The sequence below is a fragment of the Teleopsis dalmanni genome, chromosome 2 (assembly GCF_002237135.1).
Source record: "Teleopsis dalmanni isolate 2A chromosome 2, ASM223713v2, whole genome shotgun sequence".
NCBI classification, from domain to species: Eukaryota; Metazoa; Arthropoda; class Insecta; order Diptera; family Diopsidae; genus Teleopsis; species Teleopsis dalmanni.
Window position 1 is genome coordinate 34,609,010 of NC_051847.1, and position 131,049 is coordinate 34,740,058.

General features: G+C 27.9%; 6 protein-coding genes and 1 long non-coding RNA gene across 10 annotated transcripts; 3 read left to right on the top strand and 4 right to left on the bottom strand.

The window, feature by feature from the left end:
* Positions 1-6,435: 6,435 nt before the first annotated feature.
* LOC119679413 lies at positions 6,436-78,662 on the top strand (the record flags this gene model as incomplete). The annotated part of the gene is given in 12 exon segments (XM_038091758.1): positions 6,436-8,330; positions 9,431-9,713; positions 9,881-10,021; positions 29,422-29,834; positions 29,910-30,501; positions 30,572-30,626; positions 31,176-31,295; positions 31,400-31,599; positions 74,874-76,818; positions 76,891-77,115; positions 77,183-77,293; positions 78,275-78,662. Coding segments are annotated over 12 exon segments (5,811 nt in total). The 3' UTR covers positions 78,401-78,662.
* Positions 78,663-81,245: 2,583 nt separating this feature from the next.
* Positions 81,246-82,206, bottom strand: LOC119681010. The gene is made up of 2 exons (XM_038094066.1): positions 82,013-82,206; positions 81,246-81,943 (listed from the first exon to the last, which is right to left on the bottom strand). Exons 1-2 carry the CDS (start codon positions 82,129-82,131, stop codon positions 81,391-81,393), a joined length of 672 nt encoding a protein of 223 aa, XP_037949994.1. The 5' UTR covers positions 82,132-82,206; the 3' UTR covers positions 81,246-81,390.
* Positions 82,207-86,725: 4,519 nt separating this feature from the next.
* Positions 86,726-95,666, bottom strand: LOC119678571 (leucine-rich repeats and immunoglobulin-like domains protein 3). Its single transcript, XM_038090475.1, has 8 exons — positions 94,679-95,666; positions 92,745-92,816; positions 92,470-92,679; positions 92,266-92,409; positions 91,373-92,205; positions 90,849-91,223; positions 90,508-90,789; positions 86,726-89,382 (listed from the first exon to the last, which is right to left on the bottom strand). Exons 1-8 carry the CDS (start codon positions 95,647-95,649, stop codon positions 87,989-87,991), a joined length of 4,281 nt encoding a protein of 1,426 aa, XP_037946403.1. The 5' UTR covers positions 95,650-95,666; the 3' UTR covers positions 86,726-87,988.
* Positions 95,667-95,768: 102 nt separating this feature from the next.
* Positions 95,769-116,321, bottom strand: LOC119678572. The gene is made up of 3 exons (XR_005252345.1): positions 116,232-116,321; positions 115,300-116,122; positions 95,769-95,849 (listed from the first exon to the last, which is right to left on the bottom strand). It is a non-coding gene; the product is annotated as an uncharacterized LOC119678572 (long non-coding RNA).
* Positions 116,322-117,529: 1,208 nt separating this feature from the next.
* Positions 117,530-119,483, top strand: LOC119677316 (ATP synthase subunit s, mitochondrial-like). 3 transcript variants are annotated; one of them, XM_038088614.1, is made up of 3 exons: positions 117,530-117,622; positions 117,715-118,129; positions 119,396-119,483. In XM_038088614.1, exons 2-3 carry the CDS (start codon positions 117,723-117,725, stop codon positions 119,409-119,411), a joined length of 423 nt encoding a protein of 140 aa, XP_037944542.1. In that variant the 5' UTR covers positions 117,530-117,622; positions 117,715-117,722; the 3' UTR covers positions 119,412-119,483. The 3 variants fall into 3 exon arrangements, with proteins under 3 accessions (XP_037944542.1, XP_037944541.1, XP_037944540.1); XM_038088613.1 differs by lacking the exon at positions 119,396-119,483 and adding an exon at positions 118,451-118,529; XM_038088612.1 differs by lacking the exon at positions 119,396-119,483 and having other exon boundaries at positions 117,715-118,435.
* LOC119677315 (WD repeat-containing protein 19) lies at positions 118,964-124,052 on the bottom strand. Of its 2 annotated transcripts, none has more exons than XM_038088610.1 (12): positions 123,803-124,052; positions 123,012-123,737; positions 122,704-122,947; positions 122,286-122,651; positions 122,077-122,226; positions 121,786-121,927; positions 121,394-121,678; positions 121,053-121,335; positions 120,808-120,979; positions 119,672-120,755; positions 119,152-119,521; positions 118,964-119,090 (listed from the first exon to the last, which is right to left on the bottom strand). In XM_038088610.1, exons 1-12 carry the CDS (start codon positions 123,973-123,975, stop codon positions 118,985-118,987), a joined length of 4,101 nt encoding a protein of 1,366 aa, XP_037944538.1. In that variant the 5' UTR covers positions 123,976-124,052; the 3' UTR covers positions 118,964-118,984. The 2 variants fall into 2 exon arrangements, with proteins under 2 accessions (XP_037944538.1, XP_037944539.1); XM_038088611.1 differs by having other exon boundaries at positions 118,985-119,090; positions 123,015-123,737; positions 123,803-123,975.
* Positions 124,053-126,705: 2,653 nt separating this feature from the next.
* LOC119677318 (rab proteins geranylgeranyltransferase component A) lies at positions 126,706-128,747 on the top strand. Its single transcript, XM_038088615.1, has 3 exons — positions 126,706-126,983; positions 127,046-128,167; positions 128,234-128,747. Exons 1-3 carry the CDS (start codon positions 126,932-126,934, stop codon positions 128,671-128,673), a joined length of 1,614 nt encoding a protein of 537 aa, XP_037944543.1. The 5' UTR covers positions 126,706-126,931; the 3' UTR covers positions 128,674-128,747.
* Positions 128,748-131,049: the final 2,302 nt, after the last annotated feature.

The following is a 131,049-nucleotide window of genomic DNA, read 5'->3' on the forward strand; positions in this document are numbered from 1 at the left end:
AGTTGCAAATATCTGTAATTATTTAATTTATATTTATGCACGCATCCATCACTAAAAGTTTATGGAAATTTTGCTATTTTGAAAAGTTTTCATATTAATGTAATTTATTTGTAAATTTTGCAAATGAATGTATTTTGCACTTAACTACACTTTAAGCTTTTAGTGTTAATAATAATTAAACATAAGTTGCAATAATTAATTGCACTTTGACACCATTTTTGCATTAATTTTCTGTAGTAGTACAGGGATTCGAAAACTAAGTTTATACAATTAATCCAATTTATTATGATTTTACTAAAAGCTTTTATTCACACTTATTTAATATAATTACTAATAGTTATTTCACTTTTAGACAATAAATATAATGCATTTTAAAGTGCTTTAGATAAAAAATGTGGAAAAAGTGCTTATTTTGCACAAAAATATTCCTTTATGAAATCACAATGTTTAACATATGTATTTCTATTATATAACTTATAATTAATATTAAATTAATACTTCCTGCTATGGAATAAAATATTTTTAGAAACTATAAACTTATTGAATCAAAGAATGTGCAATAAAAATTACTGATATATAATAAATCCAGTAAAATTTAAGCCAGTGTCTCTAAATTTTGCAAATAGATTGATAATTAAAATTAGAAAATAAAAATTCTGCAACTTTTTATTATGAATATAACTATCATTGGTATAATAAAAATATTTTTTTATACAATTAATAAAAAACCATAAAAAAACCATAATAAATATAAATTAAATAGTAAATAATAAGCCTGTTTTAATGAAAATTGCACTGTTTTCTGTACAATCGATTTATTAATTAAAAAGGTTGTTAACGCTGACTAAACATTAAATAATCTTAAATAAAAATAGTTTCATATGTTAAGAAATTAATTTTTTTTTATTAATAATATTTGAAATAAACACATAATTATTTTTTAATGCTCAACAAGTATACTTAATCACTTCCTTAATTCTCTTTAAGTTCTGTAAACTTGTTTATTGCTTCACAAAGTCAACCTTGCGTGTCTTCCAAGAATGTATTAGATATATAAAAGAATTCAATATAAATCATCTTCAGCATAATATTCATCTTCTTCTTCTCTTCTGCTTTGAAAATGCGTTAAAATATTTTTTAAAATTCTATTGGATTTTTGCATTCTTTTTGTTATTATCTGTAATACATTTTTTTTCTTAGTAACAATAACAGCTGTTGCTATTGCCTAGTTTTGTTTAAAAAACACAAAGAAAAAAAATAAAATAAAAGGTGTTTCTAGATTAATTAATAATGACACCGAAATGTCTAATATGTTTGGAATGAAGCCAAAAGTTTGAAAAACATGTTTTAAACAATTATTTTACTCTACTGTCAGCAATTCAATTAATAAGTATTACGGTGCTGTTAAAACATGTATATGCTTTCATTTAATTTATATGCAATTTAGTACAATATTTATACTTATATTTCTTTCCTAGTGACACAGATGACCCTCACAATTCTATTATATCGGATCTTGTTTCATGATTCTCGGCTGGTATAATACCAGGAGTAATCTATATAGATATATAGAAATGTACTAGAGTATATCTAGCTACTATTAAACTTAATTACATGGATTAACAATAATTTTCAATAATTTTAAAATATCAATATGGCTAAATCAAGTTGTAGATTATTAAACATAGTTTGTTCAATATATTTTACCCAGACTATATTCATAGTATATTCAAGTATATTTTACGGGCCTTGTTGTCTTGGAATTTATAATATATTTAATAAATGTTGACCCCTAATAATCTCTTATAATCTTGTTGATTTTCATTTAAACTCTTTCTTTTGAGTATTATTAATTTTGTTATGACCTTACAATATAGTATACCATATATTATATCGTGTGATTCATTCAATTATTCATTATAATATATTATGTATATTCCAAAAAAAAAATATTTAAACTAAATAACTAATTAAAACTAAATTAATGAAAATGTTAAGAAAATATCTTAACCTAATTTATAATCAATCTACGTCATATTTTAGAACATATAAATAAATCTATTTATAACGTTCTATACTTTTTTGTTTACTTTCGCATAACAACACTGTAAGATAAATATTTTTTATTTAATTTTATTTTTAATTTTTAATATAAATTAAAAACTTTGTGTATATAGAGCTAATTATTCTTAGAATCAGAAAAAAATTGTGGTGACAATAACTGATTTGACCGATTTTACAAGTCGTAATTTTTCGCATTTGTGTTGTTATAATAATTATCGATAACATATCAGCTTTTTTTTACAGTTCAACTTTTGGTTAAATTATTTCCAATGACATCATATTTTTTTTATTGTTAGTTTACTAACTCTTTAGTTATTTCATTTTTATAAAGAGTTCTGGTTTGTTAAAGAGGCACTGATAATAACTGAGACATCTGTTCACATATACCCCCGCCTCCTTTTTATTTACTAAAATATACATTTATGGGCGTAGGAGATAAAAATAAGTAAAGGGAATCAACTTTCTTTCAAAGTTTCTGTAGTTCCTCACAATATTTATACGTATCTCTCGTAGAAAAAAGTTATAATATCGGGAATCTGATTTTAGTTGCTATGCACACACAACTGTCTGCAATTACTCATGTCCAGACATTCACTATAGATTTATCAAATTTAGTCAATATTTAGTCAACTACATGAAATATTACTTCTGGCACATTTTTAGGCACTACAATCCCATACATCCCCCCTTGGGTTCGCCCGTGTTCGCTCGTATACATTGTTTTTATTAAATCAATTAAAACTGCGTGTTTTTTTTTATTATTATTTGGTTTTCAATTGTTTTTATAAATATATTATTTATATGGTAATATTATAGGCATCGATGTTGATAACCAATACATTTTTACTGCTTTTATGTATGCAAATATTGAAATACTTTTTTACTGATTGTTGTAATTTTATTATTTTAGCACGTAGCACTCCACTTACTTACTTACTTACTTATACGTAGGTCAATAAAATATAAATTAATTCTGAGTTTGTTTTTTTTAAAACAATATTTTTTATTTGCAAATTCTTATTTTTGTAATTGATATGTAACTTTTCTGAAGTGGTTGAAGTTTTGAAGAAAACTTTCAGAATATGAAAAAAACCCATTTCTATATGGGTATTCACAATCTCCACCAATAAGCTTGAATAACGACTAAAAGTGTAAAGTGTCAACTTTATTATTAATGTATTGGGAAATTTTCACTACGATCTAGAGATCTGCTGTGCCCCTACCTAGCTTATGGACTTAGACTATTAGTCCAAATTCAACTTCGTCTATGAATTATATATAGCATTAAACCTACATTAAATAGTTTTATTCTTTTTTCGAATATGAGATGTCTTCGTTTAAATTCCCAACAAAATTCATTTATTCGATATTTGTTTTATGTTTGCCACTTATTGATTGTTACTTTCTTAGTATGGTACTCGGTTACCGAACTCACTGTTCGCAATCGTGATTAACCCCATATAAACTTTTATATAATGTTTCCACTGCAGCTAAAACTACTTATGTTAATGAAATAAAGATTTGCTAGTTTTCATTGTCAAAAGCTGATTTATGTATGTGAAATAGCTTGTTTGTTATTTTTTTAGATATAAAAGATACGACACATATATCAAATTTTGGTGATTTCCCTTGTGGGAATTTTATTTTTTAAGGTTGATTTCGACCTTTTTCGACTTAAATCAGTTGATTTATTTATAATAAGCTCTATTATATGAAAGTTTTCTGTATGGTAAATTGTGTTCATTAGCGGCATTAATGAGCAAAACTTCTTAAATGAGACGTTTCCACTGTCTCGTGATATTAAATGAATGCATTGACTGACAACAATAGTTTTATGAGTTCTTTATATTGACTATATTAGCTTTTTTAAGAGGATCAGAATATGATTTGTTTTGCACTATTTTGTAAATACTTCCAATTTAAGATCTCGAGTGATCCAGTAAAATGGTAAGACTGTAGTAAAGGATTAATAGCATAATACATGCACTGGAAACGGATTGTTTAGAATATGTATATTGCACGGTTACTATGTTACTAGGTTACCGAGTTCGTTACGCGAGATCGTGAATACCCCTTTTGATTTATTTTGCACTAAAATGTATTTTTATTTTCGAACGATAATTTCCCTTTGTTAGTAACAATAGTCATTACATGCACATATTTTTATTAACTTATTAATATTTGATTTTTTTTACTGCAATTCTATTAACGAAATGATGACATCATTTACAGAAGTGTTTACCTTTTTCAATTGTGTTTGTTTTATTTTTATTTTTTATTTCATTGTTTTTTTTTTTTTTTTTATTGTTTTTACTATGATTTGCGTTTACCTGTATCCGCTGTCAATTAATTGAGTAAACGTTATTTGGCCTCTTGCCTTGTTTCTTTGTTTTGGCTTTTTATCATATTTCAGTATTTTAACCATTATTATTTTTTGAAGTCTTTCTATACTCGTGTATATAGAAATATTTGCAAAAATTTTATATTTAAAAGATAACGTCTTTTATAACGAATTTCGAAGTTTTAGTCACACCAATTAATTTATTGCCTGCCTTTTATTTGCCACAAATAATTTTTACTTTTTGCAATTGAAAACTGAAATTGCTTGACCAGAATAGTTTAAACGATACTTTTTACGAAACACGTACGTTGGTGAACTCCACGTTTATTTTTATTTTATTTTTTTAATTAATTAAAATATTTTCACAAATTTTTTTAATTTTTACTTTTTGTGTGTAGTTTAAGGCATTTGACTAAAATATTTCATTAGCATTTTTGAAGTGAAGTTGGCTCTTAAGGTTTTTGTACAAAGTGTGTCGAAGAGCTAACGTTTATCTGTGAAGATATTAAAATATTATTGTAGTTGAGATCTTACTACTTTAACAAATATTTAAAATAAGTGTGAAAAATTACTTATATGTTATTGAAAAAAAAATTTTTTTTTGTGTCAAAGTTTTAATTAAATACTTTAACTTTAGTTAAGAACCCTTGTTAACAAATTTCGAATAAAAAAAAAAACAAAAAATAAATAAAAATAAAATAAAAAATAAGGAAAGATTAAAAAAAAAAAAATAAATAAACAAGCATGATAAAAAATAAAAATAATAAGCAAAAAATAAAGAAACAAAAAATAATAAAAGAATAAAATAAAATAAAAGAAAATAAAAAATAAAATAAAAATTAAAATAAAAAATTGACATGTTCTCCTTGAGTAGTACCGTAAACATTAGCGACCAGCTTAAAACTTTTTGAAAATTTGAAATGTTTAAATTCGAATAGTTATATTCATACTGTTCGAACATAGTAATACAATTTCAAGCACCTATGTATGTATGTATGTAGAATTGTAATAACGACAATAAGGTGGAATTCTTCATATACTCCTAAAGGCCTGATTCATGCTAAAAAAAACAACAAATTTGCTTTATGTTTAAGACTTAAGCAACCAATTTCAAATAAGGGCAAAGAACAAATTTGTTTTTTTATTTAAAAAAATCAGAAGCAACAATTGAAATACTACCACCATGTATAAAAAAAAAAGCAAATTTGCAACAACAACGATGTTGTCCTGTGTATGTAGAATTTTATTTATATTTACAAAGCTTAGACAGTACGAGGGAACTACTGGAAATTAAAATATTGTAAGCTTATTAAATTAAAAAAAATTAATTCAATTAATATTGAAAACATTTTCAATATGTTAAACAGATAAAATTTTATCTACCTTTTTTTTCAACTAGTATAACATTTTGTATTTAAATCACCCTTCATACTCTTGTTTTCAATTTTAATAAATTTAAGTTTTTTTTATAACATTTTTGTATAACATTTTGTATTTAAATCACCCTTCATACTCTTGTTTTCAATTTTAATAAATTTAAATTTTTTTATTTTTATTTGAACTATTTTTGTGAAAAATACCAAGTATAGTATTTCGCTCTAATGGGAATAGTTTTTTTTTCGCAGACATGGAAACAAGCAGGACCTTGAACTTTCATATCTATTTTTCCTTCCCAATATTACTTTTTAATGCATTTAATACAGTATGCAACCAGTCTGAATTTTCTCAGAGATTGTCAGCGCCAGCCAGCTCTTCGACTTTTTAGTTCAAGAAAAAAAAAATTTATTATTTATGACGGCTAAAATTTAATTTTAAAAGCAAGAGAGAAAAAAAAATGTTTTTTTTCACCTTTTGTTTTATTTTTTTTGCTTTATACAAATGAAAAATAATTTTTTGGCGATTTAATGAGTTTTTAGTCTTTACAAAATTGTCAACATTTGTGCACACAAAATTAAAAATTCGTTTAAATTTAAATTTTTTTACAATTAAATGAAATTCTGTCTACAAAATAATTTCGGAAAAAATTTTAGGAAATGTATAAAAAAAACGAAACAACGAAAAACACAACGATACGAAATTTTAAAAAAACTCTATTCCATATAAAAATATTAAGAAACGAAACAAATTTTTTAAAACGAAAAAGTGTTTGAAATTATTTTTACAGTGTAAAGAACTTTTCAAGTACGAAGTACGGATTTATTAGTGTACCAAGTACGAACACATTGAATGCGTCTAGTGTTGCCACATTAAAGAAAAACACTTGTGCATATGTTTAATAAACTTAATAAAATTGTAAATATATAAAATAATCTTCTTCCTGACAAAATGTGGTTTCGTTTATCGGTCGGTGGAAGTAGCAGTGAAGCTAATGACGACGCTACTGCAATAGCAACAGCCAATACAACTGCAACAAAAACAAACACCAACAACAACAACACAAATGAAACATCAAAATTTGAAAAATTCCGACGCGCAAGCTTTCGTCGTAAATCAAGCATACAACAAACACCTTCGACCAGAAAGCGTTCAAAGTCACCTCATTATATATTGCAAAAAACAAAGTCTTCGTCTTTGGAAGAGGCGCCGAACGAAGATGAAGTTGACGAGGGTATTGAAAAAACCATGAATAATATTAATGCAAATGGTGAGATTTATAAAAGTGAGGTGAATATACTTTTGGACTTACCAACATCAAAAGCAGCCAATAAAAAAGCTATTGAGACAAAAGTAGCGAATAAAAAACCTACAATAAAAACGATTAAAACAGAACCGCCAAAAAGAAAATTTTATAAAACATTTGCAACAGCTACAATGAGACGACAAAACTCAGACGAAAGCAACAAAGCAACAACAGTGCCGAATGATTTACTCTCCAAGAGTATCGATTCGAGTAAATCGCATGTTGAGCAAATTGATGATTTGAGTTTTGACACTGATAGTGATACAGACTCCTCAGTTGATGAAGACGACAACGCTACTCGTAAAAAGCAAGACAATTTACCTAGGATTCATGGTAAAGAGAAAATATTGCTAACTGATCCCAAGTATAAACATAATCGTATTGAAAAAAGTGCTTCCAAAACGAAAATTGCTGAAATCGAAAAACGTGAGAGTATCAAACGTTCTCGTAGCGCACGTAAAGTGACTGCGGCTAGTCTACTTGCTGAAGAGAAGAATAATAAAAAAGATAAGAAAGAGAAAAGTATACGTGCTCACGCAAATTTAAATTTGCAGGCACTCGTAAAATTCGTGGTGAATAATAAAAAATTTCTAAATGGTGATGATTTCACACTTATGCGCCGCAAGTCCATATCTGAGGCTGCTTCTAGTGTCTTTGCGGTAGCAGCAAGTTGCAAACCATTACCTATAGCATTGAAGTATTCCTCACAGGATCGTGTAGTAGCTGAAGCTCCCAAAGAGAATGATGCTAAAGCAGAACGTAATGTTATATTAATGAAAAAGCAAAGTTTGAAAAACTCCTTCCGTGATCGTCTTGGCAGTGGAAATAGCAATGATAACAATATTGTTAATAATGCACCCGATAGTAAAGAGCCAGTAAAACAGCGCACAAAAAGTATTGATAAGATATCAAAAATTAAACGTAATAGTTCCAATAGTAGTAAGAGTAGTGGAAATTTTGAGGACGAAGCTTTTTATTCATGTGATGAACAAGATGACGAAATTACTAAGGGAGACAAACAATTATCACAAACTATTGCTGCAGCACAGTCGCTAGTAGAGGTTCAGAAAGAACAAGAGAAACAGAAATCATCTTCCCCTTCTCTTACATCGAGAGTTGCGGCTAAGATCAATGAAACAACAAATAATTATAAAAATCGTAAAGCAGCAGCTGCTGCTAACAAAACAGCTAAAAAACGAAAAAATTCTAATAAACGTCCGGAATTTTACAAACAAATTAGTATTGGTGAGCAAAACTTTATTTAAGGTTCTTACAGTGATTAAAATAACTCGAGATTAATAGATAAAAATAAAGAATTTAGATTAAGATAAGTTAGATAATATAAGAGTAAATACGAGATATAAAAACTTAAAATATGAACATACATAAGAGATTAAAATATATGATTAAAATTTGTGTAAGAGTAATTACAATATAAGATTAAAAGATGATTACTCAAAATTAATAGGTAAAAACATTGATAGGATCAAAAGTAACCATATGAGATTTTTGTTTTTATAAGTAACCACATAAGATTTCAGTTTCTGTAGGTAACCATATTTTTTTTAGATGTGGAATGCTTTATGCATCTTCATACCGACCGTCGTCGGAAGGGTGTGCACAACTCCTTAACATTAAGATGTAGTATACGAATGAAAACACGCCCTCTTCGGAGAGACTTATTCTCCTTTTGGAACCTATTTCGTATTACTTCGAGGCTTGACTTTTCAAGCCATGCTCTTGTGATTTTCGATCTGCGTCCAGACCTCCATTTTTTCACCGCATTTTTTTTGGTGTCTCCACTATTTATTAGTCTAGTTTCTGAATCTCCTTTCTAGGTCTAATTTCTTCACTTAACCATAGGTTAAGTATAGGTAACCATAGGTTGATCATTGGTAACCCTATAAGATTGCCGTTTTTAGAAGTGATTATAATGTTAAATTTAAATTGTTAAAAGGATTAGGTAAATGAAATGAGATTTACATTAAAGATTAAAATTCTTAATTAAAGATCACGATTGGAAAATATGAGATAAAAAATATATATATAATGTAGAAGGAATGTTAAAGACTAAGAAATTAAAAATAATAATTAAGAGTAATTTAATCTTAAATTAATTAAGAATTAAAATTATAATTTGAGTGGTAATAAATAAGCTTAACGAAAGAGCATATTGAATTAAGAGATTAAAAAAACATATTAAGATATTAATATTTAAATTGAGAAGTTTAAAATATATGATTAAACTTTATGTAAGCATGAATAAACATATAATATTTTGTCTCACTAATTTGATTGTATTTATAATTATTTAATTAATTTATTTATTTTTTATTTTTTTACAGAACGCTTACATTCAACGTCTATTGTGCGGCAACCCTCAGACCGTAGGCCGGATGCTGGAAACATTTCACTACGCTCCAATGGTAATACATCACACAACAGTAGCGATTTGCAGAGTTCATTTCATGCAACAACTGCTGATACCAGTGGTGTGGAAACGTCAAGTGGAGCTGGTGCAAGTGGTGGCATTGGCAATGTTGGTGGTGCAACAGCAGCTGGAGCAGCAACAGGCGCCGATGTAAATGCGCAGGACGCAGCAGAGGGTAAAGATGCACGCAGGGAACGGTTAGTAAAAATATAAAATTTTACAGTATTTATTTGATCATTAATTATATTTTTTATTACTTTCACATGTGCTTTTTTCGTCAAAAAATAAAAAAAATTTAAAAAAAAAAAACTAAAACCATTAAATATCTACAATCACATTTTTGCCAAAACAAATAAACATGCAGTTTACATCAGCAACATCAGCAAAATAAGAGCGCCCCCGTTTCAGTTAACCGTTCGGAATCGTATAAGGAACGTTTATCACATAAACGTAATCGCAATAGCAGACGCAAAACATCAGATCCCAGTTTGACATCAAGACCAAAGTAAGTACTATAAAATCTTAATCTTCTTAATCACAGTTTGTTTAGATTAAAAATCGAAATCAATTTGGCGAGAATTTTTTAATAGATTTTTTCTGCAAATAGACACATTTCAAGAATAAAAAAAAATTAAATAAAAATTAATCTTAGTTGGATTAAAAGTTGTGGTGCAAATATTGAGTTTATTCTACGAATTTTGTTAAATATGCATAACGCTATAGATCATTACTTTCATTACAAATATGCTTTAATAGGTCTCCCTTCGTAAGAATCTGTATATTTATTTGGTAATTTTACCTTTCACATATTATATACAATTATTTATTTACTAGTTGTCCTTCTTATTGGAGTCCATTGGCTTTTTTTTTTGCTAATTTTAACTAGGTGTAGTGCTTTCGTAGAAGTTATACTATAATAACAGTGTAATTATTTTATTAAAAATTTACGTATTACCCAGCATAACATTTTAAAACTATTTATTATGATCTTACTGACAGTGGGTAATAATATATATTTACCATAATATAATTCTGATAAAAACACAAGGTAGTTCCTAGCTATGTATGTACTGTTGGGTTCCTTTATTAGAACCTATCACTTATTCTAAATGATCTCACTTTTAACCATTTCGTTAATGCCAAAAATTATTATAATCTTGTTTAGCCAGTAACCTTATAATGCGTTTCTTTAATTAATATATATTGGATGATAGCGGAGTAAAAGGACTTGTAAAGGACTTATAAGCTTTTTAATTTAAAGGCAATAAACTAAAAATATAATAACTTTCTAAAAAATATTTTTAAAATATTTTATTTTATTTAGTTTGTTTAAACTTAAAATATTATGGAATTCTAAAAACTTATAAAATACCAGTTTAAAGTGTTTAATTTGTTTAGTGACCTATAAAGCTGCAATTTGAAGTAAATATTTTTTTTTATTTTAAAATTTTTATGAACATTTCTGTCAATAAATTTTATTTGCTTTTTCCAATTCAATTGAATTTAACCTCAACATTTTCCTTCCTTTTCTACATTAACACTCCTCGATGTTGGGTATTGGCCACCCTCATGGTGTGATTACTACGGTTGACGTCAATGTACTTTATTATTTAAATATATTCGACATTTCCTTTGAGAACAATAAAAATGATTAGTATACAGAAAATAAGTCACTACTTTTTATATATTTTACATTTTCTTGCCAATTTTATAAAATTTCAATAGCAAGAAAATGTAAACAAAACAAATTTGCTATGCCTATTGGGCAGGAAGGATATATATTCTGAGAATAAATTCCATCATATGATTTAACATATGATAATATGTACCGGCATAACAAAAAAATAATAATACTGATTTGTGTTTAAATACATAAACAAAAAATTCCCTACTTTTCAAACATTTTTCAAAAGCTCTTTTTTATGGGATATTCTCATAAAACGTTTGTCTGTCTAGTTATCTAAGGGTCATAGTATTGTACATGTTTTAACTTTTTATAGATAATGATTTAATTATATATTATTCAACTATTCTTGATATATAATATGAATTTAATTAAAATGTTATGTTTTGGATAGTGTATGAACATTTTAAAATATTTAGTTTTGTTCTTAATATTTATGGACATTTGACAATACTCAAAACAGGTGTATGGTTAGCCAAAAATTCAATTAATTAAAAATAATAAAAAATTTTTGTTGTTGACATTCACTACACTTCGATACCATTCTATAGAAAACAATTAATAACTCAGTTTCTTTCGTCATTAGAATTCAATTCAACTTATAATTTATTTTAATACAAACTGCTGGAGGATTATTCTAGTCGACTTTTCATATTCTAAAATTTAATGTATCATTTAGTTACATCTTACCAAGTCATTTTAATTTTGTAACAGCTATGTGCTTGTGCTTTGATTAAACTTTTTTTTTTTAATTTATAAGAGTGCTAAGATATTAGATATTATAGAGATTAAATCTGTTTTCAATATATAAAAACCTTGTCTTTTAAAGTCGGTTTTGTTTTTCGGAAAATTTGTCTTTATCAAGAGAATTCCTAATCTTTTAGTTGGAACTTTCGAGTCAACTGAACTTTACAAAAATAAGTATGAGATGATTGAAACTTTTATTGACAACTAAAATATTTCTGATAAAGAAATTTTTGTTTTTCATATTTTTCCTATTTTTATATTTTAGTACTTTTTGGTAGCACTTTATATTATTTTTTCAATTGTATTTATTTGAAATATCCGAGTAAAAGTATCTAATAATTCACCGTTTATTGGGAACATTTGCTTAACGATTCAATTTTTTCTAAATTAAATTCACAGCCTTTTCCAACATAAAATAAATCAAGACTAAATGTTTAAGAATATTCCTTTTCATCAGAAATAGTTACGGTGTTCATTATCGTAAGTCAAAAAACTGGGTTTTGCTGTTACAGCCCGCAAGGAACTATAACCTGAAAAGAATTACAAAGACACATATATGGGTTATGATGTGGATAGGTATTGGTAGTTAGAGAGAAAAGGGGATTATTTCGAAGTGAGAATAATTGGGCATGGGTGGGAACTAATTTAAAAAGCAATATGGCTGGAAATTGCTTCTTAGTAGAAAACACACTTATATACGACAAATGTCAAAACAAATACGTACCTGTTGTGTAGTCGATTTCGAATTTTGGAAGTGATGAAGGACACCAGTGATGTTGAGTTCAATACTGATTGATTGTTTAAAAATCTATTTAGTTATTTTTATGGGTTCTGTATAAGTATATGAAAACCTCAAGATATTATACACACTTTATTATACTTTATTTTAATTTTTGAACTTTTTTCAGTCTATATTTACGTTTGTAAATATATTTAAAGATATAAAATGCCATCTATTGTATATATATATCTTTTCGATTATATATTTATTAACGATATAAATTTTTATATACGTGTATTAATAAATAAAAACATATTGTATATATTTTATACTATAATGATATATAAGTTACTTTATGAGCTTTTTCTTCCAAACTTTTAAGATAAAAACTTTTTATCAGCAGATAAATTTCCCAGTATTTTTCTTTTTTCGTACAAATATATTTGGTTTTTCCACTTAGTCTTATGGTGAATGTGTGTTTTAAAAGCTTTTATATGGCTTTTTTCTCTTCGTAATTTTTTAAATGAATTTTCCTGCCACCATTGAATTTTCCTTATTCTCTCTTGGCCCACATACAAAATTCTTTTTGTATTTTTCCAAATATTTTAATATCAAAATTTTTAGTTGTCAATGCTGCGTCGTGTACGCAAAGACGCCGCTTTCATTTTCTCCATATAAACTGACGTATATTTTCTTTTTATGGAAAATTGTGCGCGAAACTTTATATAGAAAATATTTAACGTATTTTTGTTTATTTTTTTTATCTATAAAATAATTGAACAGTGCAATGCGCATTCTTGTGAAAATTCCTTTAAATGCAACCACGCAGGATATTTTAGTTTCATACAATGCGCACTTATTTTGCATTAAAGAAAATATTGAAATGGCTGTGAAATAGTTTTGTTAATTTATAAAAAAAAAAATATATATATATAAAATTTTATTAAAAACTAAAATAATTTTTGATAAAAATCTCATTATGAAATTTGAATGGTGTTTAGTTCTTATAATAAATATATATATAAAAATGTGTCTATAAAAGTTTGTATAACGTACATTTATTTTATATATAATCATATATAAAATATGAATTAAAAAATTTTTGTGTATAACAAAAAATTAAAGTCATATTTTATAAAAAATGTAAACCATAAAAATATAAAAAAATTATACAATATATATAAAAATATTTTTATAAAATTCAGCAAAGATATATGCATAATTATGGACTGTTTCTCACCCATCAATAACCGATAAAAATGTTATAAGCTAGCAGTATAATAAGCCTCATATAATAAGCAAATCTAATCGAATAACCCTGTATATTTGAAAATATTCTCTTCCATACTTTGTTATATTTATTAATAAATAAATTTGAGCAAATTTTATATTCTTTTTAAACATTTTTCATTTTATAAAAAAAAATGAGAAAGAAATTTTTTATCCACAACAATTTGTTTTGGTTATGTATAATTTGAGAAATTGCTAGAATTAAAAAAATAGTTAAAAAACACAAAGTTTATAAAATATTTTCTTAATTTTTGTCCTATTTTAAATTTAAAAAACAAGATTAAAAACTGCGAAAAATATTTAAAATATTTTGTGCTGTGTGTGATATATGTAAAATTATGATAAATCGAATAGCAGCGTAAATTTTTCTTCAGACTTTTTTTTTTTTAGTTTAATTTTAGTTCTATTCAAAAATTATAAAAGAGAAAATAAAATTTTTCTTTTAGAGAATTAAAATTCTTTAGCTAACAGAAAAATTATTAATAGTTTAAATGCATTAATATATTATATATGTTAGAGAACATAAGGCTGCATAAAATCAATTTTACATCAAGTAAAGACTGTAAAAACTATCTATAAAATGATTTTTAAACAAAATTTTATATAGAAATAAAAAATCATTTATTAAATAAATAAATAATAAATTTGCTTAAAAATATCCGGTAACCATATTATAAAAAGTCATTTTTGAACAAGTATATATAGGATAGCTTATAAGATATTTAGACATGTTTAAAAGTTGACGTAGAAAATTAAAAAAATATCATTAAAAAATAACAAACTATATTTTCTTTACTTTATAACTTTGGCCTATAAAATTTAATTACAACTACAAACTATATATCAAAAGTAAATACTGAATCGACATCGATTCTCGTCATTAATTAAAAAATTTATTGTTAATATGCAGCAGAGCAGCAGAATTAATTTGAACCGACTTAGATTTGCTTAGTGGGTCCCACAGAGTTGGTTGAACTGTGAAAAATTCTATAAATTTTACAGGAAATAAAAGGAATTAAAGAAAAAAATGAAAACATATTTGCACAATAAAAATGTATCCGAGAGATACATTATTTGCTAGGCAAAAATAATAAATGAAATTTTATTTACGCATTTACAAAAAATTACTACAAAATTTACTACAATGCTTTTCATATACAGTAATGTGTGTATATCTATGTGATATATACACTTAAACAAATACACATTAAGTATAACACTTTAGATAAAACAAAAAATTGACTAAAAAAGTATAAAGTAAATATAGGAAAACATCAAAATAATCACTGTAGGTGTGCCGGTAGGATTAGAGCCAAAATTGCTTAGAATAGTAGTTAATGGTAGTTAACTTACGAACCTACGTTGCATTCAACTCATCAGTGTTTCACAAACTTTTTTGTTTTTTTGCTAAAATTAAAAAAAAAATAATAATAATAGAATAACAAGAAATACAGTAGATACTCACAATTTAAAACAGCTTTTTTCCTCTATAAATTCTATTATTCAAAATTTTTTTGGACGTTTTTCTACTTTAATTATTTTATACACATACAGAGTTCATAATTTTTTGTTGTGGCTACACCTAGTATTAAGACTTAACATCACCCATCACCATTGTGTTCTTAACACACGTATCAGTATAATGCAATTATAAATGGACCCATTGGAATTTCAAGAAATTCCACCAGTAACAATTGAAGCTATACATTTGGATATAGTTTTCTACTTGGGAGGGACCGGGGTTTATCTACTACCTTTAGTGCTCTTTGAGTTACAGCACCTACTTGGAAAATTTAACTCCACACAGAGTAAAACGAATACAGTCATTCTATCTGCGTAAGTTTAGGTTTGAACTACAGCCACTATGATACTTCCCTTAAAGGGGCTAACCTTAATTGGTCAGGACAGTCAAAGCTGTTGGCCCTAACCAGTGAAAAATATACACCTCCGATGGGGTGCTCATTCACTATCATTTATACTCCAAGTAGTATCGGATAGTGTCTACTGGATTTTAGTCGTCTCTTACGACACGTATTCCTTACTTCGGGAATCTTTTAACACTTTTCCCGCGGGGATCTTAACACATAAAATAAAACTTTATTTTGCGTACAATAAGCTGTGATGGTTGTTTATTTTTTTGGTTAAATTGTTGACATATGTTAAATTTGTCGTAGTGTAAATTAAAATATTGGTCATATATGCAGTTATGTTTCCATCATCGGTTTTTCAAGGACCTCAAATTATAAAGCCCCGTAAAGCCCCGTATTTAGTGTGACTTAAAACTGTCCACAGATAAAATAGAGTAAAGGTGCTGATTCACCAACTCAGACATCTGAATATCAATATATATAATTTTAAAGCCATCAATCCATGACAAAATCAAATTCTAATTTCTCGACGTCTTTATATCGAAGTGTTCTTATTTATGAGCGTCCACTGTATGTACTGTATTTTATTAATATTTTTTTTACAAATATTATATTTTTGTTTTTCTTAATTCTACAAATTAGGTCACTACACAATCAAACCATTTATAGTTCGCGCTCCTACTCCTCTTCTACCATAGTTTTCTTGTTTTTTTAAAAATCTTAACATTATCAATTTTCATGGCACATTTACACCGTAGTATATTGAATGACTGCTGAAAGTCAAAAGTATGGAACAAATTTTATTTTTTTACCATTTTAACTCAATTCAACTTTTTTATAAGTCAGTTGTTGTTTTCCATTGTAAGAGCCATCAAAGTATTACCATCACCCATTAAGATACCTTTCCGCCTTTTTTGGTTTTTCTTTTTGGCAAACTTTTAACTTTTCTTTTCTCTCGCATCCAGCTAAAATTGTATTAACTTTTTACTCACAGTAAAGATTGTGTGGTAAAAAGTTTACACAATTTTTTTATATTCCATTTATTCCTTTTATTTGTTTTTAATATTCTTGTTTCTTTACTTGTTTTATTTAATTTACGGAAGTTTGATTTTTCCTTAAACATTATACGCACTTCCTTTTAGTAGAACACCACGAAGATATTGTAAAGAATAATAATTTTCTTTGCAAATGTATTGAAAAAGTTCGAAAGTTGAAATTAACAATGCAGAATCACCTGTTGCATCAAGTTCATTGAACTATAATTATCACAAAAATGCATATATAATAAGAATATTGGACAAATTGTATAATTTTCCAATAATTAGATAAATTTAATATATCTTCATATTTAATAATTGGAACCGCCTCGTCTGTAGTAGTATTTTCATATAAAAACTTAAACCAATCGATTTTAAATTAAAGATGCTTATTATTTCTTTCTTGTGTGCTTTACAAGAGAGGATACCATCATTCAAAGTCTTACCGAGTTCTTTCTCGGTGCCTCTACGATATGCAGGCATCTGTATGCCATTTGGCTACTTTCTACTAAAAGGAAATTCAATTCTAACATTGAAATACCTCGTAGCGATATCAATCTTATGGTAGGTTGACTTACAGTCCATTGTAGATTAGGCAACCATGCTAAAAAATTGAATCTCTCTTGCAATGATATCTGTCTTAGCTATGGGGAAGACGATAAAAATGCCCCTCATCTGATTTGTCTTTGCTTAGCTCATGCACGGCGGCGACTCAATACCTTAGGGTCCCTTTCACTCTCCTTAACCTCTTCTCTCCTCTCCTTATGTGGTCCTCCACTTCTCATATTATTCTATTTCAGCAATCCTACTTATTCATTAATCGAACACCATAGACAGATATAATTCTTAAAATTTTATGCTTAAATTAATATAAAACGAATCAAATTTAAAATATAGGATATGTATTTTAGCGAAAAAAATTAAATCGCAGTTTTTGGAAAATATTAAATTGATTGAATACACATTGATGGACTTATTATATACAATCCTTTAACGCTCTGCTAATACATTTGTTTAGTCTTAGTTGATAAAATACCGAAACAAATTATTAAGTTCAAGGTTTTATTAATAAATAAAGTAAATTATATTTATTCTGAAGAATAGATTTCCGCATTTTCAATTTATAATAATTTGCCTTCAGGTGTCATTTATCAAGTTAATAATTTTACACCTCAAAAAATTCGACGTACTTCTGATGAAATACAAAAATAAATAATGAAAATATGATTTCTGTAAACACTTGAGTTTTCAAAAGAATCAATCAATCTCTGGCATTCTTTAGTTCAATAATTAATTAAATAACAATATTTAGTTTATTAATCTATGCTTTGTTTAAATTGTTTTAATAAATTTCTTTTAAAAAAAAATAGTTGCTTATAATTGGTTCAATTCTATTTAAAAACGAATAGTTCATAGGAAAAATAATTAAAATTTTTTTAACAAAATAGACATATATATCTAAAATGAGGACTATCAATAATGTTATAAATCTTAAAATTTTTAGTGATTTCTGAAAATATTATTGTTTTATGAGATTTAATATTTAATACAAGCGTTTTGTATCTGTGAATGTTTAGATCTACTTATTAGGTGCAGTAAAAAGATAAACATTATTTTGACAATAGATGGCTCCCGCGTTATATAAGAGCGATCGGGTTACGCTAGATGGAGTTAAAAAGATAAGATTCATGACTCAGTTTTGTTCGTGTCAAAAATGGACATTAGTAAAGAGAAAATATCCCATATTTTACAGTTTTTGTTTGATACACACAAAAACGCCCAAAAACATCCAGCTTTGGGCAATAAGAAAGGAATTGTGTTCCATCAAGGCCAGGCCACACACATCAATAATCATGTGTGTTCCACAAAAGACCTGGGAGCTTGTTTGGGAAGTTCTTATGCATTCACCTTAAAGTCCAGAACTGGCATCAAGTGATTATCATCTGTTCCTGTCAATGGCGAACGATTTATTTGGTAAAAAATTCGCTTCAAAAGAGACTGTAAAAATCGATTGTCTCAATTTTTGGTCCATAGGAAAGAGTACTTCTGTAAGAGAGGCATAATGAATTTACCTTCAAAATGGGAACAAGTTGTCGAATAAAACGGCGCATATATGACCTAAATCGGATCATTATACTAAAACTATTATATCCTAATACCGCTCGCTACCCGGTTTCAGTAGTAATGTGGACTTAAATAAATTGCTTTAAATATATTTAATCCCTACTTCTAGTGCCAAAATATAGCGAATATATAAACGCATTTTTTTTAAATATTTTTTTTTATTTATAAAACACCATAATTTTTCCGGTATGTTTTATTTTATTTTGTTTTTTTTTTTACGACTAGACCCAGCTGTATCTTTATTTTTCATTTTGAGTCATATTGTCATATGGAAAATTGTTTTTAATTTTTCTTTGTTGTGTGCACAATATTATTGGTTTTTTTTTATTTTGTTTAAGGTTAAGAAAATAACAGAATACCAATTAAAAAAACAAACAAAATTATTTCGTATTATAAAAACCAAAAAAAGAAAATAATTTTTATAATACAAGTATAACCAAACGAAAAAATTTTGAAAAATAATAAAATTAATTGTATTCAATTTTTGCAATTAAAATTTGCCATAAAACAAAATAAAAATAAATCAAATATAGAGTTTTGAAAACCTCCAGTATTGTGAATTTTAAATAATTTTATACATATATTTTTTTCTCTTATATGCAATAAATTCAATAAACCTTGAAAGAAAAAAAAATATAAAAAAATTTCTATAACAAAAATGCAAATTATAGATGGGCATAAATTATAAAAAAATTAAAAGTTATAGAATATTTTTAATATATAATATACGAAAAATGGTCCATTTGATATATATGTGTATATTGACTATTTTAACAAAAAAATATTAATGAATGAATTTAGAAAAATTATGTATATATATTATATATATACATATGCATTGTACATTCTATGAATGACTTAAAATTGTTTACATATTTCGATTCCAAAATTTCAAATATATTTTTTATAATTGATGGTTTTGAATATTTGAACTTTACTTTTCCACGCATATGTTTCCCAAACAAATGTTTTTCATAAAGGTGGGATTCGTAAACAATTAATATTTTTAATTTTTTTTTTAAAACAAACTTGTGTCAGAATTTCCAATACATGTACTTAATATATTATCTACCTTTATATATGATATATAAAGACATACATGTCTTCATATATGTGTTTGTCTACTCTGCTTAAATTAAATTTCTTGATAATTATCAATGTTTTAATTTTAATAAGACTTCTTAGATGTTACAAAGGACTCAGAGGCAGTCTACATAAAATCTAATATACCAATAATGTACAATACGACCTTAAAACTAACATTACTAGGAAAGATGCCTTAGTACAAATATATTTTTATATGTGTTTATTTTACTATTATAATTTTACATATGAGTGCCTCTTCGATCTAAGAAATATACTAAAATCTCTACCTATATTTGTTTTTAGAACCCAGTTTGTTTTTGATGCTATATTTTTAATTTTTTATAGAGAGGTTTCGACAAGCAATGAACTACAACAACAAAAGAATTCTTGGCTAACCATATAAGTGTTTTGAGTATTGCTAATACCCATTATCAGTAGTCTTGGAATTATTTCTTATATTTGAAACTGCGAATATTTTATTATATGTCATTAGTACCCATTTTTTAATTGTGATAGCGTTACTACTAGATTTTTCAAAAGCCGAAAAAAATTGCACTGAACTTCTATTTTCATTAAAAATGTGGTTAGTGATAAAATGCCACTAAAAAACACTAAAATTTGAAAATAAAATATAATAAAAAATGTGTTACCTAAAAAATAAAAATAAAATAAAATCTAGTTTCTCAATAACACGCTCTAGAACACATTGTTCGAAGTTAAAAGTGCCTGCAAGCAGCACTAAAAAATATGAATTGATTTTAAAAATATGTTTATAGAAACTTTACAAACAAAAGTGCCAATTGGTATCTGGTAAATAAGCCCTGGTTACTTATTCAAAGGCCCCTTAAAATAATTTACAAATCATTATATATTTCATTATAGTATGTTTATATGAAATAATTTGTAATATGATATTATTAGTCCTTAAAATTCAATTCTAAAACTTTATGTTAGGCTCTAATTTAAAGCGATTCAATAAAGTGATTGTTAAATACAAAAAAAGTGCCAGTTAGAAGCACAAAAAAAATTGAACACTGATTTAAAGAAAACTTCTAAAGAAGCTCTACAAACTTTTTTAATACTAACATAAATATAAATCTAAATATTAAGAAAAAATATTTCAGTTCTTTTTAAATAAATTTTAAATTTAAAATACTTTTCAATACTTTTTTTCAAACTATGATGTAAAATAGTCGATTTAAATTTTTATAACAGCACAAAGTGGTCTTCTCTACTCTACCACTTAACTGTGTTCTCACCACAAGATATCATATATTTAGGTTTTATAGAACTTATTTTCAATTATATCAATTCTTTTGTTATGTATATTAGTCAGCTGTATATGCTTTATTTGATTAAATATAAATTCCGGTCGTTTACTTTATACTACACTTTTTTTTCGCAACGATTAAAAATAAATAAACTTCAAAGCAATCATTTCAAAAAACATTTTCATTTCAAAATTTTAAATTTAGTTTCATGAAACATTTAAGTTATATTACATTCTTGAATTTATAGCAACCAATCACACACTGCTCGTTTTCGATGCCTTCCTGGTTTCACCTATTGACACACCTTTCAGAGCCATTATTTTTCTTAGATAACTTCTCCGTGCTGCAATATTGTTGCATGTAAGCCATAAACATGTGTTCACCTTGAAATAATTTTCTTTATATTTTTACATAAAGAATATTTTCTTTTCTTTTTCGCCCCGTTAATGTATTTAAGATACTTTTTTTTCTACTTTTGAGAACAAAATATTGTTTTTACAATTTACTACATTTAAGAACAAAAAAATGCTGAAACGCAATAGTACATTTTACGTTCAATCAAAATTTTGTTTGGTTTGGCCTGTGGTGTAACAAAATTACCTTAAATTTTATTTATTTTTCTTATTTATAAAAAGTTTTTAATTTTTTTTTTTTTTCGTACTTTCACTTAAATATATCATTTTATAATTTCATTTGCGTTATTGAAGTCCATCTATGGATTGGCACAGTTGGTGCAGCTTTTGGTGTCAACTGAACTAAATCAGTAGTTAAGTATATTTAGAGTCAAATATCACAAAGAGACTATTTTTAAGTAGGATACTGGTAAATAATAAAGAATTCCACCAACAACATAATTAATTAATTTTTTCCTGTTTCATCATCAGCAATCTTTGCAAATGTTTTTTGAAATGAATTGTTCATATATAATTTTAGGACCCCCAAGTCATCAAAACTTGAACTTGTAGTCTACCAAATTTAAGGTCATTCTTTGCACCTCTCAGACAAACATAACGAACTAGTATTTTGTCAATATATTGCTGTTTCACAACAGACTCACTTGTTATATTATATTAAAATAAATGCATAAACCACAGCTATATAAATTGCAGTTAACTTTTACAGTAACATTATTTTACATATTTACTTACTTTTTATAAAGAGGTTTTTTTCGAAAAATAGTGAACTACAACAACAAAAATTTATTTATATATTATTTTAATTAATTGAATTTTTGGTTGACCATACAGCTATTTCGAGTATTGCCAAATACCCATCATCAGTGATCTTCGAAATAATTCTTGTATTTAAATATTCGTAAATAATTTTTTGAGACTGCAAGTACCAGGAATCGAACTCGTGTCCTGCTTAATATAGTTAATTTTTTATGAGTCTATTACAAAGAGTTTATCCTTATCATTAAAAAAATTAATTTATTTTTAAAAAAAAACTTAAAAGATTGAAAATATTAAAAGAACTTACACACCTCTTTAATGTATAAAACAACTTTGTATTCTTCTCTCTCTTTCTCTCTAATGTTTTTCTATGATTATTATCTTCCACAGAAAACATTATATTAAATTGGTGCAATTATTTAAAGCTTTTTATGTATAATAAAGGTGTTTCAACTTGTAGACAACCTAAACTATTAGGTTGCCTCTTTACAGTACATTTAATTTTATATTATGTCTCATTTAGTCTGGATTACCTTTGCATTAACTCACTCCACCAGTACATACACTTTTTAATTATTGGGAACAAGGTTGTTCATACATTTACTTCTACCGCCCTGTTTAAATATTTTTTTGGAGACAAAATTTAAAATATTTTTTAAACTTATTTAATGTGTATCAATTAAAGTAGAAATTATATTTTAATATTCCTTATATATTTTTTATGTTGTTATTAACAAAAGCCGAATATGCAAATAAGTTCATCGACTCATGAATTGCTTACAAACGACCAACTAACAACGAGACAGTCTGTCTATTGGGTCATATTATTTCAAGTATGGAATACTATTTATATTTTGTTTTGATAAGATTGTATTGTTGAGTACAATTGAGGTTAATAGGGAGAATTTCAGAATAGTACTTTTATGAGATATTAAATATTAAGCTAAATAAAATTTAACCTAGTTCTGCAAATGAAATAATGAATATTGAGTTATTTCTTTTCACTACATAGAAGTCTAATGTGATTTATGTGGACGAGATGTTATCAAGTTGATATACATTGCGCAGTCTACGTGGTTCCTACAACAAATTAACAATTAATTATTATTAGTTCTTATATTAATGTAATAGATTTTTTATATATATTCAATAAAATGTAAATTTACACTGTGAAAATAACAGTAGATTAAACCAATGTATAAATATATTATGCTCTGGAAGTATTTTTATATAAATTTTTTTATATGTATGTAAGTCATTATAAAGACAAACTTATATACGCATTAGTAAATTTTTAAAAATAACTTTATATTCTGACTTAAATTGTGCAATTAATTTTCCTACAAAAATAAATTCAAGAATTCTATATTTGTAATTTTATTATCATTTTAATATGCATTAATTGCATTTTTCTTTCAATAAAAGACAACGGTTTCAGTGTACCACTCCTTAAGCCAAAGCCTTGCAGTCCTGATATTATTTTTGTTGTGTTTTTGCTACTAATTGCTAATATCAATAGTCAAGAGATGAGCGGAGTGAGTATAACTGCAAATAAATTTGCGACATTGAACTAATTTTTATTGTTTGCTTTTAGGTGCATTAACATGAATAAAATGATTTTTTATTTTTTTGGCGATCTATTAAATATATTTAGCACAATTTTCTACTCAATCATAATTCTTAAATATTAATTTATTAATTGCTGTCTCCATGCATCAGCAATTGTGGAAAATTTCTCAAAGATTTTCCACTTTCCCGTTAACACTTATTTGCGCATTTATTCCATCCTATTTACTTGCCAGTCTGTCTGGCACATTTTCACAACTTCCGCTCAACACTGCTGCACCTTAAACTACTATGCCACACATTTTAGAACTTAATCGACCGGATATTAATTAAAACACAACACTTTTACTACGTTGAATTCAATTTGAAACTATTAGATCCTTTTGCATTTTTATACTCTTTTACACTTTATTTATAATCTCTTCATTTAAAATTTAAGGGTGGCTTTACGGGTTTCAGAGTTCACAGGGTTGTATATAGGTATACTTCTAGTCATAAGAATACGGAACACTAATACTTCAAATCCTTTTTTAATCCCCCTCCCTTTTAGTAATTGATGCGTTTTCTAATCCTTGTAATAGTTCCAAATTTTTAAGATAAATATTTTCGTCCCTAAAAATATGCAATTATTAGTGAAAAAAGCTTGTATGTCCGTTTGCAAATAATTTGTTTATATATTTGTATATGCATGTAAATGTATATTTAAATGTATATACTTTATATAAATAAATTACAATAAAATATATGAATACTATCGACTTTGTTCTGCCAACTTCATGCACCAAATATATTATAAATATGTGTCACAACTATGCAATGCTTAGAAATTAAATTCTGAGGGAGGAGAAGGAGTAGAAATAATTTTTTTATATCTCATTTGGGATTACAAATTAAAATCAAAGAAATTTTATAATTATTACAATAGCAATTTCCAAAAAAAAGTATTGGTACTTACCTGTAGCACAATACGATGCCATTGGGGAATTTACATCAAAGAACTCGGGTTATAAAGATTGCAAGATAAGATCTTTTACTATTGATAAATTTTATTTAAATTTTCATGGATAGTTCAATTTGAAACCCTAGTTTTCCATAGTATAAATATGTAGACGTTTTTCTTTTTTATTTTCACATCTACACAGTTATGTCTTTGTTTTGGTTTCTTTGTTACTGTTATTATTGTTGATGTTATTTTATACAATTGACCGCAATTTTTATGAAAAGATTGCGTATATTAATGCATGTTTTGTCAACAGTTCTAGGGAAAATTCCTAAGTACATATTAAGGTAGAAAGGTTTTTATTAGAGTAAATTGCCAATAATTGTTACATAGTTTGATTTTTGCATCATGTGTAATAAAAGCAGAGAACAAAACATAATATCTTTCAAAGAGGTCAATTATAATTAATTATACTAGTATATTCGTGTAAAAATTATTTAGATTTCATAGTTTGAGACCTTTATTCCATAGTTAATATACAATATAAAATTTATTGGCACAATTTTTCATCTATAAATTAAGAGAATGACGAATGCGATGTATTACTCAGTCTGTTAACAGCAACTGTTTTTGCAATTATACCTTTGATTGCTCTGCGATGTTGTGATTTAGTTTTTGTTCTGTTTTCCAAGTGCCGTGGTTTGTTCCCAAGCTGTACTCTTAAGTCCACATGACGATGCCAATTATATTGCATTTCAAGAGGGTTTGGTATTGTCTTTGAAAACCATATGTTGAGAATACTGTTTTCGGTGCTCTAGTTTTTGATTGAAGTGGTAATCTTTTGATCCTAGTCGTACTGAAACGCATTTCGTATTAAAAATATTATGAATTCATATAAATCACATGTTTACTTCTTAAGTAATCTCTGTAAAAGTCAATGTTCTTAGGTCTTCATTTTCTTGACGATTTTTTTATTTTTAGTCATTGAGAGGCGATTTGCTTAAAAGTGGCAAAATAACTACAATATCTTGGTCTTTTTCGAATCTCTATGTTTTTAATATGCAAGAGTAAATCTTCTGCAACATTCTCTGTTATTCGGCACGAAAATAGGTTATGTATTGTTCTTTTAAGAAAAAAATAGAATTTAAACAGCATTTTTAAACAATAATTATAATTTATGGAAAACAGTAGTTTTAAAGAAATACAAAATCAAAGTTTAATGGGTTATTTGAATTTTTAAGAGAGGATTACAAATACTTCTAATATAATGCCTCTTTACGGACTTACATTGAGTTAGGCTTTACGCGAATAATTTTTTTTTTCTTTTATTGGCTTATTTATTGAATCTTTCTAAATAGAAATTGATAATTTTACAAATCTTAAAAAACTAACATGTGTGCTATCGAACTAGGGTATTCATTTTTATGAATGATTTTCTTTTAAGGTGATTTAGTGTAGTTGCAGAAGACAAGTGTCGAACATGATGATTTGGATGCGACTTGAGTCTCTCACGGAATTTAGGTGTTAGAGAATAACTTCTTCAACAATTGGTAAATTTAGGTCCTTGTGTAGGTTTTTCTTTTTGACATACCACGAATCACACCTATCTTGTTGCAGAATTTTATTTTATACTCTCTGGATTTTTTACAATATATAATAATTACAAAATATTTTAGAAATAATGTCGCTTTTTTAAATTTAAATCTAAAGCGTTCTGCCTTTTTTTTAATTTTTTTTTTTAAGAAATCAACTTTTACTATCTTTTTAAAATCAAAACAAAAATTCAATTCTGTTAAAAGGATTACAACTCACAGAATACAATTATGAATTTTTTTTATAGATATATTTTGTTGTATTCGCACAAAAAAAAAACTTGGCTAAAAACGCTTAAACCACAATTTATATATTTTTTGTATTATTTTTCATTGCAAAAGTGCATTTATGCGCGGTGTGATTTGATGAAGGACATCAACAATATATCAAGTCCAATTTATATAAATACATTTCATGTCCTGTTGGCGTGCACACATAGTAAAAGTTATTGTGCGCTAAAACCCCAAAGCTAAGTAGGTCACATGTCTGTCTTACCTCACCTGTATATTTTTAGTTAGTTTTCTTTTTCCTGGTACAAGTACTAAATGCTTTTTCCAATTGCTCAAATGATGACCATATCGCTGTTAACAATGATGTTAGGTAAATTGCTACATTCATTTCTGGGTGACTTGTCAGAACTGCAAGTTGTCAAGTCGCAGTGGGAGCAACAGGTTCCCACTATTTGTGCATATATTTTTGCAAAAATTTACAAATTAAATATTTACATTATTTTTAACTTTCACAAAAGTGTTAATTTAAAAAAACAATCCAAAACATAAATCAACAAAAAAAAAAATTTTTTTTTACAAAATAAATAGTCCTGTGAATATAAGAAAATTTGTACACAAAATATTTGTCAATCTTTTGGAATATTGGTGTCAGTAAATATTAAATATAAAAAAGCATTTATGAATTTAATTAATACAATATATAAAAATAATATATATATAAATAAAAATGAAAAGTAAAATACGTTATACCAGAAGCAAAAGCTTCAAAGAGATGCTTGGATATAATTATGATAAGTAAGTTACTAGGTTTTAAATAATTTACATCTTTTATTAAGTTTAATTAAATTTTAGTAATTTAAATTTAAATAGGATCGCGAAATTTTATACAACAAATATATTTTACAATTTTGTGAAATTTTCGAATTCTGAAAATACGAAATATATTTAATAATTAATAATAACATTTATTATTATTATACGCTGCTGCTAGTAAGTGTTCTTTATTTAATTGGTAAATGCGACGACTATGGATAAACATCACAACGTCATTAGACAAAAGCTTTCAGACCCCTTCTACTTCGTTAATAAACACATAAAGTAACTTGATTCACTTTTTGGCGATAACCGGAAATAAATACAGTAGATATGTAGAAACTTCATTTCATATACCTAATAGAGGTTGATTGTTTTTTATCAGTATCTTTCAGTTAGATCTTAGGGCGTTTTCGATTGTTAAATCTGGGATTATTTTTTCAATCGAGATGCACTTTTAGTACAATTTCATTTTTGATTGGTAAATGTGGGGCATAATATATAACACTCGAGATTTGATTTATATCCCTCTAGACATTTTGCCAGAGTAGCAATATTACCCTGAAATGAATAGCTGTTTTATGATTTGATTAAGGATTATGTTTACTAATTTATAAGGCCATAAAGAGTGATAAATCAAAGCATGACAACAATTTTGGAATTATGTGCATTGAATTGTTTATTCAGTCGATATTATTTTTTTGTGCTTAATCAAAGTTTCTTAAAATGTTAAGTTTCAAAAGATTGTGGATTTTCAAGTGGCAATGCCTACCGTTAACTTCATCACGAGTTTTGGGTGAAGCAGGCATTAAAGTAATGCCTCAACCATTCTTCAGCTGAGGCATTCTGCCACTTTTATATATTTTTGATACAAATACCCTGACAACGTGTAATGATAGCTTTCATGTTCATAGAAAACCAATTAATTCGTTCTTTTCGTAGAAGATAATATTCAAAAGTCTAAGAGTTATCTTTGTTTCACTTTATAACTATAAGTACTATATACTATATAAGATCGTAAATACCATTATAAAATATTACCGGTGCGGTGTTGCTAATACCTCTGACGGCACTGAACCCTCAATATAGACTGCTGCTTTATATATTTTTTAGTATAAAAATCATAAATTTAAAAAACTTCAACATTTTTATTATAAAAGTTTTTCCCCACTCTAACCAAGATAATCTTTTTATAATGTACCTTTACGTACATTAAAATTACTTGTTATGCAGATGATGAAGATTAAAGCAGAACGAAGGAATGAAAACAAAACTCTTTGAAAGACTTTCACTTTGTAAATATTTTTATAACTGAGATTTTTAAGATGATTATGTACCCAAGTAAACAGGTACTTCAAACTTTTATGGAACTTACAAAGAGTACCTCAAACTTGTTGCATAGTTTGTGCACCTGGAAGTATGCAACAAATAATTGTATGTAGTTAAGTGTTTTAATAGTTTAATGCTTTAAAATGTTTAAATGCCTTTGTATTTTAAACGTTAATAATTTAATTGAAGTGCTGACTTTAGTACTTTAAAATAATGTTATAATAATAAAATTAAAATAAATATTAGTGAAAATGGTTAAAGTCATTATATTCATTGTTTATTTTAAACTATAATCTCTTTAATCATTTATATCTGTTGAAAAAATCCGTTCGCCATATTGTATATTATTTTTTATATTGATATTATACACATTAAACATTTATCTAATAATTAAAGCTTATTAAATTTTTATATATTTTTTATTCTACTTATAGTGATGAGCAAACTGATGTGGGTCTTTCAAATTCCAATTATACAGCAAGTTCCAATTCTAGTCTCTCCTCGGGTGGTGGATCTGAAAGTCCAAGCACTTCAATGGAACAAGTTGGTGGTGCCGGTACTACAACAGCACAAACAACACATTCACATCATCCGCATCATATGCACCAACATAGCCATCAAGATTCATTTCATGGTAGTATTGGTGGTGGTTCTTCGAATGCTAGTTTTTGGGGTGGTAGTATTGGTGGACCCGGTGGTCCAACTATTGGTCAGTTAGCACGTCAATGGAATTTTGAAAGTGATGATGAAGACGATCTCATTGAGGTTGATTGGAGTTCAAATGTAACAGCAGATGTATTATCAGCTTTAGCAGATGCTGAAAAGAAACGACAAGAGATTATAAATGGTAAATATTTTACAATATTCATTCGAATACATCAAAATTAATATTTATATATATAAATTATTTTTTCTTTTATAGAAATTTACCAAACCGAACGTAGTCATGTACGTACACTTAAATTACTCGATCGTCTATTCTTTTGTCCATTACAAGAGAGTGGTGTACTCTCAAATGATCACCTCATGTTACTATTTCCGCCAGCTTTACCTGCTTTACGCGATATGCATAGCAATTTTGAACAAAAACTGAAACAACGTCGTGTTGAACATAACCATGTTGTTTCGCATGTCGGTGACCTCCTTGCCGGTATGTTTGATGGACATTCTGGTGAAGAGTTGCGAGAATATGCTGCAAATTTTTGTGCGCGACAACAAATTGCGCTTGAAGCATTAAAAGAAAAACGACGCAAAGATGAACAATTACAAAAGATACTCTCCAAAGCAGAATCACATAAGGCTTGTCGTCGCTTACAATTGAAAGATTTGTTACCGACAGTATTGCAACGTCTCACAAAATATCCTCTGCTGTTTGAAAATCTCTATAAGGTGACAATACGTGTGGTGCCTGAAAATGCAACTGAAGCTGATGCCATACAACGTGCGTTAGAATCATCAAAAAAGATACTTGTTGATGTTAATCAGGCTGTCAAGACTGCGGAAGATGCGCATAAGTATGAAATAAAACCATTATAAATGTTCTTTAAATGTATATTAATTAATGTTTGTTTTATATTATATTAGATTACAAAATATACAGCGCAAACTGGACAAGTCTTTCGATAAAGATGAATTTAAGGTATGTAAAAATATGTCGTATACTTACTACGTAAGAAAGTTTTTGACTTGTTTATTATATTTAATTTTCTGCTATTAACTAGTAATGCTGACTAAGTCAACTTTTGTTATTATAAATATATTTTTTTTTAGAGAGCTTTCGAACAGTACTGTATTGCAACAACATAAATTTTTGTTTATTTTTAATTAATAGAATTTTTGGTTGACCATACAGCTGTTTCGAGTATTGCCAAATACTCATTATCAGTGGTCTTGAAATAAAGTACTGTTCGAAACATCTCCATTACATACAATAATATAAATTAAGTAAAATAGTCACTACCGTCATAACTGACATTAAAATCAAATTAAATTTTTCTTTTTTAATAAATACAAATGTTATAAGAATTTATGAGCCATTTACAAACATTCATATAAATAATAATTTTCAATTAATTGACGTCATTAATTTTAATTATATATTGTATGTTACAATATATAGAATTTTTTTTTTTTTTAATTTTAAAATCTTTATATATTTTAATAACATTTATCTTATTTCTATTTACAGAATTTGGATTTGACGCAATATCGTCTCATACACGATGGCAGTTTAACAATGAAAAAGAATCCTAGCATACAATTGCATGGTTTATTATTCGACAGTATGATTGTTTTGCTGACAAAACAGGTTAGATATCTCAATAAATATCTTGTACGCTTTTGTTTATTAAATAAATTAAATTTATTTTCATATTTCTTCATGCACAACATACACTTTATTACTGCTAACAGGACGATAAATATTCGTTGAAATATTTGCATGCAGCACGCAACACTGAAGTCAATAATAAACCTGTCAGACCGATTATGAATATCGATTCAGAGACTTTGGTACGTCAAGAGGCTGCCGATAAGAATTCATTCTTTTTGATTAAGACAAGAACATCACAAATGCTCGAGTTACGAGCTCCAAGTAGTTCAGAGTGTAAAACGTGAGTAGTTATAAATAAAAAATACTTATATTACTTTATATTTAATACCGTATTGAAAAGTTTGAAGTGAAAAGTATTAAGTAAAGAAACTTGCAAAGTAAAAGAAAATGTAATAAATTTATAGAAAATGGACAATGCCATCTCAATTGAGTTGAGATTCTATTTAATTTATTCGCATAGCTTTTATTTTTTTCTTTAAGGTATTAGAGATATAAGTCTGCTAAACTGAAGGATAAAAGAAAGCATTTTCTCAGTTCTAGTTTACATAGCATTTTTTATTTTCTTGAGAAAAATAAAAGTATTGAGATGGTGTCCCATTTAAAAATTGCTATTACCATTTAAATGAATGAATATATATATTATTTTTTAATAGTGCTTTATAAATTAAATGGTAGGCTTCTTTAAAACGTATATCATACGATTGATTTATTGACAAACCATTCAGCTGTTTTAATTGTCAAATATGCATTATTATTGTAGCACTGCGTCCATTGATGAACTTTTGTGTCCTAATATCCATTGATGAACTGTTGTGTCCTAATATCCATAAATAGTAATATTTAGAAATATTTATTATATGCTTTCTATATTAATATAAAAATATTATAATCAAATTTTGCGTGTTTTATGTACTTTAAAAGTTTAAAAAATTTTAATTTAATTTGTAATTATAATAATTACATATTTTTAATCAAAATTATATGAAAAAATATAATTATATTTTTGATTTTATAAGGTTGTATCAAATATTTTATTAATTGTTCTTTTGGACTTGAATTAATTTTAATAAATCGAATATTTACACTATAAATATCTCTTAAATTGATTCATTTAGGGAATGTTAGAATGGTAGACAGTTATATATAGTAATAATATATAGTAATATTTCAAAATGTATGCTAAAAATATAAAAGTATTTTAAGGTATTCTAATGTAAACAAGTAAAGAAGAGATCTGTTACAAATACTAAAAGATTAAAATAATAAATGTTAAAGAACGTATTCCAAAGACCCTGAAAACATTAGTCCCAAAACTGCTATGTAAGCTACTTTTAGTTTTTTTTTTTAGTAATATTTTCGTATTATTAATTGATATTAAAAAGAATTCTCTACGGGAGACATTTTGGCTTTCATTCAAAGAGTTGAGTGTGTTTGATTCTAGCAAGGTCGGTTGTTAGCAGAAAAAATTGCATAGCTTCGCTCCGTGGGGCGCATAATACACTTTTAATATTTTTAACTTCTAAATTGCAGTTTACTATATATCTAGAAACAGATATATTTTAATTAATATAATTTATTACTTATATTTAAAGTATCCATAATATATTTTGATTCATTTTTGATAATACAATACTTGCAGTCGAGAGATATTATATCAATAATATCAAATCAAAATGGTATCTGTAACTGATGTTGTATATTTGATAATACCCTAATCAGCTGAATAGTCAGTCAAAAAATTTAAATAATTAAAAAAACCTGTGGTTTTAATTCAATATTTTTTTAATTTTTTCTATTTATAATATTCAAAATTCTATTACTATAAGCCGGGTGTCCCACAAGATTTAATGAAAATTATTTTTTATTATAAATTTTTTTACATAAATAATTTTAAAGAAATGCATATATATTCATATCATTATTCATGCCATATGACTTTGTAAGTCGTTGACCTATGCAACTAGTGCATATTATGATTTTAAAAATTTTTCATTTTATAAAGCATGAAGTCAATGACTTCTTATAGCTTTTGCATGGAAATAAATTTAAATTATAGAAAAATATTCAATTCACTAAATCCTTAACCGTATAAAAATTGGGTTAAATTTTCTTTTAAAGAAATAAATTAATATAAAATACAAATTAAAAAAATAAAATTGATATGAAATTAATAGCTTTAAAAATTATTTTTAATAAATAACATATGTGCTGTCTGTGCATTTTTTTTTTATAATGTCAGAATACATTTTTCAATTTTAAAAGTTTCGGGTAAACTGAGAATAGTCATTGGTAATAAAATTGTCAGCCAAAAATTGAATGCGTCACTGCAATTATTTATTTTTATATATAAAAAATTTCGAACATATTGTCTGAAACTCGTAATATAATTTTTTCAATAAATTTGTTAAAATCGTCAAGAAATCATTTTTTCAATTAAAATAAAAATTAAATAATTGATTTTGCAACAATTAATGATAATTGAAAAAATTTTCCGCTTTATATAATTACTTGTTTATATTATGACTAAAAAATTATTTGTATGCAATAATTTTTTAAACAAATTTCTTAAATCTTTTTTCTGAAAATTTTGAAAAAAATTATTTTAAATATATTTATATTCATTTTATACTTGTTTGTGAACATGTGGATTTGTTGCGAAATATAATAGATATTATGAGGTGTACTTATGGTCGCATTAGTCAAATATGGTTTACCTACTTGAGGTTTTTTCCCTACTTAACTATGCAATGTGTAGATAATAATCATTTTTATTTTATTTAAAATTTTTTATATAAAACTACATAAATTATAATTCTTCTTTTGTATAAAGTTTTTGAAATATATATTAGAAATAGCTTGATAATGAAATATATTATAATAACTTGATAATAGCTTTTATATCTTTTAAGGGCCCATTAGACAGCAACGTTCGTTGTCAACGCGCGCTTGCCATTACACAAACAATTTTTTAACAATTTTTAAAACACGCCCCAGATAAAACAACAAATATACTAAAAAATCGCTCTCACATGAGAATTTTTTCTCCTACTTTTCTCCTACTTTGTGAAATGCGAAATTTGTTTGTGTAATAGTAACATTTGAAATTTTAAGAAATGTGTTGACGAAAATCAAAAAATTTTGATATTTCTTCAACCACGCTCGTGTTTTTGCATATACAGTCGGATTTGGTCGGCATGCAAAATTTAATTTATTTTGAGGAGTAGAAGCGTAAACATCGTTTAAATGCACGCATGATTTGTCGTTAGCAAGCGATCCTTTGCAAATATGAATGAATTGTATCTTTTATTTTAAATATTTGTATTTTCTACCTAGGTAAAATTTTTTAATTTCCAAAACATGTTATTAAGAAGAATTAAAATATTAATAACCTTGGGCTAAAAAAAAATAACCAAACATTAAATTACAATGAAAATTTTGTTTTAAATATTAATTGCATTGTGCACCTACGGAAAATTTGTTATTAAAATATACCAAAAAAAAAAAATTAAATTATATAAAATATAATATATATAAAAATAAATATATAAATTGAAATCATAAAAATAAATATAAATATATAAATTAAAATTATAAATTAAATGTAAAACATCATTTTTCGTAAGGAAATTACGCATAGCAGCCGCTGTTGACACTTCAGCGATTGCTTTAATACTGATGAGCGAACAAATTTTGCATTGTTTGCTGGAGGCGTGTTTAAAAAATTGTTGGTAAATTTAATGTGTAATGGAGAGAGAAGACTTCGTGTGTTTGTCAACGCGCGTTGATGTCTAAAGGCCACTTTATGTTAAGTTTTTAACATATATATATAAAAATAGCTAGATAATTTAAATTGTATAAAAAATAACATAAATATAACTTGGATTTAATACTACAAATTTGTCTATATTAATAGTTTGCAATATTCATTTTATATAAGAATTTATAAATTATAATTCTTCTTTAATATAAAGTTTTTAAATATATATTAAAATAACTACAGCATTTAAATTGTATAAAGAATAATTTTAATATAAATATATCTTGAAGTTAACACTAACAACCGATTGATGTCAAATGTTCCCATATTCATTTTTGTCATAGCCGGTCTTATCCCATAGCCATATAATAATACCTAACATCTAGATAATATGTGTATAAAAATACATAAAGCAAATAAACTAATAAATCGCTTTTTATTAAACAGTTGAGCTCGTGAGCTTTTGACTCGTGAAACTTCTTGAGCAGCTCTTCAATATGAGCAACTTGAAGGTTCACGCTGGTGAGCAGCTCTTCAATATGATCCAATTTTGGGCTCACTGACTTCTCTTTATTATTACATATTTATTTTTGTTAAAATAAACATGATTGAAAACGAGAAAGTTTACAATAATTAGTTAAATAAAACTAATCAAATCAAGCAATTACTTTTAACTTCTACGTAGTGTTGTGTGTCTATATCACTTTAGACACAGCACAGCCTAAAGATAATGATTTTATTTTTTTTTTGTTTTTTCTTATTTGTTTTTATTTATTTTTTTTATTTATCCTTATTCATAGGTTACATTAATCAGTTTTAATTTATGTGATTTTTTCAATTCAGAAAGGTTTAAGTTTCAAGATCTTCAAAGTATTAAAAATTTAATTAAAATAATATTGTTTTTTTTATGAATATGTAGGAAAGTACATTGCACTTTTTTCAACAACTTTTTGTTTAAACTTATTGAACTACCTTAATATTATTAATTACCTCATAAATTTTATTTGTACAAAGTAAATTGTTCACTAAATTTTTTAAACTCATACTAAAATTTTTTTAATAACTTTCACAAAAATTTTCCAAATTTTATTTATAGCATATTAATTCCTTTTTTTTTACTACATAGTTTATATAAAATTTTATTTTAAATTTAATATGAAATTCACATGAAAATTGTTTGCACACAGAAAATTTTAACTTTTAAGTTCTCAAGTACAGTTCCAGTACAACGTGACGTATGAGTGACATATAAAATTTAAATTACTTAAATCATCTCACAAATTTAAATAATAAAAAAAAAAAGAATTAACAATAAACGCGATTTTAAAAATTATTACATAAATTCTTGGCAAAAATGTTGATTATATACAGATAAAAATTTAATTTGAAAATTTTTAATTTATTATACTGAAGCGCTGAAATTAACTATAACTTCCGACCACCTTGTTTGTAAGAAAAAAAAATTAATTTTTTTTCTTTGCAGTTAAAGAATTTTTATTACATTTTTCCTGTTCGTAAAATAACAACAAAAAGGGCAAGACGAGTGCATATTTTATGACCTTAATTAAGGCATATTTAATAGTAAAGGAAAAAACAAGAAAAAAAGAATATAAGATATAGCAAAAGACGAACAAATAAAATAGTAGTATTACTAGAAGAAAACAATGCCAAGCCAAAACAATGTGAAAAGATTTCCTAGATTTTTATGACATTATCGAAAATATATTAAATTTGTACGGACGCGATTTTAATTTTTCATTGCGCATTTTAACTGTGCCAACACTTCTGCTCTTGCTATAGGGGATTCTGTTTTTTTACTCTAGTGTACACTTAAATTTCTTGAAGATTATGCACTAAATCGAATAGGAAATGTTTTCTTTATTATTTACTCTCTTCCTACAGATGGTTCAGCTGTTATGATTAATTGTTTTATACTTTCTGCGCCTTGTCATCTTGTGACGGTAAGAACAAATCGCAGGAGTATTGAGGTTAATTCGGGTCAAAAGCCTGCTTCAAGTGCGCTTAATTTTATTTTATGCACAAACAGGAAATTACTCTTTGCTATGAATTGATGGCAAAAAAATGTATAGAAAATTGATTTCAAGTCAATATTTTTATGTAATTCATTCAATTTATATAATCATAATCAAGGATTTTGTTCTTTTTATTGTGTTTATTTTATAAACAGTATTTTGCTTTTGAAAGGAATGTAGTTGACAGCAATTAAATGAGTCATATTTGCAAGGATTACGTTGAAGTGTAAAAAGCAATAAGGTCAATAGTATAATAGATTAGTAGTATTAATATAGTTAAAATTGTTTATAAATGGAATGGCATTGATTTTAACTGAACTTAAAATTTAACTTAAGATTTCAATAATTCACAATGAATACATTTTATCATTATACGATCATAACTTTCTCTGACAGACGATAATATATTTAGCATTTGATTTTCTATAATACTTTGAAATGTTTTTTTTTTTAAATTAGAATTTTTCGTTAAATTTAAAAATATTAATAATATTAGAATATATTTTTGCTAAGTTAACAAGTGAGGCTTTTTAAAATTGAGCATTGCCATACAGACCATAGTGTGTAATACTAGTTTCAGACACAACTTAATTTGACAAAAACCTTAATTTCATCTTCATTTCAGCGAAATTCAATTTATTTTTCCAAACAAAATTCTATTTTTAAGGTTTTTAAGGGAATTTTGTTAAGGGAAATTTTAAATGCAACTATGCATAAGATAAATTTTAAGCAAAACATAAAATTGAGATAACGAAAAAGGGAATTTTTTTTAAATAAATGTGAGTGACAGTTGACTTTAATGAAACAGGGAAAATGTTTTGAAAGTAGTGCAAATTTTTAAATTTGAATATAGAGAAAAAACAATAACTGTTATTAATTTAAAATAGAGTGACAAATAATAATTCATAAACCTGAAATCCACTAAAACTAATACAACTATTGAATGCTGTTCTTTATAGTTATAATAATCAACTTTTAAAATTTCCCAGATACAAATGCTGTTTGGAGCATGTAATTTTTAACATTTGATTTGTAAACAAAAAACAGATGATTTCCTTAATTTGGAACAATATGAACACTTTCGAAATTAACATAATTTCATTTTTACCAAATTAAGAAAATTTGGCTGTCTGAACATAGTATGATTGTTATAAATGCATGCTACTAGGGTAATTCCTTTTAGAATAAAATTCCCAAATGACTTTTCTTATTTTAGATAATTTTATATATACTCAAATCTTTAGTAATCTTTAAAATTTCTTCATTTTTAATGCAGTTTTGTAGTTTGATAACTTTTTAATACTATATATTAATAAATAAAATTACAATTATTTATTTATTCTACAGATTTATATTATATTAATGTATATGTATATATAATGTATAACTCATTCCTTAGTCAAATCAAGAGTGAGTTTATTGATCAATTCATTTATACATATTCACTTATTTTACATACATAGCAAGATAATGTTAGATAATACAATAAAACATGTTATCAGATTGACCTTATATTACAATACCTAATAAATATATATTCCATTGTTATGAAATTCTCAATACTTACCAAATATTAATTAAAATAATTACGTTTTCCTATTTTTTATTTCATTATTATTATTTCCTTTTTGTTTTATCACCTAAAAGCCTTGTGATCACCAACTCTTTATTGCAATAACCTTAACCCTTTATTGTTAAATATTTGTAAAGACAATATTAAAAAAAAATCAACTTAAATTATTTAAATTTATTTTAAAGAAAAAGTGTTTAACAACACTAATTATATGCGTTCGATTGTCAAAATTGCATGTCAAAATGTCTCGAAAAATGTATGAACTGAGTTATTTGTGAAAGTTACTTTACTTATGTCATTGCCAATTTGTCAAATTTACTTTTTTTATATATATTTGTTTTTTATTTTTCAATTTCATTTTTTCAGAATACAATTGTTAATTTTTTTCTTCTCTACAATAATGTTTAAATTTATTTTTGACAACATATCAATCATGCATCTTTTTTTTTTTCTTATGCAGTCTTTTATTTATACTTTTTGTTCGATATAATACTTAACCTATGAGTGCGCCTTTTGTCTCAATATTATCACAAAGCATGGCAATATTAAATAAATCATTCATTTTAGCAATTCCAATAAGTAATAAACAATAAATGTGATCTTGTCAAATTTTTACATAATTTCGTTTTTAAAATAATGGATTTTTTATCTTTGGCAAAAAAATTGCATAATATTTTTGGATAATGAGACCCTGACAATTATATATGTTATAAATTAGCTTTAAAAGCTTTAAAATGGTTCAGGTAATGGTTCTAGTAGACTTCAGTAATCTTACAAGTTAGAATAAGTTTTTAAAGTACTCTATCTAGTTAGCTGATGTTGTAGCTCTTGATAAACTAAAAAAAACTCACATAAAAATATAAATACTTAGTCTAACTTAGCAGCACTTATAGTCTAACGCCATATGCTCTACTCTGTTTAGTACTATACAGTATGAAGATTTGATAATAGGTTTGGTTTTATGACAGTGGTGTAGAACCATTATAGTATAGGTGGCTGTATGTAGTCCTCTATCAGAAATTTATGTTATTTATTAATTTTCACTATCATATCTCTTCTTTGTCTATAAAGTATAACTGCTGAGGAAAAAATCTACTACTATTTTCAAATATATATATATGCTACATATATATAACAAATTCGTCATTTCACTTGCAAAGCAGTTTTGCCATTTTAAATAAAATGTCATGTATTGCTTGCTTCAATTTTATTGTCTATAATGTTTTATATGCACAGACAATAATTAAATTCTCTACCAAATAAGGTTGCGTGTTAACATTTAAATTTAAACAAACTTAAAAATAATGAATTTATTATGTTTAATTTAAATTTACTGATATTTTTGCCATTGAATTTAATTGACAATTTAATGACTCTTCAATTTAAAATCAATTTAAATTTCCCATTTTACTTATTTGCTTTAATGTCAATTTTAGATTTGATTTTATATATCTTATTGATGAATAATTATTTTATCTTAAATACAAATAATATAATTGATAAACTTAAATTTTTCTTTTAGAGTCACACTATTTTAACATTGTCTTTATAGGTGTAGTAAAAAATCTTTAAAAGAAGACATCGTCGGCCTACATTTATTTCCTTAAGAGAAGTGTTTAGCTAAATGGGGGTCAGTTATTTCAAAAAATAAAATTAAAATAGAAATTGAATGAAAATAAAATTAGAGTTTAAATTGTTTGAATTAAACAGAATCTTAGTTAAAGAGGGAAGTTTATTAACATGTCAACTTTTGTTCCTTAAAGAAATATTATACTATCAAAAATGAGATTAGCTTTTCCGAATAACTAAAATTATTAAATTTTTTTCATTATTCACAAATATAGACAAAGTATTGATCTCGCCCGTGCGACTCTTGGTGTAACAGTAGCATGAATTTTTCAGTATTACGTTCCTAGATTAGGTTCTATACATAAGAAAGAGTATATAAATCGTGCAAGAAATAATGCCTCTACAAACAGAATCGTATTGAAATTTAACAATTAAAAATAAAAATATAATTAATTAAATTTGGATCAGTTGGTTAAGGAGTGCTGACCCTGAGATTTGAATTTGGCAGGGCACGAGTTCGATTCCTGGTACTGGTAGTCTCAAAAAATTATTTACGAATCATTAAATACAAGAATTATTTCTACGATCACTGATGATGGGTAGTTAGCAATACAGCTGTTTTGAGTATTGCTAAATATCAATCATCAGTGGTAGTGGAAATAATTCTTCTATTTAATGATTCGTAAATAATTTTTTAAGACTGTATGGTTATCTGAAAATTCAATTAATTAAAATAATAAAAAAAATGAATTTTTGTTGTTGTAATTCACTACTGTTCGAAAAATCTCTTTATTAAATTTTTTCATAAAAGGAATTTCCATTAAGAGAGCTATTAGTACTTTACTCACATTTTAGTAAAAACTAAATTACTTTACGTATATCTAAATTAGATCCCATTTATAAAAACAATTTGTGTGTTTCAAAATAATTTCTATTTGTGCTTTATCTACGATTTAATAGATAATAACATTCATTTTAATTAGAAATAATACACAATTAAGACATTAGCTTCATTTAGCTGTTTTTATATTAAGTTATTGATGCAAAGAACACAGTCTATTAATAAAAATTTAACAATAATCTTAATTATTCTTGTAAGACAAAAGCTGCTATATAAAATAAAAGGCAGTCATTCAACTTCAAATTAATATCAAAGCATACAAATGTTAAGAAAACTATAATTTTAACTGTTCTGACGTAAAAGGATTATACAAAGATAGCAACAAAAAAACCTTTAATAAAATATATATTTTTTCTCAAACCGAAAATGTTAACAAAATGTAAGCAAATAATTAAAACAGAATAAGAAATATTTAAGCTTTATGATATCCGAACATATTACTACTCACATTTAGGAACATTTAATCCATCTCAAATAAGCCAATATGTGCTTATTTACGCATTATGTTATTAACTCTAATAACAATGAACTTGAATCTTTAGATTCTATAGTTGTACTCGGTAAAGCTATAAGCCAACGATTGTTTACTTGCCTTTATCAAAAAAAATATAAAAATAAGAAAAGAAGAAGCATTACAATAATAAACCACTGACCCTTTAACTGTACAGCGAAATAAAAAGGTAAACAAACGTAAGCAATGTTAGTTAGCCTTAAGCATGATTCGTTGCCTATTTTTAGGTGTCTACGAAAGCGAGAACAAAACACGTGAACACCTGAAACATAAGAATTAATATGTAAAAAAATAAAACCATTTAATGTGAAATAATTGTTGTTGAGTGAAACTATTTATTTGTTAAGTGAAGTTTCAGCAAATACAAGTATGTATTATTAGTGAAGAGGTGTAGTGCAAAGGTTTTGGTGGAAAATTTTACTAGACATTAGAATAGCCTAGCACACCTTTAAATTTTTTCTCTGCTGCTTTTTACTAAATTAAAAAAAAACTCAATGATTACATTTTTTTTGTTTCTTGTGTTTACTCAAATAATTTGATTTATAAATTTAAAATGAATGTATCTATTTTTAGTATTCTTATCACCTGTCAGGATACATTTTATGTTAAACATTTGTAGTTAGTTGTTTACAACCCTTTGTTTATATACATTTTTTGACAAAAGCCAATGTCCTTTATCTTTACGTTGGCTATTTTTAAACTAGTCGAATATTGTTATAAATTTCCTTTTTTTTTTAATATTGATTGATTTTCATATAATAATGGAAGCGTAAAAAGTTTGAAGTTTTTGGTAGGAGTTGAGATACATAGCTATCAAACGTTTGACACATGTTACTTTTGGATGGAGTTGATATAGCTATCAAACACTAGACACATGTTATCTACAGACACGTGCAATACAAATTGATTGTATATATTATGAGTGTAACACATTAAAAGAACAACGTTTTTTATTTTGACTTAGAAACTTTAATATTTTTGGTATAGAATTCAAGCTTGATATAAAAGTTTTTTTAAAAAAAAAAGAGACCAAATAATTATCTATAAATTTAAACTAGAAATAAAAGTATAAAATAACCAACCAAACAAAATTTTTAAAGAAATTTTACATAATTCAATACAAAGTATTTCTGTTTCTTCAACATAATTGACTTGAAAGCAGAATTTAATTAAAAAATATGTTTATAATAGTTACTAAATGAAATAGTGATTATATGCTTAAAATGCTTCTATCGCCTTAATACAATTGCCGATAGAACAATTCATAAAGAAATTTCATCATGGCATCATATCAGCACTTTACATTAATGGATTATCATTATATAAAGGTTTTCGAAAAGAAGTGTACTACAACAACAAAAATTGTTTTTTATATTATTTCGATGAATTGAATTTTAGGCTGATCATACAGTTGTTTCGAGTATTGCCAAATACCTATCATTAATGGTCTTGAAAATAATACTTGTATTAAAAGATTCGTAAATAAATTTTTTAGACTGTAAGTACCAGGAATCGAACTTGTGTTCTGCCAAATTTGAACCTCAGAGTCAGCACTCCTTAACCAACTGACCCAAACCCGTGCTTGAGTTTTAAATTCGCATATTTTTCTGGAGTTTTGTTAATTGGGTGCGAAAGTTTTTATTCACTGACTGCGTGCATATTAGAACGAAATCATAAACCACCTGTAGAATAATTGATTAAAGATGTATTCTCCTGTATTTTGTCTTAATAGAGTATAACTTTTCTTTTGGGTAAGTGTGGTAGAATTGTATAGTGTTAACACTTTTGCTTTCCAAAAAGATCCAAAACACAAAGCAATAAGCAAAAAACTATATTTTTTTGATATTTTTTCAAATAATATTTAATAATTTTCAAATATGTATTAAGTTTATTTGAATTATATATATTTGTTTACAATTCATTTTTTATCATTATTTTTAAAATAATGTACCGCACAAAAGATTTTTCAACTATTATAAATAAAAACACCTGGATGTCTCTACTCTTACCCATTGAAGTTTCTTGCAATGAGTCTGAATTCTAAACTATTTAATGATAAGAACAATAGTTCGGCTAAAGTAGTATATATAAAATCAAGGGGACCCTATAGTCTTATCCATCGGCGATGAGTCACTTATTATGAAAAGTGAATGGGTGTGTGCTGACCACCCTTTAACCAACATTTTAATGTATTAAATGCATATTAGGGGTATTCAGGCAACTGATTAGTTGCTTAGTAGTTGATTACAACAAAAATTTGCATACAAAAATGAAACTAAGCAGAGAATCAACTATTTCGGTGATTCTCAGATTAGTACAAATTTGATTAATAGTGCTGCCAGTACCAAGTGTCGTAATAATAACTTAAAATGAACTTTAGTATAGAAATTTGTAAGCTGTCTCTCTCAGCTGTTTGAATTGTGTGTAAACAATTTTGCAAACACTAGTATGTTTTACTTTTGCTGTTGATGCGAGTGCTGCCAAGGCATTTACATACAACAAACTAATCAGATTACGCATTTTGGGTCGTTCAAGCAACTGATTTACATCAAAATGCTAAGTTTTTTTTATATGAAGTTTTTGAATCAACTAAGCAACTAATCAGTTGCCTGAATACCCCTATTATTTTGTAAATATATACTCGTAAGATCTCTTTACCTTAGAGTATGCCACGTAACTTTATTAAATATAAACTGCATTGACAATTTTTATTTGTTATGAATCGTATATATAATAATTTTAATTTTTTCTACTTATTTCATAAAAATTCTAACCTTGGTTTTTATCTAGCAATGAAATATACTTCAGCTTAATTAGCTTATAAACACAAAACAATTATTGTTTTAAATGAACTTCCAATACAATCGGTGTTTGCTAATTAGGTTTATTGGACAAAGGAAAATCAATTTATGTACTCTGTCAAGGTTTTCCAATAATTATCACAATCATTTAGCACAGTTTAATTTTGAATTTATTTTATATTTTTGTTTATTTGTTTATTGCAATATCAGCAAAGTGTTGATGTAATAATTTTCTTACATAAAAATTAACACATTAGTAAAATTGTTATGTATTGTAATTTATTTTAAATGCTTCACTTAATGCCACAAAAATACCACATTATTGCTTAATTAAAAATTACATGAAAGAACTCAAGTAATATCCTTTGAATTGATACTCAACCATAAAACCAACGAGAAATGACCCTCAATTACTTACCTCGCCTCAGTGCCTTTTCTTTTGTTTAGCAAAAATTATGGCAAAAACGTAAATGAAAACGAAAATCCTTGCTCCTTGCTACTCCTTGTTGTTATCTCTTGTTGGGTTGTCCCGTGTTACCCTTTCATCTGTGACTACGTGTTGTAAATTTGGGTAATACTACAAACCACTGCGTGTGGCATGCTTCAAAAAGAGGCTCATGACTGCTCCGACATCCTTGATTTCAAAATTTTTGTCGATTTTCAGAAATTTTCAGAATTTGGCTTCAGGTTTTGTTTGTGTTTTCAATTTACAATTAAATTTTTGTTTCGAAGTAACACGAGTTACTTTATTTACTCGATGTGATGAATGAGGAAGTGAAGGACGAGTGGAAGCTTAATTGTGTATCCTCTTTGGATTTAGATAAGTTTAATAAATTTAATATTCAAATCAGAATTTTATTTTATCTTAAAATTGAAAGCATTTTCAAAAAGTTATTATTATTTAAATATATAATATTTTTTTTTTCTGAGCATTTATTAAAAGGATTTATTGTTGAATTTTTAAGAAATTTCAGGATTATGTGTAGACTTACTGAAAGGTTCTAAAATTGATTTTCTTTTTGTATAATATAATTTTCTTTTTAAATACTTTTAAATAAACTTTTTGTCTAAAACTTTGGATTTATATTGATTAAATTATTATTATTATTTCATATCATTTCATTTTGTTGCTTTAGATTTAAAAATATTTTTTTTTATATTCCATAATTGACAGCATTTAAGAAAAATCAATAAAATTATTTGAAAGAAAATAATAAAACTATCAGATAGAGAGCTTTTGCTAAATGGTAGATATATATTTTGTCTTGTTAATGTCAGATACCATCAACTTAATAATTAGCATTGCTACAACCAATGCTCACTACAACTTTATGTTACTAATTAGTTGACTATTACAAACTTGAATCGTTCTTAATCGCATCCATTAGCCTCTACCAGCGATTAGTGACTTGCAGTCGTCAGTTGTTAATACTGAGTACCTTCATATTGTTGATCATCTAAACCTTCCACCGAAGATGCGAACGTCTTCTATTGTGTTTTCTACCAACAACTATCGAATCAAACACCTTTCTAGTTGAAGCATATCCTTCTATTAGCACGACAAGACCAAGCCAGCAAAGCTGCTGAATTTTTTTGTGACATATAGGTAAATCATATAGATAAGGTTAAATTAAACTAGTTGAATGGAAGTCACAGATAAAGCTATTGATCCCTAACAATTTTATGAATTTATAAAGTGTCTTAAAACTTTATCCTTGAGACAGAACCAATCTCTTTTTTAACATTTTAGTTTAGTTAGTTTTAAACAGTTTTCGTAGTGATTTTTAAACATAGACTCTGCTCATCCCATTTTCTTAACTACCTTAACTTAGAATCTAATAAGGTTCCTCACCTAAACCAATAATGAAAACTGAGATTTTTCTTTACGACCTTAAACTCAATAAGCAGTTTACTTTTTCATATTCTTATCTATTTTGAAAATATTTTATTTATTTTAAATATGTTTTATTCATTTGAAACATGTTTTATTTATTTTAAACATGTTTTATATATATTTGAACACTTTTATTTATTTTTTTCAACATGTTTTGTTTATCTTTAACATGTTTTATTTATTTTAAACATGCTTTATTGTGCATAAAATTTTTTGCACCAACCACTCTTCAAATGCAACATTATGATTTAATTTTAAATCATTTTTGTGTTTTCATCACTAACAATCCACTTAATACAATAACCTATATTATAATTAGTATTGCAATTAACACTTCTCTTATGTATTTAACCTGCTTCAATAAATACCAACGAAGCCTTATGAGAATAACTTAAAACATTCATTTGCTCATTATTTCTTAACTTAGCTTAATGCACACTACCCTACCCTACTTCTGCACTGTTAGTATATTATTTCAAATAATTTTCTCCACTTGAATTTGAGCTTCTTAAGCTAAGAAAATATTATATTGCTTCCTTTATTTATTTGAAGGAAATAATTTACTCAACTAATTTGTAAGCATTTAATGAGTGCCTTATTGTAGTTTTTTTTTTATATTTCTTTTAATTTTGACTATTAAAATTTGTAATCAATTACTGAATGTAGGCAGGAAATTAATTATTATGAGATGCTTAAAATGAAATATTTTAAATAAAATTTTATGAACAATAATTGTTTGTAATTTTAATGTCGAAGTACGTGTCTTATTATTAATATTTGATTTATTACTGCATTAATTTGCAAGCATTAAATTTTTTCTTTTTTTTCTAAATTATTTTTATTTTTCTGCTCTAAACAATTTTTTTTTCAGAACTATTTTTCTGTGTAAATAAGTAACACAGTACGTATGAGTAATTTTTAAGATAAATTTTTAATGTTACTCATACGTTAGGTGTGCTTTGTATGATTTATAGATTTTTTTAAATAATCAGATTATAAAACTCCCTTTATTACAAAATTAAAAATATTAAATTGAAGTTAAAAGAAATTTTTTGTGTTTAAGTAAATTAAAAAAATATTGGTTGAACATTATTAAGGTCGGTTTTTTTTTTAATATATTTATTGTTTTTAAAATATTTATAGAATGGAGAATTGAATATCACAAATTTTGAAATAAATATTTGATTTTTTTTTTAAATCATTTTTAAAGTTATTAATTTTATTAAATATAATTCATTTTTTTATTTTCAATTAATTTTATTTATTTAAATAAAGGTCTTTTTTCTCATATAAGTAAAAACTATTTTAGGCTTCCTATTCTTTATTTTTAACATATGTTGAAAAACTTAAAAGTTTTTAATCAATTTTAACTGCTTTTAAAAAAAAACTTTATTTTCACCACAAATATTGTTAAGTCAGCGCTAATAAGAAATTGCAAACTTTGCATGCATTTTATGAGCTCTTTGTATGGTGAACAATGTTATTTTCTTTTTTTTTGCAATTTTTTATTGACTCAGTTTTTGTATAAAAACAAACCCAAAACAAACTTTTGAGACAACAAATTTACTGCCTATGCTGCTGTCTTTCTTGCATTTAAAAATGAAAAACAGAAACAAAAAAAAAAAATGAAAAAAATTTTAATAACAATAAAATTGTAAACAGAAACACTGAAAACAAAACAGAAATCTCAAAACAAAATTGAATAACCCAAACATAAATACAACCGGAAACAATGTCAGGCAGACAGGGTGCTTTCTCTCAGTAATTATAAATACAGTACAAATTACTGTTAATAATATTAAAAATTTATTTTTTTCTATTTCCAAAATATAGAATTTTATTTTTTTTTATTACTTTATATACTTAAAATTAAACGTAACATTTAAACTACAAAATTTTATTTTAAGTGAATTTCCTTACATTATTTGCAAAAATATACTATTTTATTACAGCTTTTTTTTTATATTTTTTTATTGCCTTTCATTTGTTTATATTTTCTCTTAAAAATTTTCGTTTCATTTTTCTACAATCACAGCTCCTTTATTACTTTTAGTTGAAGAAAAAACAAAAACAAAAAAAAACACTCTTACACCATTTCATTTCAGTTGCTCTCAACGTTTCTCTGCTGTTTCGTTCACATAACGTTTCAGTGTATTTTCCACAAGTTCATATTATACTTTGTTTTACTTCTTTTATTGTTTATTTGCAAATACAAATGCTGCCACTGTCTCTGTCTCTGCTTGCTACTTTGCTACTTGAAGCATTTGTCAAAGTATTTCGCACACCGTGCATTTAGTGCTTTGATGAAGCTTCACGTGTTTGTTGTGTAGTTGCGCACTTTTTCACTGAAATGTAATTTTCGTGATTTAATTTTAAAGTTTTAAAGAAAAACATGCGTTAATAGTGAAGTAATAATTATATAAAAAAAAAAAATTATTAAATATTAATAACAAATAAATATTAATTTCAACTTGTAATAAAACTTCCTAAAAACTTCAGTCATATCTTTTTATGGTTTGAAAATTAATAAATTATAATATAATTTATTTTATGATGAAAATGTAATTAAAAAATTAATTCATTAAAAATAAATTAACTACAATAAATAATATAAAAATTTATAAATGTTAATCTAAACAAATTTAAAAATTTAAACTTATACTAGATAAAATTACAGTTAATTTCAAAAATATACAAATAAATTTGTGTTTGACTTGCGTGTGTTTTAGACTAGCACGGCTAGTTGCTGCCAATATCCTACAGTGTTAAACCGTTTATTTACATTAAACGGACTTAGATACTTTTTTCATGCTATAATATATGTATATGCAAACATATATATACATATTATAATCAAAATAAACGTGTAAACAGTGTTGTGGTTTGTGTAAAAATTAATAAAACCACAAAATTATTTTTACACACAATTACATATTCATACATATTTGTTTGAAAAGCAAAATTCTTATAAAAATATTTCACTGCTTTCGGTAAGGTCTTCAGTAGAAGAAAATTTATTATAAATACACCCAATAATAATAATAATAAAATCGATATCTAATTTTTTTTTTTTTTGTGTTGTCTATTAAGTGCACATCAAAGAATAGGTTAATTAACATAAAATTTGTGTTGAAAATATTGAAAAAATATTTCTAATAGTTAATTTTATATATTTCATTCATTTATTTTAAACAAGTTTACTTAGAAAGACACCAAAATGTTAAAGTATTAGATTTAAATATTATTTTTTATCATATAGTTGATATATATTTTTATGTCTTATACAATAGAGACAATCGGTAAATATAAATTCATTATAAATTTGATAGAGTTGGAGCGAAATCGGAATCGAAATCGTAGCGCAATGTTACAGAATTAAAATTAGATGATCAAAACTTTAAATTTTCTGAACCAACAGAATAAAACTAAAATTAAAATAAATCTTTTTTTAAATATAGTATTTGAGATAGGCTTTATTTTGAGTCCAATTAATTTCCGAAAACCCTCCCAAATTAAATTTCAACATTGTTAAATTTTCCATTTTTGTTTAAAATATCTGTTTTTGAGATATAATAGTCGACAAAATAAAATTTTTCGTACTCATTACTACTTGTATTATATTAATAAGATTGAAAAAGTTTCATAAATATTCCATATACTGTAACGCCCATCCTGCATACAGAATTTTTTATTAATTTTAAAAAAATTGTTTACATCTATTAAACTATATACATTCATTACACAAAAAAAATACATCTTTGTGCAAAGAATAAGACTAAACCGTCTATCAGTTTGTAGATAATTTACAATTTTATGAAATTTTAGCGAAATTAAGGTTTCGAAAAATTGGGCCAACTTCAAACCCTTATAACTATTATACTACTTCACCCTAACTACAGCAGATATTTGATAAATGATGATTGTTTATGTTTTTTAAAGCATAAGATATAGTTATTATAGATATGTGAAAAAAAGTTCCAATTTTAATTAACAATAAAATCGTATAAGTAAAAATGTACAATAAATCAGTAATTTTTTTTGTAGACTTATTCATTTCTATCGGCGAGACCTAAAAAATATAACCGTGTTTTTCCATAAAATTTATAAAAAAAACTTTTTATTACTTTTTATAAAAAGAAACTTTATAAAAACAAAGTTTATAAAAAACAAAAATTTGTCCTGCGCAGTCTATGTTCTATATCTATATCAGGTGACAAAAATTAAGTAATAATCCAACAACACTTATTATTTTATAAGTATTGAATATGATTATATTCCAAATTTCAAACAAATCGCTTGAAAAACAACGAAGTTATCATACATTTAGTTCAGAAGCACGTCCTATAGCCTACAGAAAACTTATCTAAAAAACTATATAAAAAAAATTTCATTTTAATATATTTTATTTCATTTTAATATATACCACATTTTAATAGTTTAATTATAATACTGCCCAACTGTGCGTAGGTAGTGTTATCTAACCGAGACCACGCTTTATATCGTAATTCATAAGTAGTTAAAAAATTTGCTTGTATTAGAGCACTATATTGATTTATTGCAACATTTTTTTTTTTACATATTGCTATAAATATAAAAGATATTTTAGTAATGTTATTGTATGTAACATTTAATATGAATTTCATGATTGGGCAACGTTGGGGTGTTTGCCTAGGCTCAAACGGACTCTGTCCTTGAGCCAAGGCAAACACCCATACGTTGCCCAATGCTATCTGTTGTCCTAATATACCAAGGAATCTTAATTAGTCTACTTAAAGCCAGATTTTGTGCTATCTGTAATTGCTCTATCGCAAAATCCAGTGCTATTTTTTGCAATTAGTTTATATAACTTTTATATAAAGCAATAAATGAATTTTATCCATTTTTCGTTTTAATCCGTCTGGATTTACACAAAGACCGAATACAATAATTAATTTAATTACCTTAAAATGTAGTTCATTTTAATTAATTGCCAAATATTAAAAATAATATTATTGGCCTAATAAAGGTTTACTATGAAAATAATAAATTATTTAATTATATTTAAATAAATTTTAATTAAATAAATTGATAACTATTTTTCATACATAGGAATCATATACGTTTGCATAATCCTAAATGTATATTGCCTGTTAACGAGTAATGAAGCAACTCAAATGAAAATTAAGGATACTAACTTAATAAGTCATATTTATTTTCACAAATTTATTTTTTTTATCTATGAATTGTGAATACAAACCTTAAAGTGAGAAGTTCAATGATTCTATGTGATAGCAACCTTATTGCATAGATAGTTTTTGGGTGTGAAATCATATCACTGCTCCAATTGGTTTAATGTAGTAATATATAGTTTTAAGCAATATCTATTTAATATAGATATGATTAATTTTGTTATATTTAAAAATAATATAATTTTATTTCAATGCCATTGTATTTAGGTATTCAGTTTCATTTCAGTCTATAACTAACTATAGCTACAACTAACAGTTACAGCAACCAATCTACCATTAAATAGTGTGTTTCCTATGATTCATTTTATATAGGAACTAGTAATTATATTCAATTCTATATGCACTTCACCCTAACTACAGCAGATATTTGATAAATATTTCTACATTACATTATTGTAAATTGCAGTAGTCACATTTAAATAGCTACTAAGTGTAACTTTGTATTCAGTGTAACGCATTGCAACATAAATACTATAATACCACGAATAATGCTTACAAACCACATAACAAAAATGACATCGCCACCAACCAATTTCATCCACTTCATCTTCAACCTCATCTTCTTTATCTTCATCACACCACAACTCTCACTATCAACAACAACAACAACGACGACGATGACAACAGTAACACCAATTCCAAATTCATCCCCTTTCATCACAACATTGTCACTTTTAATCCAAAATGCAACCGCAAAATGTGAATTTGCTTTCATGGATGTTGTGAGCTTACTTTGGTTGGTTCCACCAGACTTTATTGTTTAGCCATTTTACTTATATAATGGAATTCTCTTTATAGGATCTGCTGCCTACTTCAGCATTTATTTTTTCATTATTTTTTATTTAACAATGTAATTCATAAATTTTTAAGTGGTAAACTTTTTTATTTATGAGAGCATTTAATATGCGCCTCTTTTGAAGAATTTCTTTGCATCGCAAAAATTCTTTAAACATTATTCACATTTACGTTTAACTAAATTTGATAGTGAAAATAACATGAAAATACATTAAAATGCATTCCTGTGGAGAAATAGTAGTAGTAGGTGTATGACGTCTTCAGAAGTTAAAGGAAAATCAGATAATATTACAGTACTGTGTGGGTTGGGTTAGGTGATGCTATTTAGAAATTACAAATTAAATCTACTAGCAAATAATGGCTGATGAAAAGTTTTGTTAAAATATAAGTTATTATTTGGTTTTCTACTGGTTTTATTTATTAATATGTTTATCAAAATTTAAACAAAATTTTAAGTAAAAAATAATAATTTTATTTCTTGCCTTTTTGTTTTTTATTTTTTAATGTTTCGACTACCGTCGGTAATCATACTCCGGATACTTATGTGAAAGTACTTAGCGCAATTTATTGTATATAAGTTTATCCTCAGAATAGTTATATGCGAAGCTACTTGGTGAAATTGTATCTAAAACTCCAATTAATAAAGTATTATAGTTTTTAGATATCTGTTGTCGGAAATCTCAATCAATGAAATTTATCTGCAGTTTCCTATATTCAACTTTTTAAGATTGTTTTCAACTGCTTCAACATCCATTATTTTCGAATTCTTCCTCTGCGTCTTGGATCATGGAAAGAACTTCATTTATTGCTACTTAATTTTCATGATTTTAATTTTTAAAATTAGTTTTATGCTTTATGATGGTTATATCCTCCAATCGACAAATTAGGTCTTCTAGACATCGTATACACTACACCTTTTAAATCGGTTCATACTATATACAGTAATCCCCCCTGTAATGCGATACTCTTATAACGCGTATTCGTATTATGCGATTTAAATCCCCCGTATAACACGAGCATTCTTTCATATAACGCTGGGATTTGTACAATTCATAATTAGCTTCACATACCTTTGCACATTTGTATACGGGGTATACGAGAATACCCCTATAACGCAGAACCAATCTGTCGCATTATGGGGGGAGTATAGTGTAAGTATACAATGTATATCTAAATTGTTTCCATAATAAAACATCCCATCGTCTTCTCTAGTTTAAATATCTCTCAACTTTACTTTCTCAAAGGTGGCCAGTTTATTTATTTTAACAACAGAACTTCACATTCATAAAATAAAGCTAGTCAAATAATGATTTTGTATATTCACAGCTTTATTAATTTATTAAAAATGTTGGATTCAAAATTTATCTCTGGTAAAAATTGTTCATATATTGCATATAATATATCGTATATATCTGCAAAATTTAATTGTAATGACGGTACTAAATTTTATGGATGAGTATTTTCGCTTCGACAAATAAACAATAACTAACTAATGAATTGGAACAATAAATAAAGAATCTTTATACGTAAATAAACAAACAGTCTGCATCAGATATATTTTACTATACAAAAATTATTATTTTAGTAGTTTGAAGTTATCAAAAAACAAAAATTGTGCCTGAAATCAAATCTTAATAGAAGAGGGGAGAGATTTATTTTATAGAAGAGTTATAGTTCTAGAGAGGTTCAACTATATATTCTTGTTTTAATTTTTTTTTCTTATAAAATTGATTTCTATTATTTTTATTCTTCTATCAGTTTTAAATTATTTAAATTATTTATATATTATTTTATTTATTTGAAATCTTTATAAATTTAAGTTTATTTTATTATTGTTATTATTTTTTCAAAATATTTCATAAAAATATTTATTTCTTTTTATTCAAAAAAATTATTATATTATTTTTTTATTAATTTTAGTTTTTTGTATTAAATAATTTGGCCGTATTAAATAGTTTGGCTGTATTATTTTTTGTTTTCTTATGAATTAATTTTTTTTTTTTGTTTTTTGAATTTTTCAAATTATATATATATATATATATATATAAATTTGTTTTTTTTTTTATTTTTCATTTACTTTATTTTATCTTTACTTTTTTTTTTATTTTTCCTTACTTATTTTTTTTATTTTTTCTTTACTTGTATTTTTTTTTATTTTTCCTTTAATTTTATTTTTTTAAATTTGTTTTTATAATTTAACTTTGTCATTATTTAAATCTTTGCTATTAATATTTTTTTTTTAGTTTTTATTCCAAGTTGTTTTTTTAATATTTATATTTTGTTTTAATTTTTAATTTATTTTTACATTTAAATCTTTACTGTCAGTACCACCAAAAACCATTTGTATTTCAATAAAGATCTAAAGCCAGTTAATCCCCGTGCAGTTTAAGCATTTAAAAATTCATGTACATTTTTTATTTAAAAACTCCACTGCTTGCTTTTAGGCGCTTAGTTAAATATGCAAGTGATTAATTTGAAATTCTCACTCTTTCATTTACCAAAAACGGTTGCTCTTTTTACGTTTTTAAATTGCACTGCAGTTACCTAACAAAAGGAAAGGAATCCATTTAATGTGAAGCTTAACGTCGTGAGTGAACCCCCTTTTTTTACACATCACAGGGTTGAAATAATATAACGAATATAGGGTTTTATTAGGTTTAGGTTACATATAATGCCATGGATATTTTGCAAACAATCAAAGTTGAAAAATTCAAATCAAAATAATTTACACTCAATCCCATAGAAATGTGAATGTATCAAATGTTTAATGACGTTATTCACAGGCGAATATTTTTTTTTTTTTTTACTGTAACAACAAATGTAATTATGCATTGTTATTAATTACATTTGACTAGCAGCGCGGTAAATAGGTAGGCGTGTCAACGTCCCTCTTGTTGATTTTTGCCATTGCTATAATTTTTATTATTTCATTACATATTTTTTTTTTCATATTATTGCTGTGGTCGTTGTTGTTGTTGACTTTCAGTTTCACATTTCATATTCAAGTCATTTTTGTCTCGCGTTGATTATGCGCCACAATTCGCTGCACATTTGGCATGATATCAGTTTACAAATGAATGTCAACGCATTTCTAACATTTTGTATAGATTCATTACACACTACACTCTTGTTCACACATGGCACACTACTAATTACTCGTTACTCATTACTACTCGTCGTTACATGCAACACGTTTCCATAACTCATAGGACCATAAGATATTTCATCTTACAGCTAAACTACACTTTCAAAACTGTTTTAGATTTGGTTTGTAATTTAATTTTATTGCAAAATGATTTTAATTTTTTTTTGTTAGTTTATTTTTTCATTATATTTTGACCTTTCCTTTCGCTTTTACTAGTTTATTTGTTTTTTTTTTCTTAAGTTGAAATATAATTTTCATAGCACTCTCGCCATTTATTTCATATAACAACCCTGCAACACCTACTGGCAATGCTCCCGTCTACTTTAATTTGTACCCCTTTTTGTTGCTAAGTTTTCTATTTATCGTGTTTTTTTTTTCATATATTTTATTTTCTCAAATTCACAACTTTAACTTCTTTAATTTTATTAATTGTGCAATGCATTAGTTACGAGTGAATAATTTTTCACTGAGTTTGTTGTAAGCAAAAGTTTTGAATTTCATTAGAGAAAAATAGAAAAATTTAAAAAAAAAACAGCTATAAAAAAGTATTTAGTTTATAGTAAAATAATATTGTTTAATCAATTTTCTTCTAAAAGCTTAAAGTTTTTTAAAATTTAATTGATTACCGATAATATAGATGCACAAATTAAAGGCTTGGCTTTGGAAGGTCGAGTGAGAGTACTTAGAATGTATTTCCTTGTCTAACGTGTCTTTAACAAGTAATAATAATAATCAATAAATCAAGTTAAAATAATCGATGTAGATTAGATGGTACAAATAATTATAGTTTAAATAGTGACAGTACAAATAATTATACTTTAAATAGTGATAGTACAAATAGTAATAATAGATTATATACTTGTTTTTACCTATTAAGATAAAATTTAAGCATAGCATGAAAGTTATATGTTCTTCATACCAAATACTTAAGGTATTTGGTATAATACTGAAAAAGTTCAAATTGTACATTCACATAATTATAGATTATATAATTCATAATGCTGCTCCACTATATAACCAAACTGATTAAGTTAGGTTAAGTTGGAGTGGCAACCTTGTACACTAATACTCACTTAAACACAAATAACGACCACGGATGAACAACTAGTGCACAAACTTATTTATTTCCATAATTTTAAAAGATGACAGATCTTTCAGGTCAGTTAAGAAAGGCCCCCAAAAATTTTAAATCTTATTCTAACCAATGATGGATACTTACAGTTCGTATTTCATCCGGAGAGCCATAGCCCCAACAAAGTGTATTATACGATAGACCTAGTCTTGAGGCATGCAACGATAAAGTAGAGTGATACCACAAAACATATGAGCTGAATTGACAGCCGAATAAATTCAGACGCATGAGAGAATAAAAAGCGAAAAGTATGTGCTAAGAAAAACAACAAATTTGCAATATCAACGATGTTGTCTTGCTTTAACTTGCTCTTAAACTAGGACTGTGCTTGGTTGGATACAGTATTTGCGGATACTTTACCAAATACATATCATATTTCTTACAAGAAACCACAATAGATAGGAGTATATGTAACCTTTTGAGTTTACAAAATCAATTCTTTCAGTTAGTCTAAATTTTGTGAGCATAGAAGATCAAAATTGGTGTACATTCATTTACAACAATGGTCTGAAAGAACTGCGACTTGCCTAGCAGTATTAACATAGTCGATAAGTTTCTAAAACCTTATCTTATTATTCATAGTCCAGGTCACATAGTGTATTATCTATGTTATAAATGACGTACTTATAAGCTGGGTAAAAATAACATAGAAAATTGATATTCAGATGTCTGAGTTGGTGAATCAGCACCTTTACTCTATTTTATCTGTGGACAGTTTTAAGTCACACTAAGAATAACTGAATACGGGACTTTATAATATGATGGATCTGATGTCTTTGTATCTGCCTGTGTTTATCAAATTTCGCTGTATTTTTAGGATGCTGAGAGTTAAATTATTGTGACTGTCAATTATATTGAACAGTTTCAGAACACGATCTTTAATGTATTTTTCGACTGAATCGACTCTCAGATCTCTGTGGATCTTCGCTTCTCTTATGTACCATGGGGCATTAACCAGTTTTCTTAAGGCAGTATTTTGCCCTCTTTGACGAATTTTTAAAGTTGAAGGCAGGTATTGATTTTCTACCATATAGTTATCAAACCAAAAACTTTTCTGCAAACCTAAAAGATAGTGTTGTAAAGTATCCAATAGTCTAACATTTTACAAATTGTTTCGCACTGCAAATTTAAAATTTTTGAGATAACTTTTTACATTTTGTTAACTTATTTCCACATGTAGTATAATATATGGCATAAATTATAGTTTAAGCCTGAGTATTTTGTTTATACTTTATTATAATTTTTATATTTCAGATATTATCCTTTCCATAAAATACAAACACATTAAATAAAAAATATGTTAAACGCCTAAAATAATGCAATATTTATTTTTCAAATGAAAAATTAATGCAATTTTGTGCTTACGGATATAAATTTCAATTTCTATTCTCACAGTTACATGTTATGCTATATAAGCATTATTATAAATATAAAAAATATATTAATTTGCATTTTTTTAAAGAATTTATTAGCCCATTTTTTCTGATGTTTACGTATTTGTCGTTTCTCTTTATTTATTTGTATTTGTTTTATTTTTATTCGTTTTTCATTCATGAACGAAAATTCATTCATAAACAAGAAATACAATCATATCCGTTTCCTTAAACATTAAACGGTACTTTCATTTTTGTGTAATTTTTTTTATAAGACAATTTATTATTTTAGTTCTTAATATTGTTTTGTTTTTATCAATTTCATCTCAAGATATAGACATTGCAATATAGACATTCCTTTTTATTTCAATTATTTTTATTTTTATTCTTAAATACACAGAATTAGGACTCCTCCGTGTCGTTTTCCTATAAACAAGAAAAAAAGATTGCTGATTTTATGTGCTCGTGTTTCTTGAAGTTTATTTTGTATATTTCTATATTCATTTTATATTTGAAGTCTGCAAACAATAAAAACCAAGAACAGAAATAAAATAATGCCACATGTAATAAAATCATTAACATAAAATATATACTAAACCAATAAAACCAGCGAATTGCTTTGTGTTTTTATGCGGAACAAGTGTGCTATTTAGTGGACGAGTAAAGATAAAAGTAATCTGCGATAATCTTAAGTTAGGGAAAAACAACATTAAAGTGAAGATATCTTGCGAAAGTAAGAAATTCTTTAAATTTTAAATATTTCAATATTTAATATTTTTTAATTAATTTAAAATGAAATTCACTACTGCGAGATATAGAAAGTCTGATTAGATGAAAATTCTTGTTAGATTACAGGACTTATCTGTTTCAAATTGGACATTATTCGTAATAGTCAGTAGGTTTCACCAAAACAAAATCAACTCAACACTACAGTATCAGTGCTAACAGGGGTCTGTCTTATATGAAGGTATGCCTAAGACTTGGTCTATCTTATAGTGACTTTTGTCGGGGTGTGACTCTGCGGATAAGAAAGACATTGTACTCCAGTTCCTTTGCCACTGTCCATCATGGGCTAGGTGAACATACAGATTTTTTGGGTCGGTGTTCTGATTAACCTGACAAAGCTCCCAACCTTTTAGTTAAACAAGAAAACGACGTGTTTCCTATTCCTTGACCAGTATTGTACTTACCTACCTACCTAATATGAGTGTTATACTAACATTATTATAATTTCAAATTATAATTTTTTTTTTTTTTGAATATAGAAGATCCTTCAACGTATAGAAGAACCTTCAAAATTTATTATATAATATCATTAATATATTCATTCCTTATAAATTCTTGAATAAAAATAAACCTTTTGTTATTTCAATGCAATTTGTTTTACTCCATCTCCATATTGAATTCCACAACTCTTCCAAGTGATTAGATTTTCTTTATCCCTCAAAACTACAATGAACACGTCAATGTTCTAAATTGTTTTAATGGTAAACAAAAAACATAACCTTATTAACAACAAAAGCCAAGAATGCCACTTCTGACCTTATTTCAGATTAAATTCGAGACTCAAATCCTTGGAGTCGCCAGCTATCCTCACTAACCATCGCCGCACCAGCAGCATTTGTGTTGTGCTAACTTTGTTGGCACTCAAGTGTCATTAAATCCAAACAAAAAAAGAAAAAAATAGATAAAAGGAATGACATTATTGCGTGTAAGTCGTTCTGTTACTGGCACAAACATAGATTTTTCTTCGATTCTGTACCAAACCAAATACACTTCACTCCTTGCTTCTATACTTTTAAATATATAGTATATATATAAATTTTTTTTTTTTTTCTTTGCTGGTTTCCATTTGCTGTTTACTTTATTCACTTTGAAGATGTTGCTCTCAAGTGTTGAATGCCACATTTTAGTTTTCAATGGTGGCATATTCTCTTAACCTTGTTGGCAGACATTATTGAATTTATTATATTCCTTGCATTGTACATTGTACACATTGAATGAAAATTAACAATACGAGGGAACTTGTGTACTTGTGTGTCTTACGTCTTACTTTACATATGAGGACCGAGTTATGAACACGATAATTGTACTTATATGAAAGTATGAAGTTCAAGTGACTACTACTGTTCTCTATTGCCATTGTTGGATGTGGGATGTTGTTGGAAGCACCTACAGCACCTACACTTTGTCACCATTTTAGTGTGTAAGCTGTAAAGTTGATTGGTGCTTCAAATGATAAAGTATATATTGCAAATTAGCTAATATAAAAGGAACGGAAAGATGCTTTTTTTATTATAAAGTGAAGTTATGATGATTTTCCACTGATGACATTTAAAAACCACAATTTGTACAAATTACTGAGGTAATTTACATAGTTGAATTGATGGTTTCTTAGAATAAAATAACTGATGAAATACACTTTATATTGAATGATTTTATTCAATTAGAAATGCTTTTACAAATAGAATAAATTAACAAATGCTTTTGAAAAATATAATTTTAATATAAAAGATTTAATAGTTACTAAAAGCAATTATACGATAAAAAATTAAATGTAAACATAAGCTTATAGGTTTTTTGGGAATAATATATTCAGATTTTTACATCTTGGTATCTTAATGATCGATAAATGACATAACACAACCATTAAACATTCTTCTTTCTCTCCATAAGTGCAGGCCCAAAAAAGTCTTTAATTACATAAGTTCAAATTAAGTAGTGTTCTTAAATTATCATTTAAAAAAAAAAACAACTTTTACCATCAGCGAGCTGGCATCAAATATTTTAGATCTACTTAAGTCCTATAACTGAACAAGAAATGCACCAGTTAGTTGCTTCAACTGAAGCTGAACCCGCTTAACAGTACGGCACCGGTGGTAATATATACTGCGTCGTAAGAAGATATACTATAAAACTGTGTCCACCTTGTAGTGACTTTTGTCAAGGATGTGGCACTGCAGATAATCTTAGGTCAGATATGCGGCGTTTTGTTCGATAATTTCATTATGGCTCTCTCATAGAAGTACTCGTCCTTATTAGCGAAAAATTGAGGCGGTTGATTTTCACAAGCCTCTCTTGATATGTCTTTTACACGATATTAACGATTTAACAATTTCAATTATTTATTAGTATTCCATTATCGATTCAGATATAATATTTTTGCAACTTAGTACTATTTGTGCATAACGACCACCGCTCGTTCGCATTTAAATGAGTCTACTAAATATCAAGTATTGACGATTCCAATAGATATTATATTATCAATCAAGATCAATATATTAACTCTGACTTTTGTAATAAAGTTTTGTCTTGGAACGTCCTCTAGACTGTGGCAATAGATCACATTCAAATATTTTAATCTTACTATATGTTTCATATAAATTCCTAAAGTTATCTCTTTCTCTCTCACACACACACAAAATAATAAAATTGTCCTTCACTAAAATAATTTAACATAATGTAATGTATTTAAAATATATTAGCTGATCTTTAATATTGTTTTAATCCTACATTGTTGGCTAATTTTTAAAAATACTATGGAATAGAAGAATAGAACTAAGACTTTCTAAATATATAATAGATCAAACTGTTCCGTTTCCATCACGATCAACAGAATAGAACAATTTTATACCTCTCTTTTCTTTGTGTTGTACTCTCTCTCTCTCTTCTTTGAAGCTATTGTATATGAGTAAATTATTTTCCCAAAACAATTTTCCATTTCTCACGCATTTTTATAAATAGTAATACCAGACAAACTATATAAATTATCTTCTTTATGTGATAAATTCAACTAAAATGAAATTGTTTGGAAAATGCAAAACCACAATGTATCTAAGCCAAAAATAAATCAAGTGACAATGTCATTGTTGTAATATTACCGCATAAATTTCAACAATTTTGAAACATAAATACTATTTTAATGAACTCATTAGCGAAATTTTACGTCTTGTGCCATCCAAAGATAATTAAGTTGTTTACACCGTTTAACACAGTTTTTTTTACAATATTTTTTATTTAATTTAATCTACATCAAATGTCATTTATCACCTCCGATAAACACACCTCCTTTTGCTAATATTTGTGTTCCACTTTTTTTTTTTTGTTTTTTGAATAAAAAAAATGTATTTTATTAAGATATAAATTAACTCAAAAAGCATAAAAATCAAATATATTCACTAAAATATTTTTTTTATGAACTTGTAAGTGTAATAAAAAAAATTTTTTTAATACTATAACATTAAGTTTAGTCGCCACTGAGTCGGTACGACTTTTTACTATAAATTCAGAAAAATTATGACACATTGATTGTACCACCAACCAACCAACCAAACTATTAATAGCTCCCACCCATGAACATATGTTAAAAAGACAATGCCTGTCAACACTTTAGCCAAAGAAAGAAATCAAAATTTATTAAATAAATAATTAAAAAAAAATTATGCCTAGTCTGGATTTCAAACTTTGCTTTTTAAAAATCTCATACTCTAATACACAAATGTGTAATATATTAAAAACAGATTTTTATGTAGACTATAGTGTTGCAGTTACTTGAACCCCATCCCAATTAAAGAGAAGTTCATTATAACAAAGACTGCGATTTATAGCTGATTTGGGCGCACGATCAATTAAAGAAATGTTTATTATATTAATTATTATTATTATATATGTTTATTATTATATAAATGTTTATTATTATATATATTAATAGGGCTCAAGATGAAGTAAAGAAAAGTTCTTTAGTACTATACGTAGTCTGTACCTTATAAATCACGTAGGTTCAAGATCAATTAAAACAAAAAAAAAACTATACAACTTTTCGCTGTGTACTCCTATCAAGAGCGGTAATATTTATCCTGGGAAATGAGCACTATTTTCGGTGCTATATTTCCGATAGCTTTTATTCTCCTTCATACCATTAATAATATAAATATTGCAACTGTAGCCATCATCAGAATTTATGGTTTTTGGATTGCTATTTTTAATATTCAAGTATCTTTCTTATTTATCTAATTATAAATTTTCTTTTTAAAGTCATCAAATCCTTATTTTAATAAACAAACTTCTTAGAGATTGTTAAGAATATATAACGTACCTTTTCCAGGATAATTAATTCTTTTTTTTTTTTTACTATGCATGGGATAATGCATAACAGAGAAAATGTTTAATGGTTACGTATTTCTTCTCATTGACATAACTTTTGCAATAATCATTATATATAATACCTATTTCTAAGACATGTCGACCTATCAGACAAATGCTAAGTAAAAAACAAAATTATTTCTCAGTAAAAGTTTTTTAGATTATAAACCATTTACGAATATTTTTAGATAAATTGAAATTTTAAAAAATTATCAAATATTTTAAAAAATACAAGTAATTAATTATTTTGTGAACAAAAATTTTTAAATAATAATTTTATTTTTTGTCCAATTAGCCCATTTAAAAATAAAATTATCATTTAAAAAATAACAAATTGGACATCAAATTATTGAAGAAAGATTTACTATATGATTTTAAAGGTATTTGATTTGATTAATTTTGACATGTTTTTTTTAAAAAAATAATTTTTTTCGATAAATTTTTCTGACAGTCTGTGCCGCCTCAGTTACTATTTCGTAGAGAGATTCTTCTTTCTATACAATTTTTCTAATATAAAAGATATGCGAAAAATAATTTTTTTTCAAAACTTTTATACTGTGTTTTTAGTGCAGTTAGATAGCATTTTTTTTTCTTTTTATCATGTAGCGTAATTAATACAAATATCTTATTAATTTCTCGTGTAATTATATATAAAACCGGTTTGGAGGAATTTTTTTATCTAATATTTAGCACTTTCTCATATGTTGACTTATACGAAACACCCTAAACAAATAAATAAAACAATAAATAATATAAATATATGAATGAGTGAAGATTATATATCCAAATTAAATTTACATAGTTTCTTTATATATTTTTTAAAATCATTTGTTTTATTTTTTTTGTGAATTTCTTATTTTTTAAATGTTTCTATTGTAATTCACGAAATAACTCCTCTATGAACAAATATTTTAAAAACATTAAACTGTGCATGCCACTATAATTATCAAAGCAATAACATGTCTATTCCAATTAAATTCTAGTCAAAAATTTTTAATCCAATCAATAATATATATGTCAAGGTAAAATGCCAATGAGTATTAAAATATGTGTTCTTTTGAATTTTCTTGTAAACAATAAAAATATTAATTTGATTGCAAATCTTAAACATTTTCTCAGTATGGGTTTTCTAAAGTATAATAAAAACACAATAAGTGTTATAGATTGTATATATTATTGTCCCTTCTTATGAAAATATTAATAACAAATGGTTGATTATTTCTTAAATATGTTTCAAGAAGTCTTTATTTAATTAAAAACTTTTCGTCTTTAATATTTTTGTATGTTGACTGAATTGCATCGATTTATCTTTTATATTTCCAAATCGTTAGATACGACAGAGTTATTTTAAGCCAGTTATATAAGGCCTCTCCAGATGTCTATTTCATAGACACCTGGAGAGGCCTTCTCCAATCTCACACTGTAAGTATGGTTAATACTTTCCTAAATTGAGTACTTCGTTAGAGACATGACTTAAACTTGATTTAATATTTTTTCTTCTTTTCTATTTAAATTAATATCCTTCATATTGTTATATATTCTTTCCCAAACCTAAAATTAGTCTCTGTGTATAATCTTCTTTTATATATTTTTTTATGGTTTATTGGCTTTCTTTTTGTTAATAGCACAAATTTTTTATAGGTGTATTTATTTTTAAGATATTGTCAAAGAATGATTCACTTAAAGTATTTTTGTAATAAAAAGATTTATTTTTATAATAATATTCGTCACACTCATTATTCGCATTAAGGACTGCCCATCAATGTGAGACATTTTGTATGTTAGCTTCTCCCATTTATTCTGTTCATTCAATAAAGGCTGACACGGTTTAACATATGTAGATTTTTTGTTGTCGGAAGTTCTACTTAATTTTACCAAAATAATTTGTTTTTTTATAAATATTTACAAGACTTCTATATATACTAATTTTATAAATAATTGTATGAATAATGAGCCATCATAAAATCTACATAACTAATTGTGCGTGGCACATAGAATAAATAAACAACATAAAAATTAGTACTAAAAATGTTATTGTTTTTTTGAGGAATTAGCAGGTGAACAAGAAGAGTACTTCCTAGACATCATTTCTATTTATTTGTAATTTTTTTAAATTATTTATTTATTTTCTAAACTTATTCCCACAACTTGCAAAATTAGTCATATACATATGGTATTTTTTAATGAAATATTAAATTTTTTTTTTTTTTTTAAATTGAAAAAATATATATCAAGCCATTTTTTTTAATGATATGATTTGTTTTTTAAATAATCTAGATAGAATTATCCTTTCTGCTTATTAGTTTTCTTGTAAATAATTTCTGTACTTACTATATTTAAATTATGTCCAATGATGTTAAATAACTGTAGAATAATTTATTCATGAAATAATCTCTGTAAACCATAATTTTCCATTTTTTTTTCTGTCATCTTCTATTCCCACTGCAGCATTGACTTTTTACCGTTCTTCTAGTTATATCTTCTAGAAATAGGTATGGTTCTTGCTTCTCAATAGGTGACACTCCAAAAATAGTTAGCTTTTCTTAGTTCTTAATAAATCGTTCTCATACAAGCTATATAAGAATGAATATCTTGCAGATTCCATCATATCCATAAATTAATTTTAGATTAATTTATTGGAACTAATTGGATTTTAGTTCCAATTCAACTCCATTTCCGTTCACAAATTTTTATGGGAACAGATAATTGAAACAGATATATTGATTACTTCAAGTAGTTATTTGTTTGCAAAAGCTTGATGTTTTATATCTATTATTTTCGTTCTCTTCCATGTTTTACAGATGTAGATAACTACATACTATACACTGAAGTTCACCATCCGGAAAACTTGTAGGTATTTCCTTACTCTAGACAGGTTCCATTACTCAAATGGTCTACTAACATATGGACGTGTGCAAATTAGGCTAAGTTGCGTTCTAAATGAGGGAAATTCTAAGTTGTGCCGATCATGTAGTGATGTGTCGATACGTGTTGATAAATGGCTAAATGTGTACAGTGCAAAAAATCCCAAAAAATCTCCCATTTGGTTTAACATCAACTTAGCCTAACTCGCACACGTCCTATATATCACCAATATAGATATTAGACTATAGACCGTTTCATTTTTTGCGACAATGAGGTTTTCCGATCGAAAATATAGTTCTGTTTATGTAGATCAATCTTATCATTTAAACCATTTTCAGAGCTTAAGTAAGCAGTATGTTTTCTATGAGACAGACCACCAGAAAGCATATATTCCGTTACTCTATAGGCTGTATTACTTAAATTTCTACGGTATACCATTAATATCGGCATTAAAGGCATTATACGTTTAGCTACTGCGACAGAGGTTTACCGATCCAAAATAGGAGTCTGTTTATCTAGAAAAATCTTATCATTTAAGTCATTTTCAGAGCTTAAGAAAGTCGCATCTTTCCTACGAGACACGCTGCTGCTACTGAACTTTGAGCATTTTCAGGGTCTAATGAGCAATATCTTTTTTTACTGGATATGTGACTTAGGATTACCATTAACTATATTCAAATTGTAGTTGTGTTTTTGTCACATATCTTTATCTTGTCCATATTATTGTAATATTCATAATATGCGAAATTCCTCTCTCTAAAACGATAGTCTATATTAAGAATTTAGTTTCTTTCGTTAAAATGGACGTTAAAATTCAATATTTACTCCATTTCGAGTTTTACCGGTTGGCTACAATATATATCCACAAGTTATCAGTAACCAATAAACTCTAATTGAAATATCCTTTTTTTTTTTTAAATATATGTATCTGCATAATTAATTTTATATAGCAATGTTTATTTTTTAAGCAACCAAAAAAATTTTTTTCCATTAATTAGTACACATTCAACTTCAAGTTCAAACAAAATTAGTCACCTGTGAACTGTACCTGGTACCGGGCAGATTCAATGTTTTCATTGTGCCCATAACTGAGTACATACAATAGAATTCAAAAACATAAAAAATAGAAATAATGGCAAACCGAAGAACAGAAAAAAATTCTACATGGCACGTTCAAAAACATCGTCATTTCAACGAGTTGTGTTAAAATGTTTAGCCCATTTCCCCCAGAAATCGTGTAGGCAATACGATTTAAAAGCAGCCACCCACAAATGCTTTTACACCTAAAATTTCCAGTAAAAAAAAAATTAATATCTTCCGTTTTAATTGTTTTTTTTTCTTCTTCTTCTTTGCCTTGTTTTTGTTTTTATTTTGAAATTTTATTGTTTATTTTGATTTTTAATATTTATCTAGTTTTTTTTCCTCATTCTATCCAAAACTCATAAATTATTTTTTACACTTTCCTTCATTGTTTATAATGCCACATTTCTAGTAATTTGCAGCCGCCCAATGACGCACTTTAATTTTAACTAATTTTCTGCGCCAGCCCATGCAACTACCATTAAATTGCCGCCATGGTTCTTCCCCTCATTTGGCTTTTTTCTATATTTTTTAGATTTATACTTTAATCTGGCGACATTCTTGCCGCATTTGTGTCTGGTTTTACCTGCCAAAATTGTCAACGCCTTGACTATTTATGTTTCTCCATATATGATTGCTACTAGTCTGTTTGGTTGGTTTTGGTAAACTTTATTGCAAGCTATTCTAAATTTGCATATATACGTATAAGTATCTTAATTTATAAGATATACATGTATGTAGATCTTTGCTGGCATATATAATGTAAATTGCATACCCAGGCCGCTGCTACTGTTACTTACAATATAAAATCGCTTTGTTGAACTTGAAATTGAAATTGTAATATCAAATAAAGTATAAAACTCATTCCGTACAGAAAAAAATTTTAAATATTGCCAAAACAAATATGACGTCACAGTACATTCATATACCTACTCAATATATATAGACTTGTCATTGCCATATGCTACATTTCCACCTAGATTTACTCATACACGACCAGAACTCACACCCGCCACTTACGCTGAGTACTGAGTACTACAGCCTGCCTAAGTGCGTAATTTAGGTTTTATTTCTTAACTGTGAAGGAAGCGACTAAATTCTTCAGAAATTTTCAATTTATTTCTGTTTATTTTGGCTAAACAATTTGGTTAAATATTAAAAGCTATATTTATTTACATATAACTACAGAGATATATGTGCATATATATTTTTGAAAAAAAAATATTGTTTTTTTGTTATCATTTATTTAAATATTATAATAGCCCAGTTCTAGCATTCCAAGGCCTTCAGACATGTTACAACTATATAAACTTTAATCTATTTTTATACTTGTCAATCTAAAATTAACTATTTAGTATCTTTTCTTCTAGACTTTTTATCTCTCCCATACATAATTGTACTGCATTATTTATTTAGCTTATTCATGTTAACATTTTTCTCTGGCTGTAGTTAGTATGATGTGACAAATTATCTACGATTTCCTGCAACAGAAATATAAAAGAAATATGCACGGAAAACTTTTTTTCTTAAACGTTCGTTGAACCTAAAAATTTTTAAGAATATTTTGACTTTTTACTTCTATACAACCTTCAAAAATGTAATTAAAAAAGAACTCAAAAAATTAATAGTAATTAGTGTAGCCTAAATAGGTGATTGACTTTAAGTGAATATGAAAATAATATATAAAAGAATTTATAGAATAAAAATACTAAAAACATAGAACCAACAAAATCTGTATAAGATCTAAGGTAGTTAATACATATTTTAGCCTGATTTAGTTTTATTGTTCCTGAAAGAAAGAAAAATTTCTTTATAACCATAACGAGCCATATTCGAATATAGCGGATAATCTCACAAAAATTGCATGTGCTCTATAATTTTTTTGGGACCTGAGGCGTTTTACTGTGAAATTATGTCAAAACTCGTCAATCCAAAATTGGAATTATCGAAGTCACACCGTTATCGATGACTTACGTAACAGCAAGACTTTAGAAACTGTAAAGAGACTTACTTCCTCAATAGATTGTTTTTCAAAGTTAATCCAAAACTCAACAATCGAAAATGGGATAATAGTAACACATCGTTACTGATTATTTAATTGGAGATCATCATACAAAATATAGTACATCGCTAGTGATAATGTATGTAACCTCCAGGCTACAGTAACGACAAAAAATTGACATACTTCCTCAGTAAAACAAAGCTGAGATTGACGGCAATTAAATTGTAATAACCTCTTAACCTCCACTGCAATCTATTTGAGATGACAAAATGTGATCTCTGTTCGCTAGTGGATGGTATTTCTAATCACATTCTTTGTAACTGCCCTGCTATGTGAGTCAAGAAGAGAATGCTAAGCTAAAAGCTCAATTTTCAGGTTATTATTAGAAAATTCTTAACGAATAAGATATTATTTCAATTTTTATTACATGGCACTTTGGCTGTTATTTATTTTAATACCTATGTATGTACATGAGAGCTAAGTTGAGCATTGACTGTATATGGTACTTGAGTGAGTTGATGAATTTTACTTAGTAATTAATTACTTTAAATTGTATGTCATTGAAATTTAAAATTGTCTACAAGTCCATTTTGTGTTAAGGACATTTTCAATGTCTAACTTAATTACTTTAGTAAATGATACTGGATATTTACCCTTGAATATGTCATAAAAAATCTGTTAAGTTGAAAGTGCTCTGCTCCATTGGAAACCTCAGTTCTTGGGTAATTGCATTTTTAATATTTTTTCCCCCTTCTAAAGATTGCAAGCCATTTAGTCCATATCATTTTATTTTATTTTTACTGGATTCTGCTACTTGTGGATTATACTACTTTCTTTTTATTTCTTATTAAATCTTTATGTTTTGTTATGAGATATTTTTATGATCAAAACACGTAATATATTATAATTTCCACATTATGTGTATGTGTCCTTCAAAAATTTTAATGCCAGTCATCAAATGTTACCTGCTCATGAAATTCAATTATTTTTATATTCAATTTATGGTTTTCTCAGTATAATTTCTTTTGTGTAATTAATTAAATTCCAAGAAATGAAATAATGACAATAAAGTAGTGAAAAATGTTGCAACCTCCTTAGGTTATCATAACAATTAGAAAACTGCTTCCAGTGAGTTGGAAAATGATGATTCTGAGAAATGTTAAACTTCAATTTATGGGTAAGAATGAACACCCATCATTGACTGAAAATAATTAATTATTTTCACAAAAAAGAAGCATCTTTTAATTTAATTGAATGCGTTTAGTTGCTGAAACTTAATTTAAGTTAATGAATGCACTTATAGAAAATAGTGACAATTGCATTTAATATTAAAAGTTAATATCCCAAGAGAATATTTCAGTTCGTGACAATTTAGAGATGAACTCCGATTCCACATTTTACTTTTATAAAGTGTTTTCACATGAGAACTTACGTTTACTTATTATAATCATTATTGTAATAATCCCATTGAGGCACAGATAATGCCTTAAAAATTTTAATCGAGTCCAATTATGCGCTTTATAAAATACATTACTTGAATAGAATAGTTTGAAATCTTCAATCTTCTCTATACAGCTCTGTGAAACATTACTAATTAGAACACAAGGTCACTGAATTCCCTGTAAATTCCAAAGAAACACCGATTCTGCCAAAATACTTCTTTGCTTACTGAATGTGGGACTAATCCAGTTAGATTACTAGCAAGAAATGATGATAAAGAGATTTTTCTAACTACAGAGAAATAAGTAGATAAAAGGGAAGTAAGTCGAACATATCACGTTTAGCTTGAAAAGTTTTTTTGTTTCTATATTCCTTATTAATTTATAATTAATATGATTAATAAACTGACGGTATTAATATAAGCTAGCATAAGATTCATTTCTTAACTGTGGAGTTATTATATGCAATTGTGTACTCTCTTATGCCTGAATTTTAATTTGCATAATCTTGGAAGGTAGTAAGAAGTTATTTAGGTATTTTTTCTGGGGATACTATTGAATATGATCTATAAAAGTTGCTTTGGGACAAACATAGCGGAGATATTATCTTTTGAGTATGCAGCGTCCTATATTAAAGCTATATAGTAATAGATATTAGTTTGAAATCTTAACCAAGAAAATTACTCTAAAAAGATAAATTTATTTTGATGGATTAAATTTTGTATAAGGCCACACTAGATGAATTTTTAATCTCGTTAGTCTTAAATCTTAACCAAGAAAATTACTTCAAAAAAATTTGATTATTACAGCACTGCACAAACTAAATAGATTTTTGAAGATCAATTTTGATGGATTAAATCTGGCATGAGGACACGCATCAGTTATTGAAGTTAATAATAAATTTGTATTATCTGGGTACTTACTATGCTTTTTTTTATCTTTTATTGGCAAAATATTTCTTTAAAACATTATGAAGGAGTACAGGTGCTTAAATATGGTATATCAATAAATATCATATTGAAATTTCTTAATTATCTTAAAATCCAATAAAAAAGAGTCAATTCCTTAAATTAAAAATTTCGTAACCTGTTTGGTCTAAAGATATTAGTAAAAAGTTTCTATCAAGTCCCAGAAGTCATCAAAAGCTAACCTAATTGAATTTACTCCAACAAATCTGACCTATTATACATTTTTCAGCTTAAGCCATTGAAGCTCTGTTGTTATTTATCTTTAATATCTTTAAATACTTTTACGAAGAAAGTTGATTTAATAGCTCATCTCGTCTGTGTGCCTACACATAATTAAGTATACTTAATATTTAATATTCTTTTAATTTTTTTTTTTATAATCCATAAATTTCTTCGTTTTCCACGCAAGGAAGGCATCAGCACATAATAAAAAAGATGGAATTGACAAGTCAATTAATTGAACTGTCCTGTCCTAGTCTCATTAAATATACAAAATATATTTTTGCCACTATACGACAAAGACTTGCTCTTCTTCTTCTCATTGCCCGCCAAGTTCAAAATAATTTTTTCAGCATTAAAGTTACATTTTCTCTTGGTAGGAAAAATTGTAGAGGAAAATTCTACAATGAAATGAAACCAATTAAAATATCTTTAAATCAAATTATAAAAGCATTAAAATAAGATTATTGAACTTTCATTGAATTTTTCATCTTGAGCTCTATTAAATTTTTTTTTGTTTTTGTACTGAACCCAACCAAATTATTATTTAGTAGCTATTGTTTGTTCGTAAAGTAGGATAAAGGATTTTTTATTTTTTTTTTTAATGCTGATGAAGAACATATTTTGGTAAAATTCTGAGCTTCTTGTTAGGTACTACGTACTGGTTGCTTTTATATTTAATTTACTTACGTAGTATATACTCGCGCATCATCGTAGTTAAATAAACATTTATGTAAAAAAGTAGCAAATAATAAATTTATATATCCTTGTCATTTTATAAATAAAAGCACTCTACTGCTTGTTGGATTCTACTTACTTACTTACCCACTTCCTTCCGTCGCTCCTTCCTTCCTGCTGTTACTACTGTATTACTTGTCACCTTGTTTCCTAGATTTGTTGTTCTGTGAGACAATTTTAAAATAATTTTATTTATTTTATTTCTCTACATGCCATTCCCTGCCCCGCGTGTATGTTTTTATTGCTGCGCATATATTACAAACGCTTATATCGTCAATTTTATCCGAAATCTTTACAACATATGAAGTCTGAAGTCAGTTCAGATACTGAGATACTGAGATAGTCGAATAATTTACGATTTACTTACAGACTATGTGTGTAGGTATGTATACGCATATTCACCGCTTTTATTCTACCGTAAATGCTACTGCCACTGCCATGCCATATACGTTCAATTTATTATTGAAATACAATTTTTGCAACTCTAATTCGATTCATGTGCATTTTTATTTGAACGAGGTTATAAAATAAAATTAAATTGTAAAAATCATAAAAATAAAATAAGAAATAACCAAAAAAAAAAAAATAGAAGCGATTCCAACGATTTAAATTATTCGAAATTGATTTACGCATTTTTTTTAATGACATTCATCATCATAGCTTAGAGTCTACTAGGTAAGGTAAAAACGCTTTGAAGTTCGCAATTTGTCAATTTGGCCTTTAAATATATTTTATTTTATTTTTCCTGAAACTTATTTTACAAATTAATAGCTTTCAATCTGTGTAACTAAAAAAACATTCCATTTTTTCTGTATCGAATTAAACCAAACAATTTTTTATAATGTTTTTTCCGCAACTCTCCATGATGGACATGTAAGGAATTTATAATTCTGTTTATTACACATGAAATAAATAAAGAAAATAAGTAGAAAAAAAAAAGAATAATAGGAGTACATTTTTCTGTCAATAAAAGGTCTGCTAGGATACTAGGCCCAGTAGCAATTTTCGTCATTATTTGTGTAAAACTCCTTCGTTGGGTCAATATATTGTGGGTTTATCATAAATAAAGTTTTCCAAATGGATACTAGTAAAATCAATATGTTTTGGGTTTATCAGAAAAAAGTTTTCCAAAATAGAAACGTGTAAAGTGAAAAAAACCTTTCTAATAGAACCCGTCAATAAACTTTTGAAATTTCTTCGACAATTAAATAGAAAGGATCTTTAAGTACCAATCGGTGTTATTAAAGCGAGCAATGCAAGTGCTCATCACATAGTCACTATAAGTGCCATCACAGATTCAAAATATGAATCTTGTTTCGGAGATATGGACAACACATAACTCCATTAACTGCCAGGAATTGTAAAAACTACATTTAGATTATGGGATTATGATGTTTTGAACATTAATAATGTGCATAGTTTAATTGTATTTTATTAAAATATAAAAATATATATTTGTAACGAAAACATCTTTGAAAACCAGCTTTTTGTGCTAAAATATTTTCATTGTATCTATAGTTAGTCAATCAATTTCCCATTTTTTTGAGCCCCCTAAATTCTAGAACTAAACTCTTTAAATGTAGAACTCAATGCAAACTCAAAGTAACCTACTAGAATATGAGAATATGGGTTCTTCTGTTCTAGTGGTCTTTTGGTCTACTTGTGAAGCCACAATCTTATCGTAAGTGCAATTTAATTACCGCGTATAAGATAACTTAGCTAAAAGTTTTAATTTTTAATCAAATATTTTTTAAATAAAAAAATGTTTAATTCTTAGTAAATACTTAAAGTCAATAAAATAATAAACAAATTAAAGAAGAACAATGAACTAAAAACAAGTGAACTAAAATTAAAAAGAATACATAAAATTCCATTTGTGCGATATTTCTTCAACAATTAAAATTTCGGATACGTAGCCAAAAATATCTTTAAGTAAGACGGGCTAGCCCTTGAACTTTTTCCACGTGTGTCTAGTCGTAAAGAAAAATGAATTTTCTCTCACCGGATGATATTTTTAGTGGCGTGCGACGCAAAAGTCTTTGCAACGGCACGCTGCTATCACTCTCATCTTCCAGTAAAAATGGCACTGGCAATGGAGCGGACAGTGTCAACTCAACACCAAGTAAAAGCAAAAAAGAACGCAGACGTGGAAGTTTTAATGATACTACAACAAGTACTGGGCGTCGCTCTTCACTGGTATCGAGGTATTTTATTATATATATAAAAATGTACAATATTATTGATATTTATTTATATGTTATAGAGTAACCACAAGTTTTTTTTTTTTTCAAACAATCAAACTTTTCGATACTTTCACATTATTATTTAAATAATTCCTCTCTTAACTTAATTTACTTATCTTTAACTTTCTTACCTCTTTATATTATAGATGGTTCAAACACATTTCCGATGCTGCAGAACAATATAAACCGCGTTCCAAGAATGCTAACCATGAACCGGTTGATGATCCTGCTATTGCTACCTTACCGCATTCCAATACAAAAGAATCACTTGAGTTGACACCTGAACGACCGCCACCAATTGCAGCCACCGCAACGGTCACTACTACACCCTTGGCTCCAATGATGCCACCACCAGCAGCGTCCATGGTTTCAACAATGCACAGCAGTCATAACACCAATAACAATGACGTGCAATTACGACAAACTGGCAAAGGTATCAGAGTTGAATGTACGCTAACACCAACAGATAATAGCGCCATTGCACATCACAAACAACGTCTTAGTCACAATGAACTATCACCCAACGCCTCGAGTGTCAATCGTACAATGTCAACACGCAGTTGTGGTGAAGCCAACAATAATTATGGCGTGGATAATGCAAATGGTGTTACATTACGTCACACACAATCGGCACGTCAAGCTAATGCCGCTGATGGTGCCGATCACAACAACACTGGACTGACTGTGAATGGTGGACCAACCAAACGTGACAGCGCCAGCATTGTTTACTCAAATAATTCCAATAATACACGCACTTTAATGCAGTCATCACCACCACTGGTAGAACCGACAGCCATACAAATAAGTATTAGCCCCGCACATACAGCCGAACCAGTGCTGACACCAGCTGAACGTTTGCGTCGTCTTGATGTCGCCATACGTGATGGCTTGCTTGAGAAACAAAAGATCATTTGTGATATGTTCCGTCTACCGGTTGAACACTTCCATGAGATTGTCGATATTGCTGCAATGCCAGAAGCGCCAAAGGATAGTTCCGATATAGCGCTCGCTGCTTATGCACAAGTGCAGTCTCTTACAGAAGTACTAAACGACTATATGCACGTTACACCTGAACAAGAAATTTCCGCAGTATCAACAGCAGTTTGTGATCAATGTCACGAAAAGCAACAGCGTCAACGCCACGCAACATCACCGTCTGCAACATCAACATCTTCGTCCACTTGCTCTTCGAATTCAGCATCTACCACAACATTAGTGGCGACAGCAGCAACACAACAGCAGTCACCGCCTCCTCTACCGCCACCGAATAAACAGTCAGCTCAAGCGCAGCAACAAACACCGGCACCAATGGTTACAAAACTACATACTCCTGCACTTTTAGATGCAAACATACATGAGGACGATGATGGGTATTGCAAAATTGATGAACTACGTTTGCCAGCTGTGACACCAGTGCTAAGTGCAAATAATAAAGCAAAAGCTTCGTCGCCGCCTCCACCACTACCACCACCGGCAGGCACATTTAAGACGCCTCCACCACCACCACCGCCACCTAATGCGAAAACATCTAATGCTACTGCTGCTACCACTCAAAACACAGCACAAACAACTACAGTTGCTAGTACGCCGGAGTTGGTTAAACGTCAAAGCACTATAAGTGCTGATAGCATTCCTGAAGAATCCGCTGATGAAGTCACAAAAGCTTTAGATGATGAGTTTACGCCAATAGGGGGAACACAAAGCGAGACGTCAACTCCTATCAAAGAGAAGAATACTAGTTTAAAAGAGAAACTAAATAAAAACGAGAACGAAAAGAATATTGAAGATGAACAATATAATAGCACAACTGATAATACGGGGGATAATAAAAAAGACGTTGGAGAATCCCAGCAAGATAGCACAGAAACACTAAAAGAGAATGAAATTAGTGAGGATGACACAATTGTGGACAATGATGCCAAAAACGTAACTGCAAATGAAAATCCTGAACTTCAAGGAGAAGATGGTAACGCTAAAGAAGAACGTTCGAATACAGAAATCTCTATAAAAGAGAAAGAGGAAGTACATATGGAAGCAAAAGACTGTAATGCTGAAAAATCAACAGAACAGAATGAAGTTGATCAAGCTCTGGTAAGTTCATATATAGAATTAAATTTTTATAAGTATACTTTTGACACTCTTTCCTTCTTTTATTAATTTCAGGCTACTTTAAGCAAACTCTCAAGCGCTCTTAATATGGTCGACAGTATGACACAAACATTACCAATATTACAGACGAATGCTGTGGCCGCCACTGTTGCAAATGGTAATGCCTCACTTTGTGGACGTAATCGCATACAACATGCAAACTCCTTGGAGCCTAGTGTACCGTGTCATGCTTTGAATAGCATTGTGAGTGCATTGAATGCACAAATTTCCTTACTATTGGTAAGTTTATAATGAGTTTTGACATATTTTTTATAATTTATAATTTAATATTGTTTAATTAATTTAGCCAAAAATTAATGAACGCGATATGGAACGTGAACGATTGCGCAAAGAAAATCAGCACTTACGTGAACTCTTGAATGCAATGCATGAACGTCAGCGAGTTGAAGCCAAATTGGTAGGTTTTTTTAAAGAAAACAATAGATATTAATATTAAGGATTTAATTAAGAAAGATATAAAAGAATATTCGAAAATATGAAGAGCATTCTTAGAATAGTAAAAAACTTCAGTCGTGTTGCTGTGATAACCTGTGAAGATATATATGGCAGATAACATAAAAAGAATTACAAATACGTAAATGAGTTGGGATATAATTGGGTAAAGAAAGTGTAAAAGGGGAAGGGATTAGTCGCTTTTCACAATCTTCTTCTTGGTAACAGCAACTTTAACCTAGCTAGATTATTAGCCGATCCAGGGAAAAACGTCTTCTCTGTACAAGAAAAACTGTCTCAGCTCAATTAAGATCTGGATATAGCTATATACTAAACAGTTACTTGTCACGTATAGATGGGTCTATTCCCAATAGATGTGTTTTAATTTCTAATGCTCAAAGTCCAGCTCCATCCGTTATTATGTCGCCCATCTGTTTTCTTGCACACAAACCTGAGTTCAATCGACCTTTGGGCCAGCCAAAGTTTCTCTATCATGTTTCAATTTAAATCCAACGCAACCCCCAATCCACTATCATCTCCTAACAATCTCTTCTCCGCTCATACAATCAATACCCATCCACATCCTAATGCCTTTGTTGTAGCCCGGGAAAAATGTGTAGAATGTGTAGAGTGGTGAAGAGCACTTGATCGTTGAAATTGACGAGTGGCTTCGGGACGTAGATCCGGTCGTTCTTGGAACCAAATATTTCCTTTCATACTATCTACTTTACAGATCTCTGTGTGTTACAACAATAACAACAAATTCTTAACGTGTACATTACAGTTTAGCTCATAAGACATTTGAATTTAAAGTGTATATTCTTTTATATCTATTCTTATTGTAAATACTATTATTATAATATAATTATTATTATTATTATATTATATTTATCGATAATTAACACCGGTCTTATTCTAATTTAATATTATTATTTTTTATTTCTAGGATACTCCAAATAACATCACTATTAGTGCCGATGCAGATGAAGAAATGGAGGGTACTTTGATTGTACCACTAGCCCCATTCAATGAGGGGCCTCAATTAGATACAAGTTCTGAGGCTGCAAATTGAATAAGTAATCTGAATTAACTTGGAATTAAAAAAAATGGTCTCCAAAGCCAAAAACACGTTGTTGTTGATAGCGTTTAAATGTCTAAAAGTTACGGTATACAAAATGTATTTGATTTTACTTCTACTGAGAGGACACTATATAAACAAAATGCTAATATATGTAAACACACACACACAAAACCTTTAGTTAAAATGTATGTAAACATAAGATAATTAGAATAAGGATATCTTTCCCAAGCACCATTTTGGGTGCTGTTACTTTTTTTAAAGTAAAAGTTTATATATTGTAAGCATTACGGGTACACGTACACGAGCTCTAGTATTTGTTTAGTAGTAAAATTAAGTATAAACTGTAGTAATCGATGTAACACTTCAAATTCAGTTGAGATTTGTCCAACATGAAATTTATAATTATTCTATATATATATGCTTAATAGTCAACCTTTTATCGACGATGGTTTTCATCCAACTGCTCTATAGACCTTAGAAGAAGGAAAGAAGAATAGAATAAACGGCGAAACAGGAAAACATATAACAAATGTAACACCACAACCAATTATCAATTAACTATTGTAACTGTTACATTAACTGAAGTTGAAGCCTTAAAAATATTTCATTACAAATGTTTATTTTAATTATTTTTAAGCATTATATAATATATATATATAAATTTATATATATTTTTTGGAACAAACACTTTTATTAGATATTTATTGATAAGTACGTATATTACAGTCTTTTACTTGTACTATGCGCCTTTGCATAATGTGTATATTGTATTTGTAGCTGACTGTGGTGCGTTGAATTTGAGAGATGAGAACGTTATAAACAGTTATTTGGAGTTACATTATCTTTAGCACACACACACATATAACCCCCGGCCTATTAATAATCAAAATTTTTAAAGTTTTTGAGACATATAACTTAAAACTCTCCCTACCCTTAATAATTCTCCACTTTAAGATACATTTTAAGCTTTTTGTTAAAAACAAAACAAAAAAATATTTTTTTATTTTATAAGCATTATATACATAAATGAAATATATAAATAAACATTTATTAATATATAAATTTAATAATAATACAAAACAAAACAAAAAAAAAACAAAAATTATGAAAAAGAAAAAAATTAAGATGTTAAATGTATCTATTTTAGTCTATCTAAATGTAATTATTCAAGTAAAATAAAAAACACTTAAATAAAACTTGCTTCGTTGTTTTTCTTTTAATATTTCTTAATAATAATACATTATAATTTACTTCACAAATAATTATTTTTTTTTTTGTTTTTACTTATTTATTTTTGAGTTAATATTAAAATTAATTTTAAAGTTAACTAAGAATAAGGAACTGGATTAATAGGTCCTTCGTGCGTTTATTTCTTATTTAATTAAACAATCTCTTTGATTTTTTACTTAAGACTTTTTTGTGCTGTTCAATAAAAAATTAAAATTAAAAATAAAAAACCAACTAATATATTTTTTTTTTTTGAAGACTTTTTCAATAAAAAGTTGTAAATGAATTTATATTAATATTTTTAAATAATCTCATTATATGTTCCCAACAGCAGCTGTAATAAAACACCGCCCTTATATATATATATATTTATATTATTTTTGTATATAAAAATAAAAACTAATTTACATTTTTTTATTCACATAAGTCTTTTCAAACAACAGAAGCATTTAAGTGAACTCACAACTACTCTAACATATTTTTATTTAGTTTGACACAAGCCTTGGACAAAATAAATACTGCTGTTAAATAACTGGACTCATAACTATTCCAATTTAACTATTTCAAAAAACTCCTGAACTGTTAGTATAACCAGCACTAAATAAGTGCTCAAATAAACTTCAAAAGATTTATGAATATCATATATACCTATATAATAGGTTAAGTTATACTGATGATCATAAGGATCTACTTAGGCCTATTGGCCCATTGTGTTACCGTATAAGAAATTCAGAGGTTTAAAGTCTGTCTTAAACCTTTGGCAAAGCTTAAAATGCTTTTAAGACAGAAGTCCTGCTGTTGGTCAAAATTTCCAGAAAATGAAACCTCTAAATAGTAAATAGGCGCTGCTCATACACTGAGCAGTTCCAGTTGTATGGATTGTATGTATACCCGAAGAAATTAAATTTTTGTTGTACTTACTTATTATTTACACTTTCTTATTTAGAATTAATTGTAATTATCAACAAAGAAAGAGTTTAAAGCTTTAGTCGCAAAATATTTGGTTTTTGTTTTTACAAATATTGATAACTCCAAATCAATTTCTCTATGTTTTAATAAAGAATAAAGAAATTCTCAGGTTGAGATCTTGGGCATGCTGATGTCGTTGTTTTTCTTGTAGTAATCCGCAGTGATCTGCTTATGCAGTCCCCTTCGGTTGTGACGAATAACACTTGATCCTGAAACTCAACGAGCGACCATATCCGAAACGTAAGCCCGGCCGTTCTTGCAACCTGATCTGGAACATAGAACTAATTGTTTCTGTTTTTGTTATAATTATGACGCACTTAGGAACTCTGCTTTTATAGTTCTAGTAAGGAGTGATGAACGCCACTTAATCGTTTAAATAGACACATAGTTCCGGAACGGGTTTATTTCTGTAAACTGTTCCTGGTTCCGCAACTGCTATTTCCTTTTACATTATATTATTAAATTTGTGAAAAATTATATATTATAATTTGATTTAAATTGTATGGAATCTACATAAAATGTTTAAATACTCATTGTAAGTTTCATATTAGCAGTATTGATTTATGATTTTATTTTAATTTATAAAGTTATAATATTAAAAGCTCATAATATCCAAATTAATCTTTTGTTTAACATTTGTATTATATACATACATACATATACATTTTAATTTTGTTTGTTTTACAAAAATAGAAAGAATATTATTAATTATTTTGAGATAATCAGTGAAAATGATATTAACATCTTTGCCAGCTATGTTGTTACCATCTTCACTGCCTTATCTTTTATTCAAAGCTCGAAGTAGATGAAAAATGTTCTTCCATTATTTTGTTTTCGATTTCTTGCATTTTTATTTGCAAACGCAAATATTCCAATTGTTCTCTATAGGTTATATAAGCAGCAGCTATTGCTTGACCTACAAAAATTGTTGCTAGTACCGGTGTTATGGGTCGAGTCATTTTACGCCATAGTTTGAAAACATCTTTGGGATTTTTCGTTATTGAAGGCAGGCGGTAGGTGTAATGTCTTGTGGCAAACATAAATGCAGCAAAAGGTGCCAGCACTGTTGGATAGACACAACCAATGCCGCTTTGAAATGCGGATGCACGTGTCTGCAGGCATAGCGGACATGCAATTGGTGTCAATATTAAATCTCGTTGCACAAAGTATTTATGTGTCATATATGTAAACAGTGCAGGTATTACAACAATTGGCAGGTATGTTGAACTTCTACCATATACGCCAAGACGAAGATATTTGCGGTAGTGATTGTTAACAAAAAAACCGGTGACCCCCGAGAGAACACTCAAAACAGCTGGGCCATTTCGTAATGCAATTCTGCAAATATTATTATAAATATTACAAATTTATTAAAACTAATGATTATTTAATAGTTTTTAAACATACACTTCAGTTGGTTTTTCCCATTCACTTATAATCTTCCATTGGTATGTTAGAGCTTCTTCCTGTGATATAATCACCGCATCTTCAGGAATTTCTTCACGTTTTGCGTGTGACAAAGCCATTGACACATTTATTTACAATAATAATAATAAAGAATTGACTTAGTTAAACTTATTTTTCACAATATTTCAGCTAATACATTTAAATATGTAACTTTTAATTCACAACATTGCAAATTAAATAAAATACAAAAATGTTGATAAGAAACAAAATTATTTAAGCGGCGGTCAGCTGTTCAATTAGTGTTGCAAATTTGTGTAGAGTAGAGTAACTGGTATTCATTGATTAAGCACTTGTCTCTGATACATTTCAATAAATCCCATCTATACAAAGGTTAACCACTGTAAATAGCATGGACGTAGTCAAGAGGAGACATATGCGTTGGTACGGATAAAATGTCAAGTATTAAAAATAACACACTGCTTTATAAGCAAACAAACTACTTCATTCATGGTCATGTGGGTATGGCTATATTTCATCCTCCAATACAAAATTTAAACTTATCAAAATAGTGCAATGAAACACGCGTTTCCACGGTATATTAGATTGATATATATATATACAAAGTTTTGAGAGTCGAGAATATGCAAAGCACATAAAAGTCAAAACGCTGAAATTGTTCTATTCTATGGATCCTCACTCTAATTCCTGCATGCTCGACTTCAAATTATATTTCTGTAAAATCACATGAAAAACTTATCATAATTCAAAGAAGGAATACAAATTTTAATTTGAGGACAACATTATCTTTTTTTTTCACTAAAACTAAATGTGCGAATGATGATGAAATGATAAATATAATTATTATTATTTCCCCAGCTATCAGAATTTGCGGAGGTTACTACCTCCGCGCGACGTTGTCCGCGTCCCTTGTGTGATCCTGCTCTACAATCATCGTTACAACAACCACTTACACAGAGTTTATTCTTAATCAATAATTACTATTTAGCAAACTTTTCACCTACTACCTACACTTTTTCTTCTGGTTTTCAATTTTACCTTAGATATATACGTTATCCAAATACTAATAAGGTCTCAGCTTTTGACCTTTATGGCTCAATGGCTGAAGTTTTGTAACAGACCAAGTTTTTACATCGATATGTAATATTGGACGAAACTTGGATCCACCAATTTATTCTAGTTAAATCGGCAGTCAGCCGAGTAGACAGCAGAAACGCTGGCAAGCTTCGGCCAAAAAATCCTGATATAGTAAGTATTAAACCGTTTCACATGGATTTTCTTCAAGTTTTAATGCACAAATCTGTTCAATTTCTTTTAGTTTTTATGAGTGCGCCCAAGCTGAGTATACCATGAACGTAATCTATAAGAAGTTAACAATCAATCCTCCTAATATCCCACCGTCTCCAACCCCATTAACTCTTCCATATAATAAATTACGCCATGCTTAATTAATTAATAGATTGAGATTTTGTATAAATCATTAACAGATATTTTTTTCGCTATATGTTCTTAAGAGCTGAAACCAGAGTATTTTGCTCTAAAAAAGATTTCTTTAGAAATAATAGATAATACCCTATCTAACTTAAAAGTAAAATGAAGCTGATTATTTTCTTCGTTAATCTAAATTACTTTCACAAAAATATGTATTGATTCTTTATATTATCCAAAAATAAATCTGATTAATATTTTTTAAGATTCTCTGAATTTTTTATTCCCTAATAATTAAATTTAAACATTTTTTAGATTTTTAATATTGTATATTGGTTTATTGGTATTTATAAATTTATGACAATATTCATTTAAATATTTAAAGAACAATTTTTAATATTTTAAAATTATGTACATACAAAATCGTACATAAATATTTAAAATGTTTCTTTAATTTTTATTATAATATTTATATATAATATATTAAAGGCAAGTTTTGGGTTACATGACATAGTCAATTTCATTCAATTTACTTAAACAGTTTATCTTAAATATTTGCTAGATATTTATATTTACAAAATGTATGTTTTAATGTTTGTCTATTCAATAATTATAATAATATATAATGCACTTGTTTATAAGGGCGGATAAGAAAGGCAGCAGAAAAAAACAAATGTGTAAAAGAAAATGAATTATAGAAATTAAATATATATATTTTGTTAAAGTTAAATAAAATATTTTAGAAATAAAGCAAAAAATGTTAATATTACAAATAATGCTAAAAAAGACCATTTAGAAAATATATATAAGAAATTTAAAATTTAAGTAGTGTAATAAATAGATTTTAAAAAAAAAATAATGAAATAATTTATAAATCATTTGAAATTACAAAAAAAAAAATGTAAAAAATAATATAAAATAAAAAAGTAAATAATATTAAAACAAAAAATTAAAAATTACCTAAAAAAATAAAATCTATAAGGAAAGCTAATCATAGATATAAATTTATTCAAAATTTAAATTTTAATTTAAAATTTAATAACAAAAAATAATATCTAATTTAAAAAAAATATTAATAAATTTTGTTGCTTGTATAAAATTTGTTATTCAAGAATGTAAAAAGTTTTAAATTAAAAAGTTAATATGTATAAAAGGCAATATAATAGAATGTTTTATATAATGAAATATAAGTAAAATAGTTAATTAAAAATTATTAAAAAAAAGAAATATAAAAAAAAATATATTTAAAATATATTTTTATTTAAAAAAATAAAATATTATTATTATTTTATACAAAATATAAAATATATGTATATAAAAAAAAAAAATATAATTGTAGAAATAATTTTATTTAAAAATTTTAGAATAAAACTAAAAAAATGCATCAAAGAAAACAAAAAAATATAAAATATACTATGTATAAAATATAATAAAATTAACAAAATCAATAATAAATAAAATAAATAATATAATAAATAAATAAATGAAATAATAATTATTTGTTATTAAATTCTATTAATATTTATTTATTATTTATTTTATTTTCTATATTTGTTTCTATTTTGTTTAGTACTAATTTTGTTCATTTTTCATTTAGTTAATAATAGTTATTATTTATTTTATTTACTATAGAATAGTAAATATTAATACTTCAAAGAATAATAAACAAAATAAATAGAAAATAAAATATGTAAGAAATAAAATAACAAAAATTTATAAAAAAGAGCAAAAATAAAAAATATATAAGGAAAATAAAAATGTATGTAATATAAAAGAAAAAACGATAATATTTAAATATGAAAAAATTATATTAAAAAACAGCGAATTAGTAAAAACGAAATTACTATATTTTATTAAGTTAAAAAGAATTTTAGAAAACATAAAATGATGCAAAAAAAAAAGATTATTAAAGAACATATAAAGTAAAAATATAAATTTCTACTTTTATGTATATATATGTTGTCGTAGGAAGATTCTAGTTAAATATTAACCAACTATAAATTCTATGTAACAAATTTATTTCTCAAGTGCACTGTTTATAGATAAAAGAAGAGAGAAAGACAGATTATTAGTAGTTCTTTGGCATTTGATTTAATTATTTAAGACAAGCTGTTATATTTATAATTATTAAACTGGACATGCTTACAAATTGATTACTAAAATTGGCTAATATATATATATATATATAATACATATATATATAAGTATTGTATCTTCTATTCAATAGTTCAAATAAAAAGCCTATTTAAATATTTTTAATATTCTATTGACTATTTCGCATTTAAACATGTTAGAAATGGGATTTATTTAACTAATAATCGATTTTGATACATTAATTAAATAATTTTTTAAATATGATTTTAATATTTATATTTAATATTTAATTTTTATATTGAATTATTCGATTTTTTCTATGTATTTAATTTTGGGTAATAATACAAAAATTACAACTTAAATTAGTGAATTTCTATTGAATATCTGATACAAATTGACTATTTTGTTTTATATTTAATTAAAGATAGTGTAATACTGAAATTAAAATGGAATATACAAATATAGTAGTAATACCTATTGAAAATGCTGGTTGGAAAATTAATTTTAAAACTATTTTTCTGTTTTCTAGAATTATCAAGAAAAAATAAATTACATTTAAGCTCAGTTTTTATTGTTTACGTGTATGCATGCCAGAGTCTTGGTAATAAACTTTATACTATTTTGCTGCATATGGAACTATAGGTGCATATATTATGAATATAATAAATATTTTTAATATAACAAAGCAACATACATGTACAAAATTAACATTTTTAAATACTAAATAGAATAACTAGTTTTGCTAAATAATAACAAATAATATCACAAGGAAGCAAAACGTTTACAAATAAATAAGTTTCATATTATTTAAATTATATTATGTAAAACGTACATAAACATATATATATATATATATAATATATAAATATATTATATATAAATATATTATATATTATATATAAATATATAAATATATAAATATATTATATATAAATATATAAATATATTATATATAAATATATAAATATATTATATATAAATATATAAATATATTATATAATAATATTATATATAAATATTATATATATTACATTGTAGATATAAATATTAATATTATATATAAATATATATATATTATTATAATATAATATATATATATATATATATATATATATATATATTATATATATATATATATATATATATATTTCATATGCATATATATGAATTTAATACTTTTATGTACATATTGTTTTTGTACATAAAAAGAAAACAAAACAAGAAACAAAGTTAACTTTGGCTTTGCCGAAGCTTCAATACCCTTCACATCTTAGTTTTATTTTAAATCAAAGTTGAAATATTTATTATCAACTTTTCACTTATGTTATCAAATTAATATACTCATTTGAACATATATGTTATCTTCTAGAGATATTTTATAGACACATAATGACGTCCAAAAATTTCATTCATTTGTCGTCTAGAGCTGCCTACATTAACCTCAGAATGCCTACCGACAGATGTAGTTAAGTTAATTAATCTTGACAAACTGATAAAGAATGTATGTTAGTTATATGGTACCTGATTATAAATTGTACACTATATATGTGAAGGGTATAGTAATAACTAAGTGCATAAATTTACATTATTTATATACAACAGTAAAATATTTAATGATTAGTATAAAGGTTGAAACAAGGTGACAGTTTGGGTTACGGAGTCCTCACTCTTAAATTGCAGGTTAACATAAAGAAAACTACAGACAATCTAAATGTTTGATCACTAATATGTCATGTAAGACAGCAGTGCACCGTACGCTTACGTACGTATGAATAAATCGAGTGTTTCTTGAATTAAGCACAACACTGTATCTGACTCGCATTCATATGAATAAATGCACAGATATTTTTTGACTTATCGAATTGCATGAAAAAAAATTAAAAGTCAAATATACACAGTCTGTCTACCTGCATTCGATTATATTCATTTTATATTCACTATATATTCAGTATATATTCACTAAATATTCAAAAAACTTAATCATGTAGATTGATCGTCTGTAGTGTACTTTCAAATGTTCTCTTACAAACGTCACACCAGTGTCATTAAATAATATTTGATAGCGCTTGTATTTGATAGCGCTTGTAAGTAAGTAAGTAAGCGCTTGTAAAAGAGCATTTCCTCACATGGTGTACATTAATTTAAAAAGTGGTTAAGATTCAAGAGTAAAAACACCGTGCCATATTCCACTTTAAACTGTGCTACATTTCAAAACTGAATGCTTTCATTTGAAATTATTATACTGTATATAAAGCAAATTACATATCTGTGGTATGCACATAGTATTCACTGGTATTGTTGCTTAGCTGCAGTTTTTTTTTTAATTAAATTATAGCTACATTAAATTATATATTACATGATTTTTTTTTCTTTTGAAAGAAGGCGTTTTTCAATATTTACAGTCTTATTTGGTTTCGAATGTTAATAATTAGTTTGTTAAATATCAACCGCCTTTTCTGTGGCGTTACTATTGAAATTTGTACTTAAATTTGTTTTACATTTACTATTATTTAAATGTGGTAACTGCTGCGGATGACTATCATTTTTTCTACTGAGTTCAGTATTAATAGTGTCGCCTTCATAGTTTAGAGCATTGCCGCAGATATCACGATTCATACCTGATACCATTTGAAGAGCACGATTATTGTTAAAAAATAGACGTTCTTGTTCACTTCGTTCAATTTCATCAACCTCATATACATCTGATACACCAAGTGGGCGTAATGCTACAAAATCTTCTTCATCTTCTTCTGTATTATGTTTATTCCGGCTAATTTTATCACCGTTTTCAGTGTAACTATTTGTATTTCCTAATATAGTCCTACCATTTCGTCGATTATGATTAGCAATAGCTGTTGGTGTTGACAATATATGTAGCTGCTCTTCTTGCGGCAATAAAGAAAAATCTTCTATACTTCGTTTTACAGCTGCATCTGAACCAGTGCCGGAGTCCTTGCTCGATAAATAATCCTGATTAATTTCTGTCTCCTGAGTGGAGTTTTGCCGTAAATATTCTAGTGTAAAACTCTCACGCACATCCTCCATGCGTTTATTACCAATAGCATCTACATCGTGTTGCAGTAATTGTTGATAGTTGAGTGAATCGTTGCCTAAAAGATAATTTCGTTGTTTTGTTGCACCATTATTTGTATTCAAACTTAAATCTAAATCAGCTAAACTGCGTGGACGCATTTGATGAGTATGTTGCTGCTGCCGTGGATGTGTGTGCAATAGTTGATCTTGCAGATAGGTACGATTTAATGTTGTCAACTGTGTTTGGTCTAACGTACTGCCTTGGCTGTGATTCAATAAATGTTGTTGAATTGTTGAATCATTTGTTGCTGCTATACGTGCACCACCAATATTAATAAGTCCACTGTTTACTCCATCACCAACACCAGTCCGGTCAATATTTATATTCGATAATTTACGTTTTTGTTTACACTTTAAGTAGCATATTAAGACGCAAATAAGGATAAGACAACAGAGCAATGCAACACCCAATAACACATAATATATTTTCATTTTGTCCTGCACAACAATTAATTCAGTTTGAACAACAAATGATTTTAATTGATCCGTAATTTCACAGCGATAGTTCCCAGCGTCTATGGATTGGGTATTCATTATGATAAGAAGCCTCTTTTCAGTTTCATAGTAGTAACGTTCAGAATCAGATGTTGGTGATGTATGAAAAGGTTTGTTATCTTTATACCATTCACGATGTGGCTGATTTAAGTCTGCCACTACATCATCAAGGCACTCCAGTATACTCGACTCACCCAAAACAACTTCTTTAGTCATTACTGGTATCGTTGGTTGCGGTTTATCTGGAAATATAATAATGAAATTAGCTTATATTAACAAAAACATATAATTAACAAATAAATCATTTAGAAAAAGATGAAAGGCAATAAAAATAGCAACATTTTTTATTCTTTTCAATTGGATTTTTTAGCTGACCATATAAATGTTTCTAATATCTATTTAAGTCCATCAGTGGTCTTAGTTCGAGGTGGAAAAAATTTTCAACTGGCATAAATGAGTTCAAATTGTTATATGCGTTGAAAGATCACAGCAGATGGACAATATCAAAAGAGGCAGAGTTGCACAATCAAAGATCAATAGAGCTCAAATTGATGTGTGTATTAAGACATAAAAGCAGATGATCGACCCAAAGGGGATAGAACTGCAGTAGGGACAAACATTGGGAATTACCTTATATATGTGTGGCAAGCAACTATTTAGCACAAGGATATATCCTAATCTTAATTGAGCTAGGATAATTCTCAAGATAAGGCGGTGCCTATAAAGAACTTTGTTGCGGTGCCACCATGGTCTCGAAGAGTATATTGTATTTATGTAGAGGGCTGGGCTGTTAGTACAAGTTCGTATTCGATCTCACAGATGCTAGCTGCATTGTGATATATTCATGATACGAAGAAAGCTGTCAATGGATGCTTTGCGAAGTGAAGGATTTTCTGATCATGTCGGGTTTGGAATGTTCATCTATGTAGTATGTACATAGATATGCTTGGAGAATAGTTAATTGTGTTCGTTTACAAGAAGTATATTCAATTCTGCATGACGATGAAAGATATTCGAAATGCAATGATAACCGGTCGATATCCGCAGAGCCGTATTTTGACAAGATTGGGTGTTATTAGATTGCGCCTTGCAATCGAACAGCAATTGCAATTAAGAATGATATTCAAAGCAGCTGTATTGTCAACCAATAAATCCAATTCATGAAAGTAAAAATATTATTTTCAATGCTATTTTTCCTTTTCTATTTAATATAACTTTTGTGTCATATTTTAGTTTAAAAATACAATTAGAGATAATTATTATATATCCATAAGTCTATATCGCAAATTCATATCATGTTTAAACATTATAAAATAAATATTAGTAAAAATATATAAATAAAAAAATAAATGACTTATTTCTCTCACCATTAACAACTAGGGAAGCATTTATTTTTATTTCGCCCGCAGGACTATCAGCTGTACAGGTATATATGCCAGTATCTATCGGTTTTGCATTTGTTATAATAAAAGCATTCTCTTCGCGTACGACTTTTAGTCTTCGTTCAGTTGCAGCTGGAAAACCACTAGCACCAAACTTTTGTAAAGCTATTTCGGGCATTGGATCTCCAGCAGCAGAGCACACCAGACGTGCTGTATTGCCAGAATCAATCGTTAAGTTAGAAGGTATTTGTAAGAAAGTTGGATGAACTGTAAATTAAATAAAATATTTAATAGATTTCTTGTACTGTTGCTTTAAAAATACTTACTCCCAATGGAAAGTTTAAATTTTTGTGAATAGGTTGTACCAAAAGCATTAGAAACCACACACTGATATTTACCAGCGCTTTCATAACTAACATTATATAAGCGTAAATAACCTTTAATTATCGTGTGATTCGATTGTTCATGTAGAATTTGTGTATCAGTTGTACTAAATCCATTGTGATTTCCATTTACAACAATTCGTTCGTTGCGATCTTTTATGTTGTGATTATCATGCCGCCATTTTATTTTTAATTCATCTGCTGCTGCTAAAGATGCTGCAGTTGGTGACTTAGCTATACATTCCATTGTTATGTTGGCACCCTTAACAGCTAATTGATTATTTGGTTCTTCTATAATAATTGGTTTCGGAGTATCAGCTAGGAATAAAAAAAGAGTTGTTTATATTGCTAAATCAATGAAGTACTATTAAACCATATAAATTTATTATATCCAAAAACTACCATAAATTTGTAATGCAAGAGACCGAGGTAATGCATATTATGTATATATTTTATAATTTTCTTACCACAAATTAATTCAGTCTGCGTTAATGATAAAACTTCTCGATCTAACAGATGTTCCGGATAACCACAGACAGCATTCGCATGAATTTGAGTATTGGTTTGTGCATTTCTTTGTAGCCAACGTCTAAACCATAACAATTCGCAATCGCATATAAAATTTAATGATTTAAATATGACTTTTTGCAAATGTGCCATTTGATCGAAAGCACCGGTTTGTATAGATGCTAATGCATTTCCACCCAAATTCAACAACTCTAAGCTGTTTAAGCCATTCAAAGACTTGGTATTAATCTGCTTTAGATTATTGCCATATAAATCTAATTTTTTAAGTTTTCCTAGTGCTTTAAAAGGTGGTATAGCTCCTTGATCTTCAATAATCCACGCCAATTTATTACGTCGTAAATTCAAATCTTCCAAATTCTTTACACATTCGAAAGTATTATCCGCTAGATATTGAATCTTATTGTGACCCAAATTTAAATGCTTTAAGTGTTGGAGACAATCTAAATGTTGTGGTTTAAATTCGCTTATATTGTTGTGTGATAAGTCTAAGGACTTAAGTGATTCAGTGAATTCAAAAGTATCAAGTTCAATGCGGGAAATTGAATTATTTGATAAGCTCAAATGTTGTAATTTAGTCAAATTAAATAAACCCTGACGATTCAGTGAAGTGATATCATTATGATCCAATTCAATAGTTTCTATCGAACGCATAACATGAAAGATGCCATCTTGAAGAGCGCGAATATTATTCGATTGTAAAAAGAGTTTTTGTAACGACGTTAAACCTTTAAATGTTGACCAATTAATTTCCAAATGGTTGTAGTTTAATGATCTGAAGAAATAAAAAGAATAATTAATATTTAATTAAAATATAATTCGCATTTATACTAACAATTTCCTCATTTTGGATAGATTTTTAAACACCCCGCCCGGCAGCATAGTCAAGCGATTATTGTTCAATTCTAAGTCCAAAATATTAGATAGATTTTCAAATGCATTTTCATCAATTGTGGAAATTTCATTCGAATTCAAAATTCTGTAAAAAATATATTGTATTATAATGTAAATAATTATTAAGAAACTATTTATAACTTACAGATGAGCTAATGTATTTGTGGCTGGAAAATAATTGATCTCAATTTTATGTAAGTAGTTTTTTGTCATGTCCAAAACTCTCAACTTTGGTAATAACGCTAGGGACTCATGTGATATATGTTGTATGTGGTTATTGGCAAGATTCAATTGCTTTAGCATCGAAAGGCCTACAAATTTTGGTATATTCTCCAGTTGATTACGTTTTAAGGAACTAAAATAAAAACAAAGAATTATTATATTTTTATAGTCGCAAATAAAATTAATATATATACTTACAGTTTGTTCAGTGATGTTAAATTTTTTATTTGCAGTACAGTTGTGTCGTTCAGTTTATTTCCAACCATATCCCTGAAAATGTCAGAGAGTATTATTTTATAGTAAATTTAAATAATAGTAAATAAGTTATAAATTTATTTCTACAATATAAATTAAAACTGCTTTATAAGCAGAACATGCTTTAAATACAGACTACAAAAGTCTAATGAAACCTTACTTTAAACCAATCAACTAATATGTATATGTAATTAAATCGACCTTGGGTCTATATTGTACGCCCAATTCAAGTAAGTAAGATTTCTCCGACATGATCCTGATTGATTTCAATTCGAACTTCGCCCATCTCTAATCCTTACTCTCTAATCTTACTTCTTAATAATCGCTTCCGCTTTCACACCAACATAACCTAGACACATCTTAACCCATGTATACGTCTTTGTATTTACTTTCATGTTATCTGCTTAATAGTTCTCACCGTTCTATCACAACAACAACAGGGTATATATGTTTGTTGTCATTTTTCTAACCTGAACTGAGCTTTATTGCAGCAGACATTAAAGAAATTGCAAAATACGGTTAGAATATGGATTAGGTAGTGGGTTAGTGAGAAGTTAAGTTATTAAGGAGATGGAATAGTTAAGGGGTGGGTGAGATTTAATCAGAAATTAAGCTGGATCGAGGTGGAGAAACCTTGCCACTGTGATCAGTAGGTTAGAGCCAAGCGTCAATAAGGACCAAATTAATTTCTACGTTGGGATATAAGTATACTAATGGGGTAAATGAGATATTATATGGGGTAAATGTTGGGAAGTGATGTATTTATACGTAACAAGTAAATGCTTAAAACATAACTAAAGCCTAACTTCAATTGGGTTAGGATAGATATCGTTCAAGGACAATTTCGTTTTTTTTTGTAGATATCAGTCGGTAGCCTGTTTAGTACGTTGTTGCCTTGCAATTGTTTTCTCGAGAAAGATACTACATCCTTTATTGAACATTATTTTTATTTAACCTCAAGTGGGCTTTGAGTACAAGGCTGCATCTTTAACCTAAACTCCCCTGTAAAATCACCTCGTATGGCATCCAGTCATATATACATTTTATATCGTTGCATTTTAGAATCCGGTGGGCAACAACAATGTTGTGAGTCTTAAACTTTTACAAAGAAAAAGTTTAGTTATTTCTCTTTTCTCTTCTTCTTTCCATATTCTGCATATCTAGTTATAAAAAATATGTGAGGTTGTCTACTGATTGGGGGTTTGCCCAGTAAAATTTTTGTTCCTGTTCAATTGTGTCTGGGTCATCTCAGTGGGCATAGATACATACACTGTTGGAGTTATAAGTTTTAAAATCTGTTGAGCCATTTTATTATATATTATTACTTTTTGACAAGGGTGGCTTCTGAATTAATGATCTCGAAAAATTGCAACTATTATTACTTTTTGACAAGGGTGGCTCGAGAATTTATGATCTTGATAAATTTCAACTAGCCCTATTAATTGGCATATATATATATATAAGTTATAAGCTTGAAAATCTGCCTAGCCATTTTGTTTAAATTTAAACTTCAACTCGTTATTTAATTCTACTTAATTAATTCAACTTTCCAATTTTCGTTTTCATTAATTCTTATTGTTTTCCAAGTTAATAATAGGTGAGTGAAGTAAGCAAATATTGTAATTACAGTAGATAAGGGTACGTTTGTTACTTTTATCAACTTTAAATCGCAACCACCCCGCATAAAATTGCACGTTTGGCGTAGATATTTGCAACCCTAAGGATTATTGACTAAATTTCCACTGTTTATAAGTTTTTAAATTCATCCCCCAAGTAATCGCTACTGTGTACCAACTACCCATAATGCAATATAGATAATAATTTTAATTTATTTAACTATAAATTATTTATTATATGAAAATATTATTTCTACTTACAGTACAACAACATAATTTGGCAATTCGGGCACATGATCCAAATGCTTTTTTCCACAATCGAAGAAGTCATTGAGACACTTGCACTCCTTGGGGCAGTTGTTGGCATTCGTATGCTGAATATGGTCGTTTATATTAATCGATCCAATTCCCGCCTTGTCAGCTTTTTCATATTTTTGTCCATCGTCAGCAAAAAAACCTGTTGTCTCCAGAAATGTATCTGCTGCTGGCGCAATAACAACATCATCATCATCATCAGCATTCTTTTTAACATTATGATGCTCATTATTATTATAACTGTTGGCAGCGTTCTTTTTATAATTTTTTATATTGTCTTTAGCGTTTTTGAAGGCAGAAACAATTTTGCTATGTTCAATTTCGAATTTGTCACGCGTGCCGGATGTTGACGTTGTCAAACTTGATGCTGCGTCAGCAATGCCAGCAGCAGCAGCAGCATCAACATCACCATCACCATCGCCAGCAACAGCAAATCCACTATTTACCATACCATTTAGCGATGTCTGTCTATTTTTGGTTAGTAAAGCGAACAGCTCTTGTTGTTGTTGCAGCTGCTGCTGTTTTTGTTGTGTGGGAGTTAACGCTGCCAATACAGTCGTCGATAATAACGATGCTGACGTTGTAGCTGCTGTTGTTGCTGTTGTTTTCAATAAGACGGCAGCGATTGGTAGTATTCGGGTCGGGCTCGCCGCTGCGAAACCGTGCGGTGCAGCTGCGGCTTGACAAATTGTCGTTGTAGCTGTCATTGTTATCAGTAGTAATATTGCAATTAATAATTTATTGGTTTTAATGAAATTATAATAATTGCTATGATTATATGTCGTCGGCAGCGGAGCGTTACAAACGGTTTTGTTTTTGTAACGCTTTTTGCTTCGCCTACAAGTTTTCAGTTGCAGTTGTTGCAGTTGATTTTGCTTTTTTGCCGTCCAATCACATTTCATTGATTCTTTGCGCATTTTAGTTACTTTTTATATTTATTTATATATATTTATTTATTTTTATTTTTTTTTTTTAATTATAAAAAAATCGTGATTATTACATTTTAAATGTAGTAGATTCTTATTTTCAATTTCGTCACATTTAATGCAAATTTATTAGAAATATAAATTCAATATTTCTTTCCGATGATGATAATAGCACCGTCGTTGTTTATACACTGCAAAAATAAATAAATATTGAGAAGTGGTTAATGATATTGTATAATATTAAAAATAAATGTTTTATTTAAAAATTTAATTAAAAATTACATTCATGTGAAGTATACACATACATTATATGGTATATATGAATAATCTGTAAATCAAGTAAAATATAATCAAAGTTTTGCTTTTTTAAATTTTTACAGATTTTATAGAGAATATAGAGTTATTGTATATCTATATACATACTTATTAGCTAATAAGTGCGTAGAATAAAATATAAACAAAAACTTTTAAACAAAGTTCAACTTTATTCATTAAAATAGTCTCCCTAAAGAATAAACTAATCATTTCAGTGTTTCTTTAACATTTTGATACTTCTCTTGCAGAAGTTTTTTGGCAAAATTCGACATTATTCATCAATGTAGTCATCGCCAAGATCAACACAATCATTTCAGCACTTCTTAAACATTTCGATACATCTCTTATAGAAAGACTTTTAGACAAAATTCGACTTTATTAATTAACGTAACCTCCTTCGAGATCAATATAATCATTCCAGTACTTCTTTAACACTTCAATACCTCTATTGTAGAAATACTTTTAGGTAAAATTCGACTTTATTTATCAACATAATCTTTTTCAATATCAGTGCAATCATTCCAGCAATTCTTTAACATTTCGACTTGTAGAAAGTCTTTTTGACAAAATTCGACTATTCGTAAGATCAATGCAATCATTCCTGCGCTGCTCTAACAACTCTATGCCTTTTTCGATTGATTTAACTTTGCCCTTGAAAATGCCTCAGTTTCGATAATGATTTTTTTTATTAGAGCCAAATCTTTATCGCTGAAGCATTTTTTTTGAGGTCTACAAACAAGTAGTCTCTGGAGGCCAAATCTGGGGAATACGATAGGTGTTAAAGCAATTTGAACCATAATTTAGAGTTATTTGAACATGGTATCCAACACGTCGTATTGTGACACGTCGCATTGTCTTAGTAAAGAACAATTTTCTACACCGCTGTTTCGCGATTTCCTCCTTTAAACGCAAAAGGTTGGGCCATATAGCGATCGCTATAAATGGTCTAACCTTTTTCTATGTAATCAATGAACAAAATTTCACCTACATCTAATAATACGGACACCAAAAACATACAAGCTGTTACGTTTTATTTGTTGTTTATTGCCGTCTACTGAGGTGACTGCCGATTCCGCTCTGAAGTAAAGACTCGGTATCTGATGCACATTAACCTTAAATATGAATAAGTGTCGCTCCTTAGTGGATAAGCACATGATGACACAAAGGCAGGCTATATGGAATGCATCCGAGTTTTTAGTTTCGGCTTGAATCTTGGCTATTTTCTTACGGGACGTGGGTTCTAATACGATTTTGAAACGAAGGGCTCTTGCTGATTATACAGAGAACTGAATTCATTTTCTCTGTGAATGTCCCCTGTACGATCAGCTTCGCGACTTAAGTATGAATATGAATATATTACAGATTATATTACAGACACATGATGTGGAAATTATTATTACTGTTTCATGCGTCATCAAGTTAAGCGAAAATGGACGAATACGCGTCAGCTGTTTTTACCGTCGTCGGACACTGATAGCTCAATTGTTGTAATGAGTGTGAATGAATATGATGGAATATAAGAGTATGAACGATGAGTTGCTCCTAATTTATATGTTGTCTCTTTGTTCTGTCTGATTAAGCTCACCATCCCCACACTGTTTAGAGTATTAGTCGTAAGTGAGTTTGGGCCCACAAACGTTGGTTCCGTAAAGGGACTATCGTGATAGCTGTGGTTAAAACTCAGAAATACACATGTAAATTGAGCGTATTCATTTACTTTTATTCGATGTGGTATAACATTTCCCAACCAGATGCTGTGACTAAAAGATCAGCAAATGCCTCGCCTCTCACGAAGCAAGAAACGATATACAAATATATAGCTTCAATTAGCACTAGCGGAAATCCTTGAAGCTCCAAAGGGGTGGTTATCGGCATTGAATCTTCGCAACAGGTAATTACATTAAGTAAATGGTTTTTTTAAATGGATTTTTGAACATTTTGGTCAAGGTACACTGCCCGCTACCCTGCTGTCCATTCAGTAGACTGTCGATTTGAATTTGGACTGAAGTATACTTTCTAATATTCCCTTCTTAACACAATTCTAGGTACGTCACAGCTTTCTAATTTAAACAATTACCTAATTATTAAGTTTAACTTAATAATTAATTAATTTTTATATCAATCATACTATGGATATCTCTCTCCTACGACTCTGTCCAACTCGACTTGTTATTTAGAAAATCAATTGATCTGGCCCATGTGTACTACTCTACATTATGAATCTTATCAACTTTATGAGATGCAAAAACGTTTTAATTTATTGTTTAAAATTACATTTTCAAGGCGGATGTTTTTATCGCTTTATATAATTATTCTAAAAGACCGCAACGGTTGATTGCAAATTAGTGCAAAATTTTGTTATTTGCAAAATGGAAAAGTGAAGATATTGCATTAAATTGGATTAAATTATAAGAACGGATCGGATCGCATTGGACCAATACAAAACAAAAGACATTTTTATTTGTATTTTTCTCTTTTTTTTTGCAAATTTAAAATGATGTATGCAGAATTAAAAGTAAATTTAGCAGTGATATAGAACGTAATTTATTAAGATCAATGCACTTGAATTGCTGGGTAATTAAAATCGTAAGGCACGAATAAAAAGAAAATAATAGAAATAAATTAAATGTAAAATATAGACAGAAATCTAAAAACAACGCAGAGAAATAAAAATTATTTGACTTTTGTATGGCAAAATTATTAGACAAAGGCATGCCATTAAGGCAGAAAATATTAAAAGATATGAAATCAAATAAAAAAAAAAAACAAACGAACAAATACATATACCATAAATAATAAAAATACTATGAAAAAAATATATATATTTTTATGGCTAGAAATGCCCGCAATTAAATCTACTAAAAATGGTATTTATCAACTAAGCCAACTAAAATACCGACAACCAAATTTAGCTAGAATAACGATACCAATGATACCATAATACCAACAGCAGCAACGACAGCAACAACAACAACAACAACAACAACAACAATAATTATAATACCAACAATAACAACAACAACAGCTGTATCTACAACGTAACCAGCGCGTAAACAGCTTAAAATCTAAGGTATTTTTCGCCTTTTTAAGCAAGTAAGAGCGATGAATGCTTTTACGGAAACATGCCCGCTCACATGCCTACATGCCTTAAAGTAGAAGTGGCAAGAGATGTAAGATACAAAAATATAAAAATATAAAAAAAAAAACGAAACTAAAGCAACTCTAACTATCTATTTAGTGTTGTTGTACATGTTTGTCCGTCCATTTGTCTACGTTTTCTAAATATCAACTTAAACTATACAAACCTATTTATATTTATATAGGTACGACGAACAAATATGTTAATGTTACTATGCTTACACATAGTATCTATACTGTATCCACATATAACACACACAATACATATATGTATCTGTAGGATTATTTAAAGAAAAAAAAATGAAATATAAAAACAAATCCGTCTAAAACCACAACACAAATTGGCACAATTTGTGCACATGGGAAATGAACTTAAAAAATAGCAGAAACAGATAAAAAAAATTCTAAGGTTTGGTCTTTTGAACATTTTATATAATTTAAGCGGAAATCTATTTTATTTCTAACACACACCCGACAACATCAGTGCAGCATCGCTTCTACGTACAAGATCTACATCTTGTTTGCAGACTAGATTTGGTATCGCAAATGTGCCAACATTCACGAAACCAGCATAAATTCAATGAATTCTCACACATGTATCTATGTATCTATAAAATCAGAAGAAAAACACAACACTAAAGTGTTTGTTGTTGTTGTAGTTGTTGTGTCCATATAATGACACAAATATTGAAAAGACGTGTAAAAACGCTATATTGTGCACAACATCATCCGTAGATAGTCTAAGTGCTCCTATTCAAAGCCATTTTCTACTTACGTTACATTTAAACGTAACACTATAAATGAGCAAATGATGAATTTTTTACATTTGTGATATATGGATATATGACTATCTTTGAATAAAGAACTGTCACAGTTATAGAAACATTTGCAATTAAACTAAAGAATTGACACTTCTATTTCTGAGAAAAGATTTTTATAACCAAACTCTATAGCTTGCCTTTCGCAGAATTACTTGTCTATATACGGAAAAAATAAACAACCGATAATGTTCATTAATTTATAGATACAATATATACATGATAACTTCTAGTAGCGCATAGGACCTAGATAATTTCTATTAATCGTGCATTTGTCATAAATGTAGTTCAAAATTTCAAATTAAATAATTTCTATTTTTATAAGACCAAAATAAAAGGTACACTAATTGATCACCAAATGCACTTTCTTAACTCAAGTAAAAATTCAATAATTCATTAAAAATAGTATCTTTCGTCTTCTTCTCGTAACTCCCAGTGGAGCATAGAACCTCGACAATTCCTATTAATCGTATATTGTTCAGAGGTGATAAACAGAAATTATTTCTATTCTTAAGAAAACAAAAACAAGTTCATAATCTGAATACTTATCTCATATTGTTAACTCTAATTAAAAATTGAATAGTACACTAAATTAATTATACATATAATATTACAAAAATTGAAACACAGTATAAACAGAATAACAAGCAGCATAATCTATACCACGGCTGTCCAGACCAGATACGATCGCGGGCTAATGCAAGTCACTGTGCAGATATTAAATTTAGTTTTATTAATTATTCATTTGAATTCAGTGTTCTGGAATACTATTACAAATAAAATAATATAATTATACCAAAATATATCAAAACAAAATTGTGAAATTGTGGTAGATTAGAAACATGTCCCGTGCCGCATTAGGACCGTGGGCCATGCTTTGAACAGTTCTGATCTATACTATATCTATAACTAGACATCAAGTTTCCTAAATCTAAATCCTGTTAAGAAATATATATAGGTAACTAACGTTAGTGTATGCAAACTAAATATTAAGATTAAGATGACTACTGCGTAATATCTATATATATCAAACTAATGCTCAAAGAATTATTTAAATATTAAAGACATAAATTTTCAATGCTATAAAGTTGAGATCCTGAACTTCGCGAACTTTTTAATTTGATAAGAGTAGTATCTAATAAAATCTAAGCCAAAAAAAAAATCTAAATGTATATAAGTTAGGCTAGGTTGGAGTGATGACCTTTTTGTGCCCAAAACTCACTTGAGCTCAAATAATTGCTCATTGTGCTAGCGTATCGATAACGCCGAAAAGCATGAATACCGCATTCAAATGTTAGTAAACCAACCTGAGAAATCTACAAACTTGGACAAGTCCCTAATTTTGCAGGATCACGACTCTATGAGATCGGTAAGAAAAGAGGCCTATATTTTAAATCTTCTGATAGCCAGTGATAATAACTGACTCATGAAATGGAGTACAGTTTTCTTTTCATACGCAATACCACAAGCACGACAAAAATAATTATAGGGTTGACCCAGTCTCGTAGTAGGTCGTGGTACTATGCAATGACTCGTCAGCACTGAAGCCATAGTGCTGAGTAGCTTACGCCTTGGTTGAAGCAGCTAACTGGTACGTTTCTTATTTCTTTCTTTGGACCAGGGCGATGTTGATATCTGAGAAAATGTGTACAATCACATATAAAAAATGTGAAGACAAAAGTTCTATACTCCTATTTACGAGATATCTTCTTTAATCTAGGATTGTTTCATTAAAACATAATTATCTTTAGTTTCAACTTTTATAATTTTCTTTTATAAAGAGAGATTATTAAATATTAATAAATATTTCGGTGGTTAGTTGGTTGGTTGCAGTGACAGGCCATTAGATAATTTTCATGTACCTCAATTAGCGATTTTTTGGCGTTTTGCTACCACATTCCTAGCAAGAACCCTAGTATAGAAGAGTAGAGAGTAAATCCATCCCGCCGAATTTAGATAATTTAATAGATCTTTCGTCTTCACCGATGAGTAGTCTGATAAACTATCAAAGAAGTATATTCCTAAAAACGTATATTTTTTGGACGCCAAAACCGGGTAGCATCACGTTTAGGGCGTCCTAAAAGCTCCTGTGATACCAAAACATGCCATTCTCTGAATTCTGTTGAGTTTATCGATAGTATAGTATTAATAAATATTATAATATTAATAAATATTATAAACACAATTACACAAATTTACAAATTTTTTATATTTAATAAATATTTTAGAATTGACAATATTTGTCTGTCCTTATTAAAAATCGTTTTATACATAGCTAAACATTTATCTAAATATTTTTTTTTAATTCGTTTTAATTTAATTTGTGTCTTTCAATAGAAATTTTCCATTTTTTGATACAACGTAGTTTTATTTACGTAAGTTTTTTCTATCTATATTTTCTAGGTTTTTGTATTTTAGATAAAGTTTTTTTATTTTGTATTTTGTTTTTATTTTATTTCATTTAATTTGGCTTTTTTTTATTTGATTTGTTATGATTTTTGTTGTCGCCCACAGTTCAGCGAAATGAAAACAACGGCAAAAAAAAAATGAACAGTGAAAAGCACTACACAACAATAGCACTGTAGAGAAATTTAGGTGAAGAAGCATGCGGGTAACTCAAATCAACAGATACGTTGCCAGCTATTACGTCAAATTGACCAAATTTGTAGAGAGAAACGACAACGGCAAGCAATAGCAATAATTAATAGAAAAATACAAAAAATACAAAAAATAAAAAAAAACGACAAAACCTACAAACACGACGAACTTAAATAAGAAAGAAAATGTGAATGGAAATGAACTAAACTATACAAATAAAAGAAGAACAAATTCAGGTACATACTAAACGAATAACGACTAAACGATCGAAATGTATATAATTTGTTGTTGGTTCATTTTCAAGTTAGTTTTGTTTTTATTATTATTTTTTTCTTTTAGCGGCATGCGAGCCTCGCTGTCTGCCTCTGACTTTACCCCACATTGGTGCTATGTTGTCTACCACGACTAATTAGGAATCGTGTGTAGTGGCGATTACAACAACATTATACGATAAGCAAATAAACCGAACGAATAGAACAACAACTAAAACTACTTTTCAAAATAAAAAATAATAAACAGAACACCACCAACAATAATAACATAAGCAAAATATAAACAGCAACAACAACGACAACTACAACAATAATAATAATAATATTACTATCAATGGGCTCGTTGTTGACATCCGCTCATATTTGCATTTGCAAATATAAAAAACAAAAAAAACAAAAAAACCAATAAGAAGTGAGTGTAAAACAGAAAAAGGAAAAATGTTATAAAAAGATTTAAATGAAATTGACTGTAATATTTGTTACATTAAGAATTTATTTATGGGTGATTAAAATAATTAAATCTTTAATTAAAAATGGATAGCAACGACAGAGTGTCTGTGGTTTTCACAATAATTAAGAAAGAAAAAAATGTATTGTATATTTGAGTTTTTAATTTTATTTATTAAGAAATTTTTGCTTATTCATATTACGTTTAATTGGTGAATATTTTTTAGTATATATGTTAATTAATAAAATCAGAAAAATAAAGTTGCAGAATACAAAACACAATATCATATGAGTTTTATCAGCCAAGAAATTCTAACCTAAAATGGAGCATAAATATTCTAACAAATGAAGGGAGTTACGTATTGCCAAGCCCACATTGTTTTCATTCCGGTAGATTTAGATTCAGAAAATGATTGCACCAATTCACAACCACCCAATAGAATACCAACTGTTCATTACCAACTCAATGTAAGAGTACCAATCTGACAAGTCTATAAACTTGGCCAAGTCCCTTATTTTGTAAGATGACAGCTATGTTAGGTCGGTTATAATTTTCTCCTCACTCACCATAACTCTAACAAAATTCATTACACTATAGACCCATTCTTATAATATGTCTTTTTAGTACTCAGCACTAATACAGATTACGCCTTAGTTGAAATAGCTGACTAGTACGTTTCTTATCCAGTTTAGACCAGGTCAACTGCCAAAGTTCATCTAGTCAAATTTAATTAGCTATGCTTAGATCAATGTCAAAATTAATATTTGCATGATTACTAACTTGGCCGTTGTAAATGGTATACTAATATCTAAAAACTAAATGTCAGTTGGGCATGTTGCAATTAAGCAGCAACTGGCCGACCATGTAAGCTGGACACTTACATTTCTAGCTAGCTCGTTCTGAAAAGCCCAGCATTCTCCAATTGTTAAAAATATAGCTGTTTCGACAATCAGGGATATAATAGCAGCTTGGCTATTCAAAAAAATTACGATATTTAGATCGGGAATGGAGAACGAGAAGTTATCTGCTCAATTTAAATTAAGTCCGGAAGCAAGTTGTAACAGCTAAGAAGATTTCAGCAGATTGTCATTAATACAAATCACTAGCATCGAATAGAGAACTGTATTGCAAAAGTCTTTATACAATATAGTTAAAATTTTTAATTTTCCAAATTATACCGCCAAATGCAAAACCTTAAATTCAACAACACAATGGTTAACCAGAACGCTATGATCACCGTGATAACCTAACCATACTAATCATTTTTATCTAATTTTAAGTGCTTAATAATCTATATGACTACGTTTAATTTTTCTTTTCCTCAATATTTTAAGTGGTTTGATATACTCACATAAGCTATATATCAATTTTAATATAGTCTTATTAACTATAAGATATTAATTATCTCAAATTAAACTTTCATAGCATGTTTCAATTTGAACACCTATCTTAAAATTTTATGGAATATGGTCAATTATTTATTGCAATAATAAAATGTTTATAAGTTTTTACCATATTTTCTCTAAAATAATATTACTTGTATCTATTTTTTACTGTTTTTTACTACCTTGTAATTAGTTATAATCATACATAATGCAATTTCGCAAGTAGTTTAACTTTTTTTAGTTTCCTTCCATACGTTTTGCAATTACATCAATTAAGAGTGCTTATGTGCTCGCCCCTCACATATGTGATTTGCATTGTTTGGGTTTTTACATATGTTGCTATAGCCTAAGTACTATTTATTACAAGGGCCTTTCAGGGTTCAAAGTTCTAAAAAAGATTAGAAAAGCAACTGAAAATACTCCAACAAGGTTTGCCATAACTATTAAAGTACGTGTTGTGTTCATAAAGAATAATATATGTATGTGCATTGGTAAATTGCAAACTGATATTAGTCGGAAAAAAACACCAAGCTGACTTATTTCCACAGAACAAAGCGATAGAGAATGGAATGGAAAATTACATTTTTAATTATTATTACATTTGAAACGGCAGAGTTCTGGCTACCTCCGTTTATTTGTTACAGCAACAGCACCAGCAAGCACCCATCAACAGTCACCTTAGATTGTGTTAAACACAAATGAAAAATCTTTAAAACTAGTTAATAATCACGTACAAATGCACACAGATACTATACACATATGTGCACATCTGTATGAATTACATTAGATGAATGTAATTCTGAAAACTTATTGTCTTAAAACTTTAACAATATCCGGTTAAAATGGAAAGTACATAAATTTACATTAATATATATTTATTATTTTATTTAACTAAGATTTCAATTTTTTAGAATATTAATAATAATTATATAAATTTTTTTAAATGAAATTTATTAGGTGATCATAGTAATTCGGCTACTCGTATTCGGCTATTCGCATACTCGTATATAAAAAAACGAACCCAATTAAACAAGAACTTCAAAAATAATAACTTTTGAACTTGGCATATAACATTGGTTTTATATTTTGCCTAATGATAGGTGCCTTTATAGATTACAAGCGACCAGAACTATTTACGTCTCAAATTTTTGGTATAAATATTGTCCGCAATGGATCCTAAACGTACGATAGCGTAATACTTGAGCGGTATACCACAAATGGTGTTTGTTAAAGTGTTCAAAGAGCTCAATGTTAAGGAATATACCAAGGAACTTTTAGTGTTACAAACCGCCATGATGGAAAGAAACAAAAGTATATCTGTTAAAGTTGTTTTGAAAGTTAAAACTGTCTGAACTGATTTGAATTATCTGAACCACAGACGAAAACATGTCGAACTCAATCACGCAGTGAGAACAAAAACCAATTAAAAGTTTACCCTTATAAGAAAAAAAAAGGATAAAATATCACCTTTCTTCAAAAAATTTGTGGTTAGTGCCCTTAAACCATAGCATCAGTGCTACTAAAATACATAGTCTACTGAAAAAAAAGTTTGAACATGTTTTCACTGCGCTTCATAGCTAAGGATGATTTTTCCATGAAATAATAAATATACTTTAAGTTGCTCTACACAAAATATGGTCATTTGGTTAAACATCATTTTACACTCCCATCATAAACTTAACCAGAGATGTTCAGTCACCCAACACCACACATTCTCCATATCAATCCAAAAACTCTATGTTTATACATACGTATACACATTATTAATACATTGTGACTGTTCAAAAAGACACATTTTTTTATTGTATTGAAATTAAAAATTATTTCAAATATACTCTCACCGCCAATGAAATGTTTGGATCATTTTCGCATTAAATAATAACAGTCTCAAGTTGGTCTATACACAATAAAACGTCATTTAGTTCAACAGAATTTTGTAAACCATCATATACTTAACCACTTGTATTCACTTTCTTAAGACCATACACCCCACCCTTCATATCAATCCAAAAACTATGTTTTTACACAAGTAAATTTCTAGCTCCGGGTCGAAACCCTTTAGCACTAAAATGTTTATACGGAATATTCTTTGTGTCTTTATAAGTCCACGACATGTAATTCGTTATTACTTCGATTTTTACAGCATCGACATTTCCAACGCATTGACATCGACAAATGACAAATACCGACGTTGTGAATAGTAAGTTTTGTAGGTCGTTTAAATTTACTATAAACTACGCTGGAATAAGTCTGTCTAAAAAGATGGTGTTTTAAATCGTATACTACATATTAATATATTAGAAAGTCGGGCACATTAAACCGATCACAGTCGGTTAGACGGTGCATAAAAAATTTATTCACACTTATAACAACAGCTAATACGTATATATGTTTTATTAGGAGGTTTACGGGTTAGTAGATTTATTTTATCTTGTTATTTTTTATCTTTTTAAATATTCTTTATTTATATAGTTGATTTTATAGAGCATCAATTTATTTCAATCACTTACAAAATATTTATTTAAAATAGTTTTCAATATTATTAAAGAAATGTATCTTTTGATGTTCATATGTTAAAGTTAAACTTTTCAAAATTAACTTCATCTAAAGAATATTTTTAGAAAGTCTCGTTAGACTTAAGATTTTAAGATTCACACTTATAACGATTGCTAAAGTTCTCAAGAAACTGTCTAAAGTAATAACATAAATTTTTTATTTTGGCAGTGATCCTCTTAAAAAGGAGCTGAAAATACAACAACAGCAATAACAACAATGTACATACGATCAGAAAACTTACAGAAGACTTTGAGGGTATCCAATTATATTCTTCACCTTCTTCAAGTGAAACCAATTCAGACTTCAAATCAAAAAGAAGCATCAAGATATTGCATTGAAAAATTCTTTTCTTCACACCTTGAAGTGATGCTTTAACTGGTAAATGCACAAAAAATAAAAAAAAAATGTATAAAAAAAAAATACAATGTACGTACATATGTGTATAAAATAAAACAATAACAAAAAACCAGGCAATAAATAAGAATTTTAAACCTTGACTTCAAAAGGTAAGAGAAGAAAAGCAGCGATCGAAATAACGAAGCTCCGAACATTTAAATGGTTAAGAATATCTTAACAAAAAATCAGCCACAACAACTGCAATAACAACTACAATAACAACAACAAGCAAGCACAACAACAACAACATTATCAACAACAGTCGAAACGAAACAAAAGGGCTTTAACGACTTACGTACGTACGGTACAGTACATATGTATATAAAAACAAATTTATTTTATACATCTGTACATTTTGTATGGACAATTTAAACCAAGTATAAAAATACAATTCCAGCAATTTAAAGATTTGTTCCTCTTATGACCATAACTGATGAAGACGACGACGACGACGACTATTCAAATTCCGAATTAGTTTCACTCGAAGATGCACGTACGGTACGGATAAAATCAAATGCGCGCTGTTGTGCTCTTTGTGCTGTTTGTGCTATTGCGCTGAGCTCCATGATCATTTGCTATATGTGTATTTCTTCTTTCACAGCTGCAGCAGCACAAAAACACATACCAAATAAATAATAATAACAACAACAAAAACAAAAACAGCAATAACAATAGAGAACTTCAATAATGTATAAGTCCCAACGAAAAATGATCTTATGGCCAGCTAGCTAGCTACGTTCTTTCGTTTGTTGTACTACACAACAATACATAACATAAGTTCAAACCATGAATCCAGTTTCTGGATTCGTTTCATTTGATATACAAAAAAAAAGTGTTTTTTAGATATATTTTCTTTTTGTCTTTTGCTTTTGTAAAATTTTTTTTACTTCTTCGTTTTTGTATTTTCTTCACACCTTCAACAGTTCCAACCAAAAAAAAATCAATTGTTCTTGCTGAGACTATTAATGTTGTTGTTGGATTTTCTCACTTTTCGTCAACGAGCAACAGCGAAGTACGAATAAAGTTCGTTTATAGCCGCTTTACACTCTTCAAAATTTTGTATGTCGCACGGCATGCATTTCTGTCTGCCTATACATATTATACGTATGTATATTTATTATGCCTCTTCATATATTATACATATGTATATCGTCCTACACAACAGGAGAACGAATGAATGCAGAAGTTCTTCACCAAAAAAATAAACGTAGCATTCATTTTAAAATAAATTAAATTTATTTATATATGTATAATTGTATGAGTGAGTGCTTATGCACGTAAGTATTTTATCTTTTAATGTTTTTAAAATAAAAATTTTTATTTTAAATTAAATTTGGTAAAAAAAAAAATACAAATTAAAATTAATATATTTTGTATTTTAAAAAAAAAGTATTCATATATTTGAAATATTATCATTAAATGTTAATTTATCTTAAAACCAAATTCATTAAAACATCATTAATCAAAATAGGATGATGATGATATATTGTATTAAAATTACAATCAATGAAGATTATTGTATAAGTGGCTTATGCATGATAATTGATATAATTAAAAAGTTTGCATTTTAAGTTCATTTTTTTTTTTTGCGTAAAAATCCGACTATTGGGTTATACATACTCACTACAAAAATTAAAATTAAATATGAAATAAATTATTGCACATAATTTTGAACAAACTAATTGATCAATGTTAAATAATACACAAGTTTTTCAAATTTTTTCAAATATATAAAAATATATTTTATTAAGGACTAGCGGACCCGACAGACTTCGTTCTGTCAAAAAGATTTGGAATATGGCAGTTTTTTGTTCATACCTATTTTATAGTCGGGGCAAAAAAATCTCCTGAACAGAAAAGTCACCCTGGTGTGTGGGCTTCAGCTCGGGTGACCAAAGTATCTTCTCTTTCAAGAACTTTGACCACCCTTCTGGGATTCACTAAAAAACACCGACTGGGATGTCTGCCAGAGGGTTTCAAACTAAGAGGCAAACTTAGGGACAGCGGAAACCTAAAGGTGACAAATATATAAAAAGTGGGTGGCTCGCTTGTATAGTGTAGATTATGATCTGCAAAGGAAGTCATGGGGTTTTAATAAACATACTTACAATAATCAACAACTTATTACAACACTTAAACTCATCTATTGTGGTTATGTTCTTGTCTTCTTATGTGTAAAAAAGAATCGAAAAATGTGTTGAGTTCTACTCTTACCAACACATTTTTTGATCCATTTTGTATATATAAAATGATTAAAAATACAGTCAAACTTACATAACTCGAATTTCTATAACTCGAATTTATTATAATTGGAAAGAGTGTAGCAGGGTTTTAGAGCACAAATTACATACAATTCTGCTTCCATAAATCGAACTTCTATATTCTTGAATAAAAATATTGTCATGCGCCAATTAGAATATGTGAAAGTGCATTTTATAAGTCGCATTTTTGTTTTAAGAATGAATCCATTTCGGTGTTAGGGGAAGCCCCTTTAAAATTGTTCATCAGTCTCCTAAGAATGAAGTAGAAAATTCATTCAAAATCACTATAAGGCTTGAAATTGATTGGAATCTCTTTTTACTGAAAATGAATTTTTTACTTCACTTTAACTTCTGTGCTGTATTTAATTTCAAATAAATAAATAAACATCTTAAAATAAAATTCTAGTTTGTTTCAAAAATAAAAAATAAAAAACTTCTCTGACTCGAAGTCTTCATAAGTCGAACCTTTTCGTTGCAAAATGGTACTTCGAGCTATGGAAGTTTGACTGTAGTTATAAATTATAAGTGAAATATCGGTGACAAAAAAGTTAAAAGGCAAAGTACCAGTTAATAGCACTAAAATAAAAACGAAACTACAAATAGTGTGAAACAAATTTTTCAAAGTAAATCCATACATATTAGTTGTTTTTTAATATTAACCTATGGACTCCTTAATCACGATACGCACGATATTTATACTATCCAATCTCTAAATAAATAGGCCGCGAATATAGGCTATAATATTCTTATTTAAGAATCAATTAATGTTTAGTGTAGTTACCATGCTAAAAAAGTATTAAAACACAATTTTCTCTTAAACCGCTAAATTGATATCCATGATATTTATACTACATAACCTTCATATAAAGGCGCGGTGCATAATCTATAATAATTTTATTTACCTATAACATTTATATTTTTTAAAACTAATTTAAAAAAGTTGTGTATTATTTAACATTGGCCAGTTCAAAAATATTTAAATAAAATTTTTTCAATAAAACAAATTAAAAATTATTGTACGAAATTAAAATTAACCAACAGAAGAAACAAAAAAAACAAAAAATTCACAAATAAAAAATTTTGTTGTCTAAAATTTTGAAATAAAAAAATTAATAAATATATTTTTTCTTATTTATTTAATTAAGTAATTAATTTTTATTTTACGCTGCCAAACCAGAAATCAAATAAACTGCATCAAAAAATACGAATCATACCTAGAACACTATAAACATACCTAAGAACTTTCATGTTCCAAGAGCAACCGATCAAATGGAATTACACAAACAGATCTCTACAATAACAATCTTTAAGATATCTCACTAGAGATGAACTATCAAATAAATCTCACAAATCTGATAATAATGTTTAGAAACTCTATACGGTAATAAGAGTGATAAAATAACACATTTTACCCTTACAGGCAATATAACATTTACGATATTAAGAGGATACTTAATAACGTATTACATAAAATACCAGGCTTTGCAAGTGTGTTTCAGCAAAAGTGATAGCACTATAACTTGTCACCGATATTCTTTTAAAAGGACATACTATACTATCTCGTACTATATCAATTATTATCAATACTGAAATTTTGATATATTGTTCTTTCCTTGAAAACGCTTAAATTATATAGCAAAATATGACAATTTGTACTATGACTAAACAAATCTGGCCAACTTTACACCCATTTACAACTGTTCAACGAAATAAATTCTTGTAATTTGTAATTTCTTGTAATGAAAATTCCTTGTAACCGGCATTTGCGATCACTGACGATATTTGCGACTGATTTCAAGAGAAATGGGAAACGTATTATCAAAAAGTGCTACAATTAATGGTAAACTTATTTTCGAGGAATCAGAACACCATCAAAAACTACTATTAAAACTCTCAAACTTTTAAATGAATTTTCTTTCGTAATAAAAAAATGATATAGGTAGCAACAGGAATCTTAAAACAGGAGTACACATATCGAAAAGCGAAGGAGAATGATATAGATATATTTCAAAGATATCAACAATACCCATTTGATTTGAGTACAAATTTATTCAAACGTAATATTAGGAGTAGGTAGGTTAGAACGTTAGATCTTCATTATCTCCGACTCTTGATTGTTGGAATATTACAGTTATTATTTTCAACTGACAACCATCACCACCTTAATGATTGTGGCGACTATCTTAATAATATATATTACGAACTGTTACATATAATTAATTGATAACTATATCTTAAGTGATAACGTACTTAACGATAATATAAAACTAAATTCATTCTCAAACTGTGTTATTAATTACAAGCTAAAATTACTTTGAATAAATTACTATATATATTTAAATATTGAATAGATATAAATACGCTTTAGTGGACTAAATAATAAATTGAAGGGTTTTGCATTTATAAATGAATCCAGTAATGAATCCAGATATACCGCTATGTAAGTATTGCGAAAGTCATTCCTAATGTTAAACCTACCTCTCAAATGTCACAAATCGGGCTAAAACTTTATATTTCTAGGAATAACAAAATAAAATATGATGTATCTTAAAGACAGTGGCGTAACTACATTTTTTAGGCCTATAAGCAAATTCTAACTAAGGGGCCCCTACTAAATTCTTTTTATACCCTTTACACGAAAAAATTTAAACCGTCAATGCTGGTCGCTATGAACAACAAATGATAAATTTAAATTTGAACCATGCATTGATCGAGAATGGGCCAGAAGACACGGCAAGGTAATTCTGCTCCATGACAATGCACCTGCACACAAAACAAAACGGGTTCAGGATGCAATCAAAACACTTGGCTGGGAGCTGCTACCCCACCCGCCGTATTCACCAGACTTGGCTCCTTCCGACTACCATTTGTTTTCATCGATAGGACACGCATTGGCTGAGCAGCACTTTGATTCCTACGAGGAGGTCGAAAATTGGGTGTCTGGTTAGTTTGCTTTAAAAGACGAACAATTTTTTTGGTGTGGTATCCACAAATGGCCAGAAAGGTGGTCAAAATGTGTAGAAAGCAATGGCCAATACTTTGAATAAAATGTTTTTTACTTTCCTATTAAAAATTAGTGTTTTATTTTCACCAAAAAACGCTTATTTCATACCGATACACCTAATACTTTCTCAGTTAAAACTACTCTCTCAGCTTTTGAACTCTCCGAATGAAACTTTACACACATACTTTTCGGGAGCTGATGCTGTTCACCATTTGATTGAAATTTGACGCCTATTTCTTATAGCTGCGATATAAACTTAACAATCAGATATGAGATTTCTCCGTTTTTAATAAAGATATTCGAATGGAATTTGGTATATACTGTACTGATATTTGCATAAGACAACGTACAAAATTAGTTTCAAATGGGTTTAAATCTAGATATATGTTAGCTTCCACATAAACTCTCGATTAAGACACATATTTTTCTTAGAAAAACTTTTTTATTTTATAAATAAGTTTAACATTTTATTTGAAGTACATACATATTATGTACATTAAATTTAAAAATTAAGTATCTTTTATAAAATGCAATATGGAGCAGGTGCAATATGGAGTTATTCCAATAAAAAAACGTTTCGTCCTACTTTTGAGAATTTATTAAAAATAAATACAATGAATATATAAATTCATAATGGGGCCCCCTAAATTCAGGGGCCCGAAAGCGTTGCTTCCAGTCGCTTCCCTGTAGTTACGCCACTGCTTAAAGAGAAATCATATATTTAAAATTCTCCATAATACTAAGAACCACCCTAATTTACACATCTCTAGCATAGACATGTAGAGTAATAATGATATAACAAGTAATTCAGACTATAATAATTTTGACATTTAATGCGTTTTAGTTTTAGGTATCTAAATTTGCACTTTAAAAACGATTCTATTCCGATACAAATAGTCAAATAGAGTAGTCGCAAAAACTTTAAGTACACTCTTTTAAATAAATAAAATTGTTCTATTTTATACTTATGACCTATACGTTAAATACATCATCAATTATATTCGCCTGATAAACACAATATAATCAAACTCATATAGATAAAGAATTATAAATTACACATTTTTTAATATATATATTTATCAATATATAACAATGCGAACTATTGTTTACATATCAGTTTTACTCAAGTACATTATCTAACTAGTTTTAGTTTTCTATTATATTTTGTAGTTTATTAAAAATGCTAAAGAAATAATTAAAAATTTTAATAATATTCTTTTTATTCCAAGTTTTAAAATTTTTATCTTAAATCTATCTAATTTTAACATTGAAAATGTTTATATAGAGGTTTTGTATAATTTTTTTATTATTACATTTTTTATTTTTATTCTGTGCTTTTAGTGCTGTTGGCTAGCATGCTCGGAAAATGAATAATAATATAATACAAATAGCACTGCAATATAATTGACAGGGCTTTTAAACACGAGTCAGACTTGGAATATATAGAAAAAATAGTGCTAAACGAATCATGACAATAAAGGCCGCAACGTAGTAGACTTACTGACAACTGAAACCGATACAAGTAATCTATCTATCTAAGTAATCTATATGATAGGAATCTATCATATGCACTGCATAAGAGCAAATAAAGTAAGAAGTATTTATACTCATAAATGCAAAGACAACAATAAAAGAAAGCGACAGTTAAAGTGCCAATTTACAGCACTAAAAAACGCAAACGAAGCTGAAATTAATGTATTATCTTTTTACAAAAAATTTCTCAGGGCAAATCTATACATCTATATATACATAAATTTAGTTCTTTTTAATTCATAACCAAAGGACTCCCGAACCGCCGATTCGATCCACATGATATTTATGTTATCCAAATTCTATATAATAAAGGCTAACGTTCCTATTTAAGAATCATATTTTTTAGAGTGGTCATCATACAAAACAAAATATTTAAACATAATATTTTCTTTAACCGCTGAATTGTTATCCATGATATTCCACATAAAATAATCACCACATAAAGGCGGGAAATATATCGTACATTTTCATTTACGGTTCATATTTAGTTATTCTAATATATAAAAAAATATTTTAAAGCAAATCAACTTTTATCGGGGTTGTGACTTCGTGGATAAAAACTATATACTATATTCCACCTCATGTGTCAGTGTCCATTATTGGCTAAGAGAAGTTTTAAAATCGTTTGGGCTCCTATTCTTACCGACTTGACAGAGCTATCATCCTTTAACATTAGGGACTGGACGAGTTCCGATAGGAAATTTGTGCTTGTACGTCTACCTCTAATCTGTGTTGAACAATGCTAATCAGTGATATCATAACGTAGCAATATTTGGGCTTTGGGAACAAGTTCGCCTCTCCAACCCAACCTAATCTTATGCAGTTGCTTCCAAATGACTACATTTGGGGTACTTTTAATACATATTTATTATATTATATACAATAGATGTTTTTTAGAAATTTAAAATTATACATACCAGCAAATCGGACGGATTTTCAATGTTAATATTAAAAAAATTTGAGCATCAGCCATATAACATCAAATAAATATTTAACATTGATTTATGCGGTAATTTTAAGTTAGCTGATTTATTACAGACGCTTATTTTTGTTTCCATCATCATGTTTACGATATTATTTTTAGAATTTCCACAAATTATGTGAGCTTTGTGTTTATTTATAAATAAATCTCATTGCAATATTATCATTAGTTATTATTTTCTCTGCTTTAAATTACAGTTTATTACCGTATATAGATATAAATATAGATTCACTACACATTTTAAAGTTATTTAATTCAAAGAAATTGCCATTAAATTCTTAAATTCATATAGTCTATATGTCTGGTGTGTACTATTGTTGTTGTAGTGTTGTTATCTAAATGAGTCGCTACTATGTTTAACTTTACAGTTGACTGTGCAGAGCATCAGTATAAGCGAGAACACGCGTCGTCGCCCTGTTATTTCATTTATGCTTTATGTATTCAACACTATGCATTTGCAGTGTGAATACAACACCAACAATCGCCAAAAACAACTACAGTGTGCATAAGGTTTAATTTGATTTTTTCTTTTGTTTTTCTGTCTTTACTACCCACAGCGGACACTTAAAAAACAACAATACGTAAAAGCAACAAACGTTAACGTCGACGTTGTTTTTTAGTTGTTGCTGCTCTTGCGCGAGTAATTCCGTTCATACCTTGCTTTTGTTTTTTTTTTAGTTAAATAAATTCTTAATGGTGTAGTTTTCCTTTTTACTCTTCACATACTGTGATTTTTATTTTGCTTTGATTTCGTTTCTCTTCATAAAAATTAACAACATTTTAGTTTTTAAAATTAAAATAATAAATAAAACTTTTATTCATTTATATTATTATAACAAATTATATATTTTGTTTTTTGTTGCATACAACTTTAATGCATTTTTTACACTTCTACTTAGAATTGATTAGGATTCTTTTCCGACACGAAACAACATCACCATACACTTCATTCGAGAGCGAAAAACCAATTGATACCGATATGTAAAATTTGACAGCACTTTATGTATTTGGAAAGAAGAAAATCTGGTTTTTGTATATTAAAAGCAGGGTTGTATAACAACTCAATTTTAAATAAACAAAATAAGAATATGCGGTACGCAATTAAAGAATTTTCGTTTATAATAAGAAATATATATAATATAATAAGTTATGGCCGTGTGCGAGTTCGAGTAAATTGATAATAAATTGAGGGAAATAGAATTTCGAGTAGGGTAAATTAAATAAAAATTAGGTCTATTAGGTGTTAGCATTATAATAATTTTATAAAATTTTGAATAAATAAATAAATAAATTTTGAAAACTTTGAACCAAAAATAATAAATAAATGCAATAAATAAATAAATAAATATTTACATAAGTGCAGTGCTAAAATCGCTAGTAAATTTCAATTTACTTTACCTCAATTTACTCAAACTCGCACACGGCCTATATAGATTATAATTATAATTATATAGAAATTTATAATAAGATGTATTGCATTGAACAAATTGGTTCATTATTTTCAACTACTATTATAAAGAAAAGTGAATAAAAAGAATTTCAATTATTTTACACTAATTTTAATTTAATTTTTAATACTTCGACTTTAATCTAAAGTCGAAATTCTGTTTAATTTTTATTTATAGCTGAAATAAATTAACAAATTAGTCCAATGCAACACAATTATTAAAAATTTTGATCATAAAATAATAAATATTTTGCTTTAAGTATTAACTAATGATTGAATACGTTAATCTAGTTATTGATAGATATTTTAAATTGTATATTTAAGCCGAGGTTAGTATTTATCAATAATTAAAACAACGGGTTTTAAAAAGAAACTCACTTAAACACTTAACACCGAGTTGTTATTTAAATCCCAAAACTAATGGATTAATTAAGTTAGCTTAAATCGCGTTTGTAAAATCCAAAACTTTTGGCTTTTTTGAATAAGAGAATGTAGAGAAATTTTTAATGGCTATTCCAAGGCTCGATCTAGGTTTATTGGCTTATTGTTCTAAAATCAGTGATAGCTTACTGTAATTTAGTTTTTATTCTAGTAAATGTGCGTTTAAAATAATATTCTGCAAATAGCAAATTTTTCAAATATTATGCAAGATACTTAATAAATTATTTATCTATGAATTTTCACTCAACTAAAAAATATTCTTAATAGAATATATAAATATAAATAATATAGCAATTTTTATAGCGATGTAATATTATGTTGGTCCCATATTTCAAATTTTTTGTTGTTCCAATATAAATTGAGTAATCGGGTAAATAATCGTTATTTTTTCATAAATTAGCAAATAAAAATAGTGATCAGCTGTTGAACCGTACAGAAGTTTTTAGTTTTTTCTATTTGCAGATCTTTTGATGATTTTTACAAATTATATTCCATTGGTACGTCTATTTGGTAATAGCATTGCCAATGCTGCACCAATATGTAAAGGGCAACAACAACAACGAAAATTATTTGCTATTGTACGTATAGCATTCAACTCAGTTGATGTAAGCAGATTGCAAGAGGTTGGTCCGAACAGATTATGTGCAGAATGGATTGTAAAAAATGGAGGTGCCGTACGATTTTTAGAGGATCCAAATAAATTATATAATGACTACAATTCCTTGCCACCTGAATCGCAGAAGTATAGGCTCAAGGTTGCAGATGCTACAGACTCATCAATTATGAATATCGGACTAGATCATTTTAAAGGCTGCAATCACGTTGATACTGTTATCTTACATAATTGTACACATTTGGAAGAGGATGGTCTTAAAGGGTTAGTACATATAGTTAACAGCCTAGTACGATTACAGGTTTCTGGTTGCTATAATATAAATGATGAGGGACTTAAAGAAATTGCCAATTTGAAAAATTTAAAACAACTGATAATATTTAATATGACAGCTGTTAAGAGTTTTGCTGCTACAGTAAGCTACATACAGGGTCAGTTGCCAAACTGCGAAATTGATGCTAAGAGATTCAAGCGTTGAATATTTTCAGAAATATTTTGTATTAACTTTATGTCGAACTATACATACTTGTTATTGAATCATGAAAATATAATTTAAAATTTTTTCTGTAATTTCGTGTTTTTAAGATGTGAAAGAATTACCCAACAGTTAGCCAATTGCGGGAAGAGCACTTGGAAAAAATAGTCAAGTGCATCGCTCTGCTATCAGATAACGCATCTTACTACGCTAATATGTTATTGAAAGTATCCGCTACATATTCGTAATGCTTGAACCGCTTAAAAAGTACTTCAAATCGTCAATTTCAATGTGCATTACAGAGAATGTGCATCAAATGTGGTGATTTGAAATGTATTCGAAATGTATAACGCTGTACACATAGCGAAACGGAACGGTTCATATGTTTAGCAATAAAGCACCAAAGCGCTACAAAGCCCATCTTGACAATTAGAATGATCCGTTTTATTAGTGTTCCATAAAATATTGCAGTGCAAATTGTATAAATAAGTTCACAGCTTTATGGTAAGAAACTTTTTCATATTTTAATAAATGTTACAGCAACATTTTAAATATCTTGTACTTATTTGGTTCGTTATCTCGGTGACAATATTTAAGTATTTAGTTACATATATATGTATATAACATGCATTTATTACTATAAGTTACGATGAAGCCAAAATATAAGGTCGTATGTCTTCAACATCTAATAACTGCTCTGGAGCAACACGTTCCCCACACATTGGACATTCATTTGTTTCAGAGAGGATACTGTAAAGAGGTAATAAATAGTATTATTTAGAAGAATTATATTAATATTTTATAATCATACTTTTCCATTTCAGCCCGAAAGCATAGAAAATCACATTCAGGACACGACGTCATTTGCTTTTTAATGATATGTTGCCCAGTGGCTATACAAATCGGTAGAGTTGTTTTGCAAACGTGGCATGTAACTTCCATGTTAGGCAAATTTGTATCACATATAGGACATTCCATTGCTTCTTTTTCAATTTCATCTATTAAATTTTTAATACCTTTTGGTGCTTTACGAACAATTGACTCTATTTTTTTAGAATAACGCGGATCTAATTGATTACGATAGTCTGGACGCATTAACATTGAAGCATAAGTAAAAGCAGACTTTTTAAGACCAGAACGATGACACTCAATAACAGTTGACGTGAGTATAGGAATAATATCTGCAAAAATCAAAATTTGTATAAAATCGTATTATAAAAAAATTTAATAATATATATAATATATAATTGCATTAATTAAAAAGTGATTTTACTTACTGCTACTTATATAGATTTTACTTTATATCATTATGTACAACAACACTAACTTACGTTCTGGAAACTGTGATATGTTTTCCGCCACTTGTACTAATAATTTAGCAGCAAGCAAATGATTACCTAGTTTAACATGTGTACGTACTAGCGTATAGCGATGCAAAAGAATAAGATTATGTCGCATTTCGGCGGTTACAAAAAGATTATTTCGACGTAATTCTTGATACATAGAAAACAGTAAATCTCGTGCTGATTTATAATTTCCAGCTAATTGCTCCTGATTGGCTATTATAACCGCTGTTTTGGCAGCATCTTTATAATGTTTGCGTGCCATATACAAACGAAATAAATAACGTGGATCTTTTGGCGAACCATCCACTTCTCCAAGTAAAAACTCAATTAATTGTGTTGCCAATTGTTCATTATTCGATGTTGCTACACAATCGATAGCTAATGAAAGTGCCTGAGATTCTTCATTACTAAATGCGGAAGCTTTCAACAGAAACCGTAAAGCCTTCGTAAACTCTCGCGCTAAAAAGTAATATTTTCCAGCCAGTAATGTGTACTTTTCATTTTCAAAATAATGCGCCAATACCAGATAATCACTTGACTTTGCATTCTCATAACGCTCCAAGAGTTCACCATGCTGTTTCAATTTATTATGTCGCTGTGCCAGCGTAAATGACTCTTCTATACAACCACAAATTACTAAAAACTGTAAAGCCTGTTCAATATCTCCAATTTTTTGATAAAATCTCGCTAACATCTTTGAAGATTCCATTGAACGTGACTCTAGCACTATTTCTGAGGCAGCATGTGGATCACAAAGATGATCTAAATATAAACGTACACAGGCATCAAGATCACCGGCTATACGATAACTATTTATTGCTTCTTCGAATTGACCATCAGATTCTTTGGCTTTAGCATAAAGTGCATGCAATTTTGTACTTTTTACGTTAGGTAATATTTGGTTTGCTTTATTCCACATTTTCAGATTAATGTAATAACTGCATGCCTCATCATAGTAGCCACCACGCTCATAAAGTCCAGCAGCTTCAGTAAAATGACCAACAGTTGCTAGCAGCTCGGCACAATCATAGAGAAGTTGTTTGTCGTCTAACTCCACCGCATATTGTATCTGTTATAATTTATAAATTAAATATATAATCAAAACAAATAACAATACTTACTCCTCTTCTAAAATCTCCCGCTCTTATTGAAGTTCTTGCTATACCTATCTTACATAAACGTACATGCTCTGCATATTCTGGTGATGAATTCATTACTTCACCATCGTAAGTATTTATGAGATCTTCCTTATAGCCTTTTTCATAATGATATAATGCATCCGCATAGTTTCCACTAATGGTAAAATTTTGAGAACAGAACATTAGTAAGCTATGACACAATGCTGGACTACTAAAAGTAATCTTACGTGAATTCAAGTTGCTGAGCATATTCTCTTGCTATATATGGTACCTCGTCAGGTTCAAATTTATGAGCCAATAATAAAGCTTGTTCCCATTGTAGAAGATCTCTACATATTTCTAATGCATCTTTGGTATAAGCGCCTTTTAAGAAATTATCCTTGGCGTCTTCATATTTCTTTAAGAGTAAACAGCAAAAACCAGTGAGCAGGTAAATGTCTTCAATGTATCGTATATTTTCTAAAGCTGATGCAAAAGCAGCATCCTCAATTTGACGATATGCGCGTAAAGCTTAAACCATTTATAGTTTATATAAAATTGAATAAAAAATTGATTGCATTTATTTTACCTATATCCGGTTCCAAGTCAGCTATAGCTTGTTCACCCAATTCTCGCCACATAGCTCTTAAATTTGTTTTTTCGCAAATTTTATAAGCTTCTGAGTATTTTCTTAGTTGTAGTAGATTTTTAAGATTATTGCTTGGACTAATACCGGGTATTACTATATGCGTACTCAAAGTTTGTGTAGCATACTGACCACCTTCAATATGTAAAGCCATTTCACCGTCACACAACATTAAAGGTATTTGTGACGCATTTAACTTAGTTTCGCCTACTTTTACAGTATGTTTACCTTTATAAAATAAATTAAATATTACATATATATTTATTTATTTTTCACTATGTTCACATTGAGTATTTAATTCGGTAGAGCTAACTAATAAGAACTAACTAACTTACCATAGACAGAATACCGCACAAACACATTTGTACTGACCGTTTTCCCATCAAAGGTTATGAACAAATTTGGTTGTGTTAAATCCCAAAGACAGGTTTCACATTTCTTATCAAACTCCGCTATCATTATAGCTTCTTCGATTGCCTTAAAAGTTAATTATATTAAAAAGGTTTTGTCACTGTATTATCCTGATCAATGATAAATTAATGAGCCGTGAATAACGATATACTACTATTTATTTACAGTTAGAACGGTACTTCAGACCAATCAGATGTATTCTAAACTATTCTCACCGGTAGGAAAATGAAGCCCTGTCCATGATCGTCAACAAATATTATTTTAGTGCCTTCGGCATCAGTAAACATTTGTTTAATACCCATATTATGTCGGTACTTGGTGCAGATATCCCATTTTTCTATTGAAAAATATACAAGTAGACCAATCTACAAAGTAAACAAATTTAAAATAATGAATTCATAATATATCTGTACTTCTCCCATACGTCGGTGGCAAATATTAAAAATTCTTGCGTCAGACAAAAGCATGTTATAACAGCATCATTTAATGTGGGCATAGATGTTGGAAATGTTTGCATTAATTTATCCTTCACATTTGGATTGTCAGGAACTATAGCCTGTAGCACTAAATGTGGTGAACATAGGGCAGCACAATAGTCAGCATTGAGTTGAAGTTGATTTATTTGCGTTGAGAAGTCACGTTCACTTAACGGTTGAGGTTGTTCCCCTAAACTTTTACCAAGATCATAAAACCAAACATGGGTATCAATACCAGCCGCAAAATGATATGGACCAATAGCAATGAATGTCGGTTCAGTTTCGAGACTTTGACGAAATGGTATAGGCTTCGACTGTATAAAGATATTATAGTATTTTTAAAATATACAAATTACTATTATTTACCTTTTCTGGAGAGTAAACATATATTGAAACTTCAGCCAAACTACTAAGTATGGCAATTCTTGGTGGTGAAACAGCGTACATTGCTTGCAACTTAGTTACATAAGTGTAAACAGTGCCGTTGTTGGTAGTCACCGCCAATAATTGCCCATCACTGGACCAATCAATCATTTGTACGCCTGCACGATCTGGTACAGTTATAATTTTTTCGGTCTCTTGTAAATTTGTTATTGAGTGTATTTTAATGCTGTATAAAAAAATAAAAGAAATTATTATTAATTAAAATTATTTAAAAAAAGAAAGTGTTATACTACATGTCATCGCCACAGGAAGCTACTATATCCAATACTGGACAATAAGCCAAACCTGTTAGATTATCTTTATGGTTTTTAACCTGCCACAATTCTTGTCCGACATCTTTGGGATGTGTTGATATAGCTACTACGTGACCATTTGAAAATCCCAATAATATATAGCCATCTCCAAACCATTTGTGTTGCAATAGTGAGCCATATCGATTTTGAAAGCCCAATTCAGTTGGTGAATCAGGTTCAGGCAAGTAGTATAAAAATAATGTACGCTTGCCAACAATCATACTAATGGCATTTTCACCAGATATGCGATCATCATTCGCCATTTCAGAGAAATACATATCTGTGGGAACGTCTCGTAATGGTACAATACGCATAGAATCGCCTTCTTCATTACTTAGCGAAAAGCTTTTGTCGTCTGAACCAAGCGCAAGTAAGTTTTGTGCTGACCATGCACCACATGTAATACGCTTCGAATGTTTACCCAGCACTGGTATACGTTTACCGCTTCGATGATTATATATTGCCACATTACCTTTTGCTGTGCCCACAGCTAATATTTGTTGTTGTTTAGACCATACAATGCAGCTTAACGTATCACGCAATCCAGACTCAACAGTGGTTTTAAGTTGTGTGCTGGCATCCCATAATGTTATAACAGGCGAACTAATCGTTATGATACCCAACAAATCACCTTCGTTATCCCATGCGAAACCGGAACATAAACTAGTTAGTTGCATAAATAAGCATTTAATAAAATCACAATATATTAAAAGTCATCAGTTATTTACCCCGGTAAAGTAATTCGTTCAATTAGTTGACCTTGTCTGTTGAAAATTGCCACTGTGCCATCTGAGCCCGTCGTTGCTAACAAAGAACAAGAAAGTCCCTTTTGCCATATAAAATACACATCACCTGGTCCATGTGGATCTTCATATTTGTATAAAACTTTATCAAATGACATTTTAATTATTATTAAATTTAAAAACTTTTGTTTTTTATTAATTAAAGCAACATCAACTTAAGTCGGTCATTGTCCTGTAAGTGAAAAAATTTTATACGTTTTGTTTTGTTATGTTTCTTTGTTGATACTTTCGTTGCTATTAGCAACAAGTTGGATGAAAACAAATGCGACAACTACAGTGGGAAAAATTGCATTCTAGTTTTTTAAAACATATGATTGTTATACCAATCGGCGATGTATTGTAGAAGATTTATACTTCAGCTTTTCTTATGCGAATCAGCAATTTTCGGTTTATATATATATAAAATAGAAATGTCACGTATTTTACAGAGAAATCTATACATATATATATAGTCCTTTTCATTGGTTTTTGTTTTTAAATCCAATTCAATCATGCGTCATTTTTATTTGAATTCTGTTTTAATTAAATAAATAAATAAAAATTTTAAATAAATACTAAATATAGTAAAATTGATTTGTATCTTCAATATTGTTCAGTGTTGGAAGTATGCTTTCAATGACTCTAATATTTCAAAATTTCTATAATAGTTAATATAATAATAATATGCATCAGCTGTCTTGAAAGACTGAAAATCCTTAACCAAAATAATCAAATATGGTTACTATGGGATCCAAATCGCTTTGTAATTTAAAAAAATTATAGACAAACTTATTTGGAAACTATCAGCCTCGCTGCTTGAAGGTCAGGAAATATTTTGTTATTTAGAAGACTATATTTTGTTTTCACTCTTTCAGAAAGAAGAGAAGAAACAACAAAAGCTGGAATAATCTTCCAGGGCTATCAAAACCAAATTTTTTTAATGATTTTTACCTAAAACAATTAACTTAAGTAAAAAGAATTAAAGAGTTTTTACAGAAATAGTGAGTAGTGAGTTTTTAGTTTTAGGGGAAGTACAGTACTGATGCATAAACAAAAGAAATACATAAGAATTATAATTACTGCATTAAAATAAATTTTTTATATCTAGATAACGGTTTTATTTTTAGTTTTTATATTAGTTATTGTAAAGGACAATAAAAAATATAAGAAAATTCTTTTGAATAAATTTGACATTCTAATTTATAACTTAACTTCACATTTAAATAGTTTTATAAATCAATATTGCTTTGATACCGCTGGACAAACATATGTCTAGTTTCCACTTGAAGTCTATGAGAATTAAAATTTACGCATTTAAATAAATTTGTTGTATTTAGATAAAGGCAAAAATTATGATTTTATTTTTTATTATAGGCATAAAGAAAACTAACAACCAAAAATATAAAAAATAATTCTACTAAATACATTTGATATTGTTATTTTCAACGTATCGCAACTTTATATTAAAATAATTTATTAAACAACTTTGCTACGGCTTGACTTATACACACCAAGTGAAATGAAGTACATGAGAATTAAAACTTTTGTATGTACCATATATACATGAAATCACTTTTAATTTTGTGAAAATTACAATTTCGTTTTATATGATAGAATTGTATCAATTAAACAATTGTCTTATGTGTATAAAATTTATATTTTTAAATATAATAAACTCAAAGATATAAAAATTTCTTGAATTTGTAATTAGAGGGTACTAGAAAGAGGGAGGAAAAATTATGCACAACTGTATCTAAATTTGCATTAAAGCAAATCTAAAAATAAATAATGTTTTGTTATAATTGAATTTCAATTTACATAGTTCAAGAGACTGCCTTATACATTTTAGGTAGAGTATAATTTAAAAAATACTGAATTGTAAAAGTTATTTGCATATATACGGATCTTATTAAATATGCCATATAATAATAATCAGTAATCACAATAATCAATAAATTTGTATTTTTACGTGAAAAAAGAATGAGATAGTTTGCATTGAATAATAATTACAAAAAATGATGACGGGACAGAAGATAAATAAATGTACGAAAAATTAACTACAAAAAAAAATTTTTATATCGGTGAGATAACTGAGATATGTTTTGCTATTACAGAAAATATTTCAAAAAATACCACTTTTAATCAAAATTTTCGAAAATATTTCAATTAATTTTATAAATCAAATCAAAGTTGAGTAGACAAAATCTTGATACATAGTTTTAGCTATTCGGTTTATAGATATTTTCGAATTTTCGAATATATTTCAATTAATTTTATAAATCAAATCAAAGTTGAGTAGACTAAATCTTGATACATAGTTTTAGCTATTCGGTTTATAGATATTAAAGCGTTTATTACTTAACGTTCTTTAGGTAGATGTCTCTTTGGCAAACTGCATCTTAACTTGCATCCACTCCAAAGTGAACGAACGAATATTTGCAGGTAATCGTACCTGCAAAGTTCGTTCGTTCGCAAACGTTCGCTTTGGGGTGATGTACCATAATACTGAAAATGCTTATTTATTTTATAAGAGGTATGTTATGACTGCTGTCACGTTGCGTAATCGTTTTTATTTTCAATGTAAAATGAAAATTTGACACCGACAGTTCATTTATTTTTAAATTGAAAACAACAACAATTGCGTGACGTAAATTTACTCAGAACATGCCTCTAAGTGAAATTAAATCATATAAAAATATTTAAAGAATGACTGTCTTAGTAATAAAATTTTTAATAAACATGTTATTTAAGCTAAATTTTTTACTAAATTGAAATCAATTTATAATCTACTTTCGATGTTCATGTAAAATATTCAAGCATCAATCATCAAACATGCAGACAGACTTTTAGGTGTGTTTACTTGTATTTAAAACGTCAAATTATCGTTGAATGCTGTTCTCTCTGTTTCTTCATATTTTATAGCACATTATAGCAACATTGTTTTTGTTGTCATTTTCAATTGACTTTCTTGATGTGTTGAAAATCAGCAAGCAAAAATTGTTTTTTTGTTGATATATAAAAATAATTGACTTAAGTTCTATATTTATATTGTTTACCACTAAATTGAGCTGTAGGATGTCAGACGATGTTTTACCAGATGAATTTGACTTGGTAGTTATAGGCACGGGTAAGTTTTGTTATTTGAAAAAATTGTTTTTTTTTTGTATTGAATGAGTCATATTTCATAAGGCTTCCCTGAGTCCTGTATAGCAGCAGCCGCCAGTCGTATTGGCAAAACCGTTTTACATATTGATCCAAATGAGTTTTATGGTGGTTGTTGGGCTTCATTCTCGTTGGAAGGTTTAGTTAAATTTTTAAATGAACCAAACAGTGGAATGATACGTAACACCAGCTTTAATTGGAATATTCCCTATAAAGATACAAGTGGAACCGAAGCCGGAGTTAACTTACCATTTGATCAGTGGACAGCTGAAAAATTAATAGCAGAATCAAGACGGTTTAATATTGATTTGATTCCAAAAATAATATATTCCTCTGGTGCTCTCGTGCAATTGTTGGTTTCATCGAATATTTGCCGTTATGCGGAATTTCGTGCAATTGATCGTGTATGTACGATTTTTCATGACAATATATTAAATGTACCTTGCTCTCGCAGTGATGTCTTTAATACGAAGGATTTAAGTATTGTAGAAAAACGCTTACTTATGAAATTTCTTAATCTATGCTTAACATTTGGTGAAAACAAATGTGAAGAGGACGCTGCAGAGTATCGAGGAAAAACATTCCGCGAATACTTAAACAATCAAAAAGTCACTGAAAAAATAAGCACTTGTGTTATGCAGGCCATAGCCATGTGCACCGATAATACACCATTCGAGGAAGGCATGGAACAAACACTTAAATTTATAAAAAGTTTGGGACGGTATGGTAATACACCATTTTTATATCCTATGTATGGCTGTGGAGAGCTACCACAATGTTTTTGTCGCCTTTGTGCTGTATTTGGTGGCATATATTGTTTAAATAAAAGCGTCACTGATATCAAAGTTAATGCCGATACTAATACAGCAGATTTAATAATCGACGGTAAACTTATACGTTCCAAGCATGTGGTTTGTTCACACGGACATATTACTGATAGCTTACGTGAAAATAACATTGGCATATATGGCTTAGGAAATTTAGTGAATTGCTTATCACGTGGTGTTTACTTAACAGAAAAGCCATTGGGTAGTGAAGAATTAAATGCAGGTGGTGGTGGTGTTAATGTGATGCGTTTAGTAGATGGACTTCGAGAAGCAATGCTTATACAACTTTCAACCTTTTCCGGCACTTGTCTTAAAGGAGTCTGTAAGTTATTGTCATTATATTCTATTCTTTTCTATTTTAATAACATTTATAAAAAATTTTATGCAGATATTATGCATTTAACCACTCCTGCTATTAGTGACAAACCTGAAGAAGACTTATTGCCGTTCACAAATCAAATATTTAGTAAACAAAATGCTACTTCTATTTTGTGTTCAGCCTACTTTACTGTAACTGCATGCGAACGGTCACAAAATATGGCACCTGTTGATACAGCGACCCCAATTTATTGTACTGCTGCTCCAGTTTATGAAGTCGATTATGACTCTACAATTGATAATGCACGTGACATATTTAAACGTATGTATGAAGTTGTTGAGTTCTTACCGCGTGCACCGGATCCAGATGAAATTATTGTTGAGGGTGAAGATCCACATGCTATTATCGAAAACTCACTGCCTGAAGATTTACGTGAACAATTGCGTTTACTTGAAGATGAAGCAGAAGATATGGATACGGAAGATGCTACCAAAATGGTGACAGACTAGACATACTAAAATTACTTATTAAAAATTACAATTTTTCGGCCTTATACCAAATTATTACTATAATATATTTCATTTATAAAGTCTATAATATTTAATTTTAACAATTATTTTTTTTAATTTTGTTTCTACATTTTTATATTGTAATTTTATGTTGACTGCTAAAAGTAAAAAAAATTATAATGAATGAATTCATTGCGAGACGAACTTAGCTTACAAAAAAGTGCATAAATCGTTCTCTTTTTTAAGTGCTTTGATCATGTTTAGTATACATTCCCTTAAATAGAATGTTTTTTATATATATTAGTTATATATATAATAAGTTATATAATAAGTTATATATATTATAGTTATATATATATATTATACAAACATCAATTCTGCACGAAACCATAACTAAACAAAATACTACTGTACAACTTAATTTATTATTTTATATTAATATAATATAATGTAAAATTTTTCAATTGAATGTTACTATAGTCTACTATAGCTTTTATTTATTATGTTACTACACAATAGATTATATTTTTTGGTAAGGTTTTTTTTTGTTTTTTTTATTCAATTATTATTTATTATTTTATTTTGTCATCACGAAATAGGGCGTAGAACAAGAAAACAAGAAAATCTGTTCTATTGCTTCTGATTATTTTAATTTTCAATAACTAAATTAATTGAGTATTATAAAATGTGTCTTAAAGAAATAAAATTTTTATCACTTAAACGATACTTTTACTTCAGAAAGCAGATTTAATTCGTCTATAATGATATATATGTCTTATATAAAAGCACACATTTTTTAATAAACTTGAATAAATATATATAAACTATTTTTAAAATATTTACTTCTATTTGGCAGTAAGGCAAGTAACAAATAAAACTAGGTATGATATCAATGATATACTTTGCAATTATAAATCAATGTTCCTCAGTGTTTTGAAAGGACTAGAAAAAAATATTTAACATGGTTTACAAGAGTAGGTTTTCAATATCTTACAAAAAAAAATATAGTTAAAGATGAAAATACAATATTTTATAGACCGGTAGAGCGATTGGTGTTGACCTGTAGAGCGATTGGTGTTGACTGATAGTGCTATTGATGTGGACTGGTAACGTTATTGGTATGAACCGGTACAGCGATTGGTGTGGACCGGTAGCGCTATTGGTGTGGTAGTGTTATTGATAGTGTTATGGGTGTGGATCGGTAGTGCTATTGGTGTGGTAATGTTATTGATGGTGTTATTGGTGTGGACCGGTAGCGGTGCACAGAAGTACTAGCGGTTAAGAAACTCTGGTATAGACTACTTTTCGTGCAAATAACGCTACTTTTTATACAACAGCTTTAGAATATCCTAATTTGGTATTTATTATGGATCTATAACGTAAGCACAATCATTTAATTTTCAAAAAAAATCAATATTAAATAAAATAAAACTTCAATTATTTCGTGGAAAATTAGGACGATTTTTTATTTATTCTATATTAAATTCTCTATGGCATAGTTCTCAGAATAAGTAAAGTAATCTTATAATTGACATCAGCTCTGTTTTGTGTCGGTTTTTCGTACGAAATGGATGTTAGTACAAGGCAGAGTTAAGAAATCGAGTTGCCACTCCCGTTAAATTATTGGATTATTTTTCTGCGTTATAGGTGAATAAGGTAGTCGCACTATTAATTTAATTATTAATAAAAATTTCTTGAACAGACAAAAAATATATTAGAATAGTATAGTAGTAATAAGTAGTAACTGCCTATAATGTAACAAAGTCAAAATATTTTGCATCTTTGTCAGTGCTTTGATTTACTTACCTATTCTAGTATGCAATTCGAAGAGTTTTAGGTTTGTTTTTTTTTAATAGCTGCCAGGTACCCGTCACTTTGAAAAGATGTTTCCAGTTTTTTGTTCAAGTTGCGCTGTAATGTGATAATTGAGAAATAGTATTTCGAATTATCCGAGTCAAGCTAAAGGAATCTTGTTACCTCTATAAAATTTTTTCATAAATCGATAAAGCTCGAGTGAGTATGTGTAAAAGTATAAACAAATTAATGGACGAAATCAAGAAAAGTACAGGTGAAGTTTGGAGAGATCTGTTTAGGAATAGATATATTTGTATGTGTCAAGTCACTGTTTCACATGTGGCTCAACTAGCACTTCTTGATAAATGGGTTCATACGTGACAAGTAACTATTTTACATGTGGCTAAACTACCTAGTTTAAATATTTCAGTCGGAAGTCTATTCAGTAATTTGTTGTAATGTCTTGTAGCATGGTTTCGAAGGAAACACTGTTGTGTTTGGAATGTTTGGTTTTCTTTTTTTAATTTATCGCTATTTCAAATTAGAAATTCTTGAATCCAACTTTAAATATGAATATTTAAA

Excerpts from the sequence above, each read along its gene's own strand:
- LOC119681010 (XM_038094066.1), bottom strand. The coding sequence starts at position 82,131 with ATGGCTTTGTCACACGCAAAACGTGAAGAAATTCCTGAAGATGCGGTG. Across the intron at positions 81,944-82,012 it reads TGGGAAAAACCAACTGAAGT|AATTGCATTACGAAATGGCC; the intron begins GTATGTTTAAAA and ends TAATATTTGCAG.
- LOC119678571 (XM_038090475.1), bottom strand. The coding sequence starts at position 95,649 with ATGCGCAAAGAATCAATGAAATGTGATTGGACGGCAAAAAAGCAAAAT. Across the intron at positions 92,817-94,678 it reads CCAAATTATGTTGTTGTACT|GGATATGGTTGGAAATAAAC; the intron begins GTAAGTAGAAAT and ends TGACATTTTCAG. Across the intron at positions 90,790-90,848 it reads ATTTAAACTTTCCATTGGGA|TTCATCCAACTTTCTTACAA; the intron begins GTAAGTATTTTT and ends TTTAATTTACAG.
- LOC119677316 (XM_038088612.1), top strand. The coding sequence starts at position 117,723 with ATGATTTTTACAAATTATATTCCATTGGTACGTCTATTTGGTAATAGC.
- LOC119677315 (XM_038088610.1), bottom strand. The coding sequence starts at position 123,975 with ATGTCATTTGATAAAGTTTTATACAAATATGAAGATCCACATGGACCA. Across the intron at positions 122,948-123,011 it reads TCCTGTGGCGATGACATGTA|CATTAAAATACACTCAATAA; the intron begins GTATAACACTTT and ends TTTTTTATACAG. Across the intron at positions 121,928-122,076 it reads AGGGCTTCATTTTCCTACCG|GCAATCGAAGAAGCTATAAT; the intron begins GTGAGAATAGTT and ends TTAACTTTTAAG.
- LOC119677318 (XM_038088615.1), top strand. The coding sequence starts at position 126,932 with ATGTCAGACGATGTTTTACCAGATGAATTTGACTTGGTAGTTATAGGC. Across the intron at positions 126,984-127,045 it reads CTTGGTAGTTATAGGCACGG|GCTTCCCTGAGTCCTGTATA; the intron begins GTAAGTTTTGTT and ends ATATTTCATAAG. Across the intron at positions 128,168-128,233 it reads CACTTGTCTTAAAGGAGTCT|ATATTATGCATTTAACCACT; the intron begins GTAAGTTATTGT and ends AATTTTATGCAG.